Source organism: Rattus norvegicus, chromosome 7 (assembly GCF_021556685.1).
Source record: "Rattus norvegicus strain SHRSP/BbbUtx chromosome 7, alternate assembly SHRSP_T2T, whole genome shotgun sequence".
Taxonomy (NCBI): domain Eukaryota; kingdom Metazoa; phylum Chordata; class Mammalia; order Rodentia; family Muridae; genus Rattus; species Rattus norvegicus.
In genome coordinates, this window is record NC_141540.1 from 130,096,291 (window position 1) to 130,223,775 (window position 127,485).

The 127,485-nt window shown below is 50.3% G+C and overlaps 5 protein-coding genes and 1 long non-coding RNA gene across 19 annotated transcripts; 4 read left to right on the plus strand and 2 right to left on the minus strand.

The window, feature by feature from the left end:
• The first annotated feature begins 3,501 nt into the window (after window positions 1-3,501).
• Window positions 3,502-13,742, plus strand: Mapk8ip2 (mitogen-activated protein kinase 8 interacting protein 2). Its single transcript, NM_001100720.3, is given in 12 exon segments — window positions 3,502-4,289; window positions 5,163-5,268; window positions 6,496-6,774; window positions 6,891-6,990; window positions 7,105-8,352; window positions 8,732-8,807; window positions 8,943-9,115; window positions 9,206-9,315; window positions 10,049-10,156; window positions 10,321-10,391; window positions 10,691-10,789; window positions 10,963-13,742. Coding segments are annotated over 12 exon segments (2,508 nt in total). The 5' UTR covers window positions 3,502-4,224; the 3' UTR covers window positions 11,036-13,742.
• Window positions 13,743-20,112: 6,370 nt separating this feature from the next.
• Arsa (arylsulfatase A) lies at window positions 20,113-24,113 on the minus strand. The gene is given in 8 exon segments (NM_001034933.3): window positions 20,113-21,516; window positions 21,617-21,719; window positions 21,922-22,049; window positions 22,142-22,266; window positions 22,563-22,732; window positions 22,806-23,024; window positions 23,135-23,375; window positions 23,506-24,113. Coding segments are annotated over 8 exon segments (1,524 nt in total). The 5' UTR covers window positions 23,724-24,113; the 3' UTR covers window positions 20,113-21,196.
• A 4,155-nt stretch (window positions 24,114-28,268) lies between these two features.
• LOC120093826 (uncharacterized) lies at window positions 28,269-42,085 on the plus strand. 3 transcript variants are annotated; one of them, XR_015624936.1, is made up of 3 exons: window positions 28,279-28,536; window positions 31,566-31,696; window positions 41,990-42,085. It is a non-coding gene; the product is annotated as an uncharacterized LOC120093826 (long non-coding RNA). The 3 variants fall into 3 exon arrangements; XR_015624938.1 differs by lacking the exon at window positions 41,990-42,085 and adding an exon at window positions 39,061-40,839 and having other exon boundaries at window positions 28,293-28,536; XR_015624937.1 differs by lacking the exon at window positions 31,566-31,696 and having other exon boundaries at window positions 28,269-28,536.
• Window positions 42,086-45,429: 3,344 nt separating this feature from the next.
• On the plus strand, window positions 45,430-107,726 carry Shank3 (SH3 and multiple ankyrin repeat domains 3). 5 transcript variants are annotated; one of them, NM_021676.4, is given in 23 exon segments: window positions 45,430-45,597; window positions 46,759-47,415; window positions 47,712-47,915; window positions 48,940-49,011; window positions 50,572-50,680; window positions 50,755-50,906; window positions 50,991-51,158; window positions 51,252-51,368; window positions 51,764-51,841; window positions 52,838-52,904; window positions 68,255-68,525; window positions 71,259-71,452; window positions 72,410-72,523; window positions 78,252-78,327; window positions 78,551-78,633; window positions 78,971-79,095; window positions 79,179-79,311; window positions 80,227-80,307; window positions 85,000-85,023; window positions 90,665-90,795; window positions 91,344-91,428; window positions 95,078-97,337; window positions 105,217-107,726. In NM_021676.4, coding segments are annotated over 22 exon segments (5,421 nt in total). In that variant the 5' UTR covers window positions 45,430-45,597; window positions 46,759-47,127; the 3' UTR covers window positions 105,806-107,726.
• Window positions 67,100-71,259, minus strand: LOC148004928 (uncharacterized). Of its 2 annotated transcripts, XR_015624939.1 has the most exons (4): window positions 70,795-71,252; window positions 70,101-70,186; window positions 69,069-69,215; window positions 67,100-68,950 (listed from the first exon to the last, which is right to left on the minus strand). XR_015624939.1 is itself a non-coding variant. In XM_087559560.1 (3 exons), exons 1-2 carry the CDS (start codon window positions 71,226-71,228, stop codon window positions 70,144-70,146), a joined length of 477 nt encoding a protein of 158 aa, XP_087415686.1. In that variant the 5' UTR covers window positions 71,229-71,259; the 3' UTR covers window positions 67,100-69,215; window positions 70,101-70,143. The 2 variants fall into 2 exon arrangements, 1 of the variants encoding a protein (XP_087415686.1); XM_087559560.1 differs by having other exon boundaries at window positions 67,100-69,215; window positions 70,795-71,259.
• A 7,473-nt stretch (window positions 107,727-115,199) lies between the features above and the next one.
• Acr (acrosin) lies at window positions 115,200-121,430 on the plus strand. 7 transcript variants are annotated; one of them, XR_015623780.1, is made up of 6 exons: window positions 115,200-115,335; window positions 116,244-116,450; window positions 116,650-116,933; window positions 119,645-119,712; window positions 119,840-119,985; window positions 120,657-121,430. XR_015623780.1 is itself a non-coding variant. In XM_087555711.1 (5 exons), the coding sequence occupies exons 1-5, from the start codon at window positions 115,259-115,261 to the stop codon at window positions 120,752-120,754; spliced, it is 783 nt and encodes a 260-aa protein (XP_087411837.1). In that variant the 5' UTR covers window positions 115,209-115,258; the 3' UTR covers window positions 120,755-121,430.
• The last annotated feature ends 6,055 nt before the right edge of the window (window positions 121,431-127,485 follow it).

Below are 127,485 nucleotides of genomic sequence, written 5' to 3' on the forward strand. Positions count from 1 at the left end.
AACTGAAGACAAGATAAAGAAAATGTGGTTCATTTACACAATGAAATATTACCCAGCTATGTAAAATGAGGACATCATGACATTTCCAGGCAAATGGATGGAACTGGGAAGTATCGTCCTGAGTGAGGTAACCCAGACCCCAGAGGACATGCATGGTGCTCACTTACAAGTGGACATTAGCCCTAAAGTACAGGATACATACCCATGCTACAATCCACAGACCCAAAGACACTAACAACGAGGGCTCAAGGAAGGATGCTTGAGTCTCACTCACGAGGGGATATAGTCACCAGAGGTGGGTGGAGGGAGGGAACTGGGTGAGAGAAGGCACAGGGAAGGGAACGAGGGGGGATCAGGTGTGAGAGAGCTGGGCAAAGAAGAATGGGAGAGTGACAGGAAATTGGTGGATGGTGGGGGTGGGGGTCATCTAGGTCAGAGACCTGGGACTGGGGAGACTCCAGGGAATCTATGGCTTCACATTTTTGCTTTTACATAGACCTAAGAAACATGTCTTTGAACAACAAATACGTATTTCTAGTTGTGATGGTTAGTCTTGTCGACAGACTCTAGAACTGCCTAGGAGAGGGGCCTCAGGCATACCTGTGGGGGATTGTCTTCTTAACTGTGGGTGAGGCCAGGGGTATGTGCATGGGATACTGATCTGAGTGGGTTCATTCCTCTCTTCTTCCACACTGTGGAGTCGATATGGCCAGATGCTTCAAGTTCTTGCTGCCTGCACTGCCTTGCCATGGTGGACTGTAATCTGAGAGTCTGTGTTAAGTAAACCCCCCTCCTTTTTATTTGCTTTTTTGCTTTTGTTGGGAAGTTTGTCACAGCGATCAAGGTTGGAATTCTGTGTGGACAACCAGACTTGGACATGGTCTAGCCTCCCTCCCCCCCGCATCTCCAAACCCAGGTTTTCATCAGTGGAGACAGGCCTGGGGTGGTCAAGAGGGCAGACCTTTGAAGGAAAATTTCCCTGCTCTCACAAAGCAACTTAAAAACTGAGATATTTACTGTAATTGTGAGAGGTGGAGAAACTGAGCTGGACCTGAACAGGAACGTGACCCTTCCAGGCAAGGACCCAACAGCTGTTCTCTGAGTAGCTCTTCCCCAGGCACCAAGTGACCTGCAGACTGCAGAAGTGGCAAAAGCCTACAAGTTCACCAGCGTGTGAACTGAAGCCCAAGAAAATCAAGGGATCATATCTTTAAAAAATTACTAAATGCCTATGGTTTGGGAAGCTAGCTCAGTCAGTGAAGTGCTTGCCTCATAAGCACCAATGGGAGTGCTGGAAGAAAAGAAGGAGTGGAGCAAAGACCATCTTTTTCTGCTTGCATTTTTTTTTTGAGTCAAGAGGTTCACTATGTAATCCAGGCTGGCCTCGACACTGAGCTTCTCCTGCCTCAGCATAGTGAGTGCTGGAATCACAGGCGTGCACCACCATAGTTGGCTCCGAGACAGTATTTAATGAGATAATGGGGAAGTATACTTTTAGGAGGTAATGGTTGTCAGATTTTTTTTTCATTAATGAAATAGAGATTCGTGTAATTAAGATCAGTGAGCCTCAGGCAGAGAAGACATGTTAAATAAACCTACACAAAGATACACCGGACTGAAGCCTCAGAACACCAGCAATGGAAATGGTCTATGTGCAGCTGAAGCAGAAAGAGATGTGCCAATGTGTTGCAGTAGAAATGGATGTTAAGGCAAAAGGAAAAGTTAACATTAAAACAGTGAGGTTGGAAAACACTGAGTATGATATCTAAAAGGGCTCTGAGCCAATGTCAGCAGGTCAGGAGCCTCTCCCAAAATCTGCTCTGGTAAGGAAGGTGTGCAAGTCACCGCTGCCCTTTCATACATTATTTGTCTTGTGTGTGTGTGTGTGTGTGTGTGTGTGTGTGTGTGGTGTGTGCATGGTTTATGTGTGTGTATGTGTGTGTGCATGGTTTGTGTGTATGTGTGTGTTGTGTGTGTGTGGTATGTGTGTGTGTGTATGTGTGGTGTGGTATGTGTGTGTGTATGTGTGGTGTGGTGTGTTGTGTGTGTGTTGTGTGGTATGTGTGATGTGTGATATGTGTGGTGTGGTGTGTTGTGTGTGTGTGGTGTGTGGTATGTGCGTGTGGTGTATGGTATGTATGTGTTGTGTGTGTGTGTTGTGTATGGTGTGTGTGTTGTGTGTGTATTGTGTATGGTGTATGTGTGGTGTGTGGTGTGGTGTGGTGTGTGTGTGTGTGTGTGTGTGTGTGTGTGTGTGTGTGTGTAGGAGTCCCACTATGGAGTCCTGACTGGCTGGCCTTGAACTCACTGTGGAGTCTAAGCTAGCCTCAGACTTACAGAGACCCAACTGCTTCTGCTTCCTGTATGCCAGGATTAAAGACACATGCCTCCATGCCTGACTGCTGCACCTTTGAAGCATGACTATTGAGTGATCGTTATTAAATCATTGTGCGTGGTGTGTGAGTGTGTGTGTGTGTGTGTGTGTGTGTGTGTGTGTCACAGCGCCTTTATTCAGATGGAGAAACTGGGTTCTGGTGCACTGAACAGTTGCCTTATGTCCAGAACGTTTGTGGCTAAATGAAGATGAGTATTCACTCTCAGATCCTAAGTCTGGAGAATCCGTGCTCTTGGAACCAAAGAGAAACTCCACAGGAGAAGTGGGAGGTAACCCCTCCCCAGATTGTTCATGCTTTGGGGATCTGGATGTGATCATCTGGTAAGAGGGAGGCTTGTGTGGGGTGTGGAAGTTATAGTCTGAGATGAGTTTAGATTGTACAATTCCAGTGCATCCTGAGAAAGCCTGGAGACTTCTTGGAGAAGTCACACTTGGCCATTCAGAAATTAAGAAGCTGGTTCATGGGGCTGGGGATTTAGCTCAGTGGTAGAGCGCTTACCTAGGAAGCGCAAGGCCCTGGGTTCGATCCCCAGCTCCGAAAAAAAGAACCAAAAAAAAAAAAAAAAGAAGCTGGTTCATCAGGGCACCCCACCTGACTCTCTGAGCCCCTTGTGCTCTGTGACTTCCAGCCTTAACACTCTGGTGTCTCGTTCTTCCTTCAAAACTAATTCCAGTGTGAGGTCCTCTAACTTGTCCAACATAACTTTGATCCTTTCTCTCACTTCACAGTTGGCTCCATTTCTGCCCTTTCTCTCCGCACAGAACTCCGTAGTAAGCCCATGCTTCAGCTTGGAGGTTTTCCATACCTAGAACAGAGCCAAGAGCATAGGTGGCCCCAAGAAACAGCAGTTCGGTTGAATGAACACAGCCTCAACTTTCTGGTGCCCACCACTATCTTTGTCCAGGTTCTTCAGTCTGTACCACACAGAGAAAGTTCAGCGTTGGCCTCTGGGTTCTGGACTCTGATTCCAGATCTATTCACATCCTTTAAGACAGAGTCACTGTCCTGGTCCCATTAGCACTGTCAGGATAATGACTTCTCTAGCTGGAGTCAGCAAATCTTAAGTTTCTTTTGGCTCCATCAGCACCCAGTGGAGAACAGCTCCGACAAGGTCTGATCAGCACCCTGGAGTGGACAGCTCCCTCGGCCACCGGTTAGGCGGTCTAACGGTTTAGGAGGTCTAGCGGGTTAGTAGGTCTGGTGGGTTAGGAGGTCTGAGGGGCTTCCTGACCAACTCTGCTTTTCGAATTTACCGGGCATGAATGCTGTTCCTAAGTCCTCGCCCATCACCCCACATGAGCCGTCCACCTCCCAGAAGCACTGCACACCGCCGTAACTAGAGGCGCACAGACCCGGGCCGCCTTGGTCCTGGCTCCTGGGTCTACCGCACCCATTCCCCCCCGCATCTCTTCGGCTCCTGCAGAAACCTTTGGTCTACCAGCGCCTCTGCTTCCACCTATCCCTTCTCGCCAGTTCGTCGCCTAGAACCACGCAAGCCGCACGCCAGCTTTCCCGACCAGAATCTCACCACCACCACTACCACCGCTACCACCACCACCTCGCATCCCGCATCCCACCCCCCCCCTCGGCTCGACCCCCATTCCTCCGCCCCCACCTCAGGCCCCGCCCTGCGCCACTCCCTCCCCTCACCCCTGCGGCGCGGCTCGCTGCCGCGGTGTCCTGGCAGGGCGCTGAGGTGTGTCGCCGACGGGTGTCGCAGGGCGTGTCACGAGGTGAGTGGGGAGACAGAGGCCGCGAGCCTGAGCACCAAGGGCGCGCGGTGCTCCTCACCCCTCCCCCTCACTGCCGGCCCGCGGTTCCTGGGAAGATGGCGGATCGCGCGGAGATGTTTTCTCTCTCAACCTTTCACTCGCTGTCGCCTCCGGGCTGCAGGTACGCATTCATTCGGCGGGGCTCATCTTCACGTAGGTCTCTTCGGCCTGCCACCCCACCCCATCGACTTCAACTACCCAGGCCGGGGCGCCTCCTTGGTTTGCAGGCCTCTGCCTGATGCTCCCATCCCCCATCCTAGGCTCCGGGTCCCTCCGTGTTTGCTCCTTGTCGCGCAGACCCGATGGCACCCATTCCTCCCCCACCCCTCCCCAAACACAGACACATATTCACTTTTCCAGTTGGGCCACGGAACCGCACCCAGTCAAGGCCGATGACCTAGCAAGGGTGGGGTCTCTGGATTGACCCTTTGAGGGATTTTAGGCAGGGTGCTCAACACCTACTCCGTTCCTGGCAGTGTCCTTTTGGCCTTGTTGTGTCTCCTTCCATAGAGGCTAGGGCCTGTCCCCCAGCCCCCCAGGACGGCAGAGAGTGAAATCAAGCTTGAAGCTCTGGGGGTGAGATGGAGAAGTTGGGATTGGAGGGGGCTGGATCTTTGGATGTAGGCCTGTTCTGTAGGAGTGGGTGGGGACACAAGCAGAACAGCTGGACCCCTCCCTCTCCTGTTGTAGCCATTACCCCTCCCCCTGTGGGTTCAAGGTGTCTCCCCTGAGGCTGAAGCTGTGGCCCACAGGGGCTGGGAGCTGAGCTGAAAAGGAGTGGGAGGGGTTTGTGGACCGATGCCTCCTCTGGGCTCATTTGCAGTGGTGGAGGAGGGGACCCAGGGGAGAGCAGTGCCTGGGGTCAAAATGACGTGGCTTTAGCATATGAGTGGAGGGCCCTGGGAGCTGGACATTTCCCACCAATGTCCTCAGGATCAGCTGTCAGGTCAGGAGCCCAGGACAGGTGACTCTCTGACCCCCGCACCCTCTTCAGGCCTCCCCAGGACATAAGCCTGGAAGAATTTGATGATGAAGACCTATCTGAGATCACGGACGACTGTGGCCTGGGCCTTAGCTACGACTCCGACCACTGCGAGAAGGTGGGGAAAAGGGCTGGGTGTGTAGGGTCTGAGTAAGGAGAGGTTCACAGAGGCTCAGTTTCCCAAGCATTCTTGTGGGTTTAGGAGTCTCGAGTTCAGCTTCCATGTAAAAATTCCTCTGCTCTTGCTGATAGCCCCTTGGTGTTGGTCTTCTTTCCTAACACACTGTTGGCCAATCAGAGGGCCTTCTCTGGCAGATCTCCCCAGCGTAGTGCCACAAGAGGAGGTGTGGGCCTTTGCTTGGGTGCTTCTGTCCTAAGATCACTCACCACGAAGATCTAAACCCTCCAGTTTCTACCAAAACTCAACCTCTGTGGCCTTGTCCAATCTCATCTCCCTCTAAAATCTTTCCCCTTCAAACCCTCCGCTAATACATGTTTCCATTTCCATTCGTTTTGAGGAAATGCCACGTGTCAAGTGCGGGGGGGCTTACAGGCATTGAGAGCACAGCCAGATAGCAGCCTCACCCCACCCCAACTTTCAGTTTAGCGGGCGCGGAGGGGCAAATAGAAGTGAGAGATGGTGCTCACCCATATGCCAGTGGCCCCGTTCCAACTGGACACAAAGCATGATGGGGGGAGAGCGGGGGAGGGAACCCAATCAGACTGAGGGAATCAGGAAGACTTTCCAGAGGAAATGTCAGTCTTAGAACCCCCAAGGTTAGCAGGAATCAGGCAGATGGGGTTAGGTAGGAGGATGTGGAAGAGAGGAATTGCTGGCAGAAGGTCTGGCTATGCCAAAGACCCTGAGTTTGGTACAGATTTGGTGAATCATCAGAGTGAAGGCTTTCCACACTGATGTATTCATCTGTTACTTACTGATGATGTTCCCACGGGTGAGTACCCCAGTGTACAGTGTGGACATGACCTGTTCTGGTGGTCTTACAGTTTGATGCGTAAGCCACAAACTGTGAATTAAAAAAATGCGAGGAAGGCAGCAGACCAACAGGGTAGATATGATGGGGTTTGGGGAGGGGGCGAATAAAGCTGGGAGGTTAGTTGAGGTTATTGTGAAATGTCTCAGACTCTGGGCCCTTCCCAGAAGTGTGGTTAATATGTCTCTTAAGCAGATTTTTTTTCTATATCAAACAAACCTCGATCTGTTGATGGGGTACAGTGAACTGGAAGGAACTCTCCAGTTTCCTGCTTCCCCGCCTTTTCTAGTGCCTGGGACTCCAGGTGATTGATGTACTCTGGCCCATCCCTGTCTTGTTCCTCCTTCCTGCAGGACAGTCTCTCCCTGGGTCGCTCAGAGCAGCCGCACCCTATCTGTTCCTTCCAAGATGATTTCCAGGAGTTTGAGATGATCGATGACAATGAGGAAGAGGAAGATGAGGAGGAGGAGGAAGAGGAGGAAGAGGAGGAAGATGGAGACGGGGACGGCAGAGCAGGGGGAGGATCTGGTTCACAGGAACTTTCTGGAGAATCCCTTATTCCCTCTCCTTCCATAGAGGAGTCCCACAAGCTCCGACCCACCACCCTCCACCTGACTACACTTGGAGCCCAGGTGAGCCTCCTGAGACACACAGTACTAGAGCTGAGTTCGGGGCCACTGTAGCGGGTCCTTTCTTCTCCTTATTGACGGAGTGGTCCTCAGCTATACCGATTTGTCCTCCTACCTAGGACTCCCTCAACAACAACAGCAATGGAGGCTTTACCTCTGCGCCCCCATCTTCCTGGCAGGAAACAGTGCTGCGTTCACCAGTCCAGGAGCCCCTTAAAGGTGAGGGATGGAGGCAGTTAGGAGCCCAGCGGAAGAGGGAGGGGGGGAGGGATGGCTGGTTGCTTGAAGGAGGCCTGCTTTCTGGAGGCAGTAACCCAACTCTCTGCCCTGCAGAGCTACCAGCCCCTCTCTTACCAGCAGAAGAGGAGCACCATGAGGTACAGTCCCTTGCACGCCCTGGTTGTGACTGTGAAGGGAACCAGCCGCCAGAGCCACCAGCATCAGGTGGGGCTTCCCCTTCCTCGGATCCTGGTATCGAGGCTGACTTGAGAAGCCACTCTAGTGGAGGCCATGAAGGTCGGCGAAGCAGCCAGGAGCTCTCATCACCAGGCTCGGACTCTGAGGAGGCAGGCGGCGCACGCCTAGGGCGCATGATCTCTTCCATTTCTGAGACGGAGCTGGAGCTGAGCAGTGACAGTGGCAGCAGCAGCGGCCGCTCCTCACACCTCACCAACTCTATCGAGGAGGCTTCGTCCCCAGCCTCAGAGCCTGAACCTGAGCCCGAGCCCGAGCCACTACATGAACCTCCCCGCCGCCCTGCCTTCCTGCCTGTGGGCCAGGACGACACCAACAGCGAGTATGAGTCCGGCTCTGAGTCTGAGCCTGATCTGAGTGAGGATGCTGACTCGCCCTGGCTACTCAGCAACCTGGTGAGCCGCATGATCTCCGAGGGCTCCTCGCCTATTCGTTGCCCTGGCCAGTGCTTGTCTCCTCCTGCACCACGCCCGCCAGAAGAGGCTGCATCCCAGGCCAACCCGGTACCCCAGGACTGCCCAGACCCTGAGGCAGTAGCAGGGCCCCACGTGGAGTTAGTGGACATGGACACCCTTTGCGGGCCACCTCCGCCGGCCCCTGCAGCACCTCGGCTTGGTCCAGCGCAGTCTGGGCCCTGCCTTTTCCTTAGTAACCCAACACGTGATACCATCACCCCACTTTGGGCCCCACCTGGACGCACTGCTCGCCCTGGCCGCTCCTGCTCTGCTGCCTGCTCGGAGGAGGAGGAGGAGGATGAGGAAGAGGACGAGGAGGATGAGGAGGATGCTGAGGACAGCGTGATTCCCCCTGGCTCCAGGACTACAGGCTCTACTGCGCCGCTGGATGCCTCGCTGGTGTACGATGCGGTTAAATACACACTAGTGGTGGATGAGCACACGCAGCTAGAGCTGGTGAGCCTGCGGCGCTGTGCAGGCCTGGACAACGACAGTGAAGAGGACAGCAGCTGCGAGGCCAGTGAGGAAGAGGCGGGAGCTACGTTACTAGGCAGTGACCAGGTGCCAGAAGACGCCTCTCCTGACAGCCCCGACCTCACCTTCTCCAAGAAGTTCCTCAATGTCTTTGTCAACAGCACATCTCGATCTTCCAGTGAGTGGGAAGTGGGGAGATGTGTGGAGGCCCTAGAGGGAGAAGTGCCATCCTGGCCCCAGCCCCTATCTGGTCCCCCGAAGTATCCAGGGGGTCTTTTTTTTCAGGGGGTCTTAAATTCTTGACCAGTTGGTCAAGGCTGGACCATTCTTTTTTTTTTTTTTTTCTTTCTTTCTTTCTTAGAACAATAGGCAATGTTCATCTCCAAGTGGCAGGGAGTCAGCCCGTAGTGGGTTACCCTTTCCTTCTTCCTTGACTTAGGATGTCCAAACAGTTTGTTGCAGGGAGGGGGTTTGGCTCCAGCCCAAGGCCAGGCCTTTCAGTTTCTTTCTCTATGGCACTGCTGATTCTCCCCATCACTGTCTCTCTTGTCTCTCAGGCACCGAGTCCTTCGGTCTTTTTTCCTGTGTGGTCAATGGAGAAGAGAGAGAGCAGACACACCGGGCTGTCTTCAGGTACATTACCCTCCCTCAGCCCCACCCCAGGCCCAGTCTGTAGACTCCTTAGGACACTAAGGAGTGTGACTAAGGAGTGTGTATGTGACTTATCTCGGCCAGTGTGGTCTCAGTCAACCTCTCCCCTGCCCTCAGGTTCATCCCTCGACATCCAGATGAACTAGAGTTAGATGTGGACGACCCGGTGTTGGTGGAAGCCGAAGAGGACGACTTTTGGTTCCGTGGCTTCAACATGCGCACCGGCGAGCGTGGAGTGTTCCCTGCCTTCTACGCCCATGCAGTACCTGGTCCTGCCAAGGACCTGCTGGGTAAGATCCCACCCTCCAGAGAAAGCTTGCCACCACAGACTTCCCCCATATCACCCTCTGACCATGTGACTTCCTCTCCCAACCCTCCAGGGAGCAAGCGGAGCCCTTGCTGGGTGGATCGCTTCGATGTGCAGTTCTTGGGCTCTGTGGAGGTACCATGTCACCAGGGCAATGGTATCTTGTGTGCAGCCATGCAAAAGGTCAGTGTGGAGATGGCGTCAGGCACAGGCTGGAGGCCCACTTGAATGTCACTCCAGTCTCACAGGGTGGCACAGCTCCCGTGGTTCTAAGCCTTCTTGAAGGGAGATGTTATATATAGGGCTGGCTCTCAGGCCTGATTCAGAGGCCCAGTCAGAAAAACTCAGAGCAGAGCAAAGCACCTGTCTCTCTTACCTCTGGGTCTATTGGTCAGTTCAAGCAAATCTTTCCCCTCTCTGCTGATTCCTCCTCCCGTAAGCCATCAACCTTCTGTCTGAAATTAAAGTCAATGCTCATGCCCCCTTCCCTGGGAATCCCTGAGACAATTATCAGTACCTGCTGATCTGCCATGCAAAACTGAGCCTGATGTGCCCTGGGTGGCAGGACAGACCATCTATATCAAAGAACTCCAGCCAGGTTATGGAGATCAGGCAGTGAGGTGGCTGGAAGTGTGGGCAGAATAAGTTCTTGGCACCTGAACCAAGAGAAGCTGTTGGAACAGAAGGGAGGCCAGGTACATAGTGATGACTGACTTGTTCTGAGGGCAAAGATAGCCAAGGTCATCCTTTTGTTCTTCCAGAATTGTCTCTGGGGCCTTAGGTGACAAGAGTACGAAGACAATCTAAAATGAACAGAGGCTTGGAAAGAGAGAGAGAGAGAGAGAGAGAGAGAGAGCACCCATGATGAGGTCCTCAAGGCCCCCTTCCCCACCATCTTCTCTGACTTCTCCCTCAGATTGCCACAGCCCGGAAACTAACGGTCCACCTGCGCCCTCCTGCCTCTTGTGACCTTGAGATCTCTCTGCGGGGGGTCAAGCTGAGTCTGAGTGGAGGAGGACCTGAGGTGGGGAATGTGACAGACTGGGGACCAGAGGGAGGCTTGAAGGTGGTGGTGGTGGGGTAGTTTCAAGCCAAGGAAAACTGTGGGGCGGGGGCATCAAGGAGGCATGGAGTGGGAGTGGTCACGGCTCTCCCTAGCCAATCAGGGACGACTCTGCTCACCTCTAGTTCCAGCGTTGCAGCCACTTTTTCCAGATGAAGAACATCTCCTTCTGTGGCTGTCATCCCCGAAACAGCTGGTAAGAACCTGTTCCCTCTGTCTGTTATTCCTTCAAAGGCTATTGGTCAGTGCACGTACCTCAGAGAGCTATTATTATGAAATGTGTGAATGAATATGAATGCTTAAGGCGGGGCCTTAATAATACTTATAAATAATACCTGTTAGGTGGGGGATAGTAGATCTGACTAGCCGCAGTTGGGGGTGGAGTAGGGTCTGGAGTCTCAAGCTACTCGTCTGGGTAACAGTTGCTATTAGTATTACCGGGGTGCCCAAGGCTAGGCCAGTGCTCTGACACCCACTTTGTCAATGTCCCCACAGCTATTTTGGCTTCATTACCAAACACCCGCTGCTAAGCCGCTTTGCCTGCCACGTCTTTGTGTCCCAGGAGTCTATGAGGCCAGTGGCAAGGAGCGTGGGGTGAGTAGGAAGGTGGAGCAGGGGCCCAGGAGGACACAGGGCATGGAAAGGCTCGGGTGCATGACAGGGCGGGGCGTGACTGGCGGTTGCTAGAAAGGGTGCTGTGTGGACACAGTTGCTACTCAAGACTCGGGAGAGCACTGAGCTAAGCACTGCCGTCTCCCTCTTTGCAGCCGGGCCTTCCTGGAGTACTACCAGGAGCACCTGGCATTCGCCTGCCCCACAGAAGATATCTACCTGGAGTAGCACTCGCCTCCCTCAGCTCCCATCCACACAGCTCTGAGTATCTCAAGGCCCGCCATGGCTTGAGCAAGGACCGGATCGGGGACATTTGGAACCTTACCTTGTAGGAGTCTCTGGGCTGGGAACTTTTCTCCTTTATCCCCAGGTCATGGCTTTCGGGAGCTGTTGGGGAGAGGAGCCTCAGCAGCCATACTTTTCTTCCGATGCATCTTTTTCCTCTCTCGTCCCGTTCTTCCGACTGCCTTTCCTCTGTCTCTCGCCCCTTTCTGTGCCTGTAGACCTAGCTCTTTGCTCTCTCTTTTGGAGTTAGAACCTGAGGGAGGGGAGTAGGCTCAAGGTAACCGATGAAGTCAGGTTTCCCCGGTGTTCCCTCCTGCCCTTCTCTTGTGATTTATAAATGAATTTTAATTTTTATAGTGAATCTCAAGGGATCATCCCACCTTTGATCACAGGAAGGGATCCTAGCCCCCAACTCACAAGGAGCTCGGGAAGGAGGGGGAGGGGCTTCCAAGAGAACCTTAGGGTGACTAGGTGGTTCTTGATGCTCACCCAAAGCCCCCAATGCTGCTAGGAGGAGGGCACCCCCCAAAGGGTGCTCCCCACAGGTCATCTGCTTTTGCCGCTGCTAACACCCCTGCAGTCCAGCCAGTGAGTATCTGCCCTGCGTGCGCCACCTGCTGTGTACGTGGGCCCCGCCCACGGCATCAATAAACTCTGCTTGGTGTGACCCTGGCTGTTTTTAAGGTGGTGCCCAGGTGGGGTCCAGGTCTCAGGTGCTGCCTGTGGTTATGAAAAGGGAGGACCCAGGGTGAAGGGGTAACGGGAGGGGTCTTCAGTGCTTCCTGAAGTCCTGTTGAGGGCGGATCACTGCATGCTATGCTAGAGCCCTGCTGAAGGTGTTGTCTGGAGGTGCTCACAGGATTTACTCCGAACGCACTTGATTTCCGGCAGAGATAGCCCAGGTCTGAAAGTACTGGCCACGGACGCTGTGTCTTTCCCATGTGAGGTATGGGGAGAGTTGTGGCTCAGATCGTGGTGGTAGTGGTGATGATGGTGGTGGGGTGTATGTGTGTGCGCGCGTGTGTGTGTATGCCACGAACAACTTGAGAAATAATGTCTTTGGGTCTCACAAATTGGTATTTTTTCAAAGTCTTACACAGTAAGCCAGCAGAAAATAAGTAACTTAAAAACAAAGCAAAAACAAAAAACTGTGCCTGTAGGGGACTTTAGATCCTCACCAAGATTCTTTCCTGGGGCCCCCGAATGACTGGAACCTCGGGGGAATGATCCTTTGACAGTAGGTGGCCCCTGACCCTAGGCAGCACCACAGAAAGAGAACAGGTGATGGCTGTGAGTCACACAGTGAACAAAGGAATGATTTGACAGTTTGCTACATAAAAATAAAAAACATCTTCTTAGCCTGGTGTGGTAGCACACATTTAACAGAAGAACATTGGAGGCTGAGACAGGATGGCTGTGACCTTAAGGCCAACCTAGGCTCTATGATGTGATCCTCCCCCTCCCACTCCAGAATAGTAACTATAAAAATCATCTTTACTTAAAGGTCTCTTCAGTGTGCCAACAAACAAAAATATTCACGATATGTGCGAATATCAGGGACGAAGACCAGTTGCTGTGGAGTTGTCATTTTTTAGCTCATGTGCCAGGGACATCCCAAGTGTCCAGAAGAATCTGTAAATATCTTTCTGCTACTTAGCAGAGGCCGGAAAGAGGCAGGCAGCCACTTGGGGGCAGCATGAAACCCGCACCCCTGTGCTGGGTGGTGGAGGCATGGCCTCCAGGCCTACACAGCTCAGCAGCAGAGACCGCCCCACCTCCAGATACGTATCCTTTCTGCCCTGTGTCCCTTCCAGGGCCCAGGCTTCCTCCCCTGACCCTCTCTGTCTCTTTGGCTTTTCAGATGGTTAGCATTTTTCCTCCTGCCTGGCAATTAGGACAGCTGTGGGACATGCTTGGTGGCCTTTCCTTGCTGCTTTCTTCCTACCTCTCTGGTTGCCCCACAAGCCCTGTCCTGTCCTTACTGGCTTCAAGGCAGGCAAGCATAGGGAATAGCTTAGTAACTTGGGACTCCACTTAGTCTGGGCTACACCCCTCTTCTGGCATCCTTACCTGCATGCACATGCACATAACACCCCTCTCCAGTGTGCCTAGCAAACCTGTTGGCAACCTAGGACTCCCACCTGCACTGAGATGCACAAGATTCCACTCTGGAAAGTGGGATGAGTTTCTCTTCCTCTTAAGGATTTACTACACTTTAGATCTTATTCAGTCATATTGCAGTTATGTCCAGAATCAGAACAGGGAGACTGGCTTGGTGTGAACTGGACTGGGGTGCATTGTGCATTAAGGCAAAATGTTCTGTAGGCAAACTTTTAGGGGAGAATTCCCTATTTACCACTTTACACCTATGAGTAGTTGGACGTGCATATGATTAAAACAAGATGCGTTACGGGAAGAGACCTGTGCACTGGACGGAGGGCTTCTGTATTCCAAGCCTGCCCCTCAAAATAGAGAACCACCCAAACTCTGCCAACAGTGTCTCCTCCTTCCTCTGCTCTCCATAGAAGAAGCCTCCAGGCATCAACCTGGAGTCCGTGCGCATCTTCACTCATACGGCCCCGGTCACTCGTGATATCATAGTTGACCTGTACTATCGCTTTGCTTTGAATAAAACTAACCTGGCTCATGAGGTGTGTGCTTATTTGAGTTTCTCACGTCAGATGCCAAGAGCCTGACCAGCCTGGACCAAGACCACGGGCTTTACACCTCCCATGGAAATGACCACGAGGGTAGATGTGTACTGTTGCACATTAACTCCCAGCTCCAGTTAACAGTCCAGTCGCTCCCACAGAGTCAAACAAGTGGTCACTGGGCCAGGGCTGAGAACCCGAGTCTGCCTAGGGGACACCACACACACTTGGAACTAAAGTCTGAATTTACAAGAGATTTTCCCCCCACCCACTATATCCATGTATGTTCTGTGTTTTTTTCTTCTTCTTCTTCTCAATTACCTGAACCTCGGGGCTGAGGATAAACCGGATTCCTCTTGCCACCCTCACCTCCACCTTGTCACCCTTCAGTTTGTCTATTGTCTCCACCCACTTGACGGATCAAATTTCCTCGATTTTCCTCCACTTTTGTACAAAAATGAAACAAACAAACCAAAAGAAAAGAAAAGAGAAAGCTCAGCTTCCTGGGTAGATCTCTGTCCTTAAATGCTGCAGCAATTCCTTCAAGATCTCAGCCTGGTCTACCCACACTCCTCTCCAGCTCCCCCCCACCCCCTACTACCAGCGTTCTGGGAACACCTGCTGCCAGGCCCTCTTGTTGCCAGGCAACCATCCCCCTGGGCATTAGGAGCCCTGAGCCTTGGGTCACCTGCTTATTTCTTTGTTGCTGCAATACCCTAGGTCCTCCAGACAATGTAGTACCTGGCTTGACGCAAAAGCCTCAGAGCTCTGTGAAATACTAACTCTGTCTTAGGGTTTCACTGCTGTGAGCAGACACTGTGACCAAGGCAACTCTTATACAGACAACATGGGCTGGCTTACAGGTTCAGAGGTTCAGACCATTATCATCAAGGTGGAAGCATGGCAGCATGCAGGCAGGCATGGTGCAGGAGGAGCTGAGTTCTACATCTTCATCTGAAGGCTGCTAAGAGAAGACTGGCTTCCAGGCAGCTAGGATGAGGGTCTTGAAGCCTACCGCCACAGTGACACACCTCCTCCAACATGGCCACACCTCCTCCAACATGGCCAGACCTCCTCTAACATGGCCACACCTCCTCCAACATGGCCACACCTCCTCTAACATGGCCACACCTCCTCCAACAAGGTCACGCCTCCTAATAGTGCCACTGCCTGGGCTGAGCACATACAAACCATCACACTCTGGTATTACTTGTGGAAACCTAGCTCAAGAGAAGCACCCTAAATACAAAGTTTTCAACAAAGCACAAGATATGTTGATTTATATCCTCACTTAAATTACTGAAGGTAGGCTAGATCGTGGCTTACGGTGGAATGGGTGCCTCCCTGCACGAAGCCTTGGGTTCAGCTCCTAGCAACACACAAATGGAAACAGCAAAACAAACAAACAAAGCATTATCAAACAATTAACTACTGAGCAACAGGATTTACTAAAGTGAGGTATATTTACACAATTGGAATATTAAGACGATATGAAAAATATGCTTGTAAATGTTTTTAATAAAATCATGTAATAGTAAGAGAAATATGGAGAACTATACATAGTATGTTAGAGATTATGAGTTGAAAACTACCGAGAAGAAACTTTAAAAATTAACAGTTGCAGCCAAGGGAAAGGCTGAAAACCTACATTGATTTCACTTATCAAAAATTTTAAGCTGGACAGTGGTGGCACACACCTTCAATTCCAGCACTCAGGAGGCAGAGGCAGGTGGATCTCAGTTCAAGGCCAGCCTTGTCTACAAAGTGAATTTCAGGACGGACAAGGCTATGAAGAGAAACCCTGTCTTGAAAAAAAAATTCCTTTTAGAGATTAGTGGACTGGATAGTAATGAAGGAAGTCCAAGCAGAAACTCAAGGCAGGAACTGATGAGGACTGTGGAGGGATGCTACTTACTGTCTTGCTCCTCTGCTTTCTTATACAACCCAGGGCTACCTGCTCAGGGTGGCACTGTCTACCTCTGTGGGCTGGGCACACATCAAGCATTAACCAAGAAAATGCACACAGACTTGCCTACAGGCCAAGCTGGTGGAAGCATTTTCTCAATTGAGATTCCCTCTTCCCAAGTGACTCTAACTTGTGTCAAGTTGATAAAAACCTAGCCAGGACAACCTCCCCTCCTCTTCTACCATGGAATATTAGGACCTATCTTTTGAGAGCCTTTTTTTGGTAATTCTTCTTTTTTTAAAGATTTATTTATTTATAAGTACACTGTAGCTGTCTTCAGACATACCAGAAGAGGGCATCAGATCTCATTACAGATGGTTATGAGCCACCATATGGTTGCTGGGATTTGATCTCAGGACCTTTGGAAGAGCAGTCAGTGCTCTTAACTGCTGAGCCATCTCACCAGCCCCTCTTTTGAGTGTCTTATTTCATGCAGGTAATTGGAACTGCTCTGATTTTGAGGAGGGAATGGCCGTGTCTTGCCTGGAGGACAGAGCCTTACACCAGCTCACACTGGGGTGCTCTCAGGTAAGGCTTGTTCAATTCAGATTACTAGAAAAGGAGGTCATACTGCCCACATATGGCTCCTTCCTCAGGAGGGTCCTTCTTCTAAGATAAGGTAGCAGGTCCCTAAGGCCTTTGTTCCTCCATTCTGAAAATGGCACTTAACTCCGAACCTTCTGTTAATATTGTCCCACCGTGCTTGGCTCCTCTAATCTCTTTTATCAGGCATAGTGGTTCAATACTAACAAAAAGTTAAGCATTTGCGGGGAGTAGGGGGCCAGGGTGTGAGTATTTAATTTCCTCCCGTGTCAACTAATATTCTATGACCACAACCAACCAGTAGAAATGTCTAAAAGGGAATTTGTTGGGAGGATATTGAGGTCAAAGAAATGAAGAGCAAAAGCCAGGAAAAAGGGTTTGGCCTTCTGAGGGATTGGTGGGTACTATCTAGCCATGCTAGGGGACAGTCGAAGTGTGGAGTAGAGATACACTTTCTGCAATAGGCTGAAGTGCACAGTGGGAATCAGGAGCTCTCAAGGTGGGCAGGCTCTGGATACTCAATGGCTGATGTACTTCTTGGTCCATTTTGTTGCAGTGTGTGCAGAGTTGGGAGGGCTGTGGAATCATGAATCTAATCACTTCTGAATTTCCCATCCGTCCTGGGCCTGGGAGTGTAGCAGCTTGGAGGACCCTAAAGTCTCTCTCCCTTATGTTCATTTCTTCTGAGGAGGCTCTCTCCTAGGAGTGCACTTACAAGACTGCTTCATGAGTGGTTGATATATGATCTAGCAGCATATATTAACAGAAAGTTAAGCATTTGCTGGGAGTAGGAGACCAGGACAACCTCTCCTCCTCTTCTACTATGGAATATTAGGACCTATCCTTGACTACCAAGTAGTACCTTGGCCCCTCATGTATCATCCATACACTTTTCATCCCACAGAAAGTCAGAGGGAGGCTGGAGGTACACAAATACACGTACTCTTCCTTCGTTACTGATGGGTAGACAGGGCCTTTTGACTCCTAAAGGGAGTGAGTGTTCATGGTGACCCAAGGGTTAGTGCTGAATGAAACCACAGGGGTTAAATATTTTAACATCATAAAGAATAAGGTTTGGGTATGGCAGGACTGTGTTTTCAGACTAAGGTTACTGAGTATCTGACTGGTCTGATGATACATTGTTACTCGCAAAAGTATTCAGTTCTAGGAGTACTAACGGACTGGGCCACCCATCCCAAAAACGCCCATTATAAAGGGTGAGTAGAGGGGCTGGGGATTTAGCTCAGTGGCAGAGCGCTTACCTAGGAAGTGCAAGGCCCTGGGTTTGGTCCCCAGCTCCGAAAAAAAGAACCAAAAAAAAAAAATAATAAAGGGTGAGTAGAGAAGGATTTTATCACTTGTAGTCATGTTGCCCAGAGCAAAGGGTTTCTATAATCTTGGGGCAGTCTTCAGGAGGCTAACGGGACCTTGAAACGGGCAATGAATGGGACAGGGGTTGAGAATTTACATAACCGAGAGGAGAGATGATCTTGGTCAGGTCATTATTTCAGTTTTTGTTCTGTAAGGGATTCTGGAGACGTGACCACTGTTACTACTTGAGGAGAACAATTTGGTTTCCAAAAGATTCTCCAGTACAACCTTGCCATCAGAGGTAGTCGCTCTCATTTGAGGGGTGATCTATCTTGCAAGGCTTAACCATTGTTTGGGGGATGGTTTGAATCCCTTGATGTAAGGTCGTCTAGCAAGCAGTTCTAATCAGTCCTGTCATTCCAGTACACAGTAACGGAGGAAGACATTGACTCAGGAAGGAAAAAAGTTAAAGGTAAAAAAATAGAGCCAGAGAAGGACAAAACGGAGTTAGCCCAGTGACTTGTGACCTCTTTGAAAATCACTTTTGAAAGTTAAGAACATTCAGAAGAGGCAAATTGAATGAAACATTCCATGAAACCTTCCCTTCTGCTCCCCCTTCTGGTCACTGGGGGAAATGCATGGGAAAGGACAGTTTGGGCTCCTAAGTTATTGGCTCCCCGGACCCCCATGCCTCCCTCAGCATAGAAATGATAAAGATGTCCTTTGATGGCACCTTCAGAACTGCACAGAAAACATGGTGAAATCAGAATATTGCTAGGACAGAATCTAGGAGCCATTCATAGCTGAGGCATGTATGAATGAATGTGTGTCTATATTCAAGGGCATGTGTGTTTGTGTGCATGTGCCTGTGTCATCCATGTGTGAAAGTATCTGTATGCACGCATCTATATAAACATCCATGTGATGCCTGTGTGAATGTGTGCACACATGAAGCACATGTGTGTACATAGGTATGCCTGTGTATTTGTGTGGGCACATGCAAATACACACATGTGCCTATGTGAGAATATGTTGCAGTAGACTGAAATGATGAGACACGAGCACTTATGCATGCATCATTGCAAAGACACATTGGCAGCTAAACTGTCTGGCCAACTCCTACCCCATGATTACGCTCTCAAATGACCAAGAGTATTGCTTCGAAGGACTGCTACATATTATATTAAAGTGTAATTCACAGAACAATATAAAAATATGGAACTCCTGAGTGTATAGATTGACTGTCTTATTCACACACGTGCTTCATGTTACCCCTATTCAGATTGTAGCATCCTCGGGTTTCCTATTGTCTGTCTAGGCAGTACCCACCCACTGTGCTCTATAAGATCCCATGGTTTCTTCAGCACTGAAGTTTTCTGTGCACCCCACATCCCTATGCTAACCTCATTTCTAGCCTTTGAAGACACCTTGCTCCAGCACTACAGTGTAAGTGAATATGATGGGGTCAGCATTAAAATACACCCTACGCCAGTGAAAGAATGGGTCAGAAGCTCTTCCCGAAGGTTGTGCGCAGGTGCTGGTATTTACTGGTTTTGATAGAGGACTGGTTGTTCTGTGTGTGTTGTCGTTGTTTTTAGATGTGACATATTGGTAATCCATCTGTTTCCGTTCTATTTTCACCTTGAACTGAGGTATCAATCATCTCGGACCAGTCCTCCGCTTAGACAAGTGATGGAGGAGCTCTTAAAGCCCACACCGTTTCCTGCTGGATAGCCCCAAAGAAACATCTACCCGTGTGCAGAGCCTGAGACACAGCAGACCTCGGAGTGTGCTCAGTGGAGTTTCTCAACCAGATAAGGGGTATGGAAGAGATTTATGGGAATTGGAGATGTGGGGGACCCCAAGCAAACATCTGGTACCACAAGGCGTTCCCTCCCCTCAAAGTGGTTGTCATGTACTCTACTTGGGCCTGGTTTCTGCCAGGCTACATAAGCTGCAGGAGACAAACAGCTCACCACAGAAACATCAACAGGCAAGATTTACTTTTTAGATTTGACGCCCTCCAGGCAGGCAGCTGCTCACGCTGGTTTAATAATTGCATGATTCCATCGGGGGACCAGCAACACTGCTAACATTAGGTATTCACCCAGATTGCCCCAACCTTTCTCTTGTTACAAGTTTAACCTTGGAACTCCTTGGTACCTGCCACTCCTGGACCAATTACTGTAATGTCACCAGCTCAGACTGGTCACCACACTAAAGGAGAGAGGCTGTGTGCTTGCCCTCCAGAAGTCTGCCCCCCACTGAAAAAGGACAAAAATAGCTTGCTAGAGATATTGACACACTCTGAGGTTACTGTTCTAATGTGACCAATACACCCGAGACGTAATATGTATCTGAACATGGCGGCACACTGTACATGGAAACACAGTAGGCAGTCAAAAGTTCCTTTCTATAGAGGCTAACATCTGAGGCAGAATATTGCCAGTAGAGAGATCACCCAAGCCACCTTGCATTGGGCCCAAGGAAAGGGTGGGTTACTGAGGGAGTTTGGAATTTGAACATTGTGGACTCCAACCCAATAGGCTTTTTTTTTTTTACATTTATTATTACTGTTGCTTGCGTGTGTGATGTATGTAAGTTGAGACGTGTGGGCCACAGAGCATATGCGGAGGTCAGGACACAATTTGGGGGATCTGGTTCTCTTCCTATCTCGTTGGGGCGGGTCTCTCTTATATCTACTGTGCTGTATATGCTAGGGTAGCCGGTCTGCAAGATTCTGGACAATTCTCCTGCCTTTTTCCTGTCTCCCCCGAGAATGCTGGGGTTAGAGATGTGGCTTTTTCATATGCGCTTCTGGGGATTGGACTCAAGTTGCCAGGTTTACACGGTAAGCACTTTCCCCCAGAGTCATCTTACTGGTCCCTGATAGGTGTTTTTAAAAGATTACTTTGTAGACAATGTTTTTTCTTTTTTGGTAGAGGGTTAGATAGGACTGGGGGAGCTGAAGGACGCACAAAAGAGAAATGCGGAATTTGGGAGAAAGGAAAACCCCGTGAGGCGGTCTCAGGAGCTGCTAATGGTCCTTCCTGGAATCTCACAGGGTCCTCAGTTCCTTAACTCTACCTGGAATCATCAGTTTATTACCTAACTCCAGAAGACTGATTTCTTTAAGAACCACGGTGGCCAGGTCCAGGGCCTCTAACAGTGCTTCTTGAGGAAAACCTGTCTTCCAGAGGCATGGCATCTTTAGGGTCTTTCTGCCCTCGCCACCCCTCCCTCACAGTTCCTGGTACTTGAAACTCACTACCAGTTTCTGTGAATGGACATGCTCACGCCTCAGTGACGTGGTCCATGGACACGTGCAGATCATCAGGGTGGAACACGTTTCAGTTCCTGGATGCCTGGGTTCAAAACCTAGTTCAAGCTCTCGTGGACAGGTCCACGAGATTCCCTACGCTTCAACGTCCTTGTTTGTAGCACAGCAGAATAGCACTGACTTCAGAGTTACCACAAGGACTAGATGAATTAGCACGCCCGCAAGTCTCAGCTGATGTTATTACATTACCAGATACAAACTACACACTTGCCCCTGTCCCTCTGGTGAACCGTTACACGCTCAGGACAGGGCCAGGGGTCCTGGGCTACCCTTGAGGGATTTCTCCAGTCCCCTCAGGAGTGGGAGTCTGGGCAGTGGCAGCAGACTGGGTGGGGAGTGCAGCTCGGCTGACAGCAGATCTGAAGGGCAGGGTCCTCACCCTTGGCTATCTGGCTGGGGCTGAAGGTCATAGCTGCATCATACTCGGCCTTGAGCAGCTCAATGTGCTTCAAAGCCTGGAGAGCTTCTGGAGAGACCTCCTCTGTACTATCCAAAAGATTGTAGTTCTCACCAGGGTCCTTAGACAAGTCGTAGAGCAGTGGGGGCTCGTGAGCTGTCAGACGGTTGGCGGCATGACAGGCAGGATCTGGAGTGGTGTCACTGTGGGCGGAGCCTGGGGAGGGGTCAGCTTTTTACACAAGAAAGGGCAGAGGGCAGAGCAGCTGGGGGTCAGCAGAGTTAGGGAGGGGAAGGCAGGAAGAGAAGCAAGTTACCCTGGGTAAAGAAATGAGCCTTGTACTTCCCATTCCGAACCGCGAAGACTCCATGGATCTCGTCTGGGAACGGTGGGTAGAAGAAGACAGAATTCCGTGGGCTCTGAGGAAAAAGTCAGGAGAGACGTCTAAAAGCTCTGTGCAATGCCCTGGTTGTGGATCCCGCTTTGGCCCACCCAGGATCCCGAGAGGTGACACTCAGAGGCCACCCATCAAAGGAGACTCTCCGGCACTGGTCAGACTCATACCTAAAGGAGGACCAGTATAGGGTGGAGGAGTTGGTGTCAAGGGATCATTGGCCCTACCTTGCCTGTGCCTAGCAGCAAGGGGCTGATGTCAACACCATCCAAGGTGATATTGGGCAGCGGAGCCCCGGTCAGTGCTGCCAGGGTGGGCAGCAGGTCCAGAGAGCTGGCCAGCTCGTGGGTGACACCTGTGGACGGATGGCTGTTTGGCCACTCAGTTCACCATCCAGGCTGGGGAGATGGAGCTGAGGGTCTACAAAAAGAGGGCCAGAGGACTGACCAGGAGTAATGTGACCTGGCCAGTAGACCAAGGCGGGTTCCCGGACGCCACCTTCAAAAGTTGTTCCTTTTCCACATCTCAAGAGGCCGGAGCAGCCGCCATCGGACATACGCATCAATTCAGGACTGGGACACACAAGGAAGTCATCAGTAGCGAGAGACTCAGGGGCCTGACCCACTGCTAGTAATCACTAGCCTGGTATTTTAAAGTATACAATCTTGCCTATTCTCTCCCTTCCCTACCTAGACCAGTAACTGTGTACCTGTGGCACCCAGTGGATGTGACCCCATGGGTCACCATAACGTGGCTAGCATACTCTCTTGAGCCTTTTATACCAGTCTTCAACAAGCAGCTAGGATGGATGGACCCTAGAGTCCTGGTCTGTGATAGAGAAGTGAGTACCCCTGGCTCTGGCTCCTACCCGTTATCTGCAGTGAAGATGACCAGTGTCTCTCCCAGCAGACCTAGGTCCCCCACAGCTGTCATCAAGGCCCCCACAGCTCCATCCAGCTCCATCAAGGAGTCCCCAAAGGGCCCACGGCCTGAGCGCTTGGTGAAGCTCTGTCCACTGAACTGAGGGTAGTGGGTGTGCTGGAGGCAGAGATTGGAGTCAGCACTGGGTACAGGTCTCGGGCAGCCAGGGGGCAGGGCCAGGGTCACTCACGTGGGAAGCGTAGTACAGGAAGAATGGTCGGCCCTGGCGCTGGGCATCCGCCATGAGGTCTCGGGAGAAAGACACATACCGGGCCTCTAGTCCAGGCAGCCAAGGGGGCTGGGCCTCCACAGTCAGGTTGGCCAGCAGTGGGATGGGAACTAGGCCTTGGTCACAGCCACCACTGCAGGTGATGTCTGGTGGGAAGCAGGTCAGGTTCTGACAGGGACCCTGGGGAGAGCAGAGAGCAGTTCCTGTGAGGGAGAGGTCTGGGTCTGGGTCAGGGTTCAGTTGGTATGAGGGCTTGGGGGGAGGCAGCGGAGGGCCCAGGCGGTTTGTACCTGGTCATGGGAATATGGGATGCCCAGGAATCGATGGAAGCCCTGATGTGGGGGCAGGAAGGCCCCCTCTGGCCCTACTCCAAGATGCCACTTGCCAGCCATCCCTGTTAGATAGCCTCGAGCAGCCAGGACTTCGGCCAACGTCACCTCCTCCAAGGGCAGGCCCCCTTGGGAACTGGGCCCCAGAACTCCAGGGTACATGCCTGATCGAACTGGGAGCCGGCCAGTCAGGAGGGCAGCCCTGGAGTAGAAGCCACATATTCCACAGTCTGTGAGTCCCACAGGGAGGAGCACAGGGAGAATGGTGGACATACCCACAGAGTGAAATGGGATGGGCCTGGGGAGGGAAGGGGAAAAGGTCCCTCACTCACCGAGACGGAGTGCACAGAGACACAGGCACATAGAAATCTGTGAACCGTAGTCCCCCTGCAGCCAACTGATCCAAGTTGGGGGTGGTAGAACTGGGGTGCCCATAGGAGCCGAGGTCCCCATAGCCCAGGTCATCAGCAAAGATCAGCATGATGTTAGGTGGGCTAGCAGTGCTCAGGCCTGCAGCCAATGCCAAAACGAGGGTCCCCAGGGCCCCCATGGCAGGGATACAGACAGGCCTGTGTCCTCAGACCCTTGGTAGGGAAGGCAGGGCGATTCCAGCAGGCTCGTTCCCTGAGCGCCCAGGCCAGCCCCCACCTGAGGCCCTGGACCCGAGCCCTCCTCCTCCCCTGAGCTCCCAGACCCAAATACTCCGTCTGTCTGTAGGTCCACTTTCTGAAGCTCCAGCGAATCTGTCAGAACTCGGAAGTGGGTGGACTGGGGTGTAGCTCCACAGAGCCCCTAAGGTCCAGGGCTTCTTTAACTTCTCGCGCGGGGATCTGACCCTGTTCACCCAGAGGTGCCAGCACAGACTTGGGATCAGGAGTAGGCGTCACTTCACATTGACCCGGGAGGCTCCGGCGCCATGGGACGAGGGCGGTTCGGAACTGAGAAGGAACTGGTCGTAGACAGCGTCGGTCTCAGGCCGTCTGGGATTCGCCCGCGGTCACGTGACACTTGGCAGCCGGAGAAGGGCGGGCTCTGGGATGGGGCGGTATGGAGCCGGGGCTAGGTGGAGCTGGGACGGGGCGGGGCGAGGCGGGGCGGAGCTGGGGAGCCGAGCCCCTCGTGTTTGTGCGCCTAGGAGACCCTTCCGGGGTGGGGCTGCTGCGGACCGCGGACCCGGGCGGGGCAGGGTGAGGCTGGAGATTGCTCACGCGCTCCGGACCCTCATCTGCGCCGGTTAGGGTGTCCCGTGCTGGGCTTGGTAACCTTACGCTCTTTGCTCCTGCGCGGTAGGCTCGGCTACTGGACTGCCTAGCTGTGCACCACTTCAATTATCTGGCTCTCCTGCTGTGTCGCGCTTAATGCTTGTCTGGAGTTCCTCTAGCGAATGGTGGTTTGTTTGTCTCATTTCCTCTGATGAGACACTTGAGGGATCCTTGCTGGAAAGACCTCAGCATCCGCCTTCTGAATGAGCGAAGCAAAGAGAAAAACCATGGAGTCTGACTGAAACAAATCAGAAAGACAAATCGGATTGGTTGCTGGCTTTTTGCTCACACCCACCTTTGGTGCATTTTTGTGAAACACAATCTATCAAATTCTTTAAAAGCCCTTTCCCTTCAACACGCCTATCTGGCATTTAAGGTTGAGTGTGTGTGTGTGTGTGTGTGTGTGTGTGTGTGTGTGTGTACCTGTGGTGTTAGAGCTGGGGCGTGTGGCTGTGGGGTTTGAGTTAGCGTGTGTGTCCATGGTGTTAGAGGTAGTGTGTGTGTGTGTGTGTGTGTGTGTGTGTGTGTCTATCTGGTGTTGGAGAGGGGTTGTTGGGTTCCTGTGTGGTATGACTTAGGGCACATTAGTATTGAGGAACTAATGGGAAATAACATGACTTGTTTCTAATTCTTCATTTATACATTCTTGAATTTAACCATTTTTTGGCTCACCAGTTTTAACTGTCAAGGGAGAATAACATATCCCTCAGAGGGTGGATGGGTGGGTTCTTAGTGTACTTTAACATCTAAAGGTCCCTGTGGTAACTGGACTTCCCAGATCGCCCCGCCCCCAAAAGCCCCGGACCGGAGTCACTTTTCCGGAGCAAGTCTCTTCCAGGGTATTTCCTTGCAGGTGGCTGTTCCTAGGGAAGTATCTTGTCCAGATTCTTGGCCTTTGATTCCTCCACAAGATGGAGTGGCCCTCTAAGATCTCTGGCATCAAGATGGTCATGACCTGAGCGCCCAGGAAGGGAAGACGCTGGAGCCAGGGGGAAGATACACAGGGTTCTGGAAGGGCCTCCCGACTACAGTAGGGGACGGGAACTCAGATTCACCTGCGGAGATATGACCCTGTTCTCCCAGTGGGCCAACGCAGGCTCGGGGTTGGGTCAGGAGCAGACATCACGTGACACTGGGTTGAAGGTGCCCTCTAGCAGGCAGAGTGAGAGTGGTTCAGAATGAAGAGTAAACTGGCCATTGATTTTTTTTTTTTTTCCCACTGAAGCCTGGCTGTCTGGGCATCTGGAATTTTCCCGATGAAATCTGCAACAAACTGCAGGAACAAAGTTTGAAAGGCAGAGACACCGCCCAACCCCCGGGATGGCACAGAAAGGAGCTGGTCTGACTGAGGCTACTGTAGATCTCATGTGAAGTATGGAGGCGGGGTGGGGGCAATCTTCAGTTAGTGACTCTCTTAGTGTCACCTTCCAGCCCGGTTTCAGGGCTGGAGCATGGGTGGAGGGTTGCCGGTAGTCCTTCTATTTAGAGTCAGGACAGAAAGCTCTTCTGTGGCCCAGAAATCTTTGAAACTGTAATTGGAACTCTCACAGCTGGTGGGCACTGTGAATTGTAATTTGAAAGGAATCAACCACAAAAGCACTTTCTTTCAGTTGCTAGCTGGGGGGACTACCCCAGGACTTGCCCATTATTCTCCCGAGAACTTGAGTGGGGTTGTGATGTTATGCAAATTGTGGTACTTTTCCCCCTAAGTTCTTGAGGGCTCAGGTGTGTATACACGTGAAGGCTGCATGGGCTCAGCCCTGACCTCGAGCCTTGGAAAACTTGGAAAGAGGTATACCTATGCTGCCAGCTCTGTTCAAAGCCAAGCTCGAAGGCCAACCTGTCTTTAGAGATGTGAACTCTTTCTCTCCTCTTTTTTTAAACCACAGAGCCCCAATTGGAAGTAGCCTGCTAGGGTTCAGGAAGAGGCTTCAGATGGTGCCTGGGGCATTGCTAATTTTGGACAAACGCCCACAGTTGAGAAAGGAACCTTGCTGTGAGTGGCAGGTCTCTTAGTTCTGTACCTTGGGAAGGGATGGGAGAGGCCTCTGCATGGCGGGTGGGGTGATTGAGTGGCAACATTGGACTGAGTAGAGTTCTGTGACTGTTCTCCCACCAGCTTAGGTGGGGACCTAGGACATATCAGGCCTACACCTTCCCTACCCTATTGTCGCTCCATAATGTCACTGTAATGTGTATGGTGCTGATGAGGACCAACGAGGGTAGCTCTCCCAGAAGAGGAAATGTCCTAAGTGATAGCTGAGACCTGACTGACAATGTGGGATCTGAGGGTTTGCTGAAAGCGAGTTTTGAGGTGTATTTATTTATTTATTTATTATTTATTTATTTATTTATTTATTATACACACTGTAGCTGTCTTCAGACACACCAGCAGAGGGCATCAGATCCCATTAGAGATGGTTGTGAGCCACCATGTGGTTGCTGGGATTTGAACTCAAGACTTCTTGGAAGAGCAGTCAGTGCTCTTAACCACCGAGCCATACCTCCAGCCCTCAGTTGAGTTATAATCAGGGGTCAGGCTTTGTCATAATCTCTAGTGGACGGGAGAAGCCTGAGAGACCCCTTCAAATGTATACTCAGAGGAAGAATAAGGATTACCGTCAGGTGACACAGCAGTAACTTCTCGTTAACAGCTGACCTATGAGTGACAGCTTGCTGGGCAGGTAAGACCTACTATGCATTGTAGTTTATAACATAGAAAAATGAAGAAAATTGTAAGCGTTTTTATTGGGGACACTGGTGCTGCTACAACAAAATTCTTTCCCAGCAATTTCAAAGAACTAAAGAAAGCTCACAAAAAAGGACGTTCAGTTCCCAAGGAGAGCCAGGTTCCAAAGTAACTACAGTGAACATTAGGCCTGGTAGTAATGGCGGCTAGGAACCTCCACACAGGACCATGGTAGCTGCAATGAGGGTGAGTTGAGGAAGAGCTACCATTGTATATCATACAAGCTCAAGGGCCTGAGACATACAAAGCACAAACGGATCAATAACCAGGTCTTTCTTTCTCCTGACCAGGGCAGGAGCCATTTACGGTGAGTCTGGGGAAAGAAGTCTTGAACACCAAAATACCCCTACCGTTTTACAAGTCTTAGTCAACCAAGTCTCAAAGAATAGAGAGTGGAAGAGGTTGGTCCAAAACCAGACAGCGCTCATTCAGTGATCGTACATTTTGGAATGTAAGGGTGGTTGGAATGGACTGTTTCTATATGGGGAACTAAAGCCAGGGTTCAAGAAACCTGTGGGAACGATCGTACAACATTAGAAGTTCCTTGGTTTAGTAGAGAAAAAGACTCTACACACCCAAAGGATTGTGTATTGACCATCATTGGTTTAACTGTCTCCTGACGGGGGCTGGAGGATGCTCTTCAAGACGTTAAGAGGCAGACTGTGGGTGTGCGTTGAGGGGGATGTAACTCCGTGGGAAGGCTGTGCAAGCATGAGGACCCGGGTTCAGGTCCCAGCGCCTACATAAAACCTGGGAGGCTGGAGCTTCTATCACTAACTTCAGCAGTGCTAGGGGAGGGATGGAGACAGGTGGATTCTGGGGGCTGGCTGCCAGCCAGTCTAGATGAAACAGTAAGTTCTAGGTTCAGTTGGAGTCTGTTTCAAAAAATAAGGAGGAAAAGCCAGGTGGTGGTGGCACACACCTTTAATCCTAGCACTTGGGAGGTGGAGGCAGGTGGACCTCTGTGTTCGAGGTCAGCCTGGTCTGCAGAGCGAGTTCCAGGTCGGCCAGGGCTACACAGAGATCCTGTCTCCAAACAAAGAAACAAAAACGAAGAGGAAATCGATAAAGGAAGCCACCTCCTAGTGACCTCTGTTCTCTATGTGTTGATACACACATTTATACATACTTCACACACGCACGCACACACACACACACACACACACACACACACACACACACACACACACACACAATGTGAGGGGAGGGCACAGCAACGCACTTGGACAGCTCAGGAGAGGCTGGTTGTCGCGCAGGAATGAAGTAGAAATGCAGCCATGAGGCAGCGCGAAGGATTGAAGAGATGCTGGTGGGCCGGACGTCACGTGATTAGGCAGGCTGGTGATTGACAGGTAAGCAGTGCTTGCTGTATAGCCCCAGACCCCTTTGACTCACTAGCCATAAAGTCACCCTAGCCTAAGGTGACAGAAAAAGCGAAAGCAACACCAGGGAAGGTGGAAGAGATCTGGGTTTTAGGAATGCGTCCTGGACTTGGCTGCAACACAATGGAGCAATTCCTGGATATGACTCATCCCTGGATCCGGAGCCCTATACCGAGTGCCAATCCTGACATTCAAGGCCACCCCTGCCCCCCTCCCAAGGGAAGTACAGGCTTTAGGCAGAAAAGGCACGTCTTCGGGGAAGAGACTCCGTGGACTCAGGAGTCATTGGCATTGGTTAAGAGTTTGATGACCCTTAGCAAACACTGGTGCCCTGGAGTTCGCTGGCCAGACGGGGGATTTTTTGGAGGTCAGCTGGCGCATCCTATGTTGTTTCTGTCTTGCTGTGTTACTCATGCACTCAAGCGACTCTTCTATTTTGGCCTCCCGAGTATTATGGTCCCCACTATGGCTTGATTTACCATGCCAGGCTGGGACTTAAAATGGGCACAGGAGGGATATGAACATCCTGTGTTCATTTCCTCCTCGTTCTCACTCTTCTGAGTCAAAGAACTCTCAAGCTCTCTTCTTTGTGTGTGTTATTTTATAATGCTGGAGATTAAACCCAGAACCTTATAAATGCTAAGTAAACACTACCAGAGAGCGGTGATACTCAGCTTTTTCACCACGCTGTTACACCGTTCACGTCCCCTGGAGTGAACCCATACCTCTCAGTGCCTTTGTCTTACCAGCTCTAAACATTCCTTGTGTTTCCCTCCTGTATCAAGTGAGCAAACAGCAAGCCTCAGTGGCTTACAAGGGCTATTTATTTACTGCTCACATGAAACCCGCATCGCAACATCAGATCTCATTACAGATGGTTGTGAGCCACCGTGTGGTTGCTGGGAATTGAATTCAGGACCTCTGGAAGAGAGCAGTCAGTGCTCTTAACACTGAACCATCTCTCCAGCCCATTATTCCACCTTTCTTTACCCCCTTTCTTCTACCATTTCAACCTCCTAGCACTAGACAAGAGAGAAAAAAGGATAGAGAAGGAAGGAAAGAGATTCCTGAATGAAGTCAGGGGTCGGAAAGGGGGTAAAGGCATGGTGGGACTACTTCCTGCTGATTACGGGCATCAAGTTTGATCTTTGCCACCAGGATATTTAATGTCTTCTTGTCGTTTCTTCTTCGTGTGAGCACTTAACAAACTGCTACCAACGGCAATCAACAACCCATCCCAGCGCTCAGGGACCTAGCATTTCTATACCCTCTGAAAAGTCTGCAGAAGGCCAAACATCACACAATTGCAGAAACCCTCTGCGGCTGACAAAACCACACCTCTGCTGGAGCACGAGGCCAATCATAGTCAGCCGCTGTGGAAAATCTGAAGCAGCCCCACATCCCTATACCTGGGATCAAAATGAAAGCACGTTCTTATATTTCCGTGGCCTTAAAAGAAGAAACCTGTACTGGCTAGTTTTGTGTGTCAACTTGACACAAGCTGGAGTTATCACAGAGAAAGGAGCCTCCATTGAGGAAACGCCTTCATGAGACCCAGCTGTAAGGCATTTTCTCAACTAGTGATCAAGGGTGGGAGGGCCCAGCCCATTGTGGGTGGTGCCATCCCTGGGCTGGTGGTCTTGGATTCTATAAGAAAGCAAGCTGAGCAAGTCAGGGGAAGCAAGCCAGTAAGTAACGGCCCTCCATGGCCTCTGCATCAGCTCCTGCTTCCTGACCTGCTTGAGTTCCAGTCCTGACTTCCTTTGGTGATGAACAGCAGTGTGGAAGTGTAAGCTGAATAGACCCTTTCCTCCCAAACTTGCTTCTTGGTCATGATGTTTGCTCAGGAATAGAAACCCTGACTAAGACAAAACCCAAAACTCTAAAAATTTTCATGAGAGTCCCATAACCAATCGGCAGGAGGATAAAGAGAGAACATTCATGAGTAAGCACAGTGTAGCTGTGGGTCAGGCTGTGCGTGTAGGTTAGGCTTAGGAGGTAAACACATCATGACTACCTAAAGCAAATCCCAGATCCTGCTTAAATGCAAAAGGAGCCGAGAGAAAAGGCATTGGCTGAGCAACAGTATATATAGTCCACCCAGAGCTGGCGGCTCAAGTGTTTCTTTCTGACTCTTTTTGTTTGCTGACTGGGAAAGACTTAACTCTCTAGGGGATTGTCTCAATGGTGGGATTTTGAGGAGAGTATATTTTTAGGTCAAACAGGACAGATATTGTCTTTCACTCTTTCCTAGTTACTTTTCTATTGCAGTAAGGATACAATGATAAGGCGACTGATAGAAGTAAGAGTTTATTGGGCCTTACAGTTTCTGAGGGTGAGTCCGTTATCATCATGGCAAGAAGCATGGCCCCAGGCAAGCGGTCATGATGCTGGAACAGTTGCTGAATGCTTACATGTAACCCACAAGTGAAATGGAAACCCAAGGGTTGGTTATGTTGGATGGTGATTTGCTGGGGCACACACGTGAAGGAGTGTTTCTCTTACTGAAAGGAAAGGGAGTAGACACAGGTGAAAGACGAAGACAAACTTGTGAAGGAAGATTTCACTGAAGCAGACACAGGAGAGAGGATGTTCTGCTAAAGCAAATGTGTGAAAGGGATCGTGATGAAGGATTTTTTTTTTTTTTTTTTTTTTTGCTAACAACACACATGTGCTGGTCCCCCTTACATTGTATAGTTGAGCTGCATCCGTCAGAACTCCAAGGACTGGGGCTGATTGGATGCAAGTGCTGAGGCAAGAGAATGTGGAGGACCCATGATGTTTGGAGGCATGTGGAGGACACGAGATGTATAAATAGAACTCTACAGAATGACAACAGAGACAGAGCTTGACTTGCTGGTACAGCTAGCTGTACAGTGCTTGTGGGTCTTCACTGATCATTGGTTCCCTGAGAGAGGCACAGCTGAACTTCCGGTGTTTCTGCTGGCTTCTCCTGCTGACTGGAGGAGCTGAGGCTGAGGCCTTGCTGTCTCTGCTAGGTCATGTCACCACTGTTGTTAGCCCAACTCCACCGAACTGGACCGCTGGTGTATATGCGAAGCATTGAGAATGGATTGAGCTGCCACTGCCTGCTGACCTGTGAACTGAAAGCTGATTCCAGACAACACAGGTGGGAGCTGCTCCAAAGAACCTTTCTAAACAGGGCCACTCCCCCCACCCCCCAGATCCTTTCTTTTCCATTACGTCTCGTGGGTGCTGGGCTACGGGGGAAGTTAAAGCATTTAAGAACCATCATTAAAAGTAAGGTTTAAAAAATTAAGTTTACACACAAGTAGAAAGTTGAGAGAGAGAAAGCTAACTTGGAATGGCATCGGATTTTGAGATCTCAAAGCCGATCTCTGGTGACACACCCCTTTCAACAAGGCAATGCTTCCAAATCCTTCCCAAACAGCTCCATCAACTGTAGCATATATTCAAGTACATGGGCAGATGGGGTCCATTCTCATTCAAGCGATCACACCATCCAAGGATTCCACAGAAACTATTTGCTTTGATTAAATCCTTCCTGTTCAAACTGGCCACGCATGGGTCTATAGTCTACCTGAACCCTGGATTTTACAGTTGTTAAGACAGAGAGGCCCTGAGGCCCTGAGAAACTATGGCATAAGGGATTATTTGAGGGGATGTGGGTAGTGTCAGACCTTGTGTGTGAGTTGGGAATGATCCTCGTAGTCTTTGTAAAGCCCTATGTTTACTCTTCAGCAGTGTAAGACAACAATTCAGGATGAGCAGTAACATGGTAGACAGATGTTCGACTTCTCAGCACATGAATTGGCTACATGAATTCGATAACTACTGCTGTGGTTTGTAACTTGGATTGTGTGAAATAAATATGAAATATAGAATGTGGGTTATGAAAATGACTTAAGGGTAGCAGAATTGCCCAGTGCACCAAAGTCCTGGATTCAATCCCTACTACCGTAACAGTAACAAACAGACAAAGCAGAGTTTCTGTTCCTTTGTCTATGTACTGTCTCTCTGAGGAAAAATCACCAAGCAGTTATAGGTACTGAATATGGCTGATACATTTAAAAAGGCCAGTTCCAACAATACAGCCCTCTTATTGCAAAACCCCTGAAAATGCCAATTAACATTTCAATAATTATTTCTCTTTATGTGCGTAACCAGCTTGAGAGACACAAAGTGAAGAGGAAGTTGAAACTAATAGAGTAAACTAGAATGAGATCTGGAACATTCTTGACACCAGGATTTTAAAATCTGGGGTTTTAAGGATGTATAGGAGGTGAAATGTAAGGATGTGACCAGAAGTTGGAAAAAAGATGTCCACATCTAATAAGTACTGGAAAGATGAGGAAAAAGAAGTTGATTTCCAGAAAAGAAAAAATGAATAATTTGGGGAGCTGAAGAGATAACTTATTGGTTAAGAGCATTTGTTGCTTTTCCGGAGGACTCAGATTTAATCTCTAGCACCTATAAGGTAGCTATCTATACAATCATCTATAACTATAATCAGAGGATATCTAATTCCCTCTCCTAGCCTCTGCAAGCAATGAATGCATACGACATCTGTTAATGCAGGTAAAGCACCCACACAAATAAAATGAATAAGAAAACAAAAGATTTTGTGATGACTCACCAGATGAAAATCAAATTTCACTTAAAAATGCAAGCATGATGTACACCTAAATGGGTATGGGGTTTCAATACAAGTGAACTGGGTAGTTTGGAATGGAGTTTTAGGTTAGTAACCCAGAGCTATCTGTCAGGAACAAATGATAATCTGTTCTGGAACTGACTTTGACCTCTCCAGGTTCCTTTAGATGAAGATTAGCCAGTGCTTTGAAGTCAGAAGATTGCATCACGTTTGAGACTAGCCAGGCCAGTCATAGCCACAGAGCAAAAGTCTGTTACAAACAGCAGCAACAACAACAAAAACCTAAGGCACACATTCTCTCTCTCTCTCTCTCTCTCTCTCTCACACACACACACATACACACAGACACACACACACACACCCCAAAGCAAAACAAATAAAATAACAAAACAATCTAAATGTATTTCTTTTTTAAGTTCCGGAAGACTTTAAAAATTCACTGGACAAGATAGTGCAGGAGTTTGATCCCCCAGCACTTGAAAAAGAGAGGCAAGTAGGTCTCTTTGAGTTCCAAGCCAGTGTAGCTTACAAAGTGACCCCCCACCCCAATCCCCGGCCAGCTGAGACTACATAGTAAGACCTTACAACACCTCCTTTAAAATATGCAAATTAAAGCTGAGCTTGGTAGTGTCTGCCTGTAATCCCAGCACTTGGGAGGCTGAGACAGGACAATCACCACTAATTTGAGGCCAGCCTGGGCTACATAGAGGATTTCCAGGATAACTTCAGCTACAAGAGTGAGCGGTCTCAACAAAGAAACAAAATAGACAAAAACTAACCCAACAAAAAACAATGTATCCTAGGCTGGACTTAACATTTCTGATCCTCCTGCCTTAACCTTTCAAGTACTGGGGTCTCTTTCTTAAGTGATAGAAACTGTAATTCTGAGTGTGTGTTTTAATCCCTCTTAATTTTAACATTTCTTTTTCTTGTCTGTATGCGTACAAGCAGAGCTCAAGGGACAACTTGTTGAGAAAAAAATCCTAACCACAGGTCACTCAGGTGCTAGGCCTCAAATGCCTTTACACACTTTCTTGGTAGTTCTTTTGTTTTTTGCTTTTTGAGACAGGATCCCATGTAGCCCATGCTACCCTTGAACTTACTCTGCCCCTCCTGCCTGTGTCTCCCAGTGCTAGCCAGGTTTACTGTCCTGCGCTAGCACATCTGGCTCCCGCTCCTTCTCTCTACCACCATGTTTGTCTTTCGGAACACCTTTCTTGAGTGGTTCTAATGTTGACAGATGAAAATTCTTATTTGTTTTGTACAGCGCATTATTTAGAAACTCATATAGCACAACCAAATCAAGTCTGTGTCTCTTTCTGTTTCTCAGTATGTTTATTGTATAACCTTTTTTTTTTTTTTTCTGGTGAGAAAATTGATCTCGGCTCCTGTTCTCCACCAATCTGGAGGACTGAACCCCGGGTTTCATAAATGCTAAGCAAGTGCCTTTCAAATACTTTTAGCAATGTTCTTTCATTTCCTTAAAAATATTAGGCAGACATTTTATTTCCAGTTCCATCAAGGATTATTGTGAACACAAAGGAGCTATCATTCCAAAGTCTTTTAAATTGAACCAAAGACACACCATCCAAGTAAAAAACACTCGAGAGGCCCGGCACGGCGGCACACACTAGGGCAGCAGAGGCATGTGGATCTCTGTGAGTTTGAGGCTAGCCTTGTTTACACGGTGAGTTCTAGGACAGCCAGGTCTACATAAAGAGACTGTGTCTCAAAACAAAAACCAAATAAAAACTATGACATGAAGAATTCTCTCTGGAATATTATTACTCTTTTTGTTTTTTGAAACCACTTTCAATGTTGGATGTGTAGGTCAGATTTTAGACTTTTTAAATTTTAGGGTTTTTTTTTTCAAATTAACTAATTAAAAAAAAATCTATTCTTCTCTCATACGATACACCCCCACTTCAGCCTCCCTTCCCTCCACTCCTCCTAGTTCCTACCCAGCACCCCCTCTTCCAAATCCACTGCTTCTCCATTTCCTTTTAGAAAAGGGCAGGCCTCCCAGGGATATCAACCTGACATGGAATACAACAGCATAGAAAGGCATAGAAGACTGCCTCACATCCAGGCAGGGCGAGGCAACCCAGCAGGAGGAAAAAGCCCTCACAAGCAGGCAAAAGAGTCAGAGACGCCCCCACTCCCATTGTTAGCAGTCCAACACAAACTCCAAGCGAAGACTTTAAAAATACTTTTATTTAACCAACACAATTTAAAAACGACATTGTGGTCAGACTTACAGGCTCTTGTTTCAACGGTTACTATAAGATTTTAGAAATTAGACAGGGTGCGTTGAAGTGAGCATATAAATATAGATCAATGGAAGGGACGGGAGCCCATAAATAGAGCACATGCATGTGGCCAGCTGACTTTCAACAGAAGTGCAAAGGCGACTCAAGGTAAAAGGATGGTCTTTCAAAAACTGGTGCCGAGATGTACTCAGAATAGGCAAAGTCACAGAGTCACGAAGTCCTTCAGTGAAAAGGGAATGGGAGATGGTTGGCTAACGGACGGCATAAAAACGTCCATTTCAACCATGCGTCAGTGTGCAGTTGGGTGACATTATGTGCCTATGTATGTGACTGTCACCGCTATCCATTTCTAGAAGGTTTTCGTCATGCCAAATGAAAATGTAGTGCTATGCAAATTTTACTATTCTTTTTTGAGTCAAGGTCCTGTTATGTATCCCAGGGTGGTCTTAAACTTGCCTCAGTCTCCTAAGTGCCAAAGTACAGGTGTGCCGCTATACTCGTATGGAAGTTTTTTTAAGGGTACTGGTGAGAGGGCTCAACGGGTGCCCTGGTTTTTATTGTAAACTAGACACAGCCTACAGTCACAGGGAAAGAGGGACCCTCAGCTAAAGAAGTGCCCAGATTAGACTGGCCTGTGCCTATAGCTGTGAGAGACTGTTTTCATTGGTAATGGATACGGGAGGGTGCGGTCCACTATGAGCGACACCATCCCTAGGCTGTATAAGAAAGCTTGCTGAGCATGGGCCACTGAGGAACCAGTGAGCAGGAATCCTCCATGGTTTCTGCTTCAGTTTCCGGGCTGACTTTCCTCAGAGACTGATTGTGTCCCAGACGTAGTAAACCTTTTCCTTCTCCAAGTTGCTTTTGGTGAAGGTGTTTATCACACCAACAGAAAGAAAACTAGAACAACGGGATAAGATGCTCGCTGCCAAGTCTGAAAGCCTGAGTTTGATCTCTGGGATCCATACAGTGAAAGAGAACTGACTGACTCCTGCAAGGTTTTTCCTGACCTCTATACCCAGTTATGGCATGTGCATGGCCCTACCCCTTAAATAGTTCAGTGGTAGAGTTCTTGCCTAATATGTATGAGGCCCTGGGATTGATTCCTTATATATTTGGTTGTGAGCCTAGCCTTTAACGGCTGAGCCATCTCTCCAGCCCGGATTGATTCCTAACACACACACACACACACACACACACACACACACACACACACACACAATATAACTTTTTTTTTTTTTTTTTTTGGTGATTCGAGGATTGAGCCCAGGATCTCACACACATCAGGCAAACATTCTACCACTGAGATGTACCTCCAATCCCTGAAAAAAAAATGTCTCTGAGCAACCAGATACCCCTGAGGAAAAACATTCTTGACACTAAAACTAGAAATGAAATTTATTCATGGACCTACAAAAGTAAAACTGTAGAACTGGACGTGGTGGTATACACCTTTGATCTCAGCACTTGGGATGCAGGGGTAGGGGGCAGATCTCTGCTCTCTGGGAGTCCAAGGATAGCCTAGTCTACATGGTGAATTCTAGGACAGTCAGGGTTATGTAGAGAAACCCCGTCTCAAAATCAACAACAACAACAACAACAACAACAACACAAACAAAAAACAAACAAACAAAAAACCAAACCAAACAAAAAAAACAAAACAAAAAAAAAAACCAAACTAAGTGAAACCTATCAAACAAAAACCTGTTGGGAGTGAAGCTGAGTGGTAGAGACCTTATGAAACATATAAAGCCCCAGCACTGGGCAGGTAGATATCTGAGGAAGGCAGGAAGGACAGGATCCAAGAGTATAAAACACGGAGAAAATTTTTTTGGGACAGACCCCTACTATGTAGCCTTGGCTGGCCTAGAACTCATTATATGGATCAGGTTGGCTTCAAACTCACAGAGATCTTCCTGTCTTTGCCTCTAGAGTGGTCGGGTTAAACTTGTGTGCTGTTGGGGATTGATTCTAATGCTTTGATTTGATCGGGAATCTGCATGTCCAAATGCCGAAGGTCCTTGTCCCCAGTTGGTTTCTGATCGATTAATAAAGATGCCAGTAGCCAATGGCTGGGCAAAGGGAGCTGGGGCAGGATTTTTAGATTTGCTCAGGCTAGACCAAGGGAGAGAAGAGGAGAGACAGAGAATCACCATGGGGCAGAGAAGCTGCAGAAGAGAAAGCCAACCAGCTATGTGAGAATTCGGGTAAGTTGGCCACTTTCCTGATTGGGCCTGAGGTAGCAGGGGCAGGTTTAGGAACGTTCAACCTTTGAGGAAGCCAAGGCATTTTAAAATTAACTGGCTGAGTGCCTACGTGTGTGCTTGTGTGTGTGCGTGTTCATGGTGTGTGTGTGTGTGTGTGTGTGTGTGTGTGTGTGTGTGTGTGTGTTCCACTATTAAATCCAGATAGCTCCTGGAATGGTGCTTGTGATCCACTGGGCGCCAAAGTGGTATAGCTGAACTCACTGCTACAGTGTGCCACGAAGCCTAGAAAAATTTTGTGACTATGACATAGGCAAAGATTCCTTAGGAAGGATCCAAAGAATATTAGCAATAATACTAATAATAATAATTCTATAATAATGAAAACTTAAGCCAAGTGGGGTCGCATAAAGCAATATTCCTACGCTGGGATGAGGCAAAACTGCAGGTTCAAGGGCAGTGTGAGACATATACCGGAACAGAGTTCACACACACATATACATACACACACGCACACTACACACACACTCCACAGTAGGATGTTGTGGTACACACCTTTAATTCCACTATTACAGGTGGATGTCTGTGAGTCTGAGACTAGACTGGTCTATTTGGTCTATGTACTAAGTTCCAGGTCAGTCAGGGCTACATACTGAGATGTCTAAAATAAAATCCACAAGATTATTATGAATAGGTGAGGCAAGAAATTATAGGTTTATTTCCTGGGTTTTAAAAATTATTTGGGGGCCAGGGATGGCAGCACATGCCTTTAATCCCAGTGCTTGGGAGGCAGAGGCAAATGGATCTCTTTGAGTTTGAAGCTGTTCTGGTTTACACAGTGTGTCTCAGGATACCTAGGTCTATGTAGAAAGACCTTGTCTCAAAAACCCCAAATGAATAAAAATTATTTATGATTTCTTTTTCTCCTCTTTTTTTCCCTCCTACATCTCTCTCAGTTCTTTCCACCACCAACCCCCTAATCTCAGGTCCACGTAGTCCAGGTTGGCCAGGATTTCATACATGTGATCTTCCTGCCTCATTCTCCAGGGGTGCAGGATCGCGGCTTGCACCGCCATGAATAACTTCCGCTGGTGTCTCTACTGTCTCTGTGACTTTGAGGAGACTTACTAACCTTTTTGTTAAATGAAAGATAATAACAGTGATTCTCTCAATGACCACTGAATGAATTAATACACACAATAAACTTAGAATGGCACATAGAGTGCCTGGTATAATTGCTGTTGTTTGTTTCTTCTTAACCCAAGCAGTTTTTTCTCAAGCTTTGGCAAGATCTGGTGAGAAAGTCTCTCTCTGTGAAATAGTAACCATTGGCTGTCCTGACTAGTTTTGGTAGGAACTATATATTACCCTTTGTGTTCCTCAGGTCCCCATAGAAGATGCCTTGGACAAGTGGTCCACCATGGAAGGGACACGTCCTAGTTGCTCAGGATTCTGACGTAAATCCAAGCTGAGTATGAACTTATAACCTGAAGCATCAAGCCATCCTTGGTTCTACCTGTCCCAGTAAGGTGCTGCAGAAGTAGGGCAGCATCACCAAACTGCCACACAAGAAAACTAAAAATTTAACACAGATACAGTTGAAAAGACTTAAGAGTGAAAGAAACCCCAAAACCAAATTCAAGCGAAAGCCATATATATATATATATCCTGAGGATTTACCCATGTACCATGTAGAGCTTCTAAAAATAAAAATCATGGTTACTAGAATGCAGGCAGGATGGACAGCAAGTTAAACACAGTTAAAGAGAGAATTACTGCTTTGGAAGTCAGAATTGGGAAAACTATCCAGAATGCAAAATGTTTCCAGGTATAGCTTAGTGGTGGAGTGCTTGCTAAACATGCACAAAGTCTTGGGAGAGAGAGAGGGAGAAAAGAAGAAGGAGAAGAAGGAGGAGGAGGAGGAGGAAGAGGAGGAGGAGGAGGAGGAGGAGGAGGAAGAAAAGACTTTAAAAAACTTTTGAGTCGGGGTTGGGGATTTAGCTCAGTGGTAGAGTGCTTGCCTAACAAGCACAAGGCCCTGGGTTTGGTCCCCAGCTCCGAAAAAAAGAAAAAAAAAACTTTTGAGTCAAATAACTATAAGATTAGGATTGTATGTTGGCTCAGCTATCATTCAAACAATGAAGGTAAAAAGTCAGACATGAAGGTATACATCTGTAAACATGGTGATATAGATCTGTAAGCCTATTGCTGAGGCTGAGACAGGAGGATTATAAGTTTAAAGCCAGCCTGGGACGCATGGTAAGACTCCGTGTCATAGTCAGTATTCAACTGCTGTGAAGAGAAACCATGACCAAGGCAACTCTTATAAAAGCAGAAAGCATTTAATTGGGGTTGGCTCACAGTTTCAGAGGTTCAGTCAATTTTCATCATGGCAGCAGGTGGGCAGTCATGGTGCTAGACAAGTGGCTGAGAGTTCTACATCCAGATCCGAAGGCAGTAGGAAGAAAGAGACTCTGGCCTTGGGATGGGATCTTGAAACCTCAAAGCTCACCCTCAGTGAGACAGTCCCTGGAATAAGACCTTCTAATTCTTTCAAATAGTGGCACTCCCTGGTGACCAAGTATTCAAATCTATGAGCTTATTGGGGGCCATTCTCATTCAAACCACCACACTTAACTGTCTCTGTCTCAAAAAACTTAACCAGGCTAGAGGGGTGGCTCAGCAAATAACTGCGTCTTGCTCTTATAGAGGGCTTGAGTTTGGGGTGGCTTGTAACCCTCTTCTGGTGTCTCACAAGCAAAAGCCCCAACACAAACACACAGATATGCATAATTAAGAAAATAAATCTTGGGGGTTGGGGATTTAGCTCAGTGGTAGAGCACTTGCCTAGCAAGCGCAAGGCCCTGGGTTCAGTCCCCAGCTCTGAAAAAAAGAATTAAAAAAAAAATAAAAGAAAATAAATCTTGAAATTTCAAACCGAAGGCAAAACAAGGTCTTTTAATGAAAGACCAAGCACTAGTTACATGACAGATACAGGAAATTTCTAAGAGACTTTCAAGAAGATATTTAAGACCCAGAGAGCTTAAGAGTGAGGAGCAAGAAAGAACAGCTATTGAGGAAATTGGACAAAACAAGATGGAGGCTAAAGGAGCACTCACTGTTTGATCATGGGAGCAATAACAAAAATGGCTAATTTTTAAGTAAAAAAAAAAGGGGCGGGGGGTTGGGGATTTAGCTCAGTGGTAGAGCGCTTGCCTAGGAAGCGCAAGGCCCTGGGTTCGGTCCCCAGCTCCCCCCCAAAAAAAAAAAAAGGGCAAAACCCTATAGAATAAAAGGATCAATTGGAGCGTACTATAAATTGTTTTTGTTATATGAGAAAGTATGCTAATTAGTTCAATGTTTATTGACTGTACAATTTAAGTGTAGTTGTGAATCTGATATGAAAGGCCGCATAACTTCCAAAACAATGAGAGGAAGGAAAGGGAGACAAAGAAAGCTTGATCAATTGAATGGGAGGTGGAAACGTAAAAGGAAGTCACACAGAGAAAGGACAGCACAAAACGAATGATAGAGATTAATTAAGATGATCCCTCAACCGACGTATGGATAAAGAAAATGCGGTACATCTACACAATGGAATACTACTCAGCTGTGAAAAAGGAAGACATTGTGAATCTTACAGGCAAATGGATGGAACTTGAGAATATTATCCTGAGCAAGGTAACCCAGACCAAAAAGGACATGCATGGTACAGATTCACATATTAGCCATAAAATATGGGATACCTACGCTACACTCCAGACCTAAAGAAGCTAAACAAGAAGGAAGGTCCAAGTGAGGATGCTTGAATCTCACTTAGAAGGAGGAATAACAACATAGTCATACAGGGGTAGATGGAGGAAGGGAACTGGGTGGGAGAGGGATTGGGAAGGGCTATGGGGGGGATTCAGGATCAGGTGTGGGGAGGGACAGTAAAGATGGCCAGAGCCAGGAGAATGAATGGACATCTGCAACTTGTGGGAGTGGGGAGATGGGGACTTGACAGAGACCTGGGATATGGGAGGTGCCCAAGAATCAATGGTGGTGACCTAAGCTGGGACTCACAGCCTTGGGGATACAGAATCTGAAGAGGACACTTCCTGCAGCCAGGCAGGAACCCCAGTGGAGCACTAGGGACATCAACCCACCCGTAAAACTTTCGACCTAAAATTTATCCTGTCTACAAGAAATGTAGGAATGAGAGACGGAGCAGAGACCGAGGGAATGGCCAACCAATAGCTGGCCCAACTAGAGACCCATTCCAGGGGCAAGCACCAATCCCTGACACTATTAATATACTCTTATGCTTGCAGACAGGAGCCTAGCATGGCTGTTCTATCAGAGGCTCCACCCAGCAGCTGACTCAGCGGGATGCAGACACCCACAGTCAAGAAAGGACAGAGCTCCGGGACTCTTATGGAAGAGTAGGGGGAAGGATTGAGCGCCCTGAAGGGGATAGGAACTCCGCTGGAAGACCAACAGTCAACTAACATGGACCCTTGAGGCTCTCAGAGACTGAGCTACCAACCAAAGAGCATACAAAGGGTGGACCCCCTCCCCCATGTAGCAGCTGTGCAGCTTGGTCTTCATGTGGGTCCCGAACAACTGGAGAGGGGCTATCCCAAAAGCTGTTACCTGTCTGTGGGATATGTTCTTCTAGCTGGGCTGCCTTGTCTGGCCTCAGTGGGAGAGGATGTGCCTAGCCCTGCAGAAACATTACTGGAGGTGGAGGGGAGGGGGACAGCCAACGGGATGTAAAGTGAATAAATTAAATTAAAAAAAAAAGATGATCATTAATTCAATATATATATACACATACAAATGCTCAGACTGGCTTTCAGTTTTTGGTGCTTGAAAACATGGATTACATGTATTAAACCTTAAAAAAGAAAAGATTTCTAACGATTTTATGTGCAGGAGTGTTTCGCTTGAATTTTATGTATGTGCACTGAACACATGCAGTGCTTATAGAGGCCAGAAGGGGGCATCAGAACCACTGGAACTGGAGCTACAGATCATCTGTGAGCCATCCTGCAGGTGTTGGGAACTGAACTGGGTCCTCTCCAAGGACTGCAAACGCTCTTAATCGCTAATCCATCTCTCCACATTTTGTTTGTTTCCTGTTTTTGTTTTTGAGGACAAAAATGGTCTGTGTAGCCCTGGCTGTCCTGGAACTCACTCTGTAGACCAGGCTAGTCTTGAACTCATAGATCTACCTGTGTACCACCATGCCTGGCTTGCTTTGTTTTTTTGAGGTGTAATTTCATTATGTAGTCCAGGTTGTCCTAGAATGTGTCATTTTTTCCTCCTTCAGCTTCAAGATACAAGGAAATTCTTCACTAACTGCACCAGTATTGTCCAGACCATCTCCCCTGGACCATAAGGCAGGAAGAAGTCACTGACAGCTAGTCCGCAAGTACATAATATACATTTGAAAATGTAAATAAGCACATCCTGGTAATCCCTGAGCCAAAATACCTAACAGAAAATTAAAAAATGAAATAAAAATATTACACATCAACACTATAACTCAAAGGATAAGTGGAGATTAACCGTGCTAAATGCTTGTGGAGAACTTAGGAAAAAAAAAATGAAACACTGGAAATGAATCGGGTAACTATCCAGCTCAGGGAGTTTAGCAAAACTAAAAGGCAATGAGGAGCAAAACGAAATAGCATGAAATGGAAGGAGCCAAGCAAACCCAACAAACTTGGAGGCTGACGCACTGATGGTGAGTTGGAGGCAGCCTGGGATACACAGCAAGACTATCTCAAACACAGAACAGCTAAAGGCTGAATCTTACGAGATTCTTATTCCTAGAAAAAGAAAAATCAGACTTGAGATGAGATGAAATATGAAAACACCTTTAGATATTACATAATCAGAAGCAATAAACACACATACACGCACACACACAGACACACACACACACAGACACACAGACACACACACGGTGGGCATCTAGACAGCTTATAGTCAATTTATCACTCAAGAGTTTCAGCTGCTCCACAGCGAGGAGGTCTGAGCTGAAGTTGGGTGTAACCTTCTAGGTGACGGTTTAATCTCTGACTTACTTATGTAGCTGACAAGCTGAGCTGTACTGGGCACCAGGGCTTGGACACAGCAGAACCAGAGAGGCTAGTAAGACCTGTTTCTACCACCTCTGGCAGGGAAAGACAGATGCTAAGCAACAACAACAGAAAGGAATCACGGGTGTGTTGAAAGACAATGGCAGCTTTACAAAAGAGAAACCAAATCGGGGCAGATCAGAGTAAGCCGTAAAGAAGCATGGGGTGAGGTGGGTTCACAAAGGGAGAGATCGCAGCCTGGGAGAGGAAAGCATCTCGGGGATGGCCTGGGTGAGCTGAGTAACAGGAGGGAGAGGGCTGCCTGCAGGAATGATGGAAGGAAGGAAGGATGTGGAAGAGAGGCAGATTACCTAGCAAACAGAGGGGCCTACAGGCCAAGCGAGGTCAACCAGAGGGCCAGTGGATAGGGATGGAAGAAGTATGAATCACAGGCCACAGTATACTTAGGATGTGGAAGGCCCGAGCATGGAGGCTGTCACTGGAGATTTGAGTGTCTCCAGGGCATGCTTAAGCAGTGGACCCTTGGCCGTGGCCCAGGGAGCAGCTGCAGGAGCAGTGGCTGAGGAGGACGGTTGTGCGTTCGCTCTCAACCCTATCCACATGCCATGCACTGTTCTGGATGCACTAGTCACAAATCTTTCTCCGCCCCCAAGTCTTTTGAAGCTGTGTAGCCAAAAGTGCACCAGGAGGTGGGGAAGCAGTGTGGATAGTCAAAATAAGATCTTTCCAGAATTTTGGCCCCCGTGAAAGGAAGGAATAACTAAACAGGCCCTGGTATTTGAAGGTAGGGCCAAGGCAGTGTTACCTTGCCTGAGAGATGGGGTTTGATGGGCCAGAGGGATGAGAGCTGGGGCTGCTCAAGAGACTTCGGAGGAGTAAGGAGGAACCTGGAATTATTCTCAATAAAATAATGGCTAGAACACCTCTATCCCATGAATCCACTCTCTGGGAACCTATCAGGAAGACACCATGTTTAAGTGTTTCTGGGCATTGCTACTGTTTCGGTTTAGCGGGAAGCAGGCTGGGGTACTGTGAGAGTCACCAAGTGTGGGCCAGGCATTGTGCAGGCCTCAGGCTTGATGTCACCCTGGGAGTGAGAAGGTTAGTCTGCAGGTAGCTGGTTAACAAAATGTGAGACTTTCTCCCCAAAAGCTTGGCAACAAAGGTCACAGGTAATTAGATTCACTCAGCAAGGGAGTTGTCAGGGGAGGCTAACGCGGTTTCCCCAGGTCCAGTTTGGGATAGTGAGCCTGAAAGGGTAAGACCCAGGGCTCTGGGTCCATTCAGGTCAAGGACATGTTTACAGAGTGCCGGATGCTGGCCCCCTCCCTGACTGGGGACATGGGATTCCTTCATTCCTGCCTTGTCACTGGTGAATTCTGGCCATCATTTTCCACCAGCCAGCAGCTAGTTTAGGGGAAAGGGAGGCTGGAAATAAAGTTGGGAGGAAGTTTTGATGGGAGGGATTGGGTTTAGCCAGAGGGAATTGGGGGCGTGGGTCAAGGCGGAGAGGAAAGAGGCAAGGGAGGAAGATGTTAGAGACTTCAGGGTCAGGAAGCAGGGTTTCCTCTCTGGGCTGGAACACAGGAAACCCGGCCCTGAGCTTCCCAAGGTGCTTCCTGGAGATAAGGGCGACTCCTTCCTCTCCTGCCCCTCTTACATCCTGCCCTAGCCCCTAGGGTACCCTAAGTCCCACCACTCAAGTCACACCTTGGGAGGGGCTTGGAGGTCAGAGCTTACTGGGGCTTCACTCCCCAAGCACGGAGGGGCCCACCCAGGCTTGAGGGTAGCAGGGAACGGACGCACAGACGCTGGAGACTTAGCTCTGTCGGGTAAGCGGTTCTTTTTGTTTAGGGAGAAGGCTGTTCCTCAAGGGGTAGTGATGTAGGAGTGAGCCAGGTGGTCCACGGAGGACAATGCTGTGTGATTGCGATTGGTCAGAGAGCCCTACATGGAGTCATGAAACATTTTGGGAAGGTGATGGATCCGTGAGGGATTGCAGGCTGTTCTGGGGGGGGGGAGTCTAACCAATCACTGTTCTGTGTGGGTTGAGGGCATTTCTAAGGTGACCCAGGTGGTCAGGGGGTGGGATCCGGGGAGGCTCTATTGTGTATAGGACCAGGGCAGTCCAGGGTTATTCCTGGGATGCTCAGGAATAGCCAGTTTTGTGGGCGATCCAGGGTTGCTCACGGAAAGGGTAGGAGAGGCTGGGGCTGAGGGGATGCTTTCTGCCACTGGCAGAGTTCCCGGCCAGGCTGCTCCGCAAAAGCTGTCCAGTGTGTGCCGCCAGCGATGAGTGGCTCTCTGGGGCCTAGGGGGTGAGGTGTTAAGTCTAGGTATGCGGGAGAGTGCGGTGGAAGGCCGGAGTAGACCCTACTGAGAGTAGGGCAATTCATCCATTCAGGGGCTGCACCTTTTCTCAGCCGTGGCAGCTGGGCCCCCGTGCGTTGGGCATTTCCGAGGCAGCGCCGGGCTAAGGCTGGCACGCCACGCGGGCGGCGCCTGAGTTGGTTCACTCGCAGCGCTCCCCTCCCCGCCCACTCGTCACCCCCTCCCGCGTTGCCACGACAACGTGTGAAACTAAAATTCAGTTCCCCGTCGCAGGTGGAGACTAGTGGCGCCCCCTCCCCTAAGCCTTTCCTCGTAGGTCGCGCCCCCAGCCTGCTGTCGCTAAGGTGACGGGGAGGGGGCGACCAGCTGCAGGGTTGGGCTAGCCAAGGTGCGGGAGGCCACAGAGTCCGAACAGGCTCCCCAAACTCGGTTGCGGTGGGGGCCGAGAGGAACACCCTGGGCGCGGTTAGAAGGGTTGGTTTGGGGGGTCGCTTCCGTGGACTGCAGGCCCTGCTCGCGCCTGGGGTCTGCAGCCTTCCGACTCCCACCCAGCACGGTGCCCGGGTGACCCCACCACATCCTTGGGGTCTGGAGTGGGGTCGGCAGATTAGGGAGATTTCTACCCCGGGACACCAATTTTCCTGCTTGTCTCTCCCTCTCAGTCGGCCTGTGGGTCCTCTTGCCCCGACGCGTCCCCACCCAGCTCCAGAACCCTCCGTCACCCTAGTACGGTGGTCTGCGACGCTCGCCTGCAGCGGAAGCGCGGCGTGCCATCCCCCCCCCGCTGTGTCAGCCACTCCCCCTCGACAGCCAACCCCCCCTCCCCGGCGCGGGCCCCCGGCCCCCGCCCTCTGCACCACACGCCCACGCCGCCCCGACCCCGCGGGGGACCCCATTTTCCCGGCCGCGGGCTTCCCATCCCCGCCTCCGGCGCGGCCCCCTCCCCGCCTCCGCTCCGCTCCGGGCTCGGGCCCCCTCCCCCCGCCGCCCCCGCCCCCGGGGAAGGCAGGCGCCGCTCGAAGCCGGGGCCGATGCAGCTAAACCGTGCCGCCGTCGCCGCCGCCGCTGCGCCTGCGGAGCCCCCGGAGCCGCTGTCCCCCGCGCTGGCCCCGGCCCCGGCCCCCCCCGGCCCCCTCCCGCGTAGCGCGGTCGGCGGGACTCTGGCGGGGGGTCAGGGGGGGCCAGGGCGCCGCGCGGAGTCCCCGTGCGCTCCTCTCTCCGCCGGGAACAGTCCGGGCCCCGGCGCTAGCACCGGGATGGACGGCCCCGGGGCCAGCGCCGTGGTCGTGCGCGTCGGCATCCCGGACCTGCAACAAACGGTGAGCCTTCGCGATCTCGCCGTACCCCTGTGTGGCCCGCTAGCAGTGACCCCCGCCGGGCGCGCCCTGCGCTAGGACCCCCGGCCGTGGCCACTCGCCCCTCCCCCGCCGCCTCCGCGGGACCCTCCCCATCACCGGGGCGGGGCCCTGGAAGCTCAGCCCCGGGGCGGGGCCTCGGCCTCCAGCGCGGTGGCGCGGGGTCCTTGCTCTCGCTCCCCAACTAGCCCTCCAAAGCGGGGCCCGGGGCGCGGTGCCCTGCGCCCGCAGGTCCGGGCTCACGACTCGCTCCGCTGCAGAAGTGCCTGCGTCTGGATCCAACCGCGCCCGTGTGGGCCGCCAAGCAGCGTGTGCTCTGCGCCCTCAACCACAGCCTTCAGGACGCGCTCAACTACGGGCTATTCCAGCCTCCCTCCCGGGGTCGCGCCGGCAAGTTCCTGGATGAAGAGCGGCTCTTACAGGACTACCCGCCTAACCTGGACACGCCCCTGCCCTATCTGGAGGTGCTGGGCAGACCAGGGTGGGGGTGGAATGGAGCGCACAGGGTGTGTGATCTTTGAGCTCCGTGGCTGGAGCAGTGAAGGGCAGGCCGGGAGGAGTTGGCGACAGGAGCGGTGGGGGGCTGTGTGCAGCCTGAGCAGTGTGCTGAGAGACCGAGGTGGGTACACCGAGTGCAGTGGGTAGGGTGAAGTGCGAGCTGCATGTGTTACCACAGTGGTGTGCTGCAGCTTAAGCCTGGAGAGCGGGTAGTGTAGAGAGCGCTTGCGGCAAGCAATATGGACAGCACACAATGAGCACATGCAGCACACGCACTCGGGGCACATGGTGTGAGCAGTCTGAGCACCGGAGGGAGAAGTGTGTGTGTGTGAGAGAGAGAGCGTGCGCGCGCTAAGGGTCTCGTGGCGTGAACGAGCAGTGTTATTTGGGTACACATGTGTCTCTTGCCTCTCACTCCCAAGTCTTCTGAGGTTAGCCCAAAATATTAACACCATTTATGACATATAGAGGTGATTGGAGTGACATTCCATAGGAATGGAGACTGAGTCCTAATAGGAAGGTCTTTGTGTGTGTGTGTGTGTGTGTGTGTGTGTGTGTGTTTGTGTTTGTGCAGCAAGGTCAAAGTTGGTCTGACCCTCATGGGTAGCACCAGGAATTGGGTTATTTCTCCTTGGAGTGGAAGTGTGTAGGAAGAGAAGCTTAGTTTCAGATCTTGGGAGAGCACTAGAGCTTTCCAGGTCCTGGCGGAGGACACGAGGCAGACAGGCAGGCTATAGGCCTGCCAGGCTGTGAATTGGCCAAGTACTTCTCTGGACCACACATCGTTTCTGTGTGGTAGGGGGTCGTCAGTGGCTGTCGGCTCTTGTCTGTCCACTCTGTAAGTGTGCGTCCGGGACTTGTATGGCTGTGCTGCAGCGACGGTGTGGGCAGGAGGGAGGTGAGCAGTGAGCAGCCACGAGGTGGTGGCCACCGCTTGCTCACATGGGCCTGTGTGGGTGCCTTCTCTCCACCTTTTCTTTATCCGAGCAGTTTCGATACAAGCGGAGAGTTTATGCCCAGAACCTCATAGATGACAAGCAGTTTGCAAAGCTGCACACAAAGGTAAAGAGACAGTCCCTGGGGTGGGGGAGGACTCCCCAAGACCACTGCCCCCATCCTGGCTTGGTCTAGCCTGCTTTCCCTGAAGTGGGTTTCAGGACCTGATCTGGAGCCAGGCATAGACTCTATGCCCACAGCTGTTTAATCAGAGTTTGGCTGGGATGGGGTGAGAGCCTTGTTAGAAGCTGAGGGGCGGGGAAGGGAAGCGAATAAGTATTCAGTGTGTTTGGCTCTGAGGGCAAGAGTTTGAATGCTTAATGTTCCCTAGTACGAAGGACACACAATTAGGCATCTCATTAGTTCTCTTCCAGGTGGGATTTGCTACACATTTACAGGTGAGGCAGAGAGGTTGAGTCACCTGCTGTGAAGCTGGCCCAGATCTGTCTGACTAGGGAGGCTCTGTTGCCTGGGTACATAACTTGTTCTGGAACCTACTCCCTGTAGACCTGACTCCATTCGATTTTTTTGAGGGGGGTACTAAACTCCTCCTCTTGGTGTCCAGGGGGCAAGGTGGGTGTCATAGCCCCTTTCCAAGTCCCCCAGTTCCTTGAGCCAATGGGAATTTGTTCAGGGGACACTTCCTTGACGATCTTTGAAGTTTAGGGGAAGGTTTTTATGACTCTATGGTCCCAGATCCTCAGGCTTCTGTGGCAGACTTTTATGTTGCCCCAGGACAGGTGACAGTCAGTGGTCATGACTCTATGCTGGGTAGAGACCATGTCAGAGAGGTCTCTGTCTCCCTCCACTGGCCCTTGTGTGACCCCGTCACCCTGGGTTCTCCAGCACTTTTCTCAGGTGCCCCTAAGACACGAGAACTACTTGCTTTATTTTTCAGAGAGTCATTTGGTTTTAGGATGGATCTGAACTTCTAACTGCCGCCCTGTCCCGTGGCTTGCCTGGGTTCAGCTATCCTTACACTCTCTCTGTTACCTCGGGACTGGCTAAGGTCTTCCTAGAGGATTTGCATAGTTTTTCTTCTATGGTTTCATCACCCTGACCCCTGATGCTGGTCCACAAGGCACCCTTTTTTGTCTGTGGTACATGCTGCTTGTAGATGCCTGGGCTGGGACACCTTGCCCTGTGTGGGTGGCATCTGTGCCACCAGACGAAGCCAGTGAAGCTTTGTCTGGGGAAGGAATAGAAAGACAAAGTCATGTCGTGGGTGTGCTAGGGGTCTACCATCGAATGTAGAAGGACCCCATAAAGTGGGCCGGAGGAATGAGACAGGAGTTGTTAGGATCTGACACTGGCCGGAATGGCCTCACTGCTCTTTTAGGCTGAGGGAAGGGTCTTTGTTGGGGTCTGTGACTAGGGTGACCAGTTTGGGATGAGAGTGACCAGGCTCAGGATGATAGCAGAAAAAGGCTTTGAAAGCACATGGGTCCAGCCAAGCTAGAATGAGTTCTGGATTTGAGGATGAGCAAGGTGGGTGACAGGTTAGACCTGTCGGGGTCGGGGACAGTGTTTGCCTTACAGGTGGTCTGGAGCTTACTGGAGGAAGGGGGTGATGGTAAGATGACCCTAGCTGTGGCACCCAGCTGACTGGGATGGCTGTTGTTCTAGGCAAACCTGAAGAAGTTCATGGACTATGTCCAGCTACACAGCACAGACAAGGTGGCCCGCCTGCTGGACAAGGGGCTGGACCCCAATTTCCATGACCCTGACTCAGGAGGTGAGGAGAAGAACAGGGAGGGCCTGTATTATTGACTGGCTGGGGCCCTAACCTTTATTTATGTCCAAACCCAGAGTGCCCTCTGAGCCTTGCAGCACAGTTGGACAACGCCACTGACCTCCTGAAGGTTCTTCGCAATGGCGGTGCTCATCTGGACTTCCGAACCCGAGATGGGCTAACCGCTGTCCACTGCGCCACCCGACAGCGGAATGCGGGAGCATTGACGGTTAGTGAGGGCAGGACCCCGGTCTGGAGGGACTCAATGCAGAAAGCTGGGCTTGGCATGGATTCTGAGGTGCCTTACCCTCAGACCCTGCTGGACCTGGGGGCTTCACCTGACTACAAGGACAGCCGCGGCCTGACGCCCCTGTACCATAGTGCCCTAGGGGGCGGGGATGCCCTCTGCTGTGAGCTGCTTCTCCATGATCACGCACAGTTGGGGACCACTGACGAGAATGGCTGGCAGGAGATCCATCAGGTGAGCAGGGTGGGGGACCTAGGTTGGGTCCAGGCTGTATGCAGGTGGCCCTGGCCTCTGTCTGGGATGCTTCAATACCTCTCTTCTCCTCAGGCCTGTCGCTTTGGGCATGTACAGCACTTGGAGCACCTGCTGTTCTATGGGGCCAACATGGGTGCCCAGAACGCCTCGGGAAACACAGCCTTGCACATCTGTGCCCTCTATAACCAGGTATGTCTTGAGTCTCACCCCTCTGTGGTAAAGCGTGACTCTGTGTGTGGATGTGCCTGCACACAGGTGACTGTACGTCCCAACTTGTATGGGATGCGTGTACTCCATGTGCATGTTCTGTGTCCAGTCTGAGTAGAGGTCACTGGGTGGCCTACTCAGAACACATCTGTTCTCTGAACGCACATGTGTCAATAGATCCCCATGTATGTTCTTAGAAACTAGCTCTCAGATGAGAGCTACCTACCCTGGGTATGCACTGAAGACACTTGAGTACGTGTGTGTGTGTGAAGCCTAGGTATGCACTGGAGGGCTTGTGTACACCGCATGTCCCTGCTATGGCCTAGCCCTCCCTTTCCTGCTGCCCAGTGTGACTGATGGCTGCTGCCCCCCAACAGGAGAGCTGTGCCCGCGTCCTGCTTTTCCGTGGTGCCAACAAGGACGTCCGCAATTACAACAGCCAGACAGCCTTCCAGGTACAGGCTGAGCCGGGAGGTTGCTTTTGAGTCCCCATTGTCACTTGACTCTGAACCTTGACTCTTCTTCAGAGGGCAAAAAGGGAGTGCTCACTCTCAAGACTGCCATGGAAGGTGGAGCTGTGAGTGGGCTAGCGTGGTGCCCAGAATTTGAGGGAATGTTTGGTGCTTCCTTCTATCCTCCTACCATGGAAAAATATCACATGACTCCAGAACCCTGGGAAAGTTAAATGGAGAAGACAGAAAGACAGTCGTGGTGGGCCTGATTCCCCAGAAGCAGGCAGGGGTTCAGGAAACAAAGTTGAGATGGCTGTGATCTCTACTACACATGATTTGACCCAGGTTATATTTCTGAGTGGTTTGTCTGCTAGGCTGGTTGGCACTGGCTAACCAGGTAGCTATCATCTCTGTGGCCTGGAGTTTTGGAGGAGCTGAAGGTGTCGTGGAGATTTATGGACCATGAGAACAGCAGGAAGGGAGGTGTCTGTTATTCTTAGTTGGAGCAGAGGCCCCGAGAATGTCAGAAAGACAAGCTGCTTTGGCCATGTCTGGGAGTGTGAGGCAGAGGAGGAAGGTTTGAGCACACCCAGAAGTAGACTTGTCAGGCCTATTCTATGGCCGGGTTTGGAGGACACAAGAAGAATGAGGGCTGAAAGCTATGGGGCCGTGACTGAGATAGGAATTGTGGCTGCATATAGGAGCAGATTAAACGTTCTACCAGTGTGAGCAGATCTGTTCATGCTTTAACTTTAAGCCTCATGTCCCAGAAGCACCCCAGGACTTAGGCAGATGACGGTAGTGGGCCAGCCCTACCCGGCATCCTTGTCTCTTGTCTGTAGGAAGTGATGTCCCTGGAGACATCGATGGCTGACTTGAGAGGAGAGTGGCTTTGGGAGGAAATGCCTCACGGAGGATCCCAGTAGGAGCTGATGGGATGAGGGTGGGCTATCTGGGTTGCTGAGTCACCTTGACCTCTTGTCTTCACCTTTCTCCCAGGTGGCCATTATTGCAGGGAACTTTGAGCTTGCCGAGGTAATCAAGACCCACAAAGACTCGGATGTCGGTGAGTTCTGCCCTCCTCACAGATCCTTCCTCGACGTGCTGTGCTTGTCATAGGCAGTGGTGGTGTAACAGGGCCCCATACAGTTGTCACGTAGTGACCTCTGCTGACACTGGGCATTCTGAGATGAAAAAGGGCTTGTGTGGACTGAACAGAATTCTAGGGCTGGGCCTAGAGCACCAGGTCTCGGCTCTGGGCTGGGATAGCACAGGGTAGCAGTTAGATCATGGCTTGTGTGTCCCAATAAGTGTTAGGAAGGATCTTCTGGGACCACAGGGTGGTAGAGCTCCCTCCAGCCTGGAACATGACTGGGTTTAGCTTCCCATGGCTTTCTATATGATGAGATCCCATGAACATCCCGAAGAGAAAAAAAATCATAGTGAGGATGAAAACTGAAGTGGGAATAGGTTTGTGGCTGGTGACTTGGCCAACAGGTTTGAGCTCCCAGGAGGCAGTGCTTAAAACAGACTTGGCATATGTGTAACTCCTAGCAGGAAGGGCAGTGCATGTATAGCTTTAGCTCCAAGATAGGCAGAAGGGTCCAGTCTATGCTTGTGTGTGTGTGTGTGTGTGTGTGTGTGTGTGTGTGTGTGTGTGTGTGAGAGAGAGAGAGAGAGAGAGAGTGTGTGTGTGAGAGAGAGAAAGAGTGAGAGAGTGTGTGTGTGTGTGTAAGAGAGAGAGAGAGAATGAGAGTATGAGAGAGAGAGTGTGTGTGTGTGTGTGAGGGAGTGTGTCTGTGTGTGAGAGAGAGAGAGTGTGTGTGTGTATGTGTGTGAGAGAGAAAGAGTGTGTGTGTTTGTGTGTGTGTTTGTGTGTGTGTGTTTGTGTGTGTGTTTGTGTGTGTGTTTGTGTGTGTGTTTGTGTGTGTGTTTGTGTGTGTGTGTGTGTGTGTGTGTGTGAGAGAGAGAGAGAGAGAGAGAGAGCACACTCGAGTGTGATAATTCTGGAGCCAAGCTGGTTCACACACTGGGTACAGGTGACTAAGTGTGCAGGCTACTGTGGGCCCCTCCTCCAGTAAAGGGTCACTGTCTAGCTTCAGCAAAGCCTTATAGCCGTAGGGATCTCTTAATGTTCTGGTAGGCTTTTCTGTCTGTGACTCTTTCTGGAACACAGAGCCCCAGGCTTCCCTTTCTTCTGTGAGTATTACTTGAAGTGTCCCCATTTTTTTTTTTTTTGTTTCAATTTTCAGTGACATTGGGCAGCAAAAGGCTGGGGCTGGCATTAAGCTTTGAATATTCCTCCATTCTCTGTCAGTCTGGCCTGGAGGTTCATTTTTGGATGGGGTTAAGATTAAGGTCAGTTTCATGTTTAGGGCTCTTCCTTGAGCTGCTCTCTGCTAATAAGGCTCAGTTATGAGCCCCCTGACCCTTGCAAGGTGGGGCTGTCATGATGGTTGAACTGAACATGGGTGGCTTCCCCAAGAGAGCTAAGTGACTTCATCTGGGTACAAAGCTGGGCCCAGGTTCAAAGAGTGTGGCATAGTTCTGGGTTGATATAGGGGCAAGAGATGGGTACAGTTTGATTGGGGCTGACAGTATTAGAGACGGTGTTTGCTAGGCCCACCGTGCTTGTGGATACTTGGGGTCTTGTTTTACCTGATTGTCTAGTCTTGAGAGAACTGTTAACAGCTGTGGCGCCCCACCATGCCACAGGTGAAATATAATCTTAAGAATTATCGAGTCTTCTTTCACCTATAGCATTTCTCCTACAGCATTTGATTCTGGAAGTGAATGAACGAATTCTAGGAAGTAGCCTATTCGTAACTAGTTTTTCAAGGGATGGAGAGCTTGTATAGTGTCTAACATGAGGGGTGGAAATATTTCTCTACCCTTCATCCTAGGATTCTGGGGGTCCCTAGCTTAAGCTCACTGCCTGTTCTACCCAAGTGTGCTGACTCAGTTGGGGTTAGGCACATCATGGCTGAGTAGAGTGGGCGTGTGTGTCATCTGGTCCTGATGTAGGTATCTGCTCTCGTTGCCATACGCCATCACACATTTTGATGTCACAAGCCTGGCCTTGTTGGGTTTCTACTGTTGAGGTAAAACACCATGATCAGAAGCAACTTGGGAAGGAAAGGGTTTATTTCAGCTTACAGTCCATCACGAAGGGAAGTCAGGGTAGGAACTGAAGGCAGGAACCGGGAGGCAGGGACTGAAGCAGAGGCCATGGAGGGGTTCTGCTTCCTGGTTTGCTCCTCATGGCTTGTTCAGCTTGCTTTCTTATATGATCCAGAACTGCCTGCCCAGGGGTGGCACCACCCATAATGGGCTGGGCCTGCCTACATCAATCAATCAATAATCAATCAATCAATCAATCAATCAATCATCATCATCATCATCATCATCGATCCACAGACTTGCCTGTAGGCCAATCTGATGGGGGCATTTTCTCAATGGAAGTTTCTTCTTCCTAGATGACCCTGGCTTGTGTAAAGTTGTGAACAGAACTAGACAACATCTAACCAGTTGTCCCTGTGTAGGATGATTTGCTTTGAACTTTCTTATCTCAGTTTACCTGCCAATACCATTTTGTGAAGTTGATTATTGGGCCTCTTTACAGGGAGGGAGACCAAATTTCAGAGGGTTAATGACAAAACCCGTCCTTAGACGTGGGGACTCAGGTCTGTCATCTGCACATACTCACTCCAAGGACATTTCCTAAGTGACAGTGTGAGATACCATGTCTCTCTCTGGCCTTTGGGCAGAAGCCCGCACATGGAGAGCCATGTGGAACGCTCTGCCTATCCATCCTCTGCTTCCCTCCTCAGGGCAGTGTATGGTAGGCACTGATGTCACGTCCTGTGTCTCGGCACTTCTCTTTAGGGACCAACAGACCTTCAGTGGGACTCGGCCCTGTCAGTGGCTTTCTCTGCTTCCTGTTTCTGTCACTGGACTATCTTCTTTCAGGCACTCGCCTGTGCCCATGAAAACACTCTATGTATGTACTGATGTTCTCATGGGCCGTTTATCTCATTTTTAGTAAGTGCCCCTGGAAATGCGCCTCCTGTGGTGAGGTCACCTGGAGAGCTTGTTCAGGGTGGGTTCTGAGTCTGGGCCTGGATGGGACCTGCATTTCTTTCTTTCTTTTTTTTTTATGCTTTGAATTATTACGTTTTATTTCTTTATCCCTGTGTAAATGAGTACATGGCCCACAGGACCACTGTGGACATCAGAGGATAGCTGGTGGGAGTCAGTTCTCTCCCTCTACCGTGCGGGAACCTGCATTTCTATACTGGTCATGAGCTCAAGGTGAAGCTTGCTCTGCCGATCCTACCTCTTCTTTTTATAGACGAAGCTGACGGGTCGTGCAGGCCCAAGCCTGCCCACAGTGTGGTTTTCATCTTTCAATTAAGGTGAAATGTTCCTTACCTGAAACTGCCTACTTTTATTAACAGTCCAGGGCCATTCTTTACGTTTATGGTCTTGTATGCCAGGTTGGTTGGATCCCAAAATATTTTCATCGCTCCAGAGAATGTCGCAGACATGTTAGCCATTTTTCCGAGTTGCCCTCTTCGGCTGACCAGTCAGCTGAGAACACAGTTTCTCTTCACCATTATTGCTGTTCCATATCAACGGGATTATAAGACGACTCTCTGAGTTTGGCTTCTTTTACTCCTTCGCCTTTCTGAGCCTCACCCGTCTTGTAAGATCATATCACTTCACTCTAACTTAAGGCTAGAAAAATATTCTATTGTCTTTATGCATGGTATTTGGCTTATCCATTTATTTGTGGGTGGATATATAGGTTGTTTCTATTTTAAAACATATCAGGTGTATGTGTGTGTTCTCACATGCACATGCCTGCTTGACTGTATGTGCACCACATGCATATGCATACAGAGGCCCTTGGGGGCCAGAAGAGGGCATTTGATTCCCTGGAACTAGAGATACAGCTGGTTGTGAGCCCCCCAATTGGGTACTGGGAATCGAACCTATGTCCTTTTGCAAGAGGAGCATCTGCATATGAGTACACTGCAGCTGTCTTCAGACACACAAGAAGAGGGCATCGGATCCCTTTACTGATGGTTGTGAGCCACCATGTGGTTGCTGGGATTTGAACTCAGGACCTCTGGAAGAGCAGTCAGTGCTCTTAACTCTCCATGCCTTTTTTTGTTTTGAGGCCGGGTTTCTGTGCAGTCCTGGCTGTACTGTAACTAGCTCTGTAAACCAAGGCTGGCCTCAAACTTACAGCTACCTTTCTCTCCTCTCTCTCTCTCTCTCTCTCTCTCTCTCTCTCTCTCTCTCTCAAAGATTTATTCATTTCATGTATATGAATACACTGTAGCTATCTTCAGAAGGCATCGAATCCCATTACAGATGGTTGTGAGCCATCATGTGTTTGCTGGGATTTGAACTCAGGACCTCTGGAAGAGCAGTCAGTGCTCTTAACCACTGAGTCCTCTCTCTACCTACCTTTGTCTCTTAAGTGGGACACCACCGCTGGGCTGAGCTAGGTCTACCCTCTTAACGGCTGGGCCATCTCTCCAGCTGGTTCCTATTTGCTGATATGTGAATATTGCTACCACCAGCACAAACATGTTTGTTCACGTATTTATGTAATACGTGTTTACACTTCTTTCTTTTGGTTCTGTCCCAAGGAATGGAATTGCTAGGTGATATGACAGCTTTGAGGAACTTCCAAACTCTTTCCCACCAAACTTCTATCATCTGTGCATGAGCTTCTAACTTCTTAACTTCTTTACCTCCTGGTTCCTGAAGCCTGTCTGGTGCTTATTTCTTTCTTTTTTTTTAATTGCAGTTATTCTGTCGGATGTGGCGTGGTATTTGATGGTGGCTTTGTGGTTTCCTAGTGTGCAGTGATGTTAAGCTTATTGACGTGAGTTCGTTGTTCATGTGTGTGTCTTTGGAGAAAAGTGAAGGCGTTTCCTAACTTACAGATCACTTTGCTTATTGTTGGGCTATAAGGATTCTTTATGGATTTTGAATATACAAAGAATGTAGGGCCAGCAAGATGGCTTAGTGGTTAAAGGAGCTTGCTGCCAAACCTGACAACTAGATCAATCCCTGGGGAACCCACACGGTGGAAGGACTTTCACACGTGAGCCATGGAACATGTATGTGCTCATATGTATACATGCACAAGTAAATAGATGTAACAAATTTAAAATATATGTGACGATGATGATGACAGTGACAATGACGATGATGATGATAATATAAGGATTCGCTGTAGCCCAGGCTGGCATCAAACTCTTGAGAGTTCTTCTGCCTCAGCCTCTGAGAATAGGGGCTACAGGAAAGAGTTCCTGTACACTCCCCTGTTTTCTTGCCCAGATTCATTTTGAATTCTGGTCTCAGGTGATCTTCCTACCTCGGTCTCTTGAGCAGTAAGGACCATAGGCACTTATCTTCATAGACACGAAACCCATTTGTTTTTGTTGTTATTGAAAATACTTTTTAATTGCTCATGCTTTTGATGCTGTAGCAAAGAGCCCATTGCTGAATATAAGGTCGCGTAACATATCGTCGACGTAAGAGAAATGTATGCATTCTCAAGTTTTTAAAGTATTTATTATTTTATATGTATGTGTATTTTGTCCACACGCACAGATATGTGCGTGCCTGGTCTGGTGGGTCCCTTGGAACTGGATTTACAGACAGCTGTGAGCTACAATGTGGGTGCTGGGAATTGAACCTGGGTCCTATAGAGGAGCAGCTGGTGCTCTAAACCGTTGAGCCATAAAGAGTTTTGAGTATTCTGCTGCTCATAAGTGGAGGTTGTACTCTGTGAAGGAGCAAAAGGTCACGTATTTGTAGAGACAGACAAGAAAAGCTTTTTTGTTTGTTTGTTTTTTTGTAATTAGTTGGTGGTCTGATTGTGTGGTCTCGACTTGGCCTGTTCGGTAGGAATTTAAAGCACCAGCGCCACTCTTATTAATGGCGTTGCAATTAGATAACTTTGTAAAATTTATTATTTTTTGAGACAGGGTTTCACTATGGCTGGCCAGGAACTCACTACAGAGACCAGGCTGGCCTCAAACTCACAGAGACACTCACGTGCTGGGTTTAAAGACATGTTCCACCATGCCCGGCACTTAGAACGAGGTATCCACTTAGATCAGAATGTGGGGCATAATTGTAACCATAATGTGTCATGGGTAAGGTGTCTGGCTCAAATCATACTGTTCAGATGTTGAAGGTTTTTTTAATTTTTGGTGCAAGCATACTGTAGATGACTGTGGAGGCACATTTGAGACCCTAGAAAGAACATAGGAAAGAACGGGGGAATTTGATGAGCGTCAGGCAGGTACCCAAGAATAGAGTATGTCCTTAGCAGAGGGTTCTACCAACCAAAATAATATGCACATTTTTTTTTTTGGAGCCAGGGTCTCTCTACATCCTGGAACCCACTATGTAGACCAATCTGGCCTCCAATTTACAGAGATCCACCTGCCTCTGCTTTCGAGCGCTGGGCTTAAAGGTGTGCGCCACCATGTCTGGCTCAAGATACTGTTCCCATAGGATTAAAGCATAGCAGAGGCAAATCATCAGAGCAAACAAGATCAGCCAGCGTCCAGAAAGGAGTTAGCCAAGATTTCTGGAGCTGAACTCAAAGCATGTTTCCTGGCTGGCATCTTGAATGCCCGCATTTCTGGCAGCGTGGAGATGGCTGGCCTCCCCTGGTGGCCAGCACTTGGGAGTTATCCTCTGGAACAGCATCAACGCGTCTGGAGCTTGGAGTTTCAGGAACAGAGCAGTTCCTGTTATTAGTGAGTCTATGTTGGAAAGTGTGTGTGTGTGTGTGTGTGTGTGTGTGTGTGTGTGTGTGTGTGTGTGTGTGAGAGAGAGAGAGAGAGAGAGAGAGAGAGAGAATGAATGCAGATGGAGGAGTATGGAAAGCCACTCTCCAGGTCAGTCTATAGGTCATAAGTCGTCGTAATGACATTCCAAAAATGGTTAGCAGGTCTCAGCACAGCGTACTGTAGTTTTTCTCTGAAGCATAATCTTCTTCTCTGTCGCCACACCATTCTCTCGAACCTTCGTCTATTCATACACATTTAGTAGGAGAGGCTTAGAACGTAGTGAAACTGGTAGGCCCCCTGCCCAGCTGTGCCGAGCTCTGAATAAGGCAGTCACCGTAGAGCACACCTATAATCCCAGCCCTCAGGAGGAGACAGAGGATCAGGAAGTTCAAAGTCATCCTCATGAATTTGAGGCCAGCCTGGGCTACATGGGACTATCTCCCAGCAACAACGATAACAACACAAAACCCATTTGGTAAGGAAATAGTTAATCACGTAGGCTCTTCTTAAGTTTGTTTTGCTGAAATGCTTGAGGAGGAACCTCGGTTTGGACTTTTAACCAAACCTCAGACTTTCTCTGCAGTAATTAGCTGTTTTCTTCAGGTCTTTCAAATGCCTCCAGGTTTCTGGAGGAAGCCTGGCAGGAAGTGAGGTTTTACTCGCAGTAAGGCTTGGAAAAGCTCTTGCAGGTTGGCATGCTATGCAGATTCTCAAATCACATCCTAACCAAAGCCTTGGTGGTGGGATCAGTAGTACTCTATTAAAAACCAGAAGTTTCTCACTGAACCACGTGATAAAAATGTCCACCATTAGCTTTTCCAGTGCTGGAGGATCAGCTGGGGAAAAGGAGTAAATACTTCAGTTTTCTAATTTCCAAAAAGTAACCAATAGGCCACAGATAGTCTAAAGGACAAGGGGAGTATATTTCCTTAGATCTAAAACTTTAAAATGAAATTAAAAAAAACCCCTCAATTACACATGCAATCATTCACCTCAACTTCTTTTCTTAAAAGAACTTTATTTAAAAAGTTGAGAAGGGGGCTGGAGAGATGGCTCAGCGGTTAAGAGCACTGACTGGTCTTCCAGAGGTCCTGAGTTCATTTCCCGGCAACCACATGGTGGCTCACAACCGTCTGTAATGGGGATCTGATGCCCTCTTCTGGTGTGCTTGACTGGAGAAAGCAACAGTTACTCACATAAAATAAATAAATAAATTTAAAAAAAAAGTTGAAGACGGTCATTGGCGGCACACGCCTTTAATCCCAGCGTTCGGGAGGCAGAGGCTGGCAGATCTCTGAGAGTACCAGGTTAGCCCGGTCTACAGAGCCCCAGGACAGCCAGGGCTATTCAGATCGAATGGAACTGAACCAAACAGAACGGAACTGAACCAACCAACCCAACCAAACACAAAAAAGTTAAAAAAGAAAAATCACAGACTCAAATGAATTGGACTCAGACACACTGAGATAACTCACCTGTTTTCCCATCTGTGTTATTACTTCTTTTTCTGCTTGTTTATTATTTTGAGACAGAGTCTCATTCTGCATCCTAGAAGGCCGGGGCCGAACCTTCTCCTGAAGACCGGTCTTGTATTTATGGGGCTCCTCTTACCTTAGCTTCAGGTGCCAGGATTACAGGAGTGCACCATCCTGCCAGGCCCTTGCCCTAAGTCTTGTTTTGTTTGCACTTGGTTAGCAGTCTCCCCAAACCACCAGGTATTTCTCCTTCCACCTCCTCCTCTTCTCTTTTTTTCCTCTTTTCTCTTTCTTCTTCCTTCCCACCCCCTCATTTACTTTCCATTTGCCCTTCTCCCCTCTTCCTGCCCCCACATCTCTCTTTTCAGTGTTTCTAGATTGCCCAGGCTGGCCCTGGACTCCTGGGTTCACGACGTCCTCTGGACTCAGCCTCCAATCTGCTTGTGAACACATACCACGGTTCCTGGCTTCCATTTCCTCATCACAGTTCTGGAAATTCTTATTCAAGCTAATGGCATAATCTTAAAGTTACCAGAGACCTGCATTCCCCAGCACTTGTCTAAGTGCAACAATCTCTTGGAAGGAGAGATAATCTCGGGCTGTAGCTCGCTGCACACACCTTTAGAGAAGAACAAGAATAACAGTATACTCGCCAGGGCGGAAGGCAGCCATGGTTGAGATCTGATGGTGAGGTCGACAGACAAGCGATTGGGTTACCTCTTAGGGCTTACAGGATTTTTATCACAACCAGACTTGTGACTGAAGAGCTTATATCAAGACAGTCCAAACGTCTAGGAGTTCCGTACAATTTTATCAGGAAAGTATGTGAAAATATAGCCTAAAATTTGGTACCTGGAGGTTGTGTGCCTGTGTTGCTAGTACTCTGGAGGCTAAGGCAGGATAATGATAAGTTTGGAGCCAACTTGGGCTACATAGGAATTTCCTATCCTTACCTCCAGCCTCCACCCCAAAAGGAGGTTTAGTATTACTCATGTGACAATGTTTTCAAACAATCTAATCCGTCAAACAGGCTGAATTCATTTACTATCTCTTAATAGCACAGGGACCTTTCTGGATTGTCCCAAAGCTAGTTTAGGTTTAAAAACAAATCTAGGAGTCAGGCATGGTGTCCTAGGGCTTTAATCCCAGTACTTGAGAGGCAGAGGCCAGCAGATCTCTGTGAGTTCTTGGTCTGCCTGGGCTACACAGTGAGACTGTCTCAAGACACACAAACACACAAACAGCCCACACCAAACAAACAAAAACAAACAAAAACAAACAACAAACAAACCACCCACCAAACCCCAAATTACCTAGTGCACTCTGAAATCAGTCACCTAATTTTTCTTTTGTCCTTAGGTCTGGCTGACCAATAGCATGGGTGGGAAACACACTAGGATTGGTTTTCCATAGATGTCTAGCTTTTTCTAATTCATATGTAGCCTATGTGTGGACCCCATGGTGGGGGGATTGTGGACATGGCTGTGATCCGCAGGGTGACAAACCCAGGTTCTATCGACATGGTTAGATTCCACATGAGCTCAGGTTGGAAGCTAAGAGAAAGGCAAAAAACTATTTTTATTTAGATGGGAATACCTCTATTTCTGAGCTCAAGAATTCGATCAAAGTCTAACAGTGGTTAAAGAGCAGTCTGAAAAGCTTGCTTTTGGGACATGCTGTAATTCTGGACGTAGAGGTAGGGAGATAAGAGACTGAAGGAAAGAAACCTGGGCCATGAAGTGAGATACACACACACACACACCCACACACACACACACACACACACACACACACACACCTGTCCATTGAGGTATGATGTAAGACAGATAGACAGACACATACACACACAGACACATACACACAGATACACAAACATACACACACACACACACACACACACACACACACACCGCACACACACACACCTGTCCATTGAGGTATGATGTAAGACAGACAGACAGACACATACACACACATACACACACACACACACACACACACACACACCTGTCTATTGAGGTATGAAGTGAGACAGACAAACACACACTAATTGCCTATTGTCACTGAAGTGAGACAGACAGACAGACAGCCCATTGTGGTTTCCAAGCTGGTGATTTTTCTTGTTAAGATTTACCTTTTCTCTAGCAAACAGCAGGTCCTGAGAGAGAGTCCTGGGTGCTGGGTTGAAATAATGTATTATTTCCAGCCTTCCTGGAAATTTCCTACTGAGATCTTTTTATTAAAACCCAGTTAGACACCCAGAGACTCTCCACAGGACCCACGACAGTCTTTATTTCAACTTCAGAAGTCAGTATTGACTTGAGGAGCCACAGTGAGTCAAAACACTGTCAAATAAACCCAGAGAACCTCACACAAAAACGTAGAGCCCGAGAAGGTTCTGAGTGGTGACCACCAGCCTCGACAGGTGATTGCCCCGGGTTACGTGTGACTCCAGGAAGGTCTTTGTTTCTTCTTTTGCTAGATCTGATGAAAGAAAAACTTAGCATGTTTACATTTTATCCCATTCTGTAAAGGGGCAAGTATCACTCTGCCAGGAGAAGGGAGAAACTTTAAGGCATTTGTAGAAGCAAGCCAAGACATACGATTTTGATTGGTTAGAAGTTTGTTGGTGTTTTCTAACTCGTCTAATTTCTTAGTTTCAGTTCATGGTTTACATTAGATGTTGGTTTGTTCAGGTGGAGCTTAAAGCTTGAGAGCCACCGCGTTAATGGCATCAAATAATGTTTCCCCTCCCCTTGCTGCAGTCACTGAGTTTTCTTCTAAGTTTCACGGGTTCAGCTTTTACATTTAGGTCACTGAGCAGTTGTAATTTAGTTTCTGTGTGCTCCATGAGTTCACAGTCAGTTTTCATGCAGGTCTCGTTGGAGAGAAGTTTTCTTCTTTTGTTTTGCTGGTGTACAGGAACGAGCTGACTTTTGTGCACAGGTCTTGAACCAACTTTGCTGCATTTGCTTTAGTTCCCCAAATTGGTGGATTATTGGGGTTTTCTATACATAAGATTACTCTGTCTGCAAGTAGAAATGGACTTACTTCTTTTTTTTTTTTCTAATTTGGATACATTTCATTTTTTATTCTCCCCCCTCTCCCTCCCTCCCTCCCTCCCTCCCTCCCTCCCTCCCTCCCTCCCTCCCTCCCTTCCTTCCTTCCTTCCTTCCTTCCTTCCTTCCTTCCTTCCTGTTTTTCTTTCTTTGAGGTGGAGTCTCACTACATAGCCTCGGCTGGCCTCAAACTCCTGACCACGGTGACTGAAAGCACGGCTGTCCTGCCCAGCCTTATTTGGTTCTGTTGCCTAAGTGCCCTAGCTTGAACTTCTCTATGCTGAGCAGCAGCAGGGAGAACAGGCATCCTGGCACTGCTCCTTATGTTCGGAGAGAGCTTTTCGTCTTTCCCCGTCGAGTGGGATGTTAGCTGTGGGTTATAAATAAAGACCCCTTTCATGTATCGAGTTCGAGTTTCATCCCGTTAATAGTTTCCTGATGTCCTGTCACTAAAGGACGTGCGACGATAGCAGATGCTTTTTTTCTGCGTCCGCTCACCCATCGACGTTGGTTTTTCGAGGCACCACGTTGGTTGTTGACTTCTTTGGCTCTGCCCTCGGAAAGCTGTACCTAGCTTGGGTGTCGGTAAGACAGAACCAGCTAGACATTGTTTTCTCCTTTCCCGTCTCGTTGGAAGCGTTTGAGAAGGATGGGTGTTGATTCTTAAGTGTCTGTAGTAATACCATCTGTTATCACTTTTCTGTCGTTGGTAGGAAGAAGGATTGCGATTTCTCAGCTTCTTTGCCTGTTTCAGGTCTGTTTAGACTTTCCTGTTTCTTCTTCAGTCAGCTTTTGTGATTTGTCGATTTTTAGAAAGAATTCCTACCTTATCTAATTTGGTGGTAAATGACTATTCATAATACCATCTTGTATTTTTACTTCTGAAAGATTGGTTGTAATACCTTAAGCCAGCAATTCTCAATCTGTGGGTCACAACTCCTTTGGGGGGTATCGAATAATCCTTTCACAGGGGTCTTCTATCAGCATACCGGATATTTATATTATGACTCCTCTAACAGCAGTGGAATTACAGTTAATGAAATAAAAACGGAAATAATTTTACAGTTGGGGGTTCACCGCAACACGAGGAACTATACTTAGAGGCCCCAGCATTAGGAAGGCTGAGAGCCACTGCCCTAAATCATTTCTGATTTTAGCTTTCCTTTTCCATATCCTTTTTAAAAAGTCAGTCCAGCTAAAAGTGTGTTGACTTCTTGGTTTATTTTACTTTATTATTTATGTATAAGAAGATTTTGCCTGCATGTATGTCTGTGTACCCTGCCAGCAAAAGCCAGAAGGTGGCTTCTGGATTCCCTGGAGTCAAGGAGGGTGGTTAAGCTGTTTGAACTGCATCAGTTCAAATAGCGACGTTGGTTTTCCCTCTTTGTTCTACTGATACTTGACATGGGTTACGGAAGTCTTTAGCTTTATCCTTGGCATCTGGCTTGAGTATCAGTAATACCGATAAGCTTTTGTTTTCTTCTTCCCTTCGTCTCTTCGGAAGAGTTCGAGATGTGGTGGTGGAAATTGAACCCAGGTCCTCTGCAATAGCAACAAGTGCTCCTAATGTTTGACCCCCACCCCCCACCCCCAACTTGGTTTTTTTTCAACCAGGGTCCTCTCTCCAGGTAACTGGCTGTCCTGGGATTTACTTTGTAGACCAGGCTGGCCTCTAACTCACAGAGAGCCAACTGTCCCTACCTCCAGTGCTGGGATTAAAGGGTGTGCCACCATGCTTTTGTTGTTGTTGAGAAACTATTGTTAGGAAGTCCTGCCTGGTCTTGAACTTGCAGTGACCTTCCCTCTTTGTTTCCTCAGTGCTGGGATTATGGACCCATTATGCTTGGGTCTTTCTACTTTTTTTTTTTTCAATACTGGGACTGGAACTGGACACTCGGGTATGCTAGACAAGCTACCACTGAACTACATCTCTACTTTCTTACTGCTTTTTAAATGTAGGTGTTTGCTGTCAAGTGAAGTGTCCTAGATGTGTTAGTCAGGTCTAATTGTCTTCTTCCTATGACCTCGTCTATCTCCTTCGATCTTCTGTTCATTACTGGAAATGAGTATTGAGGGTTTTGGATATTACGGTGGAACTGCCTATTTCTCTTTTTTAATCAATGGTATTTGGTTTTGGATGTCTTGCTTTTATTATCTTTAGTGTATACATATATATTAATAATTGTTAACCTTGATGAATTACTGTAACAAGTCAGAAAGATGCATTATACATCAGTATCTATCTATGTATCTGTCGTGTGTGTGTGTGTGTGTGTGTGTGTGTGTGTGCATGTCTGTGTGCAGATGTGTTTGTATGCCTATCTAGTCAACTTCCAGTGGTATTCCTTCGCAGCCATCCTGAATCTTGCTTGTTGAATCATGGTTTCTCATTGGACTGGCTTGCTGACTAGATTAGGCTGGCTGACAGTCCCAGAGATCTTCTGTCTCTGCCTCCTCGGCTCTGGATAAGTGCAGGCAACGACACTGATCTTATGTGGGTGCTGGGGATATTCATGCACGTATATCAAGCACTTTACTATATTATTATATGCGCTATATCTTTCCAGGCTTACTGTTTTTCCTTTTAAAGTTTATTTAGTCTCTACTCAGTTTTTTGGTTACTATTTACATGAGTTATTATTATTGATATTCTAATTTTAGCCGGGCATAGTGTCACATGTCTCTAATGCTAGTCCTCGGGACTCAAAGGCAGACAGATCCTGTGGGTTTGAGGCCAGCCTGGTTTACCTAGTGAGTTCCAGGACAGCCAGAGCTTCATAGTAAGACCCTGTCTCAGAATTCAACAAGCAAACAAACAAAAATATTCTAATTCTCAATATATTTATGACTTTGGGTCTAAAGTGGTTCTCTTCTAAACAACATACAGTTCAATATGTTATGTGTTTTTGAAATAAAGTTTTATTGGAACATAGGTGAACCCATTTGTTTACACACTATGTGTGGCAGTTCTCACGCTACTGAGATAGAGTTTGAGACAGAGACAGGCTCTGTGGTTTGCAGAACCTGGAATTGTTACTGCCTGGTTCTTTTTAGGCTGTTTTCTGGCTCTGGTCTAGAATGCCTTTTTTAGTTTCCCAGGCTGTAATCAATAGTATATAGTTTCATATAGCAATAGTCTGATGGGATTTGTCACATGTAGCCTGCTTTATCCCGAAGCTTGTAAAATGGGAAGTTCTGACAGCAGATCTGGGCATTCCAAGGCCTTAGCTGGTTGGGAAGAAGAGGAAGCTTCTATCTGTGAGGTTAGGGTGGGAGGGAGCATGGGCAGGATGTGGTCACCCAGTGGTGACTTCATTAATGTGGTTAACCGTTCTGATTTCCTGGGATTGGGGCACTTCCTAGAACGCACTTTACATTCGTTTATTCATGTGTGTATGTGTAAATTTACATATATGCAGGTAAGTGTGTGCATATGTGTGCTGAAGCTGGAGGTCAACCTTGGGTATATTTCCTCAGGAGCTACCCCAAATTGATTATGGAGACAGGGTCTCTTGGTAGGGCTTAGGGCTCATGGATTATGTTAGACGGGCTGGTCAGCGAGCCCTAGGGGATCTATCTGCCTGTCTCACATCCCCAGCACTGGGATTACAAGTGCATGACAACATTCCTGGCTTTTTACGTGGGTGGTGGGGATTGGATTCAGGTTCCTAGTTTTGCACACAAAAACACTTCAAGGACTGCACTATCTTCTGGCCCAGTATTTTAGTTTTAGAAGATCAGTTGCCCTGCACCTGATCTGCAGGCAACTGAGGGAGGCATGCTGGGAGTGGGAGACACCGTCTTCTCCAGAGAAGCACACACTAATTGGCCAGCCCTGAAGTCATCCATACAAGTAACGTTATATCTGCCCAGCCGTTCATACTCGTGCACATACGTACATGCTTGTAAGAACAAAGCAACAGAGGCCATGGATTTGAAAGAGAGCAAGGAAAGGAATACGGGATGGTTTGGAGGGAGGGAAAGGAGAAATGTAATTATAAAATCTCAAAAAAAAATCAATGAACCTCGAGTCTCACTCCTGCCCCTCTCCTCCAGTACCATTCAGGGAAACCCCCAGCTATGCAAAGCGACGACGTCTGGCTGGCCCGAGTGGCTTGGCATCCCCTCGGCCCTTACAGCGCTCAGCCAGTGATATCAACCTGAAGGGTGACCAGCCCGCAGCTTCTCCCGGGCCCACTCTCCGAAGCCTCCCTCACCAACTGCTGCTCCAGAGGCTTCAGGAGGAGAAAGACCGGGACAGGGATGGTGAGCAGGAGAACGACATCAGCGGTCCCTCAGCAGGCAGGGGCGGCCACAGCAAGATCAGGTAGGAGGGCCTGGAAAGGCTATGACAAACCTGAGCTGGAAGGCAGGGAGGAAAGGTACTACATGGTACCTGTGCGGTGATGGGCTGGGGCTGGAGGTGGAACTCCTTGACGGTTTTACTCAGGTTGATCTCTGGAAGAAGCTGGGGCTCGCTCTAAGGCTCGAAGGGCAGCCGAGGGAGCTTTAGGTAATCCACTTGTGGTTAGGACGCTCACCAAAGCATGAAAACTGGTGGTAAATTGGTTGGGAATGTCTTTCTGTTTAGGCTCAAAGCCTACAGGTGAGAGATATGGCTGCCCCCCCCCCCTCCAGCAACACCCTCCCGCCCCCTGCCCAACCCTGTATACTAATAGTACTCTTAACCTCCCCCTTGAGTTCCGGGACGCTGAGAAATCAGGATATTTGTAGTACTGGCTTCCTTATAATCTAGAGTTGGAAAAAGAACAGAGCCTCAGTCTCTGTAGGCTTAAGGGTGGCCTCTACCAGCTGGTTCCTCTACCAGTACAGTGTAAGGCCTTTCCTTTGAGAAGCCCCCCTGGGGTACCTGTGAGGGGTAATCTTCTTGGACCCTTGTGCACTGCCTATGTTGACCACTGGCTGTACTAAGTTCCTGGAGCCTTGAGGTCTGGAGCTATCTTTCTTGCTTCCTGCCGTTTCCCCAGAGCCAGGTATAGAGAAGGTGTTTGGAAGCCTGTTGGATGAAAGCGTTACATAAGCTGCTTGTTTTTCAGTGTCAGACAGCTCCGATAGCCCTACGGGTGGATGTACCCACTGGGCTGAGCAGCAAATGCGTGCCACTTCGTTAATGTCTGTCACTTAGGCCGGGCCTGTCAACACCGTTGTACAGGCTGGGGTCCCCCGCCCCCGCCCCCCATGTCCAGGTTGGGTCAGAGACTCGCTTAAAGTCACGGAGAGGGGGAATCGGCTTTCGTGGGTACAGGTGTTTGGTAGAAGGCCTTTGATGTAGCTAGCATGCAGGAAAGCTCTTCCTTCTGCATTATCCCCCTGCCTGTGCAGTCCAATTTCCAGGCTGTGGACTTACTGGACCCCCAAGGTTGTCTGTCCGGTTCCAAAAAAAAAAAATTCACATTTCTCCCATGCAGCTTTGGCAGGGCCCCTTTGGGTTTTCTAAGAACTGAATGGGTCGGTGGCTGGAAGAACGCATCCTGGGATGTTGCAGTTTGCCAAGAGGGCTGTGTGCGAGTGGAGCTGTGTGGCTGTCACAGGTCCCTTTCATTTGTGTCTGTTTACACTGGCAGCTGGCACAGACTCTAAACTCCTCTAGTCTAGGTTCTCCAGTTCATCTGCTCTTTGGGAGGGCAGAATTATTTCCTCTCCATATGTTTATTAGGTGACTGCAGTGCCTCTGTGTGTGTGTGTGTGTGTGTGTGTGTGCACAAGCGCGCATGTGTGTGCACACATGCACGTGCCTGCACACGTCTTGCCTCTGGCACCCCACCTCTACCTACTTTCCCATCTCACAGCAGGGCTCCTGACTGGTTCTAAGGAGGTAGCCATCTGGGCTCCTGGCTGAGAAGCACTTAGATGAGTTGTGATACAGGTTAAGGAGGCTTACCTGTTGTGACAGTGGTCTGCCAGTCAGGATGTGGCCGAGCATGTTAGGTGTGCTGAGAAGGAAGAGACCCCTCTGGCAGAGATTGCCTGTTAAAATAAAAATGAGAGAGAGAGAGAGAGAGAGAGAGAGAGAGAGAGAGAGAGAGAGAGAGATTGATTCCTGGACCCTGGTGGGGCTGCAGTGGCTTCTTGTTGCTCCCTGTTGGCTGAGCCTGGCATAGAGCCCAGAAATATGGTCTGCAGGTTCTGGCCCCGGCACCACAGTGGAGCCTACAAGGGCAAATTTGAAGCCGAGGCAGTAACTTAATCTCTGGCCAAAAGGGAAGGGGCACAATTGCTTAGGTGGTGGGAACAGCATAACATATCTCTAAGTCTCAGAGAGACTGGTCATTGGCAGTTGAATTTGGCCTGTCTGGGTACTAGGGAGCCCAAGCAGGCTTTTGGGTAGAAGGGAAGATCAAGACCTCAGACTCTATACCTAAGCCCGAGAAGTGAGTGGTATGGGAAGGTGGTCAATATAGAATGAGCATAGGGGTAGGGGCTGGTGGCTAAGACGACAGGAGACAGCCCCAGAGGCCGGAGAATTGGGGCTCCCAATGCATGTTGCTGGTCAGGGTGTGAGGCCAGACCACTGCGCCCCGCCTGCCCTTCCCTGGGACCCGAAGCCTGGGTGCCAGCCCTTCTCCAGCTCCTACCTGGCAGTTCTGCCCGCCGTTCCCCAGTGCGCCCACCTCTGGCTCTCGTTGTTTCTTTCCAGCCGCCCGCGTGGGGTCTGCGGGGGGCACCGCGGACTCAGGGCGCGCCGGCCGCCGCCGCCCGCAGAGGGAGGAGCTGGCGGAGGAGGCGGGGCGCGGAGCGGCCGTGGCATGGAGCGAGCCCGGCGCGCCCGGGAGCGCAGCCCCGCGGCCCCCGAGCCCTGAGCGGGCGCGGCTCGTGCGCTGGCGGGAGCGGGCCGGGCGCGGCGGCGCGGCCCATGGAGCGGCCCCGGGCCGGGCCCCCGGCGGGCGGGCGGGCGGCGGGCGGGCGGTGGGCGCTGCGGCGGCGGCTGCGGTGAGGCCGGCGGCGGGGCCGGGCCGTGCGCCATGGAGGCCCCGGGCGCCGGCTTCGCGTGCCCGCTGCCCCCCGGCATCGCGTCCGTCACCTACGTGTTCGTCTACAGCCCCAGCGGGCCCGGCGGATCCGGCCCCGCGCCCGGCCCCGGCCCGGCGTCTCCCGCGCCCCCCGCGCCGCCGCCCCGGGGCCCGAAGCGGAAACTTTACAGTGCCGTCCCCGGCCGCAAGTTCATCGCTGTGAAGGCGCACAGCCCGCAGGGCGAGGGCGAGATCCCGCTGCACCGCGGCGAGGCCGTGAAGGGTGAGGGGCGCGGGCGGGGTGAGGGGCGCGAGCCGGCTTGGGGGGCGGGCCCCGGGGCACGCGGCCTATTTCATTGCCATTTGGGGGTCTCCGTGTTTGGGGTGTCCCTGGGTCATTACAGCAAGCTGCTGTACCGGAGTCTCCGTCTCTGGCCCTGGTTTTATGGGCTCCTGGCATGAAGCTCTAGCGCTGTCATGGTAGAGGCTTGGCTCTTTTGGGGCGGTTCTTGTTACGATGGGGGCCAACGACAACTGGGTCCTTGCGTTGGAAGGACCCTAACCCGTTTCAGAGCTCCCACACCTTGTAGGGTTCCTGTCACTTTTGGGGCTTCTTCATTGGCAATCCTTGGGATACAGGTGAGGGGGGCTTGCCATCTTCGGGAGATCTGTAACAGTTGGGGTTGCCTGTGACAGCACACATTTCTTCCATGGATGGGGAAGACAAGCCCTCCCCCTCAACTCCCCCAGGCATGGGCCTCTCTGCCATTATTGGGTTCCTACCTTGGGCGCTCTGTCTGTGAGGTGGAAATAGTTGTGGAGACCAGCCCTCCTGGTCTATAATGTGGCTTGTTCCACTGGCTGCCTCGAAGTGACCCTGAGCTCCGGGCAGTGACTCTGGGGTGGATGTCCGATACCATGGTTGGGGGGAAGTGGTCACTGTGGGCAGGAGTAAGAGTATGGCCCGGGGTTTCTGCCTCTGTCCTCTTCGAGTGTGCCCATCTGTGTCTGTCTGTCTCCCACATGTCCATCCTTTGCCGAGGCCATCTGTTCAGTTCTCTTCTGTGTGGATTCCAGAACCCCCCACCCCCACCCCCCAGGGAAAATGCTAAGAGGGATGTTGGTTTGGAAAGAGAGCAAGGGTCAGGGTCGTGGACAAAACCCGAGCCTCAGGTGGCAGGGAAGTGGGTACCCTGCTGTCTTCCTTTGCCCTGACAACCTGTCTGGCTTCTTTCCCTAGTGCTCAGCATTGGGGAGGGCGGTTTCTGGGAGGGAACCGTGAAGGGCCGTACAGGCTGGTTCCCAGCTGACTGTGTGGAGGAAGTGCAGATGCGACAGTATGACACACGGCATGGTAAGTGACCCTGGTGTTTGCTCAGAAACCTCCCAACAGGGCAGGCGCTTCTAGTCCCCCTCCGGTCCTCTTGGTAACAACATTTGGACATTTCACTAAGGCTGAGAAGTAAACTCAAGTGCACTCAAGATACATTCAGACTTGCACACGTACATGGTAGGCAAGTGTATATGTCCCTAGGAGCATGAGTATGTGAACCTCACAGTGGAGAACCTTGGCCATACCGACTGGAGGCAAACACTCATGGTATTGAGTTGGCACAAGAGTCTCCGGTGAGGGTGACCCCCGGTCTGGTATGTTCTTCACGGAAATACCAGGTTCATGGAGCTCCCAATTCATGAGCGGCCGGCACATCAGTAAGGAGGTCAGTGTGAGAAAAGAGGCGTTTTTCCAAAGTGGACAGATTGTCCAAGTGGGCAGAGCAGGAGGCCTGGGCCAGCTAAGAGGAAATGGGGCCAGTTGGGCCCCAAGGAGTGGTTCAGGGTACCTGGGGTTGGTATGGTCTGAGGGCAGCTGGTGAAGGACGGCTTCTGTTATTACAGGATGTGAGGTGAGGGTTGCAGCTCCTGGGGCTGCAGAGGAACTGTGGTCCAATCTTGCTGAATGCCTGGACTTCTAAGAGGATCCCTTTAGGTGCCGGTGAAGACAGTGGCTGGTCCCTGTGTGGGCTGGTTTCCTGTCTGGGGTATACTCTTTCATTGAGCCCTTGGGGATTCTGGGAAGCCACAAGATCGATTATCTTATTTCCAGCCCAGAGAGTGGGAAGGATAAATGAACTCTGGGGGTGATTCTCAGTGGTATGTCTGGATCAGGGTACCAGTGCCCCTTTCTGTATACAGAGAGTTTGGGTCCTGGGTTATGGTGACCTCTACCCTAAGTTGGCAGTTTCCCATGGGAGCCCCCAGTCAGGTGGTTCTGTGTCAAACTTGATGGGTGCCTAGGTTATCCAGGAACTCAGTTACCGACCTACTGCTGGCTAGGTGCCTTGCTTTCTTTCGTACGTGGCTTCATTGGTGGCTGGGAGAACAGAAGGGGCTGGTTGCACTCATTCGCTGCCTGTGGAGGTGTGGCATCCAGGTGGAAATGATTTCGGAGGTTTGGGGGCCTACTTCCAACAGGACAGAGTGAAGGACAGGGGTGGGGGGCTGCACACCTGTTGAATAGGCGCTTGTCTAACGCTCTCCCTAAGGGTGGGGTAAGGTGCCGAGAGCTGTGGGTCCAGGAACCTTGGTCTGAAGCTGGGGAAGGAGAGGGGTTTGAGTTGGAGTCAGAATCCAAGAGGAACCGTTTTGTTTCAAGCCGGACCTTGTGTTGGCTGTCAGTGGTTACGGCACGTGTACCCCTGGCCCTGTGGTGCACAAGCCACTGAGATGGGGGGGGGATCCAGAGTTAGCCTGACTGAGGAAGCAAAAAAAAGGGGGGGGGGCTAAAGGGCTTCAAAGCAAAGGTGTTGTTGAGGTTGAATTCTCTGGGTAGTTCGCAGATGGGTTCCTCGTGTTTGTAGAGATCCAGCCCAGCATTCTAGAACTATGCCGGTTGCCAACTTCTTCTGTATTTGAGCAGCGCCAGACATGATTTTTTAGCATTTTTATGTGAATGAAGCTGTGGACATCTCCTAGCAATCCTAGGAGGTGGGGGCCAGTGTTTAGTATGTTTCTAGGATGTCGTTACCCACAAGGGCTACTACCCATAAGCGGTTAGCTTTGTGAGGAGTTGTCAAAGCTGGAGTGCTGGCATGAGTCTAGTCACCTGTCCTTAGGGTCAAGGTAAAGAAGTGTCTTGTAGTAGGAGATGACCAAACAGATGTTTTAGGGACAAGATCAAGAGCTGGGCAAGGCGGAGAGGTGAGTGGGGGTGTGTCAAGGTCACAGGGAAAGGAGAGGGTCACAGAGCAGCCAATGTGGGGGTGATGGGGCTGGAGGCTCTCTAGCAGCCACAGGACCCCCTTAACGGGGCCATAGATATCATAGATGAAACAAGGGAGTAGGGTTCAAAAGTTCCTAGGTGATTGGGAGTTACATTTATGGACATATGGTGAGGGCCCTGCTGGGCTGCCTTTTGGGAGGGTATAGGAGCAATAGTGGCCTCCCTCTGACCTCAGCCACAATGTCCATCCTGGTGCTCTGGGCAGAACTTCTTGTCTGGGCCTTAGGCTGAGGTGTGCCATAGAGCAGAGGGCGTCCTAGCAACTGAAACCTGTTTCTAACAGCCCTCACACCCCCGGACTCTGACTCAGGGACCAGAGAGGGAATGACAGACTTTGAAAGACCAAGGACAGGAGCTGTGCTGGTCCCAGAGGTTAGGTCAGCATCTCACGGGACACAGGCCCTGGTCTTTACCGGAGCAAAGAGGCGGGTCTGGTCTCCTGCAGCGCTGAGGGAGTTGAGGAATGCTGCGGGTAGGAGATGCTGAGGCCAGTTAGGGCAAGAATCTCAAGGCCTGCCATACCTCCCGTACAGCTTGCCTTCCTCTTTCCACTTGGAGGGAATGCTCCACTTGGGAACTGGTGCTGGGCACATTCCTTTCAGCTGGCTTTCCTGTGTGTGATTAATAAAACCAGAACATGAATCTGTGTTACATAATAAATAGTTTGTGTGGTTGATAATAATTTAAAAACAAGATGCTTCGAAACAGGACCTGACCAGGATGAGGCTGCTTAAAACTATGTCTTCTTAGGGTGAAGATCTGGGTAGGGCGGAGCAGAGAGGTGGGTAGGGGTGAGCCAAGGTCATACTAGTGTGAAGGCAGCGGAACTGGAGGCTTCCTGTCCACTGCAGGGCTCCCAGACATGGTTCAGCTAGCATGGTGTATCTGTGACTGGGTGAGCCTGAAGAAGGCCATGCCTGAGGTCAGGAGGAACTGAGGAGTTGAGAGCCCACTTACATGATGGTGAGGCTTCACCTGCACTGGTCTAGGGACTGAGTGGCAAGTGTACGTTTATCTCTTAGTCAGAGTAGGACGGATGGGAAGGGGTAGGAAAGCAAGTCGACGCGGCCAGAATGAGGCTGTTAGAATCTAATCAAACAGGCTAGTCGAACCCAGTGCTCTCCCAACATGACTTTTCCTGCTGTGGAAAGAGAGGTTCAGATGTTACGCTTAACTTATGGAGAGTCTCACCCCAAGCAGGAGGGACCTGGAGTCAGGACTAGGACTTTTTGTGTTAGCCATGTCATCTGAGGCCAAGGTCCTCTAACCATTGCTCCACCCTGTTTCTGTCCATCTGTCTTTTTAACTCACCTACTCATCCTTCTGTCCACCTACTTATCCAGCAGCATACCCGGCCCACCCAGTTTCCTCTTCCCTCTGCTCATAGATCCTGTCCATATGTCCATCTATCATCCATCCATCCATCATTTGTCTATCCATCCGTCTAGCCATCATCTGTCCATCCATCCATCCATCCTCCATCCATCATTCATCCATGCATCTGTCCATCCATCATTCGTCCATCCATCTGTCTAGCCATCATCTGTCCATCCATCCGTTGTCTGTCCATCCATCCATCTATCCATCCATCATCCATCCATCTATCCATCCATGATCCATCCATCTGTCCATCCATCATCCATCCATCTGTCCATCCATCATCCATCCATCTGTCCATCCATCATCCATCCATCTGTCCATCTGTCCATCTGTCCGTCCGTCCATCCATCCATCCATCCATCCATCGTTTGTCCATCCGTCCATTCAGCCATCATCCATCCATCCATCTGTCTGTCCGTCCATCCATCCATCCATCCATCCATCCATCCATCCATCCATCCACTCATAGAGCTATATACCTTGGCTCATCCTATATTCCCTCCAGCCTTCAGCAGCCCGCCCATTCGTCTACACACTTACTTTTTGGGTTATCTTCTTTTCCTACGTTCATCCATTTGTGCACGCATCACCCACGAACACGCTCACCTAGCCTGTGTTCCTTCTGTTATAGGGGAGGTGCTCCGTTGGGCCCCGGTACCACAGGATCAATTACATCTGGCCTTTCGCTTTAGGGAGCTCCTCGTTGCTGAGAAGCCGGGGCCACAAAAGAGCTGTATATTTCTGCTGGGTGTGGAGGCCTGTGATCCTAGTGACTGAGACACATAATCCCAAGTTCAAGACTCAGACTGCGTGTAGTGATATCTTGTCTCAAAACAAACAAACAAACAAACAAACATCAAACAAAAAAACAAAACAGAAACAAAACCAAATCAGAGCCAGGCACTGTAGGACTCTGGTACCCAGCACCCACATGGTTCTCTATAATTCTGGCTCCAGAGGAATCCAGCTCCCTCTTCAGGCCTGAGAATGCACGAAACATACACAGGATACACATATCATGTAGGGAGCACATGAAGTAAAAACAAAATCTTTTAAAAACTCAAAATAATACAGAACCCAGCTTAAAACAAACAAACAAACAAATAAACAAAAAAACCAGCACAGGCTTCTGATGGCTGCACAGACTCGACACAGTTCCTGCCTGCTCCAGATTAATGCCTTTGACATGGTCTTTGCCTTGCCTGCCTCAGCCCCAGAAGCCCCGCCCTCATGTCCATAGGCTGCTCCCTCCACTGTCTCCATCTTTGCTCAGCTCTTCTTTCTGATGAGGCGGTCGCTACCCCTAGAATCGTACTTTGACATCCCTTTTCCTGGTTGCTTTTCTCCTGCTGGCTGGCGTTTTATATCTATTGCTTGTTGATTCCACTTCTCAGAATAGCTTATTAACTCCTTAAAGATGGGGGTTTTGCTCTATTCTAAAATAAACAGTGCCTGGTAGGTGAATGGTTGTTGAAGTAAAGAAAAAAAAAAAAATTGAGGTTTGAGAAGTGCTATATAGCCAGAGAGGACGAGGGAGGGAGAGGTGGCGAGGGATGCAATTGAAACTGTAGTGGTGCCATCTTGAGGCCGTCTGAGGTACTGCGAGTGCAGCCAGTGGAGCCATTCTGTGAAGCTTGAGGTCTAGTTGTAGATTTGAACCTTCAGGAAGTCTCTCTACCAGGCTAAGTGAGGTTCAGCAGGAGGTATGTCCTGGCCAGCTCCATAGTGTCCATGGAGAACTTTGAGGTCAAAGGGCATATCTGAATAAGGACAGATATGGATGTAGGCCTGTGGAATATAGTCAGGGTAAGGGACTGAACACTTGATAATCCCTTTCCTCTTCCTTTGAATTTGTGTACCCGGCTGCTGTGAGGAAATCAGTGGACACGGTGGGACGCTTCCATACCGGGGCACATATAGGCTGATAGCACGGCATGTGTGCGTGCATAAGTTCAACACCGTATACACTGTGGGCTACACAAACAAGTGTCCGTTACTAAATCCTGGGCTCACATACAGATAGCAGACACAGCTCTCATTTGACACGCATAAGCACCGACAGAGCATTTATACCTGACCGTGAGGCATATGCATGCGTACTCTCAGCTCTAAGGCTTGCCAGCTGGACCGGTCTGGCCTTGTATGGTTTTCTGTGTCTAGCTGCATGTTAAGTAAGGAGAAACGATCAGGGTTTGTTTCCCCTTGGCTCTAACTCCCAGAGGCCAGGATTCCATGTATGGTTATCTGAGCCTTACTCCCTTAGGACTTTTGGGCCCTGGGTCCTAGGATTTGCCCCCACCCCCAGCCCCCACCTACATCTAGGCCCAGAGAGGGTGGGGGCAGAGACTGATCAGCACAGTTGGGGGGAGTACAGCTAGGTGGAGGGCCGTGACCATTTCTTAGCCTCTCATGCTCCCTCCAGAAACTCGAGAGGACCGGACGAAGCGTCTTTTCCGCCACTACACTGTGGGTTCCTATGACAGCCTCACTTCACACAGGTACTGGCAGGGGCACAGGCATGCAGGGACACCAGCTGGATGTAGTGTGTCCCATGAAAGGGGAAGTCGGGATATGGGGAGGCGGGAGGTAGGCAAGGAGGGTGGTTAGCATCCTCTGCCTTTGTTGTTCTGAGTTGTCTAGTGTGTGTGGTACCTTTAGGATCAGCCTGACTGCCAGGTTCCCTGCAGACTCCCCTCACTCAACCTTGCTTTCCTTTGTCAGTGATTATGTCATTGATGATAAGGTGGCTATCCTGCAAAAACGGGACCATGAGGGTTTTGGCTTTGTTCTCCGGGGAGCCAAAGGTAATGGGTGTAGATTTTGGGGGGTATTACCTCCGCCCCTTCCCCCTTTTAAAGCCCCACCCCTACTATGGTTGTATGTCTTGGTTTGGAACGTACTGGGGTACATTCTCTTTTTTAGCCTTTCGTTTCCTTGTGGGGATCTCTACTCTTGGTGGAGCAGAGGTCTTTTTGCTGAGGGTAAATGTGGGAGTTCACAGAGGGATGAGCAGTGGTTTGGTATCCATACCTGCTGCCTACTCCACCCCAGGTTGCTATGCCTTGGTAGTCAGGTGGCTTCGTGGGGCTTCCTGGCATGATCTCGGCTTGTGAATGCCTTTTTATCTTGCTCTCCCTGCAGCAGAGACCCCCATTGAGGAGTTTACACCCACACCTGCCTTCCCTGCGCTCCAGTACCTTGAGTCTGTAGATGTGGAAGGTGTGGCCTGGAAGGCTGGGCTTCGCACTGGGGACTTCCTCATTGAGGTGAGGCCCTTCCCGACTCTGCCCAGCGGGGGGTCTGAGAGGGGGGGCAGCTGGCCCACTACCTAGCTGCTTGTCTATCCCAGGTAAACGGAGTGAACGTCGTGAAGGTTGGACACAAGCAAGTGGTGGGTCTCATCCGTCAGGGTGGCAACCGTCTGGTCATGAAGGTTGTGTCTGTTACCAGGAAGCCAGAGGAGGATAGTGCTCGGCGCAGAGGTGAGAGTCCGAATTGTTGGCCTTTCAGACCTTTGACTTCAGGCCTGCATTCCTCTCCCCATCTCTGATCCTACACAGCTGACATCACATTCTTGCCCGAGATTAGACAAAATGCCCTCATTGGCTGCACAGGTCCTTGGTGTTAGATGCCTGACCTCTGACCAGGCCTCTGACCCCTGACCCTAGATCACCCCTCCTCAGATCCCTCTCCCCTTCTTCTGCGAATCCCCACCAGCCCTGGTGTGACAGAGCCCTCCTTCCCGACGCCAGCAGCTGCCTGGAGGCCGGGTTGTCATGGCAACTGTGAGGTTGACGCTGCTGCTGCTGCTGCTTATTGTGCAGGGAAGGGGGAGGCGGCACCTGAGGGAAGAGGAAAAGCGTCTTCTCCCGGCGCCGACGCCAAAGACGCGGCACAGCCTGGGCCTAAGAGGCTTTGCCGCCGGCCCAGCCCAGGTGGTGCCGCTTGCCAGGTCACACTCTGGTCTCACAAAGACCAGTGGTGCCTGGGCCTGGGGTGCTTCAGGCAGCAGGAGGTAGTCTGGCAGGAGATTTACCCAGCCCCCATGGGTGGTGCCCACTCACTGGGGCCTCGGAGCCCGCAGGGTGGATCCTCAGAGCGGAACCAGCCAGCCTAACCTTCGCTGGTGCTTTTTACTACCATTTGAGGCCTTGGTCCTGGGAGTCTTAAGGGCCCTTGGGGCCCCGACTGCCCTGGCTCCACTGCTCCCTGAGTGCCTCACGCCATGAAGAAGTTTGCGTCTAGCCGCAGCCTGAACAAGATCTTGGCACAGTGTGACTCGTCTTCAAGAGAGTACGAGGAGGTCCAGGCAGTGGAGCGCAAGTGGCACTTGCACCTGGCCACGCCGCGCCGTCTGCTGCTAGACCGGAGGGCCAAGGCCTCCCTCTTCTTTGCAGCCCCACCACCTCCCAAGAGGGCCCCCAGCACCACGCTGACCCTGCGGTCCAAGTCCATGACGGCTGAGCTCGAGGAACTCGGTGAGCATTTCGGGTGGACAGTGGGTGAATGGCCTGAGTGGGGTGGACGCAGGTAGTTAGGGGAGGGCAGTGGTCTTGAACTGGGGCTCAGGCCAGGTAAAGAACAGAGGGGTTTGGAGACAGATCAGCAGTTAGGGTTGAGACTAGAGCTGTGGGGAAAGTGGGTACCTTGGGTGAGGAATGTGATAGCAAGTGAGGAGATGAGGACTCAGGGCAGCATGAGGAGCCAGAGGTGGGCAGGGCCAGGGAGGACAGATGGCTGGGGAGCAAGGTCTGGCCCTGTAGCATGCCCGCATGCATGCACATGCATGTGTGTGTGAGCGCTGTCCCTGGTTCTGTGCTTTTCCACTAAGACTTTGCACTTGCATTTCGATTTAGCTGGCAGAGAGCAGTGGCAGGCAACCTAGTGTCTGCTCCTGGATCTGCCTGGCACCAGCCGGGTCACCTTTGCGTTTATTTCTCTCAGTTGGTACCCGCTCACTTATCTGCCAAGTGAGTCTACTGACCCAGTAGAGGGATTTGTGAGAATCTCTAACATAGTGAGGGGATGGGGCTCTGTGAACTGCAGGAGGTGGACGGAAAGTGTGTTATCTCTTTAATGGACACAGCCCCAGGCTGACTGCAAACAGCCTCAGCCTGGGGATGTCCTGATAACACATGGCCCCATCGTGACATAGGGCAGTCGCCAGCTTCCTTATGGTCATATGCATAATGCATCCCGTATGCATGTGCACACAGAGGGCAGTTACCAGCCTTGTTCTAGGCATGTCTCGTGTACATGACTATGATGTTCTGACATGTATACAAGTATCCAGCATCATCACGGACATGTCCCGTGTACAGGAGCCGCACATCTTGACGGGTGTATTAGTTACCAGCCTTGTCATGGGCATGTCCCATATGCGTGACATATTTTGACACATATGCCAGTTAACCTTGTCATGGGCATGTCTCATATTCACAGCCATGTCCTGACATGTGACATTTACCAGCCTCGTCCTAGGTATGTCCTATATGCATGGTCACATCTTGACACACAGGACTGCTGTTAGTCTCATCCGAGGCATGTGCGGATATGTGTGATTTTATTGTCATTGTGGGCATGTGCTAACGTGTCTGACTGTTAAGAGCCTTGTTGTGGGCACATCATAACTGTCAACGGTCCCGTGGTAGGTATATTCCAACACATGTGACAGATTGAAACAGTCTTTGCTTTTGTGGTCTGAGCCTAGTCTAATTCCCAGACTTTCCTCTGGCTCCAGTCATAAAAGGAAACCCTTATCCTGACTCTCAGACCTGTCCCCGTCTTTGCTTATAGGCTGACTTGTTACATTCCGAGTCGGTGCCTTGACTGGAGTTTAGTTTAGTTTGGAAAACAGTTGCCAAGATAGAAGGGGCTGACACGAGCAGGATTGTCTGTGGTAAAACTTTGAATAAAATAGAAAATTACAGATTGTGTAAAGGAGGAGGAATACTGTGGTCTCAGAAATAAAGCAGGAAATCAAAGCTCCCGATGGCGGTTCTCAAGGGCAGTGCTAGGGTCTGAAGCCGCTGTAAGGCTAGAAGATGTGCTGTGGACTTGTAAAAGCCAGAAGCAGCCATAGACTCTGGGATTAGCATTAAAAAGGGGGTCTCGAATGATGAGTCAGCATTCAAGAGTGCTTGTTACTCTTGAAGAGGACCCAGGTTTGGTTCCCAGCACCCACATAGTGGGTCTCAACCATTCAACCCTTCTCACCTCTGAGGACCAGGCACGAACACGGCACACATACACACATGCAGACAGCAACACTCAAAATAATCTTAAAAAAAAAATTTTTTTTTTTGAGAAAGACTGGAGTTAAGAGCATGAGAGTGAAGGGAAAGGTTTCAGTTATATAAAGGCAAGAAATGTAACGGAATTAGTGGGACGAACAGCAGCAGCAAGTTTCAGATGCTCCTTAAGTTACGGAAACAAACAAACAAGCAAACAAACAAGCAAACAAAAACAAGAAAGCTACAGAGAGGAGAGTCTGTGGTTTGGAGACACAGAATCCAGGACTCATTAAATCAATCAATCAATCAATCAATCAATCAAACAAACAAACAAAAATCCCGTAACAGTGAGCGAGGAGATCAGTCTGAGACCACCCGGAATCAGCTTAGGAAGATGAGGTGGCCATCTAGGACCAGTTTGGGGACCTAAGGACAAACGAGGAGACCTCAACGTCTACTTGATGGGAATGCCAGAGGACATGAATAGAAAGGCTAAGGCTCTCCCAAGAGCCAACAGAGACGTAAGACTCCTTCCTGAAGAAGTGTGTCACAAATAAATAGGATGTGTCAGAGTGGAGATTTAAAATGCCACAGACAAGCAGAAAAAAAAATGTTTAAAAATACCAGCGCCAGCAGAGGGAGTCAGGGGCTCTGAGCGAGCGGTGGTTTTAGACTTCATCAGCAGTGAGAGAGACAGAAGATGATGAAAATCATCCCAGCCAAACTGGGATAACTAGGGAGAGCAGAGAGAGACACCAGTGGACTTCAGGCCCTAGGGCCTAATCTAACCCAGGTCAGTCATAGAGAGCAGACCTCTGGGCATGGATCAGTAAACCAATATGGTGGACCGCTGGGTGTGACTGGGTCTTGGTGCACAGTCCTGGAGTCTCTAGCTAGAAGCTGCTCTAATACTAGGTCAGAAGGACCCTTCCTGCTTCCTACTAAGAAGCGTTATCCATCCTGAACTCTGCACTCCAGGACCCTAGAGACATTGCTGTGTGATTAGAAGAGCTCTACCTGGCTATGGCTTTTGCCTGTAGAACTGGGAGCAGAGGAGTTGAATCTTTTCCCTCTGCTCCAAGGCTACAACTGTAAGTGCAGCTACAGTTACAGATCTTTGGTGGGGCAGAGGAGCAGGGCAACACGGTGTTCCTTAGTAGAGGCTGGAAGGGTATGGGAGCAGCTTTTTGCACCCAGGGTTATAGCTATTGAAACGGGAACCAGGTTCTAAATGGTTCCGTGTTTAGAGAAAAGCCAACCAAAGTCAGGGGCTCAATAAGCTACCCGGACTTAAAGACAGCTATCTTGGGAGGTGACCTGATCCTCCTATGAGTGTCTGATTTCAGGAAGGCAGACCACCACGGAGTTCTCCAAATACCCGAACGTCCCATAGTGTACTGTTTGTCCTTTCAGTCGTCCGTTTGTTTGAGACCGGGTGATTCTGTAGTCTAGGCAGCCGTTAACTGCCTATACCTTTTGAGTTCTAGGGTTACAGTCATGCTCTACCATGCCCGGATTTGTTTGTGTTTTTAGAAGGTAGAAATAAGACGCATTGAGTCACCACTGTTATAAACATGTCTTTCCTGCCAGTCACCGGTGGAACCCTTTAGGAGCTGCGTTTGTCAAAAAACAAAACAAAACAAGACAAAACAAAACAAAACAAAACAAAAAACCAAAAACCCCTGAACCCCTGGACTGAAGAAGCCCCTGAGGCGAGGGGGAAGTGGGTGAGCGGGTTGAGGCTCGTGCTGTGTAGAGGAGGAGGTAGGGCGAGGTAGGAGGAAGAGGGTTGAGTTCCTGGGAATTAATGGAGTGAGCAGAGGTTGATCCAGATTAAATTAATTCGTTAAATAAAATGGAAGCGGTGGTGTCTGGCAAAAACAACAACAACAACAACAACAACAACAACAACAACAACAACAACAACAAAAACATTGGGAGAAATCTGTGGTGTACCTATGGCTCAGAAGGTTGAGGCAGGAGGATTGCTGTGAGTTCCAGTCCCGACTGGACTATAGAGTATGAGTAAGGCCAATCTGGACCACATCTCAAAAAAACAAAAACAAAAACAAAAACAAAAAAAACAGAAAAAAAAAGTTGTTCATAAGAGATGGGGGGAAGTGAGGGGACAAGCTCAGATTAGCCCCTTTTCCATTCTCTTTCTAGTCTGGGGTTCCTTTACCAAGTACGCATATGGCCAGCTTGAGTCAGGGACATGGGTTAACAGGGACCCACATCAGGGACCTAGTGTGGTCAAGCTGTTCCCGTTCATTTATTTGGGTGAAGTTAAGACTTCCCTCAATTTCTGGGTCTTTCTTTTGTGATCAGAGAGGTCGGTGTAGGTCCCTGCTTCTGCCTTCGTCTAGAAAAGATTTCTTTACCAAATGTGGATCCTGCTTGCTGTTACAGACCCGCTTTGGGATGTGGAAGTGCGTCTTGGTAGTGCCGTGCTTACCCAGCATGTTCAAGGACCCGGGCTCCATCTGCAGTACCGCAAAAGCAAAGCTAGACAAAAACCCCAGTAGAGTGTTCAAAGGTCACCCACCGCCTTGGTGAAGAGTGGACTTAAACTTTGTTTTTATAGCTATATATCTTTGTTCTGAACAGACATCTGGCTGCTCCAAATATGGTTTAATTGTGCACATCTCTGTGTGTGCATGTGTGCACATGTGTGTGCGTGTGCATGCTTGTGAGTATGCATGTGTACATGGTGTTTATTCCCGCTTTTGCTTGCTCCCTTCTAGTTTTAGAGCATTTGGTAGCCTTGTTCTATTGGTCTCAGAAGGAGGTGTAGGCTGGGACAGACCTATGGGACCTGGCTGTTGGGGAGGTGGGGATGTGGAGAACAGGACCCGGAAATCATTGTGCAGAGTGGCCCAGGGGCCATGCAGTAAAGTCTTCCTCTTAACTCCCTTTGCTCTGTTTCTCAATCCTAAGCTTCCATTCGGAGAAGGAAAGGGGGTAAGTCCGCTGCTATGATTCCAGGCCCAGCTTGCCTGTCCCTACCAGGGGGTGCTGGTGTGTGATGGGTCCAAGTCAGAGCGGTCTGGAACCTGGCATACTTATCTCGTTCCTGCTTGGGGATCTGGTAATAAAGGAGTTCCCAGAGGTATCCCTGGGATTAATAGGAAGCACAACCACAGTCCTTGTGGACTCAGGCGAGCTAGGGATGTAACCTCTGAAGTGTGGTGGGGAGAAGGTGAGAGAACGTATGGTGAGGGCCCCTGCAAGTGTCCAGGCCCAGAGTTGGAGAGGGGATGGTCTCGGGGGGGTGGGAGGGTGTCAGGCTGTGGAGTTTGGAGGAGCGAAGTGCTTGGGTTGTGTTGGGAGGGGAGCGTCCGGGTGTTCAGCTCTTCTCTGTGCTGTATCTTTTGTCTTCTCCTTCCCCTAAGCCAGTTTCATGCTGGTGGGTTGTAGCCCAGAGCAGAGTTGCTTCAATTAGGAGTTTGAATCTGGCGGCTCTGGGAAAGGAGCTGGACTCTCCCGCTCGGAACCCTGCCCCCACCCCTTGCCTGTTGAGTTCACTATCTTCACTTCAGGTTCCACCCCTGTGTCCTTCGAGGCCCTTGGTCATATGACTCGTGCATCCAGCATGGCTACAGGGAACACTATGTGGTGTCAGAGACACCAGGGCCTGGACTGGGTGCTGAGGTCCAACATCTGGGCAAGTCTTACCTGGCTTCTGATGTTGCCTCTGCCTCTTGGGTGGATGGGAGTCAGGCTTAGATAGGCCCAAAGCCCAGGGTGTGTGAATTTGTGTATCCAGCATCCCTCTCCCTCTCACTTCTGATGCACTGGACTTTGCCTCAGGCTCACAGTATATGATCAGTAGGTTCTCCCTACCCCCCAATCTCTTCTCGTTAAGATCTGTATTCTAGCTGTGTAATAGTAGGGCTCCCGGGATGCTAGGCTGTGGTCCCCCACTTCTTCCAGCTGTGGGAGAAATGGCTGATTTGTCAGTTCCCCGCACTTTTCTTTTCATCCCTGCTTGGGTTCCCAACACACTCTGCCCTGTACCCAAGGCGAGGTGGGTGTGAAGACTGGTGGGAATGCCTATACCTGGTTCCTAAAGGATTCTATTTGATTTTTAAATATCTAAAATCATTTAGGGTTATGTTTTTTTCTAATTTTGTGGTGGATTTATGTTGGGGAAAAATGTTCAACTTTTCATATGTAATTTCAGTTTTTTAGTTCTTAAGTTTTTCCTCTCTGGAGATAATCCTGGCTTGGCCTCAGCACCATTGCAACAGAATCCCAAACAGTTGCTTTGTTGGGCCTTGTGTGTAAACAGCTTGGATCTGTTAGGTCTTTGTTTTAGAGACACACGATCTCCAAGTCCATGGCTTAGGTGACTGTGGCTTAGTAGGAAACGTCACTGTGTCATGGACTGCTCTTTCTCCTTCTGTCTTTACTTCTTCGGTTTCTGGGATGGATGGCAGTAAGGATCTGTGATCTGGGGTGGTGCTCTGTCTGTGCCATTTAGTTCCTGGGAAACAGGAGGACAATGGCAGGGTGTTGAGGTGGTTACTGTGGTAGTTGTGTGAAAGTTGGCACTTGCTGTATAACACCAAGGACTTGGCCAGGGTCGTGGCTTCCCCTTTTCAGAAGGAAGTTATTTGTTTCATTACAAAGACAAATGAGAAGGCCTTTTGCATGTGTCTCTGCAGTTACTGGAAGCCATGCTTCGGCCCTACCAGTTCTCTATAGTGGGAACATGTTTTGTTGACTAAGTACTGTATTGTTCAGTCCTCCCATGGGGCAGAACATTCTCATTCTGAGGAAACTATGGATCGTTAGTGAAGATGAGGTAAATGCCTGACTGTGTCCTCAGCATCTGCAGTGGCCAGTGTGGGCTGCAGTGGCCAGTGTGGGCTGTAATGGCCAGTGTGGGCTGCAGTGGTTAGTGTGGGCTGCAGTGGCCAGTGTGGGCTGCAGTGGCCAGTGTGGGCTGCAGTGGTTAGTGTGGGCTGCAGTGGCCAGTGTGGGCTGCAGTGGCCAGTGTGGGCTACAGTGGTTAGTGTGGGCTGCAGTGGCCAGTGTGGGCTGCAGTGGCCAGTGTGGGCTGTAATGGCCAGTGTGGGCTACAGTGGTTAGTGTGGGCTGCAGTGGCCAGTGTGGGCTGCAGTGGTTAGTGTGGGCTGCAGTGGTTAGTGTGGGCTGCAGTGGCCAGTGTGGGCTGCAGTGACCAGTGTGGGCTACAGTGGTTAGTCTGGGCTGCAGTGGCCAGTGTGGGCTGCAGTGGCCAGTGTGGGCTGCAGTGACCAGTGTGGGCTACAGTGGTTAGTCTGGGCTGCAGTGGCCAGTGTGGGCTGCAGTGGTTAGTGTGGGCTGCAGTGGTTAGTGTGGGCTGCAGTGGCCAGTGTGGGCTGTAATGGCCAGTGTGGGCTACAGTGGTTAGTGTGGGCTGCAGTGGTTAGTGTGGGCTGCAGTGGCCAGTGTGGGCTGCAGTGACCAGTGTGGGCTACAGTGGTTAGTCTGGGCTGCAGTGGCCAGTGTGGGCTGCAGTGGCTAGCAGTGTATGGGCTTCTTTATGCTAATTTCCCCTAGATCTTTATGGCATAGACACTGCTCATGACTGTTTCATTAGGTGAAGGCACTGGCTCTTAGAGGTGTTCATCTAAACAGAGTTGGTGTGCAAGGTGGGGGGGGGTCTCAGTATATATAATATATACTGATATATATAAATAAGATAGTCTCAGGAGTTAATTAACCTCTACACAACAACCGTTAAGTTAGGTGGGTGCTGCTGGGCAGCTGGGGTTGGATTTGGAAAGAATAGGAGATATCCAGGCTGACCCCAGAAGTTCTTCAGCAGTGGTACTTTGAGAGCGGATGTCCCCTCTCACATGTCCCCTGATGGTTGGTACAGCCTTCAAGAGTTGGATGTGGTGTGGGGACAGGAGGAGCCTGAGGCTGCTGAGTGAGGTTAGTGTAGCGGTCAGGCAGAGGAGAGCACTGGCCCCACCTGTAGTGTACACCTGCGCCCTGACCCTGAGTGGACTCTGAGCAAGACTTACATAATTGTGTCTCAGCCCTCAGCCTTAAAGGTCTCTGAAACTCTTTCCCACGCTGAAATGTTTTCCCCTTGCAGTTCAGTCTGATTTCAAACTTGTAATCTTGCCTCAGCCTCCCAAAGAGTGGGATTACAGGATTTTATTTCCTGCCGCCGTGATAAAATGCAATGAAGTAAAACGCTTGAGGGAGGAAGGGTTTATTTTTATTTGGCTGCCAGTTTGAGGGCTTTTCCGCCTCTAGTCGTGAAGAAGAGGGTGGTCAACGTTCAGTTTTTTGTTTGTTTGTTTGTTTGTTTTTGAGCGGTTTGGAAGGAATGGGGAGCTAAGGAAATGGTGTCACTGGAGTTCAGGCTGGGCCCTCCCACATCATTTACATAGTCAAGATAACCCATCACAGGTGTGTCTGGAGGCTGGTCTCCTAGGTGACTGAATTCTCTGTCAAGCTGACAACATACGTGGTGGGCTGCCACACTGATCTCTGTACATCTTTTTTTGATAAGGAAAAGTCTCTCTCTCTCTCTCTCTCTGAGTGTGTGCTGTATGTAAGTATATGCACGTGTATAGGTCAGAGGTCTACCTGCTGACTGTCTTCCTCAGTCATTTTGTCTTATTCTTTGAGGCAGGCTCTTTCACTGGACCCAGAGCTTACCATGTTGACGAGACTGTCTGGCCAGGGAGTCCCTAGGACCTGTCTGTCTGTTATAGACATATAGTACCACACTCAGGTTTTTATATGGGTGTTGGGAGTCTGAACTCCGGTCTTCATGCTTGTGCAGCGAGTACCTTACTCACTGAGCCATCTCCACAGCCCCCAAAGTCCCATTTTAAAACCAGTAACTTTAATAAAAGACAACTACACGAAGGTTTTCATTTTATAGCGGATGTGACAAGAATGTGCCTGAGGCCGCCTGGCGCCTCTCAACCAAGCCCTTCTTAGGCATCAGCCTTAAATAGATCTGAAGTCTGAGGAGTTTGAGTAGGCTTTTGGAGAGGAGAGTCCTTTCCACACTATCCCGATTTCTCCTCTTTCCATACCTCCCATTCCATTGGAGCTGGGTAAGAAGGAAGGAGCTGGAGCCTCCTGTTTTGTATTGAAGCCATCTTAGATCTCTAGCCCTCATTTTCTTCTTAGGAAATAGCTCCCCTCTGCCAGCCCAGTCCTTGGTTATTATTACTTAGCCATTCAGCATCTCCTGCTTGAATGTTAGTGTAGAGTCTGTCCCTGGGGCAGCCATCCCACTAGAAATATCTTTCCATGGAAAAGTGGTGGGTAGGCCACGTGCTGAGAAAAGGCACTGGGTGAGGTGAGAGGGAGGAGAATTGATCCAAGTGGTCTGCCCCCAGGTCTGATCTCCCTATGGCTATCTCTTTGTGACTTGCAGGGTGTCTGGAGGCTGGTCTCATAGGTAACTGATTTCCCTGACAAGTTGTCAATAGTGACCGTCATACATGGTGGGCTGCCACACTGAACTCTACATCTTTTTTTTCTTCCAGGAAATTTTAACAGGAGTATTGTAATTGTTATAAGGTTGAACTGTTGAAATGTGTTCACTGAAGCATTTCGCTTGCATTAATGCTTTGCATCTTGCATTTATATTAAAAATGCACACACAAATGAACGTGGAGAAACTGCCAAGACCTGATTCTGTCCCCTATGTTTCCACTCGCAATCATAGACTTAGGTACCTTTGACCCCCCCCCCCCCCCAATAAAAAATATCTAACGTTCAGAACTACTGATAACAGGAAGAAGAGGAAGAATATATATATTTTTTGAGAATGAAATGTTTTCCCTCATAGTGGACTCTTAAGCACATTCTCCGCGTATGCAGTGCGCTAGCTGGATGTCTTTTGGCATAATTGTTACATGTTTGCACGGATAGCACACAGGTTGCTATCTTCAAAAAGGCCAACCAGACAGGCCTCGCTCGCCGCTTGCAGAGCACCAATCGCTGCTCTCCGGGAGCGCAGGTCTGTTTTGAAGTCCTGAGCAAATCGGAATCACTTCCTGAGTGAATCGGAAGTTCAGTGGAGTCTGATTTCAGAGAGCGTCACAGTACCAGGCATTAATGATGAGGTTTCTTCACCCCTCCAGTAGAGGGCGCACTCTTGAGAGCGGCTTTTCCAGCCAGTTGTTTTCCAGCCAGTCTGTTTTGTATGAGCCATGGTGCAGGTACCTCCTTACTTACCCCCCTTCTCCTTCGGCTGGAGCTCAGCAAGCAAGAGGTGGCGCTGGCGTTAGAGAGAGACGGTGACACAACCGAGACTCATATTTCTTTTTCTTTTTTGATAAGCAAAAGTGCCACTCCCCCACCCCTCTTTTGAGGGGAGCGTGTGTGGTGTGTGTGAGAATGGGACTGGCAGTGACTGCAGAGATACTCAGTGTCTTCCGAAGGACGGATGGGGTTTGGCTGGTGAAGGAACTGGGACCTGGGGTTTTTGAGGAGCACAGACGGGATGTAAGATCTAGGTCTCTGGCAGTGAGAGACCCAGGGGGGGAGGGTTCGTTGGCTCCTATCAGTGCCACGATGCTGGCCTAGGTGGGTGTGGCAGCCCCGGGGCTGAGGTGGCATCTCTTTGGTCGTGCAGAGAAGTTGGATGAGATCCTGGCGGTTGCTGCGGAACCAACGCTGAGGCCAGACATTGCAGACGCTGATTCCAGGGCAGCCACTGTCAAGCAGCGGCCCACCAGCCGGAGGATTACCCCTGCCGAGATCAGCGTAAGCCAGCCTTGGGCCAGGGCTCTGGGATGGTCAGGTCCGGGCCTGGGGATCAGAGGGTCATGCACCTCTCTTCTGAGGTAAGAGTTCTTTATCTGGATCCCTTCTCCAGAGGAGGTGGAGCTCTCCGTGGCCTCTCTGGGAGACACTTGGGACCATTTCACCCCGTAGAGTGGCCATAATTCAGCGCTTCTGTGGTTGTAGCTTTTAGTGCTTCTGACCTTAGTCAGATTCTGTGTTGCTCTGGGGTGAGGAGGCTCCCCAACTCTGCTGAGCTTATGGCACAGCACGTCCCTATCCGGAAGGTGTCCGTATTCCACCTGATACCCCTGGATTCTTCCTCCCTCTCTGTTCAGACTGTCTGAACTTTCTATCGTGTGTTCATTTCACTGCCCGTGTACTGCAGGCCCCAAGTGAACATGGACACCAATGCCTTCGGGGTATCTGGTGTATGGGGTATCTGGTCTAGCTTAGAATGGGTGGGGCTGGAGGGAGATCGTGGTGGCTCCAGTGCCCTGGAACTTCCATGTCCCTCCCTGACCCCACAGTCATTGTTTGAGCGACAGGGCCTCCCGGGCCCAGAGAAGCTGCCGGGCTCTCTGCGGAAGGGGATTCCACGGACCAAATCTGTAGGTACGGCTGGGCTGAGGGACTGCTTGGGGTTAGGGATGGCTGGGCTGGGGTGGGTGGGTTCAGGGTTGGGGGACCCCATCTCTCTCTGCACAGTCGAAGGATGCCACTTTGTTTTTGGATCTGGGTTTGTTCGTCCACCCAGAGGTGTGTCGTGGGAAGACACTTTTGAAATTCTTTTCCCATCTGCTGCTCCCCATCCTTGGTCACCCCTTTAGTCCTTCTCTTCCTGTCTGTCATTTCTGCCTTGCATGGACAGCAGCTGCCACCAGCACAGCCACCTCCCTGTCCTGTCAGCCAGAGCGCAGGTCCAGTTTCTCAAGCTAAAAATCACGCTTCTCCTTGAACCTATTCCATCTCTCCAGGTAGCATCCTCTCCTGGTCCCTTCATGGTCAGACCCAAAAGGTCACCCGTAATTGCTCTCTTGTCTCCATATGCTCATGAATTTGAAGCAGCTGGGTCTCTCCACAGCCAGATTGAAGCTGCTCTGAGCTAGGGTCAACAGTAGCCTCAGGGCATCCCCCCCTGGCAGGCACCATCAGCTTCCTTCCCACTGACCTCAGCCTGCATTTGTTTCTCTGTTCCCTCCTATGTGAAGTTCCTAGCATTGTGGGAGCGAGTTCTTGCTCTCCCCTCCTTTCTTGGCTGCATTTGTTCAGCACATCTGAATAGTGGGCCAACCCCAGGCTGCGTCCCCGGGTTCCTTTTCTTCTGTCCATCATCGTGTGGGGCTTTATCAGACCCTGGTCAGGATCTCTAACAAGCCCTGCTGTCGACGTGTTTCTCGGGTATCCGGTCTCCTTGACTCGTTGACCCACACATCTGTCCACCTGTTCTAATACACCCTGCCACACTCACCGTCTGTTCCACAGCAGCGTTAACTCCTGCTCAGCCCAATGACAGGGTAGCCACGAGCTGCTTATACGCACACTGGCTCATTGAATCCCTAAGTAACCATATGGGGGTGGGAATCATTGGTCTTTCTTAATGAGAGTTAAAAATGGCTTGCCCCAAAGTCCCATAGCTGCCCTGCCTCTTTAAGAGTGGATCCAGGCTTAAGCAAACAGCTATCCAAGAGTGCTTGTTACCCATCCCGGGACTCCTGCTTACAGTCAGCTGGCCCTAGGCTGGATCTGGGTCTCAATTGGAAGGCAACATGTCTACAGCTAGGTCAGTTCGGCAGTTATAATGTGGGTGTCAAGGTACGCATATAAATGGAGACTGACCGGGGAGGTCTAGACACACAGGAACATCAGCAGTTATATTTAGAATCATGGGGCAAGTGGACATTTCCTGGGGACCCTGGGGCAAATGTGTGACAGAGGCCAGTGTGCAAAAACACGGGTGTATATGTGGCAGAGTCCTTCATGGGCTAACAGTGATTCTTGCGTTAGTGGATGGATGGAGAAGGGCAGCTGGTGAGACTGCAGTTACTGTGGAACCAAGAGATGATACCTTATGTTCTTCCAGGCATTCCGGACGCCCTCCGTGGCTTCTTTATTTCGTGCCTTACAAGTCTTATAGCAAGCAGGCTTTTCTTGTACCCGGTCCTCAGCTTGGTTTTCCCCGTGTCCTCTTGCCACGGGTCTGTTTTCTAGCCTATTTCTCTGGCAAAGGAAGCTTTCTATAGCATATTTATAACCCCATGTTCCTCCAGCCGGTCCTGTGTGGGTTCCTGTTGTCTCGGGTCTCCAGAGCATCAGCCCTGCCCTGCTTCATCTCGGGTATCTGCTGCTGCCTCTCTGTGGCACGAGTCTTTCCACATCTGTCGTTGCCTCTCGGCCCTCACTCTTCCCGGATGGTCTTTCCCAGAGCTGACTACCGTAGATCCAGGCCTGTGGACTTGTTGTATAAGCCTCAAGCTCCTTGGCAGGCCTGCCAGTTCCTCCCACCTGAACACAGCTGATCAGCGGGCTAGCATGTGCTCAACGTTAGTTCCCGTGTGCCAGCAAGAGCATTGGCCGAGTTGTGAGGCTCCTTGGACACCCACCTCAGGTTTGGGCTCTGTGTCCCTGGGCCTGTAATATGCTTTTGGAATCTCAGGACTAGAGTCTGCAAACATGGAGATAGCCAGTGAGGACAGCTCAGCTTTCTCCTTAAACATTCCTGTTGCAGATGGAGAGGACCTTTCTTTAGTCTGGTGACAGCACAGACCCCTGTTCTGTGTGTCGCAGGTGATTTTTTTTTTTATCCTGAGGCGCAACCTACCATGCCATTGGTATTAAATTCCACCCCCTCTTTTACTGTCACGCATCATTCCTGCCTTCTGTAACCTTGAGGTCTGTGCGAGTTCTTCCTACATGGCTTCACCTAGTGCACAGACTTGTGAATGTTCAGTACACGTTCCTGTGCTGAGGAGGAATGGCATCAGGAGGGGGCACCAAGGGCAGCAGCTAGGCAGACCTTAAAATACCGGTAATGACCTCTGTCATCTTTCGTGGTGTTGCCGCCTGCAGCCTGGAGTTGTAATCTGTAAATTGCTCCGTGACAGGGGCAAGTGAGGTCCTGCGGAGAAACAGACTCCTAAAGGCGACTTGAGTGAAGCTGGAATTCAAGCCCAAGTTCGCAACTCACCTAGCCTTGCTAGTCCTGAGGCAACAGAGCCAGAGACACAGTGTGTCACCGCTACGCCTGTCTTCTACTCCTTGGTCGGGCCAGTGGGCATTTCCAAGCCTCACTGTGTAGTGCTCTGCACGGGTGTCTACCCTCTGTCTGAAATGACACGGGAGGGTCTATAAGGATCTAGTGACATCTCTAGACAAGAGGATGGGGGTTCGTTTTCCAGGGAAGCGTAGCTTATAAGAGACGGGCCCCAGTGGTGCTTATACCCCAGCCTGGGGTGACATAAGACCGTAGGGTGAAACTGGAACATGCCTTGTGTGCTCGACCCTCAATTCCAATTTAGTTACCCATCCATTCTTCCTTCCATCATCCTCCCCTCAGGTGCTCTAACTTTCAGCCTCTGGCTAGGGTACCAACTTCCTAGTTTCCTGCAGGTCCATCCATGAGGGTCTCTCCATGGAAACAGTGAGGCTTCTTTCCCAGCCTCCTACCCTGGCTATCAGTGTCAGTTCTTGCAGATGCACGAGTCTGCTCTCCTGCATCCCTTCATTGATGTTTTGCTTTCAGTGTGTGTGTGGGGGGTGTCCTTTCTGACCACCTTTCTTCCCACCTCTGGTTGCCATCAGTGTGAATGTTTCTGAGCTGCTTGTCCTTGATGGGAAATCCCTAAGCGGCCCCTAAGTCCCCTTCAGTAGTTTTAGGGGGCTGGCTGTACCCTTCTGGTGTCTTCACATGGCCTGCTCGGTGCCCACAGGGCTTGGGGAGATCTTGGCTTCAGTTCAGGCAGTCAGAGTTTGGGTCCTGTCCCAGATCCTTGTAGGAGCAGCCCTCCGCCCTGTGGGTGGGGTCCCTCCAGAACCTTCCATCAGAGCTCTCCCTACCTGCAACAGGACTTGGTATGGAGTGTGGGTGTCCTGCTCAGAGCTCTTGCTGTCTCCCTTCGCCTTTCATGGACCCTGATCCCATCTTCCTTGGTGGGGCTGTGGCCACTCTGGGGTGGAGGATAGGACTAGCCAGTGGCGCTGGGTCCAGAGAAGTCTTTCTATGGCCAGCATCCTTGCCAGACTTACCTGGCCCCTCCGTCTCCAGGGGAGGATGAGAAGCTGGCATCCCTACTGGAAGGGCGTTTCCCACGCAGCACATCAATGCAAGACACAGTGCGTGAAGGCCGAGGCATTCCGCCCCCACCGCAGACCGCCCCGCCACCCCCACCCGCGCCCTACTACTTCGACTCCGGGCCACCCCCCACCTTCTCACCACCGCCACCACCACCGGGCCGGGCCTATGACACTGTGCGCTCCAGCTTCAAGCCAGGCCTGGAGGCTCGTCTGGGTGCAGGGGCAGCTGGCCTGTATGATTCTGGCACACCTCTGGGCCCGCTGCCCTACCCTGAGCGCCAGAAGCGTGCACGCTCCATGATCATATTGCAGGACTCTGCGCCAGAAGTGGGCGATGTACCCCGGCCTGCGCCTGCAGCCACACCGCCTGAGCGCCCCAAGCGCCGGCCTCGGCCGTCAGGCCCTGATAGTCCCTATGCCAACCTGGGCGCCTTCAGTGCCAGCCTCTTTGCTCCGTCGAAACCGCAGCGCCGCAAGAGTCCGCTGGTGAAGCAGCTTCAGGTGGAGGACGCTCAGGAGCGCGCGGCGTTGGCCGTGGGTAGCCCGGGACCAGTGGGTGGAAGCTTTGCACGAGAACCCTCCCCAACGCACCGCGGGCCCCGACCGGGCGGCCTTGACTACAGCTCTGGAGAAGGCCTGGGGCTCACCTTTGGCGGCCCTAGCCCTGGCCCAGTCAAGGAGCGGCGCCTGGAGGAGCGACGCCGTTCCACTGTGTTCCTGTCTGTGGGTGCCATCGAGGGCAGCCCTCCCAGCGCGGATCTGCCATCCCTACAGCCCTCCCGCTCCATTGATGAGCGCCTCCTGGGGACAGGCGCCACCACTGGCCGAGATTTGCTGCTCCCCTCCCCTGTCTCTGCTCTGAAGCCATTGGTCGGTGGTCCCAGCCTTGGGCCCTCAGGCTCCACCTTCATCCATCCTCTTACTGGCAAACCCTTGGATCCTAGCTCACCCCTAGCTCTTGCTCTGGCTGCCCGAGAGCGGGCTCTGGCCTCGCAAACACCTTCCCGGTCCCCCACACCCGTGCACAGTCCTGATGCTGACCGCCCTGGACCCCTCTTTGTGGATGTGCAAACCCGAGACTCCGAGAGAGGACCCTTGGCCTCCCCAGCCTTCTCCCCTCGGAGTCCAGCCTGGATTCCAGTGCCTGCTCGCAGAGAGGCAGAGAAGCCCACTCGGGAAGAGCGGAAGTCACCAGAGGACAAGAAATCCATGATCCTCAGCGTCTTGGACACGTCCTTGCAACGGCCAGCTGGCCTCATTGTTGTGCATGCCACCAGCAATGGACAGGAGCCCAACAGGCTGGGGGCTGAAGAGGAGCGCCCGGGTACTCCGGAGCTGGCCCCAACCCCCATGCAGGCAGCAGCTGTGGCAGAGCCCATGCCAAGCCCACGAGCCCAGCCCCCTGGCAGCATCCCAGCAGATCCCGGGCCAGGCCAAGGCAGCTCAGAGGAGGAGCCAGAGCTGGTATTCGCTGTGAACCTGCCACCTGCTCAGCTGTCCTCCAGCGATGAGGAGACCAGAGAGGAGCTGGCCCGCATTGGGCTAGTGCCACCCCCTGAAGAGTTTGCCAATGGGATCCTGCTGGCCACCCCACCCCCAGGACCGGGCCCCTTGCCCACCACGGTACCCAGCCCGGCCTCAGGGAAGCCCAGCAGCGAGCTGCCCCCTGCCCCTGAGTCTGCAGCTGACTCTGGAGTAGAGGAGGCCGACACTCGAAGCTCCAGTGACCCCCACCTGGAGACCACAAGCACCATTTCCACAGTGTCCAGCATGTCCACCCTGAGCTCGGAGAGTGGAGAACTCACTGACACCCACACCTCCTTTGCCGATGGACACACTTTTCTACTCGAGAAGCCACCAGTGCCTCCCAAGCCCAAACTCAAGTCCCCGCTGGGGAAGGGGCCGGTGACCTTCAGGGACCCGCTGCTGAAGCAATCCTCGGACAGTGAGCTCATGGCCCAGCAGCACCATGCCACCTCTACTGGGTTGACTTCTGCTGCTGGGCCTGCCCGCCCTCGCTACCTCTTCCAGAGAAGGTCCAAGCTGTGGGGGGACCCCGTGGAGAGTCGGGGGCTCCCTGGGCCTGAGGATGACAAACCAACTGTGATCAGTGAGCTCAGCTCCCGTCTGCAGCAGCTGAATAAAGACACTCGCTCCTTGGGGGAGGAACCAGTTGGTGGCCTGGGTAGCCTGCTGGACCCTGCTAAGAAGTCGCCCATTGCAGCAGCTCGGTGAGCAGGGTGATGTGGGGAGGGGCCCGTCCCCCTGTCTTCTGTTCCTTTTGTTCATCTACAGGCTTCCCACTGTTCTTCCTCATTCTGTCCCATCTCTCATCTATCCATGGCATGGGTTCTCCCTGTCCACCTTTTTTTTCTTTTATTTTATCATCTTTGTCTGGTTTTGCTTTGCAGTCTGAGGTAGAAGGCTCTTTAGTGCAGATGCTCTGTGGATCCCTTTTGGTGCAGGCAGTGGGACTGGGTACCTGTGAGACCCAGGTATGTCATGAGACCACCCAGGACCTGCTGGAGGCCCTGCCACAGGCTTGCAACTTTGTATTCCAGCTTCTAACTCAAGCTGCCCTTGCCCTTTGCTGAGGATCGTCTCACCTTGTTCTCTGGAGCCACGGTCCCTCTTACCAGCTGTTTGACCCCGAGTCTACTGCCCTGTGGCTCCATGTTGGTTCTGTTTCTGATAGTACGGCTGCCCCATATGGCTGCCCCATATGGCTGACGTCGCCTCTCCTGGAGCAGCCTCCTCCCTTGATTCTTTTTCAGGCCAGAGTACATTGGTTCCTTTTCTTTAGGGACTTGATACAAATTTCTTACGTTCTGCCCTAGAAACATTGTATTGTGGCAGCACAGAATCCTGAATTTGATGCATAAAGCTCCATCGGAAGAGTTGGAAATCACACCATCTTCTCTCGCCTACTTTTTCTTTCTTGTCTTGTTTGCCTCATCCCCTCCCTCCCTGTGGTGATGGAGAAGAGGGAGATGACGGAGGAGGTCTGGGTGCTACTAGGGTTGTTAGACTTTGTAGGCTGAAGCTGCCAGAGTACTGGGTTGGTCCTTCAGGCCCTTTCTCCGCAGCCTTCCCCAGGGCTTCCATGTGGACGGCACGCATGGGTTCTGGTGACAGCTGACCGGTTCGTGGCCAGCCTCTTGTCTGGGTTCCTCAAGCTGCTTCTGCCTCTGCCCCAGGGTTCTCCTGTTCTGGTTTGGGTGGGTTACCACTCCTGACTCCCCTCTCATTTCCTAGATGCTCTTCGCTGACTGTTGTGGAGGACAGAGTTCACAGCGTAGTGAGCAGCGCACAGCTTAAGTAAAGACTTCAGGTCTTACTCAGAGGGCCTTGCCCGGTTTGCAGCCTTCCAGTTTAGGGTCCAGTAGACAAGCGGGAGCTTAAGGCGCTCACATTGCTCTCTGAGAGGTCCAGGGATATTCCTGTCCTTCTAGTGACCGGTTCTTGGACTTTCTCCCCTTTTGGCCTCCTCCATCTTTTAAGTCTGAAAGCCCTTTCCAGTACTGTGGTGATGATGACACCCTTACAGTGGGCGGAGCTACGGACCAGCCACAGAACTGGGTCTTCAAAGATAGAGGCATCCCATTTCAACCTCACTCGACCATTTTCTTCCTTCTTTGTCTTTTCCCCATCACCAGTCCCCCCTCCCTCCCTCCCTCCCTCCCTCCCTCCCTCCCTCCCTCCCTTCCCTTCTTTCTCTCTCTCTCTCTCTCTCTCTCTCTCTCTCTCTCTCGATCTCTCTTCCCTCCCTCCCTCCCTTCCTCCTTCCCTCCCTCCCTCCCTCCCTTCTCTCTTCCTTCTCTCTCTTCCTTCCTTCCTTTCTTTCTTTCTCTCTCTCTTTCTCTCTCTCTCTCTCTTTCTTTCTTTCTTTCTTTCTTTCTTTCTTTCTTTCTTTCTTTCTGCCTCTTTGCTCGATGGAAGGTCACTTAAAGCACAGAGCATATTACCTAGCCTTAATAACACGTATTAAGGCAACAAGCGGAGTAGGCTTAGTGCAAGCGCTGTGCCCGGAGGCAGATTCCATGGAAGTGCAGATCTACTGTGCCTCTGGCAGCACCTTGTGGTAACGCTCCATTTGTGCTCAGGGATTTCACGTTGCAGAGGTAGCCGTTTTCTGTACTGTCTTAGCTACCGCACATCTTCAGTATGTAAGTGACTTTACCGAATGTCATTTTAGCTTCGCTGAAGTACCTTGCACCCTGTCCTTCCATTTGCCTCTGTGTTTCTTGTTCCGTTCCCACTCACTCTTCTTCCCCATTTTGGGCTTTTGGTGGTTGTTTTGGAGAAAGGGTCTGGCTCTGCAGTCTGGGCTGGCTTTGATCCTCCTACCTATCTCCTTAGTGTGAGCTGTCACATCCTCGTACCTGGATGAAACAGTGGCCATCTGGACTGTGTCCTGCCGCCTACCACAGTGCTTTCGTTTCTGGCTGCAGGCATGGGGGCACTTGTGACTTTGTGTATGTGTAGCTTATTTCAGACCTGGTCTTTTGTCTGGTCTTTGTGGGCACCCTTACTTTGATGCCTGTTGGGGCTGTGCCTCAGCTCTCTCTGGCTTTGTAGCCGGTGGGGGCTGGAACCTAGCACTTGGGTCTTAACTTTGGGATAAAAACCACTAATGAGACTTTCCCTTAGAGAACTGTCCAAAGCTTGTGAAGTTCTGGTGTCTAGGTGTCACCCTGTCCTTCCCAGGACCTGTCCTGGCAGAGGTCACACCCCTGAGGCCCATCTCTGGTCTGGGCATGGTTCCTGAGTCTTACCTATCACGATTATCTCTCTCTCCCCTGGATGGAGTTCTTTCTTCACCTCCCTGCAGATGCCTCAGGCTGGGCCATGATCCGATCCGGCCACAGGGGCAGCTTTGCAAAGACAAGTTCAGCTTCCCCCGTGCTTCATGGGAAAAAGCTCAGTAACTCGTAGATCCACTCCTGTACACTGAGCCCGTCGATGGGCTTTGGTTGAAGCTGGAAGGTACATTATTCTTGGTGCTCTGCTGAGGTCTGTGATCCCGCCTTTCACTTCAGCTTGCAGGTCTCTGCCTGCTGAGAGCCCTGGGCTGCATCTTGTTCATCATTTAAAGCTCAGCCTTGGGTTCCACCCCTGTGGTGGAGCTCTGCCTGCCATTCATGCGACCTGCGCCTGTCCCTGGTGACCTGCGCCTATCTCTGGGTCCACTTGTCTTCTGGGTCTCACGTTTGGACTTGAATCTTACACGTGGTTGGAAACCCACAACCTCGCGGTTTTGCTTTGGCTCTTGGGGTCTTTCTGGGGAAGGGTGGTGGGGGTGGGACTCAAGGCCTTGAGCATACTAAGCAAGTGGTCAACCACTGAGCTACCTCTGCTTTGTTTTATTGAGATACGAGAGCTTTTTCTCTTTTCTTGAATTTAGTGTATGCGTGTGTGCGTGTGCGTGTGTGTGTGTGTGTGTGTGTGTGTGTATGTGTGTGTGTGTGCACATTATACACACTGCATGGCGTACATGTGGAAGTCAGAGAACGGCTTGTGGGAGTCAGTACTCCTGTTACTTTGTGGGTCCCAGGGACTGAACTCAGGCCTTCACCATCTGAGCCGTCTTGCCACCCCGAGATAAAGTTTGTCCACAGAGCTTAGGTTGGTATTGAACTGTGTAGCTTGGCTTAGCATTCAGTTTAAAATAAACCCTCCTGCTTTTGCCTCCCAAGTGCTGTTTCCCCAGCTGTGTCCTGGCATGCCAGCCGACTCAGTTTCGTACCTGGCTGGTCGTCACTTTTTTTTTTTTTTTTTTTAAAAAAACAAGGTGAAATGGCTTTGGAAACATTTGCTGCAGTACTTCACAGAGCCTTTAAATTTAAAAAAAAATTATCACATGTTTGTGTGTGGGTGGCCAGAGTGTGCCCTGTTCTTTAGACCTATTGAGGCCACTGCCGAGATTTCACAGGAGACCTACTTTCCAATCAGATTGCTCCACAAAGCCCTGTCCTGACTGTTTGCTATATAGGCCCTGCCTGCATGTTAAGGGTTTGGACAAATCCTAGGTTCTTGAGTACGGTTGGATACTGGGGACAGGATGTATCGTGTCCCTGCAGAGCACTTGCATGAAGTCATATGCAGGTGCATTTGTTAGAGCCCCAAACTCTGCTGGGAAACAGAGAGAGATCATAGAAGAGGAGACTTGGGGACACGGGGCACGTTAGTGTTAGGGACTAGGCAATGAGGAGTGAGGCCAAGACAGCAGAAGGGACGCATGCAGAAGCTTCAGAGCCCTGCCTGGTCTGTGTTCCTACTGAGAATTGTCCTGTAAAAAGGCCTCCGAGTTGCCAAAGGCCACAGGCCTAGGTCTGACCCACATGAGTGCGAAGGAGGTAACCCTGATGTAGAAGCCAGGCTTGAGTATGAAGGGACCTTTTCTTGACTGTTGGCACCAGTGGGCTGACTGAGGTAAGGGAGTCCCAGGAGGAAGTGAAGGGCCAGGATGTAGCCCAGTGGTTAGAGGGCTTGCCTGGTATGCATGAGGCCTGGGCTCTGTCCCTAGCAGAGAAAAGGGGGCAGGGAGAGTAGAAGAGAAGAGAAGGAAAGGAACAAAGGAAGGAGGGTAGGTGGTGAAAGACGCTGAGGCTACGAGGGTCCTGGACTCAGGGGACCAGGAAGACTTGGGTTAATGGGAGGAATTGATGACATTCCTCAGAGCTGAAAAGGTAAGGGAGTTCCAGTCCTTTTGTGGGTGTTGCCCACTGAGGCAGGGTTGAACATCCTGTATGTTAAAAGATGTCGGGGGTTGGGGATTTAGCTCAGTGGTAGAGCGCTTGCCTAGCAAGCACAAGGCCCTGGGTTCGGTCCCCAGCTCTGAAAAAAAGAAAAAAAAAGATGTTAGGAGATCCCAGTGGAAACCTTGAGCTCAGAATGCACCAGTGGGCACACGTCATTCCTGGGCTTGTTAGTCATAGCAAACAATGGGTAGATGACATGGGCTGAGAAGGTGCAGACCAACAAAGAGGGTGGGGTGGAGAAGCTATCCAGGAGGGAGGAAGCTGAGGGAAAGCCTCTTCCGAAGGGACCCCGGCGTACTGCCTTGGTGACTGCCAGGAGCAAAGGCCAGGTCTCAGTGGCTTCGAGTTCCTGGGGCAAGATCGAATGTCTTAGAGGGAGTGCCAGCCAGAAGCACTTTGGAGGGTAATGGATGCTATGAGGTGACCTCGTGGTGGACGCAACCTGAGAAGAATGTGATTGGCCAGTCACCAGTGGTGGCAACAGCCAAGAGTATGCAGAGATATGTTGACGTTAAACATGTTTAACATGCATAAACATGTTAAAATCAGATTTGCACACTTCTAGGGTTTCTGCCCTGGGACAACGTGGGTAGTGCTCTTCCCCAAGATGGTGTCAAGGAACAGACACTGATACCTTGGTCTCCCCTTCCTGTACAATACCCTTCCTTAGGCCTTCCCCCTGGGCCTCCCAACATCAGCAACACTGGTGGAGTCTTTGAGGGATATGACTGGCTTTCTCTCAACTCCCAGTCTCCTCTGAGACTGGGCTGCCCTCAGCCCAGGCCTCCAGGTCACCCCTGCCAGGAAGGCAGGCTTTGGTGCCATTCAGACAGGAATAGCTACTTGTCCTGGCTTAGATCTTTTGGGCCCAGAACTGCCCCACCGCACTGCCTTACGGCTGTCTTGTGCCCTCCAGTTCAGCTGCTGAAACCCTAACCGTTGGGGTAGGTCGTGCCTAGAGGTCTGTTCTGTGATGCAGGTGCTCAGGCTAGGGTCAGCGTGGTTTCTGGGGAAATGACCACAATCTGACCTCACAACTCTGCCTTTAGCAACACCTCCCCGAGGACCTTACCACCTCACCTCTCCTGTCCCCTCCATTTTGCCCCAAAGCCAAGGTGGCTCAATGAGGCCAGGGTCCACAGGAGTGAGAATTTCTTCTGGAGGCTTTGCCTGCCTGGTCCCTCGTATGGGCCTCAGATGCTTCTGGAGTCTATGTGTCGGTGGCACTGTTTGGCTTGTTCAAGCAGCTCAGCCCTGGGTCTGAGCACTTGGGAGGAAGCAGGGGGGACGTCGGAGGAGATAGCTGTTGGAAGTGATGGAAGTGAGGTCTGCAGGGAACGACTGATCTTGCACAGGGCAGGGTCAAAGTTGAAAGTTGCTGGAGGGGACATGTTTGTTAGCTCGCCCTTCTCTGTGAGATTTCACCTCCCGGGAACAGTTTGAGGAGGAGAGATGCACTTTGGTTCATCGTTTCGGAGATTTTGGTCCCCGTGGTGGCTTGGCCCCCATTGTTGTATCATGGTAGAGAAGGTTCAGTGAATCGTTTCCTGGCAGCCCGGGAGCAAGATGGGAAAGGAGGAGGGGAGGAATAAGGCCATCAAATCATGAAATCATCCATGTGTTGTTGTTGTGATCTTTATTTTTTTGGGGCGGGGAGGGAGAGAGTCTCAACAGGTAGCCTTAGCTGACCTGGAGCTTGCTTTGTAGACCGGGCTGGCCTCAAACTCGCAGAGATCTGCGTGCCTCTGCCTCCTGAGTGCCGGGGTTAGAGGTGTGTGCCACCGCCGCACCCGGCCCCACTCTGTATTAATTCATTGCTTAGGGCAGAGCGCTCATGGTCCGGTTACCCCGCAGTGATCACCACTGCACCTTCAGAATGCAAGCCTTTTTTTTGGGGCGGGTATTGCAGAGCCGAGCTATGTAAGGAGGAGAGGGGCTGTTGAGAAGACTCCTGCTGGTGTGCGATTGGTGCAGGTGGGCAGGAGCTTTCACCATCCTGAGAGAGGGCGTGGTGGGGGCAAGATGGCCGCTGGAGAGAAGTTGGTCAGACGTTAAGACTGACTGTCAGGTTGCGAGGCATCGCACAGTGCAGACAGCCAGCGAGCTACACCAGGAGGGCAGGCAAACCAGACGCCTTCTGTCCAAGCTGTCTCCAGTACTTTCTCTTCCCTGGTACCTCTGCAGCAGGTGGGCCTTACCTTCTGAGTTCCGACCTCCATAGAGTGTCCCACAGGGCTCCCTGAACGTGGCTGCCCGTTGTGTGGCTGTGACTGGAGGCGTTGTGGGCCTGGCCTGCTAACACTCTTTCTCATTGCTCTCTCCTGCCCATCTGCATGTGGCTGCTCTGTCTAGCTGCGCGGTGGTCCCGAGTGCCGGCTGTGTAAGTGAGCATGCTCATCCCATGCCTCTTGCAGATCACACGTTGTGCCTGGCTGCCCCCCTGGCTGTGCTGCATGGCTACGTGGGGGGGCTTTGGTGCTGACGACAGCTACCGAGGCTATCCTTGGACGCAGTGAGGGGTAGAGACGGGGATGAGGGGCTGTAGGAGTAGGCTTCCTTTAGAGCAGCCGCCTGCCTGCCTGCCTCGGGCTGGCCTCCCTCCAGCCAGGCAGGCTGGGGCGGGGCCGGAAGTCCAGGATCCTGGCAGGTGAGGCCGGGAAGTGAGGTACCATCTGCCTTGTGTGCCTGCCTACGTGCTACTGCGTTCCTGTCAGTACTGCGGCATGTCCGCAGCACATGTAGTCACCGTTGCTGCTGTGGTGTGCCCTCCTGTGCAGGGAAGACTGTCTTTCCTGTTAGCCGTGGGTGTGAGCCCTGCCTGGTGTTTGTCTTCAGTGTTCATGGACCTGTGCCACTGCCAGCCTTTAACATGACTCGGCCATCCCTGAAATTGGCCTTGGTTGCTCTGGCTCTCTTCAAGCTTGAGAACAGAGTCGTATGTGGGGAGTGGTGAAGATATTGTTCAAATCCTGTAGTCGGGAGCATCTGTGGATGGAACCCACGCCCAGAGGCCGTGTTAGAGGCTGGCAGGGAGGGGCAAGCAGCTTTTGTCCATGAGAGAGTTTCCTTTGGTGAACTGCCCTTGGGGCCTCCATGGAGAGCAGTGTGGGGGGACAGTCTTACTCTTTAGATTCCAGTCAGTTTAAGAACACCTCTCCCTCCGCCCCCCCCCCCCCCCCAGAGCAAGGCGCTGGTCGGTCCTGTCTTAGGATGGTTGTGTTTTTTTTTTTTTTAAAGAATGACCACAGGATATTCCTCCAGCCCTAGTCCTCCTGGCTCTGCTGCCCTCTGTCCATTCCGACTTTACTTTCCACCCCTCACCTGGCCCTCACCCACTCTCCCTCCGCAGGCTCTTCAGCAGCCTCGGTGAGCTGAGCACCATCTCAGCGCAGCGCAGCCCCGGGGGCCCGGGCGGAGGGGCCTCCTACTCGGTGCGGCCCAGCGGCCGGTACCCCGTGGCGAGACGAGCCCCGAGCCCAGTGAAACCCGCATCGCTGGAGCGGGTGGAGGGGCTGGGGGCGGGCGTGGGAGGCGCGGGGCGGCCCTTCGGCCTCACGCCTCCCACCATCCTCAAGTCGTCCAGCCTCTCCATCCCGCACGAACCCAAGGAAGTGCGCTTCGTGGTGCGAAGTGTGAGTGCGCGCAGCCGCTCCCCCTCACCATCTCCGCTGCCCTCGCCTTCTCCTGGCTCTGGCCCCAGTGCCGGCCCGCGTCGGCCATTTCAACAGAAGCCCCTGCAGCTTTGGAGCAAGTTCGATGTGGGCGACTGGCTGGAGAGCATCCACTTAGGCGAGCACCGAGACCGCTTCGAGGACCATGAGATCGAAGGCGCACACCTGCCTGCGCTCACCAAGGAAGACTTCGTGGAGCTGGGAGTCACACGCGTTGGCCACCGCATGAACATCGAGCGTGCGCTCAGGCAGCTGGATGGCAGCTGACGCCCCTCTCCCTCTCCTGTTCCTGCTGCGCCCTGCCGGCAGGGCCCCCACCCCTACTCCAGGCCGCAGGCTCGGCTCGCCCCCTACCACGGCGCCCGGGCCAGGAATGTTGCATGAATCGTCCTGTTTGCTGTTGCTTGGAGACTTGCCCTGTACATTGCTTAGTGCCCTCCCCTGCCGCTGAACCCCACCCAGCACACAGTAAGGGCGCGGACCAGGGGGGCTGGGTGGAAGGGGGTTGGGGCAGGGTGCTCTGGCCTGACCACCTCCTCCACAGCTCCTGGTGGCCATTCTTCCAGAGGGGGAACCTAGTCCAGCATGCGAGGTCAGGACACGCCTTGGTGACTCGGGGGGAGGGGGGAGACATTGGGGTTCTCGATAGGGGCCAAGGAGCCCCCTGTTTTACATATTTTAATCCACTCTATATTTGGAAAGAGAAAAGGAACAAATATCTCTGTCCGTAACAGTTCCCGCCCTCTTCCCCTCAAGTCCTCTCGCTGGTCCCGCCACAGCTACCCAGTCTTCCATCTCCGGCCCCTCACTGCCACCCCATATAGGGCAGGGGACACTCCAGCTGGCCTGGGGTTAGCCAGGGTCCTGGCAGCCCACCCTGGGGACCCCGGCTCAGCCCCCTTCCCTCGCTGAGCTATAGTATGCCCCACCCACCCTTTAGGTGCTGCTCAGGGGGACGGGTGGCAGGCATTGCCTGCTGGGCACTAGCAGGGCCAGGTGGCCTGGGAGATTATTGCCCTGGGGCTGGGCCCCGGTAACCCAACCCCAGCCATCATCTTCACAGGGTCTCTCCCAAAGGAGGGGTCTAACCTTTCCCCACTTCTTGGGCAACTACAGCAGAGAAGCCTCCCTGCCTCGCGCCCCAAAGACTCCCCAATTCCTGCCCTGTGTGTGTGCACCACATGTGTGTGTGCACGCCTGCGTGCTTGTGAAAATTGGGTGTGGCTGAGCGCATGGGTGCCCTGTATGTGCTTGATTGTGGAGTGGTCCCCAGGGGCTGTTCTGGATGGGTGGGAGGTTGAGGAAGCTTGCACAGGGGTGCATGCATGGGTGTGTGCCTGTGAAAGGGCCCTGTCTTCTCCAAAGAAAGGCTGTCCTGCTCTTGGGTCCTGCTGTTTTCTCAGCCTGTTCTCCCTGAACCTCACCCAGCTTAAGCAGGGGTTCTTGGTGAATCCTTTCAGCTTTGGGAGGCCTCAAGGGCTCCCGTGCAGGCAGCACCCCTTTGGGCTTCTAAGGGAATTGTGGGGACCACTAAAATCAGGCCACAACAGCCCTTGGAGAGAGGCAAAGACTCCTGAGGGTACCCTGGCCCCCCTTACTGTGACTCCTCACAACTCAGCAATGACCTGTGGGGCGGGGGGCCCTGGGGCATTTTTAAACATAGGGTTTGGAGTCTGGACTAAGCTCCATCCACGTCACTCACAAGTTTCTGTTTCTATTTCTAGCTTTTTTTAATAAAATATATATATATATATATATAAAAGACAGAAAACAGGTGTTTTCATGGCCCAGGGGCTTGGCACGCCGGTCTGTGCCCACCCGCCCCGCCCCACCCTGGCCCACCGGCCCCATTCCTTAGACACAGAGTCACGCCCACTAACCCTCTTACCAACAGAGCAGGTCACACACACAGCAGCGGTCACTGTAACAGACTGCCACATACACAGTCTCACATTTACCTGTGGGTTTTTGGTTCTGTTCAGTTTGGGTTTTTAACTTTACAGGGTCAGTTCCGCTTCATCCCCCTTTTGTATGGAGTTCCATCTCGGGGCTTTCAACCCCCTGCTCCAGTCCTGAGGCCTCCTGACCCTGACGTTGTGATACACCCCACAGAGATCTATGTTTCTTATATTATTATTATTAATAATAATTATTATAATATTATGTAATAAATTTATAAGAAATGAAACCATGTCTCCGTTTGCTTGCTTTAGGGTTAGGGAATAGGGCCTGTTCCTCAGACAGGTCCCACAGGCCCACGGCCTTGGGTCAGTGTGCTGTGGACTCAGCAGTGTCTTTGGAGCAAGCCTTTCTAGATCTTCTTGGTGGGTTGATCTCCTCCGGTTTGCTAGACCCCGGCTGGCTCAGGCTTTCTGCAGACTTTTTAGTACCCCGCTTTTTAAAAAAAAAAAAAAAGTCTAACTATGTCTGCGTAAGGATGACATATGTGTGTGGGAGGGTGCCCTTGGGAGGTAGCTGGTGTTTAAGCAGTTGTGAGCTCCTCAGTGCGGGTGCTGAGAACCGATCTCTGGTCCTCTGCAAGAACAGCGAGTCCCCTTACCTGCTGAGCCATCTCTCCAGCCCTGGGTAGCAACCTCTAGACTGGTGGTTTTCTGGGATCCCTGTCACTATTTCTTCTTTGCTTTCTGGTGCTGGGGATGGAACCCAGGCCAGGACTTTGCCAGTGAACAACGCCTCCCATCCCACTTTTAAACCTGGGACTTGGAACCTTCCTGCTGTGGCTAGTACTTTAGACTTCAAATCCTACATCCCTTTCTACGTGCTGGTCCTCTGCAGCTGTGTCTGGCCTCACTTCCCATGGGTCGATGCAGTGGTTTCCCACCTCCACTCCTACCTTCTGCTCCGACCCGCGCCAGAATGAAGCTGGTGAGTAGTCCCCTAATGTCCTTCTGGCCTCTCCTACACTTTCTCCAGCCTGCTGTTCCCAGCTTTGCTCTACCCCCGACCTACTGTGGCACCCCTTCAAGGTTCACTCTCTATTCTCCTTGCCTACATCACCTACCTTTACCACCCTTATTGACTGTGCCCTACATCCGCTCTTCCAGGGAACCCTCCTTGCTCTGCTTTTCCAGGGTCCGGATTGGATCCTCTGGGCTCTCACTATTGTCTCAAGTTAGAGGAGATTGGTGCTACTCACATCGCACTGTGTCTATTCCCTTAAGGATCAGGGCTAGCTTCTCAAAGATGTGAGGTGTACCTTTTTCCTGTTTCCTCTGGTCCGTGCACTAAACAGACTTGACCTTCAAGAGCACCTTTACAGACAAGGCCAGCAGCCAGCTGTCACCAGCCAACCACATAGCAGGGGTTGGGGGTTGGGGGTCGGGGGACACCTACACTTTGTGGTGTCAGGAGGGGCAGGTTAGCCATATGCACAGTCAGGTGAGCTGGCAGGAGAATTCCTACCCAACAAGAAGTTGGAGAGGGGAGTTGGGGATTTAGCTCAGTGGTAGAGCGCTTGCCTAGCAAGCGAAAGGTCCTGGGTTCGGTCCCCAGCTCCGAAAAAAAGAAAAAAAAAAAAAGAGAAGTTGGAAAGACAGCCAGGGATCAAGGGATATAATGGGCAGGGAGGGAGGGGCTTCAGAGAAAGCAAGCAGGTTCGTGGCTTGGTCATCAGGAATGCAGACCACAGATTCTGATGCTCCAAGGGTTATCCTGGAATCGAGGGTGGGGCTAAGGAGGAGCTGGTTAAGAGACGCAGGAGCAGAAGTAATACCGATAGCAAGGGGTGCCTTTGCCCTCTTCACCCAGGGGAAGCAGCTGCCTCAGGTGGCTTCAAGGAGGTGAAGTCTGGTGGCCTAGAGCACATGCTCCCTTGAAAGGCATGTGTTTCCTTGAAGCTGAATTACAAACTTAAACCTAGCTGGACTGTGCACCTCACATTTCCCCGTGACCCCGGGGTAGGTACCAGGCTTGCAGCCTGTTCTGGAGAGGGCTCATTCCGCAGGGACTTGTTTGGTCTTCTGGAATGTAGGCCCTGGGTCTGCGGACTCAGCCCTTAACATACTTTCTATATAGTTTCCGCTAGGTAACTTGTCTTTGACTTTCAGGTTTATAGTCACTGTACACCCGGGGTCAACAAGGCTGCGGTGCCACAAAAATGGCACACATGAACATTTAAGATACACGTTTTCTCTTAAAAGAGTTCTGGGTTTCCACATAGAGCAGAAGCCCCATCTCTGGGAGCCCTGTCAGGCAGTGTTGGGCCACTTGCTCCCCATGTACCCATCGAAGAGCTGGGTAGCAGTGGAAAGTAGAGAGCAGATTTAATCAAGTGGCAAATTGGGAAGGGAAATCCAATCTGACGTGGACTTGGGGCAGGAGGCAAGAAGCATGCATGTTAAGCAGTCCAGGTCAAGAGTGGACCCACTGGATCACTGTGTCAAATTTCATTTTTCTGAGGTGGCAAAAGAAGTTCTTACTGCACGAGGGAAGCAATGTAAAGACTCTCACAGTACAGTACGACGGTCCCCGCTTTAGGGGGCAGTCTATACCACCATAGGCAAACGTCCACCCTCCCCGAGTGATCTGTCTGCAGGGCTCTGCTGTTCGAGGCACCCAAAGCGGCTGTGGGTTTAAAATGATGGCTAGACGACCTCCAGGGACCCTTTCTGGGGTCCGTGGCAGGACAGTATAGAACTGACAGTAAGGGGCTGGGAAGTAAGAGGTCGGTGGGTCAAGTATATGCCTTGCAAGCAGAGAAGACCGGAGTTCCAAATTCCGGAAACCAAGCACAGCCGGGTGCGGTCGCCTGTGTTTGTGATCCCAGTTCTTCCGTAAAGAGAAATGGGGGCAGAGACACGTGGTTTTTCAGAAGCCTGTTTGCCAGCTTGTTCCCTAGCATACACAGCATCGAGCAGCAAAGAGAGGGCAAGCCCTGCTGCCCAAACATAAAGTGGGGCATTTGAGTGGTCATAGGCATAGGAATATTCAGGTATATACACGCACATGCACATGCACAGGCATACACACTAAAGTCCCAGTGAATGTGCCTTCAGCCTTCAAGGCTGATGTGACATAGGTGGATGTCAGTGGTTCTTAGACACTCTGATTTCCCTGTGGGCAGAGTCAGGCAGGCCTAAAGTAAACGGACATAGAACATGAAGGCAGGTGTGCTGGGCTTCCACTCTGCTTTAAGTTTTTTCATGGACCCAAGAGAGGAGTGTGTGCTTTTTAGCAAAATCAAGTTTCTAAATGTTTGTTAAATTTGTGACTTTATGCCCATTAAAATTCTTTTATCTGTAAAATTATCATTATTATTATTTTATTATTCTGATGTACTATCTGCAGTACTAATGGGGTTCGTTCTCTTTCAGTTTTTTTCAAGACAGGGCTTCTCTGTGTAGCCCTGGTTGTCCGAGAACTTGCTTTGTAACTAGGGTGGCCTCAAACTCAGAGGTTTACCTTACCTCTGCCTCCTGAGTGGTGGGATTAAAGGTGTGCGCTACCACACCAGGAAGATGTTTATTACTATAATTATTAATGTTGTAGTTCTGGAGTTATGACCCAAGGCCCTAAGCATGTCAGCGGAGTGCTCTGTAACGGAGATGTATCCACAGCCTTAACATCCAAAACTTAAGTTTAGTGTCACTGTTTGAATTCACGTTGCCATGTTATGAAAATGTTTTATTTGTTTGTTTATTGTATGTGAGTACACTGTTGCTGTCTTCAGACACACCAGAAGAGGGCATCAGACTCCATTACAGATGGTTGTGAGCCCCCATGTGGTTGCTGGAAACTTAGGACCTCTGGAAGAGCAGTCGGTGCTCTTAACCACTGAGCCATCCCTCCAGCCTCTTTTTGTTTTAGTTTTTTGTTTGCTTGTTTGTCTTTTTTGAAACTTTTTTTTCTGGTGTAGCCCTGGCTGTCCTGGAATTCCCTCTCTAGACCAGGCTGGCCTCAAACTGAGAGATCTGCCTGCCTCTGCCTTCCTAGTGCTGGGGTTAAAGGTGTGTGCCATCTGCACCCGGGTGCCATTTCTTTTTTTAAAACATATTGTTGCATATTCATTTATTTTGTGTGTTTGTGTGTGACCTTGCATGCCATGTTGCCCAAGTGGAGGTCAGAAGACAACGTGTGGGGGTTGGTTCTCTCCCACCATCGTGTGGGTTCTGGGATTGACCTGTGATCATCAGGCTTGGCGGTAGGTACCTTCCCTTGCCCACCCATTTTTCTGGGCCCCCTTTCTGCTCTATTTCCCAGTTGCTTATCAGGTACAACCTGGCGCCCACTTACAATAAATAGGCTTTCTCATACTCTGTGGTTAAGCTGAAACTTACTAACTCTCGGGTTGGTGGAAAAGGACTGTTTAGCCTTCGTATAGAGAAAACAAGACTTACAATCGAACATGAAGGTTAAGACAGAGGGACCTTACATTCTGATGCGGGAGAGAAGAACTCTCCTGATGTGGAGAAGAGGAGTATCTTTGTGATTCAGATAAAAGCTCCTGATGACTGTTGGAGCACTTGAGAGCCCTCCCCACAATTGACCTCAGCACTCCTGCACATTCAGGAAGAAGAGGGACCATTTTAGGACGTGCAGGCAACAGAGATACAAATCTCACGGCCCCTACCCTCACCCCTTTCTGGTCTTGAACTCATTCTGTGGGATTTGAACCTGTGGCCTTCCTCTTGCCCTGGTTTCTGGAACTGCAAACCTTCAGCATGACGTTCTCCTGGCATTTGGATATTTATGTCATACACGACTTTCTGATTTATATCACAAGATCTAGTTCCTAACACGTAGAATAAAAACAGAGTCATGTAAAGGAATTCGAGGAATTTGCTATTTGAAGGCTGGGCATTGGTTCACATTTTTCATTGATGATGTAAATTCGAAAATGAACATTCAGTATTTCTACAAACTAACGAGGAGTGGCAGAAGGGACGTTAATTACGACCAGAGATTATATGCCTTCTTCGTGTTAGCTGTCTAAAGTTATATAATGCCATCTCAGTCCCGTTAGCAGTTGCGTGGGATCAGGCACATATTACCCCGCCTGAGAAAAGTAGCCATTCCTGTGGCTGAGGGAAACATGCTTTGTACGTGTTAGAACTGGGGTCCTTTGACCTCCGAGGCTGACCTTTCCCACAGGCCACATTGTCACAGCCAGTTTAGCGGCTGTGACACAGGGCAGAACATCAAGGTGAGAGCCCATGCATTAGGGAGGAAGTCACGTACTAGTGCCTTGGCTTAGACTCTAAGTTCCTCTTACTTGTACTTAGGAGAGACAAGACCTCCTTAGAATATAGGGAGAGAACACAAGTCAATACTGAGGTAAGAGTTAAATCTTCCTGCCATTCAGAGTGGAAATGAGTTCTTATGAAGCTTGGCCCAGGATATCTGACCCGGATGGGGAGTAGGCGCTGACACACTTGTGGTTCTTAAGCATCAGGGCTGTGATGCAGAAAAAGAGTACTCGCTCTTCCAGAGGACCTGAGTTCGATTCCCAGTTCCCATGTCGGCAGTTCATAACTGCCCGTGACTCTAGCTTTAGCGACTCTAAGTGCCTTCTTCTGACCTCGGGGTACCCATACACACACAGCACATCTTCACAAAGACGATACGCATAAGCAAAAATTAAAAATTAAAACAAAAATAATTTAAACGAAAGCATCCAGACTACAAGTTGAGACATCAGAACACAGCCTGAGACAGGGTTGGGCAGGGGGGGGAGAGGCTCGGATTATTCAGCAAAAGAGATGAGAATGCTTGGTGCTGAGGTAGGAAAGATAAGACTTACTAGTGTTCTATTACTGGAGATATGCTTATAGCCCAAGAGGGAGGATGAGACCTTCTAGTCACTTACAGAGGAAAGACAAAACCTAGAAAGCAGTGCTTCTCAACCTTCCTTTTTTTTTTGGTTCTTTTTTTCGGAGCTGGGGACCGAACCCAGGGCCTTGCGCTTCCTAGGTAAGCGCTCTACCACTGAGCTAAATCCCCAGCCCCTTCTCAACCTTCCTAATGCTGCAACCCTTTAATATAGCTCCTCATATTGTGGTGACCCCAAACAATAAAATTATTTTATTGCTACTTCATTGCTGTAATTTTGTTGCTCCTAAGATTTGTAATATAAATATCTGATGATCTGATTACGCGACTCCCCCTCCCCCCCAAAGGGGTTTGCAAACCACAGGTTGGAAAACACTGCTCCAGGTGCATGACTGAAGTAATGAGTCCTGGTTGTCAGAGGCTCTGATGCCCTGTGATACTCAGATAGGATATGTAAGACCTCCTCATACTCAAACAGAAGATAGAGAGTTCTGTGATCCTTAGGCAGTGGGAAATAAGACAGGCAGAGATGATATTCTTGGAGAGGGGGAATGACATTTAGGTAGGGAGATGAGGCTACTCAAGCAGGGAGAGGAGACTTCTTTTAGGAGAAACGAATACATCTGATACTTCATTATGGGAGTCGAGACTCACAGAACATTCATATAGTTAAGGTACAGTCTGTACTCAGGTAGAGGATATAAGATCTCTTGATTCTTGTACAGAACGTGTGACAAGGTGCCACGCAGAAGAAAGAAATAAGACCTTGGGCCCTGATGTGGAAAAGAACAGTTCTCACACATGGAGAGGGGAAGTCAGCTTTCTGATGCTTAGGTAAAATATTCAAAACCTTATTGGGCAGCCTTGGGAGATGTGACCTTCTGAAAGCTACAGAATGAAGTAAGACATTCAGTTAAATGTGCCCAGAGAAATCAAGATTATCCCATCAGGGATTGGGGATTTAGCTCAGTGGTAGAGCGCTTGCCTAGCAAGCACAAGGCCCTGGGTTTGGTCCCCAGTTCAGAAAAAAAGAGAAAGAGAAAAAAAAAGATTATCCCATCAAATGAGAACTCAACATACAGGGGAAAATAAAAATGTCTCGATGGGTAGGAGCATTCTCATCTCGTGACGCCCCCTAGAGGAGATGTTAGCCTTTCCATGCTATAAGAGGCGGGTGGGGACTCACAGTCAAGGGGAGAGGATACCTTCTGACATTGTTACTGGGAAAGAGGAGCATCATAGTACGTGGCACGCACCTGTCATACTGTCTTCTGATAATCAGATATGTATAAATAAAGACGCTTGCTACTCAGGTAGCCGTGACAAGAATTCCGCTGCTCGAGTATAGACGCTCCTGTGTGGCTGTACTTGTGTACAAAAGAGGAGACCCGGAGAACTTCAAGAAGTATGTGATACTCAGAAATGGGCAAGAAGGTAGGCTTTGAAATCATAAGTCAAGAAACTTCAAAATGGCTCCTTGAAAGTGTTCTGGTAACCCCCCCCCCCCCACGCCCCTGTACTGATGATCCCATCAGTCAGCAGAACCCGATTTCTTTTCGATGTGAACATCTCGGATGTATTACCTCATTACAGGAGGGCCGAGCTGCTCTTCAGACCGTGAGCCTGTTGTGGTATCATCCTCCACAGAGCATATCCCAAACATTCATAAAGTGAGACGTCAGAAGGCTCGCCAAGGATGAATGAAGGTCTTAGGACTGAGGAAACGGGTTGGTCGCTCATGAGTACCTCACCACCCTGAGGCGGGAGAATTCACGCAGGAGGTTTGGATGGCACCTCAGCGTGGATCAGTTAGTCGAGGAGGCCTGCCTGGCCTAACTGCTGGGGTGGGGGTGGGAGATCACCCTGCTGATTGGCCAGAAGGCTGCAGAGCTTTGTGAGGTCACAGCTTGCAGGCCAGGTTAGGGCAGGAGTATGGTAGAGATGCTGCCAACTGTCGTTGCGCTGGTCCTGGCAGTGTCCGTGGTTGCCAAGGATAACACCACGTGTGAGTAAGTGTTGGGCACCTTGGTGGGTAAGGGTGCTCATGAATAACAGGTCCTATCCAGACGCCCTCTGTCTGGGGCTAGAGTGAGTAGCACATTGCCTTTGCAGGCTCTGGATAGTTTCATAGTTCCTGTGATCCACATCCCCAGTTCAGATCCTTCCTGCTTCCAGAACTGTGATCCTAGAATCATTAGGTTTCCAGCTGCCCCTGGCTTCCCAGGAAGGTGGGGTGAGGGGTGAGGATGACCCATTATTCCTAGATCTCTTCCCACTACCTCAGTGACTGACTTCCTTGCCTGTCAGGTATCGGGGCCTAAACTTTGGGAGCCCCTGTTCTCCTCTGGATGATTGAGGTCAATCACCTGTGTGTGAATTCAAAGGCATCGTATGCCTTTGCACCTCTATTCCACCCGAAGACTCTCATTCCTAAGGGACTCACAATGCAAACAACTCTAAAACTCTAGGTGGCCTCCCCCCACCCCCCATAAGTCCCCAGAACTTCCGGCTCAGGATCCCCTCTGCTTCTTGTGTGATTCTAATGCTCATGAGACACTGTATTTGCGTGCAATTATCTGCAGTTAAGATCTCCAGACCCAGCTCCACAGTTTCTACAACCTCCTTAGTCATGTGACATTTGCCTGAGTCTCCCATCCAAGATTGGTCCTGAAAACCATTACACCTCTCCGAAGCACTTTCGATTACCACCATGTCCAGGGGTTCCCTTCAATACCTTTAGGGCCCGTCTAGATATTTCCCGGAGACTGTGACCTCCTACATACCCTAGGCTGCCTCTCTTTCCCCCGAAGTCCCTCCCCATCTTTCCCAACCCTGTGTCCCTGCCTCCCCCCAGGTGTGGAGGTACAAAGACTGGATGCCTCTTCTTGGTTTGAGCAGTTTCCTGGTCTCTCCTCAGTGGCCCCTGTGGGTTACGATTCAGGCAGAACCCACAAGCAGGTATCCGGATTGTCGGAGGGCAGACTTCGTCGCCTGGGGCCTGGCCCTGGATGGTCAGTTTACAGATCTTCACGTCCCATAACAGCCGTAGGTATCACGCCTGCGGAGGCAGCCTACTGAACTCCCACTGGGTGCTCACGGCTGCTCACTGCTTCGATAACAAAAAGTAGGTGTGGGGCTCAGAGAGGGAGGTCTCTAGGGTAACCTTCACGGACAGGGAAGTCCCCCAGAGTCTCTGTGGAGCTCTGGGACCACATGGTCACCAGACTCCAAAAGGGCTCTGAGGGTCACACCACAGGTTTTTTTTTTCCCCCCCTCTGGCCAGTCTGTGAACGAGACCGGCTGGGGCACCTTTGTCTCCACAGAAAAGTCTATGACTGGAGACTGGTTTTTGGAGCCCATGAAATTGAATACGGAAGAAACAAGCCAGTGAAAGAGCCCCAGCAGGAAAGATACGTGCAGAAAATTGTCATCCACGAGAAATACAACGCTGTGACCGAGGGGAACGACATTGCCCTCTTGAAAGTCACTCCTCCTGTTACATGTGGGGACTTCGTTGGGCCTGGCTGCCTACCTCATTTTAAGTCTGGTCCTCCCAGAATCCCCCACACCTGCTACGTGACTGGGTGGGGATACATAAAAGATAACGGTGAGTATATGCTGGGCTCCTCGGTGGGCACTGGCGTCCATTCTCCTTGCTGGCTGTCTTTGCACGGCAAGGGTCACGATGTGTGGCTAAGCTGTTTTACTCCTCTCAGCATCATGAATAGAGTCTGGGCACAGACCCTTTCATGGCTGGAGAATTCAGGGTGAGGGAAGCTGAGTCCCATGTCTGAGGTCATGGTGTCAGGTTGTCAGAAGGCGTGACTGGCAATAGCCCAGCTATCTATGGGAAGGCTGAACGGCAGGTATAGTAGAACCTTGACATGTTTGTGAATGCAGCAATAATGAGTGTGTGTGTGTGTGTGTGTGTGTGTGTGTGTGTGTGTGTGTGTGTGTGTATCAGCTGGAGGTCCAGCTGGATGGATTTTGGACATTGGAAACTTGAACTGAAGCAGCCTTTGCAAAAGACCTCTGGATGTGGTGGTGTTGCCATGAGAAACACAAGGTGTTTCCCTCACTTGTGCACAGTTGAAGCCTCTCTGACTTCTGTGGTCTTAGGGGTGTCTTAGTTCACCATCAGCAGTCGGTACCTAGGCCTGTTCCCCTCTGTGGATAGTCGTAGCACCAAGACTCACTTTTCTTTCCAAATGATGTTCTTTACGTGGACCGGGAGGGATATAGTCGGTGAGTACACTTTTCCTAGGTCCATTAGTTCAAGACTCCTGGAAGGGCCCAGCAGATCTCTTGCTATTCAAGATGACCTGAGTGAGTAGGGGAATGTTTTCCGTAGTAGGCAAGCTGACGGGGACACAGGAAGTGTTCTAGAGCCACCGATGACTCCACAGTTATACCCTGACTCCCAGACCACCTCCCCACATCCTTAAAGTCTAGGGCCACTGTCAATACTAGAAGTAACAGGTCACTCTCTTAAGTCCCAACCTTAGGCCACAGGGCATCCCTGGGACAAGAAGACCTAATAGAACTTGTTCTCTGCCCATGAACAGGGCTTTTGTCTTCACAAGTACGATTTTTTTTATTGCCACATTAGAGATGTGAAATGTGACTGAAATTAACAGAGGCATTGGTTTCTTCTTTGGTTTTTGGAAAACTCGGCCTTCCTGATTTGAGACAATTGAGTCATTTGAGGCTTGCCTTTTTTCTTTTTTTCTTTCTTTTTTTAATCCCGGATTTCATCTCTTTTTCTAGAGGTGATCTCAGTCTTCAGAACTGTGGCTCTTAAGCTGTGGTTTGGGGGTCCTTCTGACAAACCTCTGCTCCCAAAGACATTTACATTCCGATTTGTAACGGTAGCAGAATTACAGTTATGAAGTAGCAAGGGAAATAGTCTCATGGTTGGGGGTCACCACGGTACGAGGGACTGTATTAAAGGGTCACAGCATTAGGAAGGCTGAGAACCAGTGTTTTTAAAGGTTTACGGCCCGCCCTGTCCTGCTTTAGTTTCCGATTGCTCCTTTGGTATGTGACGGCAGCTATCTGACGGGTGCGGGCATCCCATCCCATCTGCTGGTGCCCTGGCCCTGCTCAAGCATGCGCACAGCCCGATTCAGCCCTGTCTTATCTGCCCTCCGATCACTTACATAGCCCGTGTTCTTGTAGATCTTGGGTAGCTGGTCTCTGGTTCTAGAATCCCCTTAAATCAGTGGGGGTATCATTTTCGCCCTGCAGACACAGTTTCCTATCAAGGCCTCAGTCTTTAAAAATCCCTAGGCCCCAGACTCCCATGGCCTGTTTTATGTGCTTTGTTTTGCCTCCTTCATGAGTTTATCGGCTCTGGGGTTGGAAGCGCCACCTAGATACCGTTCCTTTAGCTGGGACTTTGAGGTCTTGTGGGCCTCTTATTTAAATGGACTGACACAGATGACTTTCGGTCTTAGCCACAGACCTAAAAATGTTACTCATCTTAATGGCCGGTGAGTTTGGGTTGCTGTGGTTATTTAAGTGTCATCCCCACCTCAGGGGCAGAGCTTGTGCAAACCTCTCAGTGATGCTCAGATGTGGGGCGGGGCAGGGTGACAGCTCTATTGAAAATGGAAAATGAAATAAAACATCCCATGTTTTAAAAAAAATCCTTTAAATACCCAAAGCTCAGGAAACACACGTTAAGCAGATGCCTCCTGAATGCTTGGCCCTGCATATACTGGCCCCATGCTTTTCCTATCTTATCCCCTGCACTGCCCGTGACATCTAACCTAAAGTGCCATGGGAGGGGGCTGTCCGAGCCACACCATGTGGCAAAGAGGCACAGCTGTGCTGGTTCTGATGCTTCGTCTTGAGTCCGGTACACGCCAGCTGCCTGAGCTGAAGCCTAACCCCAAGGATAGGGTCAGTGGTGTGAATGAGGCCTTGACTCAGTTTTCCTCTTCCAAAACTCTCCTTAAAGCAGAGCTGAGGCACACGGGAGGAATCTGTCTGAAGCTGGGAGGAGGAGTCCCAATGAAGTTGATAAAACAAAATCAAAACCAAAAACCACAAAAACGGGGAGGGTGACTTCTAGACACACGATGGAGAAGGAATGGTGTGTCTCAGTCATGGGTGTGGAGAGATGTGATCCTGGCCAAATTCTTGAAGTAGGTGGGCAGCGCTCCAGTCCCTGAACCAAAACCAGGAGGAAAAGGCCCTCGGACTTAGCGCTTGGCAAACAGTAGCTATGCTTATCAGGGAGAGCTACAGCTAGTCTACACATTTCCTCATCCATTGCTAAGGTAGACACCATCTCTCCTTCCTTTCTTCCTCCAGGCAAAATTCTTTTACCTCTACTCCCACCTGTCCTTTCACTGTGCCTTTCTTCCCCTCAGGAGTGTGAGGTGAGCCTGAGGGATCTTGGTTTAACCAGAGCACTGCATAGGATGGACGGAAATTCATGGTGGGGGAGGAGGCAGGGCTTTCTCCGTCTCCTCCTTGGGCACTGACCGCTGTGTGGCCTGGCTGCAGCCCCCAGACCATCACCTGTCCTGATGGAGGCCCGCGTGGATCTCATTGACCTCGACCTGTGTAACTCCACCCAGTGGTACAATGGGCGTGTCACATCAACTAATGTGTGCGCAGGGTATCCTGAAGGCAAGATTGACACCTGCCAGGTAACTTCCTTCTGGTACCCCAGACCCTTGGGGTCCCTCTTGGGATCCTACCCCACCCCCTGAGGAAAACCTCATTTTAAGTTCCGGATCTCCATCCTCTCCTCCCTTGACCCCAGGGCCAGCAGCTCCAGTGACTTGGGATAGTGTCTGCCATCTGTTCCTACTGAGAACATGTCGTCACACTTAGCATCTGACCCCAACATTAGCATACAGAACACATTGCCCCAAACCGGTCCTCTTTTCTTTTTTTGCATTTTTTATTGGATATTTTTAATTTACATTTCAAATGTTATTACCTTTCCTGATTTCCCGTCCATAAGCCCCCTATCCCATCCCCCTCCCTTTCTGCTATAAGGGTCAAACTGGCTCTTGAAGACAATGCTTTTCTCTTCCCCATAACACCAAGCTCCCAGAGCCACCAGTGTTCACGCATGCACGTAAAGCCACATGCATGTCTTTGTACGCTCATCTTATAGCAAGGCGTCTCAGGACCCCTTCCCCACCCACCCTCCGCATCCCAACGTATATTTGCAACACTCAACCTTACCAGTTGAGTCTAAGGCAGGCAGGAAACTATGTGGCCGCTGGCATTGTTCTCCCATAGCCCCATGAGCCTTCTGGGAAGGGAGAGTGGTTCAGGCTGAAAGTGACCCCTCTGTCCTTCTGGACAGGGGGACAGTGGTGGGCCTCTCATGTGCAGAGACAGCGTCGACAGCCCCTTTGTGATCGTGGGGATCACGAGCTGGGGGGTAGGCTGTGCCCGTGCTAAGCGTCCTGGAGTCTACACAGCCACCTGGGACTACCTGGACTGGATTGCTTCCAAGATCGGCCCTACCGCCTTGCACTTGATTCAGCCGGCCACCCCTCACCCACCTACAACCCAGCAACCGGTCATCTCTTTCCACCCTCCTTCGATCCACCCTCCTTGGTACTTCCAACACCTGTCTCCTCGGCCGCCTCACCTACGACCGCCTCGGCCTCTGCTCCATCAGCCGTCTTCAGTCCATACCTCCTCAGCTCCAGTCATACCTCTACTCTCCCTGCTCACCCCAGTCCAGCCTGTGTCCTTTACCCTTGCTGCGTACCACACAAGGCACCACACAACGCTGTCTTTTGCTCGGCGTCTACAGCATCTCATAGAGGCCCTGAAGATGAGAACTTACCCTATAAAATATCCCTCCCGGTACAGTGGACCTGTGAACTACCAGCACCGCTTCTCCACGTTCGAGCCCCTTTCCAACAAACCCAGTGAGCCCCTCCTCCATTCCTGAGAAAAGAGAAAAGAGTGAAATACACACACACACACACACACACACACACACACACACACACACACACACGAGGACATGCTTTCTGGACTTCTGTTTTCTCCAACTCAACCCAAATCTTCCTCCATCAAATCTACGTCCTCCCTCCTCAGCTCCAATAAAATGGAATTTCTCATACACTCATATTATTTTTTTTAAATGTTGGATTTTAATGCTTCAATAAGCAAACTCGGGTCACAGGCCAACCATGGTCCTTATCTGACCATAAGTAAGTGTCCTTACTTGACACCTTATTGATACTGACAGGTGTTAAATGCCTCTGTGTATGTAGCTGGAGGGTGGGGGTGAAAGTGCTTGCTCTACCTGCTAAGCTGACCAGAAAAGAAGGAGCAGGCTTCCCCCAGGAGGCCATTATCTTGATGCAACCTTGAGGCTGGCCCAAGGAGATGCATCTGTGTGAAAGGGCCTGGATCCCCAGAGAACAAGGGATGACCAAGCTGCTTGGAAGCCACCACTAATCTTACTTGTGGCTGATCAAACGTTACCTGTTCTGGGTTATTACTGGCCTTTAGCTAAATCTACTGGTTCCTGGACTCAAGCCCATAAGGTCCTCTTTGCTAAGGCTTTCCCAGGAATAACAGGGGTGGTAGGGGTTGGGGGCAGGGATGGGGTGGGGGTGGGAGGGGATCTTATGGATGTACCTGAGTTTGGAATGGCTTTTTACAGCCATTAGATGTTTAAGACTATTCATTGTAAGGGACAGAAACTGGTTTGAACCTTTGTAAGGATACAAAGATACGCAGGACCAATAGGAACGGGTCAGAAGCATTCTCAAGGCACAGCGAGCCCAGCCAGGTGTGGGAATGGTCTGAAGCTTCCTCAGAATGGCTGCTGGACCCCCAGTCTAGACCTGCCCCACACTGCCTGAGGCTGGGGTCAGCCTTCAGCCTGCCCACATTTGTTTGCCTAGTCCTGGGAAGGACACCCTCATGGGCTCTGTTCTGCTATCCATTCTGGTCAAGAAAGTAAATCAAACCTGGCGTTTGGATTAACCACTTGTGTTTATTAGAGATGGCAGGGCAGAGAGAAGCGACACTTCCTCAAATCAAAATGTCCTTACACTCAAGGATGCGATCTATTCTCAAGAGTTGTGCTTTGCTTTCCAGCTTTGGATTGATAGGAGTGCAAGGCCTCTGACCACTCAGAGTGAGGCACAAGGACCCCCTTGCATTAGGAATAAAAACCGTAGCAGGACGTCAGCTGGGCATGCTTGCCTGCTTGATTTGACCGTGCCTATTCACCTGTGTGCAGAGCTGACACTCTTTCCCTTACTGGCATACTTCGGATTGCACAGTCCCTTTCTTGGGACCCCAGACCTATTTCTAAAAGCCTGGCCGGCAATGTGAGAGGCTCCCTGTGACCAAAGGTCCTGGGAACTGACTCCCTGCCACCTTGTTGCCGCGGTCCTGGATATAGACAAATATCTCAGGCTCCTGAACTAACCGAAACCCATGTGAAAGGAATCAGCAGCGTTGAGATAATTAGGGACATTGAATGAATGTGGCAGCAACTAGGTAACTTCTGTGCACAAGCCAAGGCAAGAAAATTGGGCTATAGAATACTGATATAGAATACTGATGTGGTTGGGCCTTTTTTTTTTTTTTGAGGGTGAATATGTGACTTAGATGTCTGTCACAGGGTACTTGGAAGTGGAAAAACAAAAGGTCCAGGGGGGACAACACATGGGACCAGTACAGGGGGTTTGAGTAACTCCCAGGGGGACTTGGGAAGGGAGGAATGAAGGTCCTTTGTCTGATGTTCACCATTTAGTCCATTAGGATGGATTTTTGAGTTTCTGGGAAGAAAACTTCAGAACCAAGAGAAGAAAAACAAAGCAACAGCAAAACAAAACAAACAAAAAAAAATGTGAACACTGCTTTGGTGGGCGGGACATCTGGAAGGCCGTTTGAGCGTGACTGAAATGTTTAATCAGAGAAGCGAATATAGATTCCCGACCTGCAGTTCCAGTTTCCTGTGTGGGGAAAAAGCAGTTTGGGCAGAGTTCAGGTGGTATAGGGAGTCCACAGCAACTGCAGTAGATAAAGGGCCTCGGTGCTCCTCAAGGGTTATCAAGAATCACAGTTATAAGGATGGGAAACCAGGCTCCCTCTCTGGGTAAGCAGATGGATAAAAGGTCTGAGGCTAATAATAGTAATGTCTCCTAAAGCCCATGCTGCAGCAGTGGGGTGAACAAAAAGGAAAAGAAAACCGATTAAGATGGGGTGTCTTAGGGTTTCTATTGGTGTGATGAAACACCGTGACCAAAAACAACAGGTAGGAAAGGGTTTATTTTAGTTGATAATTCTCAGGTTTATATTTCATCACTGAGGGAGTCAGAACAAGACAGGATCCTGGAGGCAGGAACTGAAGCAGAGTCCATGGAGGAGAGCTGGTTACTGGCTTGCTCCTTATGGCTTGCCCAGCCTGCTTTCTTAAACCTATCTAGTCCACCTGCCCAGGGATGGCATCACCCACAGTGAGCTGGGTTCTTCCACACCAATCATCATAATAGCATATAGACTTACCTTATAGGCTAAGCTTATGGAGGCATTTCTCAAGGTTCTCTCTTCTCAGTAACGAATAGATTTGGGTCAGGTTAACAACCACACACTGGGTATGTAAACTTATAGAGCATGTTAATGATGAAAGAATGGGGAAGAGGTGATTCTGATCTTGCTGGAGAAGGGACCCAGGACCCTCTTTTCTCTGATGCAACGGCAACAACGTAAACAAGAGAAAAGAGAGCCACTTCCTAAGGGGGATCCACTGGATCACTTCTCTTTCTCTGTGCTGGGAGCCCAGTTCTGTACTGCCAGCTCAAGTTCTGACTCTCTTGTATACCCCAGTGTCTAAGAATGAACCTTGAAACAATGGCAGAAGGATATCCAAAATCCACAGAGGAATCCCCTTAATTGATGTTCCCATCCAGGGATGTTCTCAATTTGTCAACGTCCCCCTTCCCAGTTCAGAGGTCTTAAATTACAAAGGGGGCCAAGGCCTCTGGTAGAACACCCATATGTGATCTTTGCTCTATGGGATCAATATCTCGGGCCTCAACTCTATGCCTGGCCTGAGGTACTGTCGATCTATTACTTTCTGTAATGGACAGAGAGGATGATTAGAGCTGTTGCTACACACAGACATTCATGTAGGCGAAACACACATAGAATATTTCTAAAAAGACGAGGTTTCTACTTAAGTGGAGGTCACAATCTCTTTGAGGCAGGAGAAATGCCTCGGCCGTTAAAAGCACTGCTGCTTTTATGGGTGACATGGATTTGGTTCCCGGCACCCACATGGTGTTCCGAAACCACCTTTTTAGTTCCAGGGGCTCTGGCATCCTCTTCTGACTCTGAAGGTACCAAGACCACCCAGTGTACATGCTGGCAAGATACCCATTTAATCCAAAAAACAAAAACAAATGCCAAAACCAAAATTAACAATAAAAAAGAAGGAATGCTATGTCTGGATAGGGCGTCATGATGAGAGATAAAAAGATCTCAACCAACAACTCACATGGAGTAACAATGAGGTCCATCAAAGCCATTTGAGGAATCGTTGAAACTTGGCCATAAAGGGGATTGGAAAATCAGTACTCCAGTCTTAGACTGGATAAAAATAAAAACATTTAATAATACAAAGAGAAATTAACATGCAGTTGGGAAAAGAATGGCCGACATTATTTCTAGGAAGGCAAAAGGACTGGAAGAAAAAAGTGTTTGGTGTTAAACAAATTAAATTAAAGAGCCGTTGGGACGTGGGATGGTGAAGTTGCACTTTATAAGAAGAGCTGGCCATTACACTGAACAGCTGCAAGAGACTGAGGTTTGAAAGGAAGATTCTAGAGGCAGAAATGAGGGGAGAAGGGACGTTTCAAGAGGGAATTTCCTGTCTTAACAAGAAATAATACCTCACATGACCTTTGCAGAGGATTAAAAGACATTAATAAAATACCGTTTGTCACCTCAAACTGAAAGTCCCAAACTAACTCTCATTTTGGCTCTGTATGCACTTTCTCTTCTGCCTTTTCTTGTTCTCAGGGAGTGTCCCCTCACATCCAGGGTCATTCTGACAACGTGCCAAGGCTCATGTTAAAATGTGTATTTTTTTTTTACTACAGAAAAGGAAAAAAAAAAGGATTCCAAGGGAATTAAAAGCTCGCTTAAGAGTTGCAATAGGAAAAAAGCTTGATAATCAAATTATGGGTATGGGTATTCTTAACTCTCACTAATGTGCCATGGATTTCGATTTGGCTCTTATTTAGGGAAGAAATAGTAAATGTGCGTGAGAGAATTATTGAGAAGGATGTAAGTGTGCGTTCATATTTCTGGTAAAGGGGTTAAAAAGGAAGGTATTTTAGATAAGGATGGATTTTATGTAATAAAACAAGATTTTTGTCCTAAGAATGAAAAACAAAAGTTTAGTTACTGTTTTATTGCTATGGAGAGACACCTTGACCAAGGGGTCTTCCGAGAAGAAGGAAGACTTTATTTGGGGCTTACAGGTTTAGAGGGTGACTATGCTGGGTGCTCTTGTGTCAACTCGACAAAAGTCATCGAGAAGGAGGGAACCTCAACTGAGAAAATGTCTCCATAAGATCCAGTGGTTGAGCGTTTTCTTAATTAGTGATTGATTGGTAGGGCGAGCCCAGCCCATTGCGGGTTGTACCATCCCTGGGCTGGTGGTCTTGGGTTCTATAAGGAGGCTGAGCAAGTCATAAGGAGCAATTCAATAAGCAGCACCCCTCCATGTCCTCTGCATCAGTTCCTGCCTCCAGGTTCCTGCCCCTCTTGACTTCTTGTCCCAACTTCCTTTGGTGATGAACTGTGATGTGCAAGCACAAGCCTAATAAACCCTTTCTTCCCCAAGTTCCTTTGGTCATGGTGTTTCATTACAGCAATAATAACCAAGATAGTGAGTTCATGACCATCACAGTGGGGAGCATGGCAGCAGGCAGGCAGCAGGCAGGCAGTAGGGAGGCAGGCAGGCAGGCAGGCAGCAGGCAGGCAGCAGGCAGGCAGTAGGCAGGCAGGCAGGCAGGCAGGCAGGCAGGCAGGCAGGCAGGCAGGCAGGCAGGCAGGCATGGTGCTGGTCCAGTAAATGAGAGTGTATATACTTTTTGACAAGTAGGAGGTCCACAGAGAGAAGGGTAACTGGGCTTTTGAAACCTCAAAGCCCACCTCTAGTAGTACACCTCTTCCAATGAGGCCACACCTCCTAACCCTTCCCAAGTAGTTCTACCACCTGAGAACCAATATTTCAAATGTGTGAGCATATGGTGTCCATTCTCGTTCAAGCCCCAGAAAGAACAAAACAAAGTTAAAACCAAGTCACAGCAGGTTGGAATATATTGTATAAGGTTCACGGAGAATGGGACTTGAGGGTGATATATGTTTGATGATAAAGTTACGAAAATTCCTAAGATTATACTGATCTATGTGTAAAATAGACAGGGGCTCACTGTAGCTATATCTACCCTGGAACTCAGTTTGTGGTCCAGAATGGCCTTGATCTTTCAGTGATCTGCTTGTCTCCGACTTTTCAATGTCACCACACCTGGCTCCACAGCACTCTCAATAACTAAAATGCAAACAGGTCAATTATTTGTCAGTGGATGAATAAACAAATTGTTGAGTATGGACACGATGGAACACAGTCCAGCTACGAATGAGAGACAATGTACATGATGCATAGATGAATCTCTGACTCTCACCTCTCTGTCTCTGCCTCTCTGTCTCTCTCAGAAACAGGGTCTTTCTTCATAGTCCTCACTGTCTTGGGGCTCACTATGTAGTCCAGACTGGCCTCTGCCTCAGTGCTGGGATTAAAGACATGTGCCGCTGTGCCCTGCTCTGGATGAGTCTTGAAAGTGGAAGAAAGACACAAAAAGTCACATATTGTATAATTTCATGTATATGAAATATTCAGAATAAACAGATATCACCAGTGCGGACTTCACTTTGGAGTGATGGGACCACACAGAATTGGCAGATGTCCCACATTGTGACTGAATGAAATGCGCTGGAAGCTTAGTCATGTGCATTCACCTCAGACATTGCATCCCTATGTAGTCTATTTAATTTAGTCCCTTCAAAAACTGGTTAAATAATAAAGTGTGGCAGTAGAACCCCTAAAACTTACAAAAGGCGTGACTTAATGACAGCTGTTGTGC

Coding starts and splice junctions, on each gene's coding strand:
- Shank3 (XM_087558857.1), top strand. CDS start 47,128: ATGCAGCTAAACCGTGCCGCCGTCGCCGCCGCCGCTGCGCCTGCGGAG. Junction 79,096..79,178: donor CTGGGGACTTCCTCATTGAG/GTGAGGCCCTTC, acceptor TGTCTATCCCAG/GTAAACGGAGTGAACGTCGT. Junction 79,312..80,226: donor GGATAGTGCTCGGCGCAGAG/GTGAGAGTCCGA, acceptor TCTTCTTTGCAG/CCCCACCACCTCCCAAGAGG.
- LOC148004928 (XM_087559560.1), bottom strand. CDS start 71,228: ATGCCGGGGGGCAGCGGGCACGCGAAGCCGGCGCCCGGGGCCTCCATG. Junction 70,187..70,794: donor ACGGCGGGCAGAACTGCCAG/GTAGGAGCTGGA, acceptor TTATTTTAACAG/GCAATCTCTGCCAGAGGGGT.
- Acr (XM_087555709.1), top strand. CDS start 116,335: ATGGTCAGTTTACAGATCTTCACGTCCCATAACAGCCGTAGGTATCAC. Junction 116,451..116,649: donor CACTGCTTCGATAACAAAAA/GTAGGTGTGGGG, acceptor TTGTCTCCACAG/AAAAGTCTATGACTGGAGAC. Junction 119,986..120,656: donor GCAAGATTGACACCTGCCAG/GTAACTTCCTTC, acceptor CCTTCTGGACAG/GGGGACAGTGGTGGGCCTCT.